Source organism: Anastrepha obliqua, chromosome 3 (assembly GCF_027943255.1).
Source record: "Anastrepha obliqua isolate idAnaObli1 chromosome 3, idAnaObli1_1.0, whole genome shotgun sequence".
Taxonomy (NCBI): Eukaryota; Metazoa; Arthropoda; class Insecta; order Diptera; family Tephritidae; genus Anastrepha; species Anastrepha obliqua.
Window position 1 is genome coordinate 143,230,846 of NC_072894.1, and position 105,828 is coordinate 143,336,673.

Below are 105,828 nucleotides of genomic sequence, written 5' to 3' on the forward strand. Positions count from 1 at the left end.
TCATAAGAAATTTCTGGCAAGCAAACATTTAAATGGATAATAGAGTTTTATCATTTGAAGGTGCTGTTCAATCGTGTAACTTGCCATGATGATTTGGCATAAAAAACTGAATAATAAACAAAAGATTTGACAGATGTCACCAAAACAAAATGGCTGCCACAGGGCGCCAAAATCGACCCGCGCCAATTGAAAAACCCTTTATTAGTGCTTTCCATTATTCGTAAAATTATCCGGATGCTAGTTAGTTCTACAGGTTTATGCAACAGGTTATGGGCCACTTCAAGACCTAGAAACATTTAAAATTACTAACGAGCAAATTTTATTGTACAGAATGGCGAAATCTAAATATTCAATAGCAAAATAAATAGCGACAAATATTTTAACTGGCACTACAAAATGCAAATGCTGCTGATCGAAAAGGCGTATGGAAAGCGTTATCTCAGGAGGTGCCAAGTCCAGTAGCATCACAGTGGACAGAAGCGGATCAAAGGGCTCACTCTACAATTGCGCTTAATGTAGAAGACAGTCAAGTACAACATATAAGGAACTGCGAAACAGTGAAGGCAGCGTGGAGTGAGTTAAAAGAATTTCACGAAAAAGACACACCAGGAAATCGAGTAAGCATTTTAAGAATGATTGTGAGGCAGAAGCTTGAAGAAGAAGGGAACGTCAAAGAGATAAATGAGTTATTTGAAAAATTATTGGCCCTAAGTGGCGAAATAAAGGCGGAACTTTTCATAAGTACTACATTATTGGGCTCGTTACCGGAAAGTTACGATACTCTCACAACCGCGCTTAAAGCTCGTAACGAAGAATTGACATCGGGTTTGATAAGCTCAAAGGTAATTTCTGAGTATAAACGCCGAATAGAAAGAGACAGAAATAGTAATTAAGTCGGAAATTGCTTTAAAAACAGTGAGCGACAAAGAACGAGTGTTTTTTTTTTTTGTTAAGAAGATGGACATTTTAAAAGCACATGTAACAAGTATAAAAAATATGGTTAGCAAAGAAGGGGAAAGAAGGGGAAGGGCAAATTTGGCTGAAAGTGTCAATACCGAGTAATATTAACTCACCACATCAACTGAAAGCGGGTGGATAGTGGATTCAGGAGCGACTTGCCATATTGTAGGAAATAAAGAACATTTTATAAATTTTAATCCAAACCCCCATGAAATTGTTTTTGTTGCAAGCGGTCAACGAGTACTACACACAGGCAAAGGAACGGTAGCTATCAATTTTATAAATAAATTCGGGAACAAAGGTTTAGTCAATATTACGGATGTATTGTATGTTCCTGTAATAAATGGTAACCTAATTTCTGTAAAACAACTCACAGCAAAAGGGTACACGTAACCTTTTCAAGCAAAGGTTGTGAAATAATTAAAGAGAGAAATCATGTTGCTGTTGCTTATATCGATGGAAACCTCTACAAATTGCGAACATTTAAGGGGTAACACCACTCTACACGCGTAAAATAAACACGATTTTTAAAGAATTTTTTTGTATAGAAAGAAAGGGAAAACAGTCACTCTGATTTGGGAAGTTATTACTTATATACTAAACTACAAAACTACAAAGTTTGATCGAAAAATTTTACAAAATGGCGGTATTGGAGACATTTTTGTAATGTGGTTTCTCTTGAAGGAGCTCCGCGGCACGCAGCACAGAGGGTGCAAATTTTAATCTGGAACAAATAAACATTTTTTTTCTTAATCTAGATAAAAATAGCTAGAGAAACACGTAGGGGATTTAAAAAATATTTATTTTTGTTGAATTAGCAAGCATTTGAAGAAAAAAACTCTATTTTGGACTAAAAAAACGGCACTTAAATAGTTATAACAATCGTTTAAATTAATCTATCGAAAATCCCTTACGCTCTTCTCTTAAGAAGGTTATTATACAGGCGTAATGAAAAACCTTATTAAAAATATTTAAAATTGTTTGAGTTATGCTGCGTGCCAATTTCAGAAAACGTGTTTTGAGAAAAACGCGTTTAAAGTTTGGAAATTTGGAGAAATCGTTAGGTAGCAATCACTAACGCTTGGTTAAAAGCTTAAAATATTTATGAAATAAACTTCGGTAACGTATAAAACTTTTTGTTCTGTATTTTAAAAGGTTCAAAGAATTTTTTAAGCTTATAAAAAAAAATCAATTTTTTGAAATTTCTACAGTGGTGTTACCCCTTAACAAGATTTACAGTACTGAGAACCGTGATTTAGCTTATAGTCAAGGGTGCGTTCACGAATGGCACAAAAGGCTCAGTCATAGAGATATTAAGGTAGTCAGAACTTTATCAACTGAAAACCTTGAAGAAAGTGTAAAATTTCAGAAATGCAGCAGCGGTCGAAAAAATATCTTAAATTATGAGGTATGCTTAGAAGGCAAAATCAGAAGAATGAAATTTCCTCAAAAATAGTCTACAAATACAAAAGAAGCACTTGATTTAGTACATTCAGACGTTTGTGGTCCTATGCAAACTACCACACCGTCAGACAAAACATATGTACTCACATTTATCTATGACTTATCAAAATATACCACCCTTTACCTTATTAAAGAAACATCAGAAACATTCGAAAAATTTAAAGAATTCATAGAAATATGCAAAACGTTGTTCATCAAGAAACCGAAAATGATTCGGACTGATAGAGGTAGCGAGTATATGAGTAGAACATTTCTGAAATATTTAGAAACTCATGGCAAATAGTAACAACGTACTGCTCCGTACAGTCCGCAACAAAACGGGGTTACAGAACGTAAAAATCGTACTCTAATAGAAATGGCTCGCTGAATGATCATAGAGGCCAAAGTCGAAAATAGGTTTTAGGGCGAAGCTGTAATGATGGTAAATTGTATCCAAAATCGTCTTCCTGCTATAGGCATACAAAAGACACCATTTGAAAGTTGATTCGGTACAAGACCAAATATAGAGGACATACGCCGCACATACAGGTATTTGAAAGATCTACGGGGTCAAAAGTCCATTTAACAAAACAATAAATACATTTACAAAAATGGCTTCCTGAGGTACCTGACCCTTCCGAGAACAAAAGCCAGCCCCTCCCGCGCACCCTACAAGCATTTGACATACGATAACGGCAGTCGGAATTCGATCGTATCACCTCGTGTACGTTATCTGTTCTCGGCACTCTTGCAAAACCCAAACTTTAAAAGTGAAATTTTATGTTTTTGTGTTCAACAGCGGAGTAAAGAGTTATGGATTCTGAAGCATCAGGTTAGTAATGAATGAAATCAATTAGAATCTTTATAATTTTCAAGTATTAAAGTTAACTTTTCAACCCTATAAGTACACACCTTCTCAAACTATTTTTTTTTTCTTTAAATAATATTTGTTAGTCAATAAGTAATACTATCGAGATAGATCCGGTTAAGATTCGATTGTAATTGTTTAGTATGTACCTTGTTTCGACAATTCATCAAAGAATTTGATCCGGATAAGTCCGGATAAACGGTATTTTAGTACTTTGAATGTTGTTGGTAAAATTTTATGAAAAAGGTATTTTCCATTACAAGGGATTAAGCGAAATATTTATTTGTGTTAGGTTCAATGGGAACATCGCGAATGAGGATTGTGACTAGAAAGTACTTGTTTGACCTCATGAACAATGAAAATTTACCCAACATAGAGGCAAGGCTAAATTTCTTGAAAGATCAGTTTATGTCTATTAAAGGATTCTCTGACAAACAAATTGAGACGTTGAAAAGCAATTTTGCACATTTCAAATCAGAATTTAAAAATCGATGGACTAAAGCTCATTATAAAGAAGCGGTATTCGTAAAAAGTAATGAATCTTCGCTGAACGGAACCTTCGCCATTCCCGTTGTTGCTGACAGTCCTTCAAATCGAACAGGACGACCGAGTAAATCTTTTGGAGATCTGAGCGAAAGAAGTAAAAGAAGAAAAACTGAGGAAATGCGCTCTAATTTTGATCAAAACCTTATCGTGCATGCTGCGCAAGTAGAATTAAGAAAGTCAGGAAAACGAGATGCTTCGAATGTGCTAAAAGAAATCATTACTTCGCCAACTCGCGAAACCAAATATAAAAAGGCCTATTATCGAACAAAGTCATCAAAAGATAAAATTTGCCCCTTATCTGTCCAGGAAGCAATGCAAATGTTCATCGATGCAGATCTAACACGAGACCAATACGAGACAATAAGAAGAACAAATAAGAAATTCTTTCCTTGTTATAGTCTTTTACAAAAAGAAAAAAAGAAGTGTTATCCGCCACCAGAATCTTGCACTGTAAATAGTACGGGTGCGGAAGCCGAATTGCAACCTTTGGTCGACCTTACCGTTAGACGATTATCGGACTACCTGGAAGAGGTACTAACAACATTGAAGGTCCAAGAATGTGAGACCCTTAAATTAATTTGTAAATGGGGTTGCGACGGGTCCCAACAGACCCAGTTCAAACAAAAGATTGAAAATGATACGGATTCAGATACGAACATTTTTCAAAGCTACTTTGTTCCTGTAAAATTAGTATGCGGCCAAAACATGGAAAAGACTATATGGGAAAATCCAAATTCTCCTCGATTTTGTCGGAAACACGAATTTATAATGACAATGGTTGACGGAAAGGTTTGTAATGCTGCCACAGGAACCACATCAACCAGTCGTTGCTACATTTGCGGCACAACCTCAAAGGATTTCAACAATTTGGATAAAACAATAGATGTTAATTTCGAGGCTATTCAATTCGGCCTTTCGGTATTACATGCCAGGATAAGAATATTTGAGAGCATTCTCCCTTTGGCTTATAAGTTGCCAGTAAAAAATATAGAGCAAGAAAAAGAGAAACTGAAAAAAGCCTCGAGAAAGAGAGAAAACAAGAGATCCAGGACAGGTTTCGCCAAGAAACGGGATTGTTAATAGATATGCCAAAGGCGAATTTCGGTAATACCAATGACGGTAACACAAGCCGAAGATTTTTCGACAATCCTCAATTAGCATCCGATATAACAGGCATCAGCTACGAATTAATACAATATATAGACTGAAAGTTATTCTAGAAACAATTTCTAGTGGTCATAAAATTAATCCTGAAAAATATGATATATATGCAACAGAAACTGCTCGATTATATGTGGATCTTTATCCGTGGCATCCCATGACACACACAATGCACAAAATACTTATTCATGGAGCTGTTATAATAAAAAGTACTTTGTTACCAATTGGCCAGCTCTCTGAAGAGGCTGCAGAAGCCCGAAATAAGCATTTCCGCTCTTACCGGCTAGATTTTGCCCGAAAATTTACTAGAGAAAATTGCAACAGGGATATTTTTAACCGCCTCCTTTTAAGCTCGGACCCCTTAATGAGCTCTAGGAGGCAAATAAAAAGAAGAAAGTCCCAATCATTTCTGCCAGAAATATTGGAAATGCTCATGCCTGCCGATCCAAACCTAGAATTTTCTTCACGTTGCGATGAAGAAAATCTAGATAATACCATTTGATTGGATGCTTTTTTTAATTGTTTATATTTTTTTATGTTTGATCTTGTAAATCTTTCTTCATTCTCATATTATATTTCATTCAATAAATGTTTTAAGTTCATTATTTTAGTTGGTTTTATTCAGAAACATCCATTAGCACACGTTAAACCCAAAAAATACTTTTGGCCCCTTAGATTGTTCAAATACCCCTATGTGCGCCGGTTCGGGTTAAAATGCTATGTTTTCGTACCAAGTGAGAAGAGACAAAAACTTGTTTCAAAAGGCATCGAATCTATTTTAGTTGGCTATGACTACACATCCAAAGCATTCTGATGGTATGTTCCAAAAACTGGTAAGATTATTATCAGTCGTGATGTGAAGTTCTTACACACGGATAGCGAATTAAAAATAAACCAGATTCAGGAGGAGAATATAGTCATACTACAAAATAGCAGAATGATCAGAATGGCACGAATGAAAAAGCCCATGAAGAAATTACCAACGATATAGACACACTACAAAAGGAAGAAGAACCGCAAAGTGATTCGGATTCAAGTAGCGATACAGAACTTCGTCGGTCAGCAAGGACAAATAAGGGCAGAAGTGCTACGAGGTGGGCTAATGAAATGGTAATTTATAAAGAAGCGGATTTACTGAGTAATTTAGAAGCAAAAAGTTTAAAGGAAGTTTTGGCAAGCAAGCATAAAGGAGAATGGTTAGCAGTCATGCAAGAGGAAATGCAATCACTTCGAAATAATAGAACATGGGAGCTGTGTGAGTTACCACTCAACAGAAAAGCCATTGGTTGAAAATGGGTTTTTAAAACCAAAACCAATTGTCAAGGTTCAATTACTAGCTACAGGGCTCGTTTAGTCGCAAAAGGTTTTTCGCAAAAATTTGGAACAGATTACGATCCCATATTTGCACCTGTAGCGAAACAATCACCTTTTCGAATTTTACTTACTATTGCAGCGAAAGAAAACCTTATAGTGCAGCATTTAGACGCAAAAACAGCATTCTTAAACGGGGAACTTAAAGAGACAATATATATGAAGCAACCTCCAGGATTCAGAGTAGAAGAGGATGAGTATTTACGGACTTAAGCAATCAACCTGAGTTTGGAGCCAAGCGGTACATAAAGTTTTATTAGATGCTGATTATATTCAAAGCAAAAATGACGCATGTTTTTACAAATACGCAGCTAAAGGTGAGTTTTGCTATGTACTTATTTGTGTTGATGACTTGATCGTAGCAAGCAGATCAGCGGACTTAATCAGAATGTGTGAAAATGCTTTGAAAGCAAAATAGGAAATTCGGAATCTTGGAGATATACAAAATTACCTCGGACTGACAATCACAAAAACAAATGGATTTTATACACTCAACCAAAAGTCATATATTGAAAAGATATCTCGCGAATACCCATGACTGCGTCTTACGGTAAAGGTGGTCGCAGTGCGTAATGGCCTTCTAATACGGTAAAGGTGAAAAATCAGATCCGCTAATTAATAACGGAAAGTATAGATAACTGATTGGTAGTTTCCTGTACGTTAGTGTAAATACTCGAACCGACATTTAGGCGAGTATATCTATTTTGGCCAGAAGGTATCTAGTCCAAATCAAGAGGACTGGAATGAGCTCAAGCGTATACTTAAGTACTTGCACGGCACCGCAAACTTATCCTTAGCTCTTGGAAGAAGCGACGCCGAATACAACCTCATCGGATATTCTCACCCTAACTGGGCAGAAAATCACGTTGATATAAAATCAAACAGCGGATATGTTTTTATGTATATGGGTGGTGATCTTTTAACTAAGCCATTGACAGCAGTGCGCATTAAATAACTAAGGGAAAAATGTGGCCTAATATCATTTGAAAGAGGAGGAGTGTTGGAGTTATCTATGCATTCAAATCTTTAACCATAATAGTTCATACGTGGCAACTCTCCTGTGAACTTATATTATCGTTAATTAAAGTTACTTTCGATACATTTTTGTATTCACTGTCTTTTTATCTGTCAGCATATAAACGTCTTTCCTTTAAGACACGGTATATACATCTAGCTGTAATTTATCACAATCAATTGAAGTTATAAAATGCATTTCTAATCGACGACTCGGGCATCGGATGTGCAGGCCCGAACCCCACACCCCCCTATGACCGAAACTGACACCCAGGGTTCCGGAGAAAGCGCACTACTAGTGGTGAAACATGGCACATTGGCTATGCCAATGGAGAGCCGAGTGAGTGTAGACATGCACCGTCATCGAAACGATCCGAAACAACTGAACAAGATCTGGAGGATGTGGAGATGGCGGGCAATATCTCAGTAGACTCAGATGGATCAAACCTGGTGCGAATCAGGTAAATACCGGTAAAAAGACTGAAGTTAATGGTGATTCGAACGCAGGTGTTGGTCTATCCGCAAGGCTGATCAATCGAAGAAAACAGAAGGCGAAGAAAGCTGAAGCATTAGCTAAGGTAAGTATTCAAGCTCCGTCAACTTCGACACGTGTAATGGAAACGGGAAAGCGTGGCAGAACAGCGGATTCCTCTGTCACGTTGCACTTTTCGGAAATGAAACGGGGTCTGTGCCAACGATCGGGAAGAGGAGAAAGGCAAAGAAGAGGGAAGTCGAGAGACGGAATTCAAAAATGTCTGCATCTTCGACCCAATCCAAGGCAGACAAACGTTTGCCTGACAAGGCGAAGGCTAAGGGACCTCAAATGTCGAATCACACTCTTTCGCCAACGTCTAGTGAATCATTCCCGAGAATGGCAGCAAAAGCAATGACGGTGGAGATACATACTGACAAACAAAACAGTCTACTGTCCAAAGGGCAACAAGACTATCTTGACAGCTATCTTTGGAAAACTATCGGTGAGACGAAAGACGCGCCGTCTTTCAAGGGGAAAAGCGTGGTGGACGACACCGTAAAGGTGCACTGTTCCAATGCTTTTTCCCGAGAATGGCTGGAAAAAGAGATAGCAAAAATTCCAGCCTGCGAAACCAGCAAGTTCATTCTTGTTGAGAGTACCAAAGAAGGCTGGTACGAGCGAGTGTCTGGATTCCAGGTCCTTCCTGTAGTTCAGTAGAACTCCTCACCCGCATCCGTGTTCACAAACAAAGATCTTGACACGACTCTCTGGAGAGTATACTCGTGTATCAGGCAGATCTTGGGTCGCTCAAGGTGCTGAAGTCGAAGTACGGGTGCCGTCCTCACCTAAATCTGTGGCGAATCCATTTCCGTGTGCAGGATAAGGTGGAGAGCAAAGCGCTAAATATACTCAGTCTCATGACTAAAGTAGTATTTACACAGATAAATCTGCAGCATAGCCAAGCGTCTACGGCTCTCCTGTGCCGTAGGTATGCAATATTGTAAACAAACCCACACATAATACTAATACAAGAATCTGGGTGCTATGTCGTGGGGACAAATACTTCATTGTGAAGGGAATGTGAGACCGCGAGCATGTATTATAATGCACACGATGTTAAAAGAGCTATGCTCCGGAGATATCGTTGTTGCAAAAATAAAGTACTTGAAAAGTGGGAACAGTGACGAAGCTATCATAGTTTCGGCCTAGCTTCCCTACGACTCTTTACAGCCACCTCCTTCGAGGGACCTAAGAGAAGTGGTCAAGTACGCAGAATCCAATAATCTGGGACTAATAGTGGGCTGTGATGCAAATTCACATAACATTGTATGGAGAAGCAGCAAATGCAACCCCAGAGGTCTCAAATTACTGGATTTTATCCTGTAATCCGATTTGGTCTTTCAAAACACTGATAACAAACCAACTTTTGTGACCAGAAGGAGACAAGGTGTGATTGATTTAACACTTACTAATAGGTCAGTTGGAAATCAAATCAACCGATGGCGAGTTTTGCAAGAGGACTCTCTCTCCGATCATCGTTTTATCGAATTCCGACTGGGAATTGATACAATATCAATACCTTCCGGTAGGAATCCTCGAAATGTGGACTGTGACAGGTATGGTGAGCTTGTGACAGAGCGATTACCAAACCTGAAAAAACTCAAATCAGTAGAAATGATTGAAGATGCTACTAAGAAATTAGAAGGTAATTTAATCAATTGCTTTGAGGAACTGTGCCCACTCAGGCAAAGTTGACAGGGGAAAGCGGTTCCTTGGTAGAACCCTGAACTGTCGAAGCTTCGTGTACGGTCCAGAAAACTTCTTGATAAGGCTTTAAAGACCCAAACAGAAGAGGACTGGGCTAATCATCGAATTACACAGAGAGAATATAAGAAAAAAGTACGGAAAGCCAAGCTTGAAACCTATAGAAATTTCTGCAGTAACGTCGAAGATATGGGGGAAACAGCGAGACTTTGTAAGGTCCTTCATCTAGACCGCTCATTAAGGCTGGACTCCATTCGAAAACCTGATGGTTCATACACCATTTCCAAATCGGAAACGTTTAATGCTCTACTCGAAACCCATTTTCCGGGTAGTCGAACTCTCTCTGAAGCTGAGAGTGGCATGAACAATAACGGTAGCAACGGTGGAACCTCTAGGTACAGCTGGTATATTGGTAGTCGGATAGTGACAAAAGAATCATTAAGGTTTTCCTTATCTTCCTTTGAGAACTTTAAGACACCTGGACCTGACGGAATATATCCAGCAATGCTTACATAAGGAGGAGACAGGCTGATTGAAGCCCTGAAAAGGATCTTCACAGCCTGTCTTGCATTTGGTTATATACCATCCCAATGGCGCGTAAGAGTAGTATTGATTCCGAAACCAGGAAATGATGACTATTCCCTAGCAAAAAGTTTTAGACCAACCAGTTTGACATCGTTCGTGTTGAAAAGTCTAGAACGAGTGGTGGAGAAACATATTTGAGTGGAGATATTGCCGAGAAGTCCACTTAGTAGAAATCAACACGCTTACCAGAGTGGAGAATCATGTGAATCAGCCTTACACGATCTTGTTAGTAGGATTGAAGCCGGGCTGGAAGCTGACGAATACACAATGGGCGTGTTCGTGTACATTGAGGGGGCTTTTGATAATGCCACTTTCGGCTCAATATGTTCTTCTGCCGAACAACACGGAGTTAATCAAATCATTGTAAAATGGATATAGGTATTCCATGATCTCTGGGAGGCTGTTAACCGCTGGTGAAAGCAGTGACGAACTAATCACAGTCAGGGTCAAGCAAGGGTGTCCTCAAGGGGGTATTCTTTCTCCACTGCTGTGGTGCTTCGTCGTAGACTCTCTACTAGCGGAGATGCAGGAACTCGGTTTTCATGTGCAAGCATAAGCGGACGATGTCTGTGCGCTAACATCGCATAAGTCCCTAAGGAGGCTTTGCACGAAAGTGCAGAGGATTCTTGACAAAATCGATGAGTGGTGCATGAGACAAGGTCTTTCCGTTAACCCGAACAAAACAACCATAGCCTTGTTTACGAGAAAACGGAAATTGGGTGGACTCAGTCTTCCAACACTGAAAGGTGTGACACTTGGTCTTTCCGATGAAGTTAAATATGTACGAGTAATCTTGAATAAGAAGCTGACTTGGGAGACACACGTTTCATTGAAGGTGAATCGCGCATTGAGGATTTTTCAGCAATGCCGTAGAGCCTTTGGTAAATCCTGGGGTCTGAAACCTGCTGTGGTCCTATGGATATATATAGCACTGATCAGACCAATCACCACTTACGCTTCTGTGGTCTGTTGGCGACGGAGCATGGTTAAGTCCACAATCCGGGAACTATACAGGCTACAAAGATGTGTATGTTTATGCATCACGGGTGCCATGAGTACAACCTCTGGTGATGCCCTAAATGCTATGCTTGATTTGCTCCCCCTGAATCTGAAGATACAACAGGAACAAAAGCGATATGTAGACTCCATAAATATGGTTTCTGGCACGAAGACGGAACTTCGGGACACAGAGAAATCTTTAAGTTGCTATCTGAGCAGTATCCACTGTTTTTGGCACCTAAAGACGACCTGATACCCACAATTTCATTTGGAAGGAAATTTGATGTCAGACTTCCATTGCGTGAGCAATGGAGCAATCCAGAATGCATGCAGGGAGGTTTGACGGATATTTTCTTTACCGATGGGTCTAAGAATGAAATAGGGTCTGGAGTCGGATGGTACTTAAACGATAGTAATAAGTATCACTATGATATGGGGGAAATGGCAACTGTTTTCCAAACGGAAGTTTTTGCCATCCTGAAAGTAGCCGAATGGATAATCGAGAGGAGATGGAGCGGGAAACAGATTGGAGTTTTCAGTGACAGTCAGGCTGCACTGAAGGCCTTGGAGAACGCGAAGCATACCTCAAAGATTGTTCAAGAATGTAAGAAGAAGCTTAATTCTGTCGCAAGACAAAACAGGTTTGTACTTATTTGGGTTCCAGGACACTCCGGTGTTCAAGGAAATGAAATTGCCGATGAATTGGCCAACCGTGGATCAGCGGTTCCACCACAGGGGCCAGAGCCAATAATCGGAATCAGTTCCGCAGGAATCATGAATTGGATCAGCGATTATGTACACAATCTACAGAAAAAGCGTTGGTCCGGTCTAGAACGCTGCAGAACTGCAGAGTGTTTTGTGACAAGTCCGAACAGAACACTGTCAAACTTTCTATTAAAACTTAGAAGGAAAGACGTTCGGTTGATGGTCGGTATCATTACAGGACACAACCCATGTGGTCAGCATATGACCACCATTGGAATCATTGAGGACCCAATGTGCCTGTCATGCTGGGAGGAGGCGGATAGCACTGAGCACCTTCTCTATGAGTGTTCTGCCTTTGCTAGAGCACGGCTACGAGTTTTGGGTTCCGATGCCATGCGAATGAGTAATATTCATTCTCTAAAACTGGAGGATATTTACATATTTGCCAAAGAATCTGGAAAATTCTCACAGGACTATTATCTCTATCTCTGTGTCTATTAGTTCCTATCCTCTGATACTTTTCTCCTTCCCTCTTTGACTATCTACCCACTTTCCAGAGCTTTAAATGCAACGGGCTTTTTAGCCTGAGTGAGCCACCAAATCTCCTGGTGCTTCTTGGCTCGACCTTTTCAAATTTTAAGTTCAAATTTCAACACCTACCCGACACAACAACAAGACGACTTACAAGAATTGAAACAAATGATGAAACAACTAGTTGCTCAAATGACCAACATGATGAATACTTGTAACAAAACTTGATAAGCAATTAATTAATAATCGCTATCTGGAATGCTAATGGACTATACCGCCACTTATTAGAATTGAAAATACATTTAACCGACAATGCAACTGATATAATGCTTATTTCCCAAACCCATGCCACCGAGAAGACCAATATAAACATTCCAAACTTCGATATTTATTATACAAATCACATTGACAACAAATCTCATGGAGGCGCGGCTATCATTATAAAAAGAGCAATAAAATGCGTAGAAATGGATAGCTATAAAGCAGAACACATACAGGCGACTACAGTCTGCATCAACACTTTGACTGGCCCAATAAATATATCAGCTGTTTATTGCCCACCCAAGTATAATAATACAAAACACCAATACCTCGATTATCTTCAATCAATTGGAAACCGATACCTAGCAATGGGAGACTACAATGCTAAGCACGTAACATGGGATCTAGAATAACAACCACTAAAGGATGACACCTATATGAGGCCATTAAGGCAAAGAGTAACACAGGAGAACCGACGTATTGGGCAACTGAGAAAAAACGTCCTGACTTAACCGACTTCTGTGTTATGAAAAACCTGACTCCTGAAAACATTACAATAAAATCATGCCAATAAAATCACCAATAATAATAACGCTCCAGGATAGACCTGTTGGAAAAATCATCTCCTCACTATGTAATGATGAGGCGAACTGAAATATATTTCGTGATGTCATAAAAGAAATCATGGAAGCTAGAGTCTCTTTGAAATCCTCCACCGAACTGGACTATGTAGTTGTATACTTAAACGATAACATAATAAAAGCAGTTGCACAATCGACACCAAAATTAGACACTTTAACAACAAAGAAAATCCCTGCTTTTATTTTAGACAAAATCAAACAAAAACGCAAACTTAGAAAAGACTGGCAACGCTCCAAACACTCAGCCGATAAAATTAAACTAAACAAATTATCAAATGAACTCAAAAAAATTCTCCAAGAACATAATGACAATTAACTGAAGAAGTACCTTAGCAGACTCGAAACAACTACAGCTATCAACTATTCCTTATGGAAAGCAACTAAAAAACTCACTAAAACAACCATACACAAGCCTCCAATAAAAACACATTCCAACACATGAGCAAGAACAAGAAAAAAAGGCTGAAACATTAGCTGACCACTTTAAACCCATATTTATTGTACAAATAGCATGGATAGTAAAAACATTGAGCTTCCAAACACAATTGAAAATGCAGATCACGCAAAAGAAGAAGTAAAATATTATAACATATTATTGTATATAAAGAAACTTAAAGACAAAAAGACACCGGGATATGACCAAGTAAACGGAAAAATACTAAAGGAGCTACCCGATACTATAATAAACTACATACGAGACCTCTTCAACGGAATAATTAGGCTACCATACTTTCCAAAAGCATGGAAAGTTGCATAAGTTATAGCGATCCCCAAGCCAAACGAGAACGCCACTGTTGCTAACTCGTACAGACTAATTAGCTTGCTGCCCATCCTCGCCAAATTGCTTGAAAAAATACTGCTTGACAGAATTGATGCGATTCTAAAACAAAAAGACGCTATCCCCTCAGACCAGTTCGGTTTCCGAAAACAACCTTCCACTGTGCAACAGATTCACAGAGTAGTAAACAAAATTACAGACGACTTCGATGAGAAGAAATATTGCATTGCCGGATATTTGGACATCACGAAAGCATTTCACACAGTATGGCACAAAAGACTTCTATATGAGCTAAAAAACATTTTACAACTTAACATGTTTAATATCCTTAAAAGCTACATTACTGATAGACACTTCTTCATAAAATACGACGATGAGTGCTCTGAAATCTTGACGGTTACAGCTGGAGTACCGCAAGGAAGCGTACTGGACCCCATACTATACTTAGTATGTACAGCAGATATACCAACGCCAACTACTCGAGGATCAATGATAGCTACATTTGCAGACGACACAGTTTTAATGTCAGTTGACAACAATGAAGAAGCAGCAACAAAAACACTGCAAGATATGCTATCAGCTACAGCACAAGGGTTCGAAAAATGGGGCATTGAGGACAATAAAGACAAAACACAACATGTTAATACGCGAAGAGAAAATCTGCAAGACATCCAATCCAAATTAACGGAGAAGACATAAAAATACACTCAAGAGCAAAATATTTAGATCTCACGATTAACTCAAAACTCACATGGAAATAACACATAATGAACTAGAGAAACGAGATGAAAAACAAATCCCGACAACTCTACTGGCTACTAGGAAAACAATCAACCCTAAGCTTATTTAACAAACAAATGATATACAATGATACGCATGGATCTACGGTCTAGAAATTTGGGAGACTGACAGTAAATCAAACCTACAAATTACACAGAGAAGTCAATCTAAGATGCTAAGAACCATCACAAACGCAAATTGGTACATAAGAAATGACGATATTCACCGCGACCTTGGCATAGACACCGTCACTGAAACAGTAAAAAGAAGCAGCAGTAAGCATATCTTGCGACTATTAGATCACAAAAACTAAGAAAAGAGACTGATACCGAAAATGGAGCTTCAACCAAGAAGACTAAGCGCAAAACACCCACAGATCTTGCTCGCACTGTAAATATAAATAAAATTGTAGAAAACTAAACCACCAAAGACAATAATGTTCTCTTCCAAAGGGAAGGGACATTTTAATTCCAAACCCTAACACCAATTCTTCTTCTTCTTAATTGGCGCGATAACCGTTTACGCGATTTTTGCCGAGTTTAACAAAGCGCGCCAGTCGTTTTTGTCTCGTGTTAACCGGCGCCAGTTGGAGACACAAAGTGAAGCCAAGTCCTTCTCCACTGGATATTTTCAACGCAGAGAAGGCCTTCCTCTGTTACCACCAGCTGGTACCGCATCAAATACTTTCAGAGCCTGGGCATTTGTATCCATTCAAACGATATGACCCAGACAACGTAGCCGCTGGATCTTTATTCGCTGCGCTATGTCTATGTCGTAAAGCTCCAATTACTTCTTGTTAATATTAACAGTTTGTAGTTTATAATGAAAAAAATATGAAAATTAATTCGATTTTATTATAATACTTACTCAAATCTTTAAAATTTGAATGTTTACGATTTTCAACGAATAATAATAAGGCAAAGCGTCAAAATGGAAACGGTGTTGCCGATATAATAATTTGCACCAAAAAATTTAATTCTATTATACTACAATTTAAAAGTGTTTTTATAAAACATTTACGTATACTTGTAAATAATATGTTTATGTAAGATAGTTTGTAATAACACTTTATATATGTATCTTTAAATTTGTAGTAACATGAGCCAAAAGCCCTAGTAACCAGCGCTTATCTTAAGTGGATTAATTATTTATAATTAGTTGTCATGTAAATAATAATAATAATAAAACGGAGCCGATTTGTCAAGAGGAAGCGACAAAGCTGCTTACTTACCTAACCTTCTGTAATTGAATCATGCATCACAAAGACGCAGTGAAGTTAGCTGCTATAACAACAGAGTTCGCCAAAAGATACAAGCTGTGAGATCTAGAAATTTCGATAGCTATTAAGCACATGTAGTGATTCAGTCTTAAGGTGAACGTGTACGAGTATATGTAAAATAAAGTGTCAGAAATAAAGTAAAGCAAGTATTTGACAATCTAGTAATCGAACTCAGAGGGGTTATTATAAGAGATTCATTTGAAGTTTATCGTAAGAAAATTCGTAACAATATATTCATTTGCAGGCATCTGGCAATAGAGTACTGTTGTTAATTCCAATAAATTGTTATTTCCATTTAAAATTGGAAAGTGTTGACATTGATAAATGCCTTTGCATTTAATTTTTATTGAAATATTTCGAATACAAATATAAAAACACGCAATTTAAGTTTTGAAAAAAAATATATATATTATAATGTGCTAAACCATAGTGAAGTTGCCGAAGGTATTATTTCTAGAAAATTCGGAGTTATAAGGTTTGTTCCTGAACCACCCTTAATAATACGTTCACATATAAATAGATGATCTACTTTTTCGTGCTTAACTCCCAATCCGTAATTAAAAAGCGAGATTTCTCATATAAAATTTCTCTCCAAAAATCTGAGATTAAAAAATAATCCTAGATAAGAATCATACTTTTTGTCATACAACCCCTGTGTTATCGATAATTATTGTTACGAATGTGAGGAGAAACATCAAAATAAAAACTAAATGAAATGGACGCCGGCAAAGAAAACAGGTCTGTAAACAAAATTCTTATAAAATGTTTGTTAATTATTATTAATTATGGATTCATTTTGTTATGGTATAGAAAAAAGCCCTAGCATTGGTATAGAGAGGCGGTCGAGTTTCTTTTGGAGTTGTGGGAGGAGAAGCTGCCGCAACTACGAGGCTGCAAAATAAATACGAATGTATATGAAGGTTCAAATACATAATTATCAAATAAATATAGGTAGCTTTGTTCAATAGCAATTGTTATGATGTAATTCTAAAAATAGTGTTCTTGTTTTACAGAGATGTGTAGGAAGTTGTTGGGCCTTCAGGCGGTACCCCATCTGCGTGGGAGTACTACGATAAAGTGCACCATATCCTTGGGAGATACAAATATTTCTACCTAGAAGCAATTATAGAAGAAACTGTAGGTTATTGCGTGAAGCTTTATAGTCGTATGCCTATATTAATTGTTTTTTAATTATTATTTAATAAAGTCAACGGTCTCGTTCCAATTGAGACAGAGGAAGAATGCTCTACAGCAGCACTTCTCGAATGCAAGCACCTTTGGCTGAATTTTCATTGGAATTGCCTTCAAACCCCCCGAAAAAACGGAGAAAGGATAATGAAAATCTCCAGTATGCAGTTTTGGATGAATTTCGGGCGGTTAACCAAACGATTGCCCGAGAAATTCAAGAACTGAAGGAAGAAGCCCGGCAAAATGAGAAGGAACGGAATGCTATTCTCGAAAAAATTTTAGAGGCCTTTAAGCAAAATTTATATATACCACACCAAAAAAGAAACAAACTTAAGATTTTAAAAGAAAAATTTAAAAAAAAAATGTGATAAATGAATGATTTTTATTTTATGTTTACAGAATACGAATTTTAAGTTTACAGAGAAATTGTTAGAACTTTAAGTAGGTTTAATTAATTTAATAAAAATAAATGTATTTAAAAAGAAAAATGTGAAATAAATAACCTTTAAAAGGAAGATAAAAACGAAGCGATTGATTCTGTAACGTATTCTGCGCTGAATTTGTGGTATTGGTGACGTTAAGTTGCGAATTCGAAATTTGTTTGACTTTGGATCCATTTGTTGTTAATGCTATCATTACGTTCATTTACAAAATTGTGCAAAACACAACAATATTTAATTATTGATGTTGCATTTTTTGTGTCGTTATCAATGCCTTTACCAATTCTTCTAAACATTGCTTTCAAGTGACCGAAAGCATTATTATTATTAGAAGGCCATTACGCACTGCGACCAGAGTTGATCTATTGTGCAAGACCTATTTTGTAACCCTAGAGTTTAAGGCTTTTTATAAATTTTAGCACTATTGTGGGTGTGTTGTTCCAAAGATTACATGGAGATACTACGATACCACCAAGGTGGTGAAGTCTTTGTCTGCCCAGCGCAGGACATTCACAAAGCACATGTTCTGAGCTTTCTATATCCATTTCGCAAAAGCGGCAGACATTGGTCTCTGATAGACCAATGTTATTTAAATGATACCTCAGGCTGCAGTGACCTGTGAGGTATCCTGTTAGAAGACGCAGATCTACTCTGTTTAGTGAGAGTAGCTTGTCTGATATTCCTTTGTTGGGACTAAGAAATTGTCTGGCTTGACGCTGACCGGCACAATTTAGCCAGTGTGCAGCAAATTTCCTTTCTTCCCATTTCCTGAGGAATTCATTAATGTGGCTTTTCGTGAGTCCACAGAAAGGCTCAGGACTAGTAAGTTGCATATTTGCTCCTTGTTTTGCGAGGTCATCAGCCATTTCATTCCCCTCATGCCCTTCATGTCCCGGAATCCAGACTAGATTTACTGTGTTGAGGTTTCCTAACATGTTGAGAAGGTATTCTCTACTAGCCGAAAGCATTCTCTACTACTCTTCTAGACTTAGAAAGTTAGTAATTAAAAATCTTTCGCTGAGTCTCCTAGCACAACTACTGGAACATTTGTATTACGTATTCTCGCTGAGGAGAGTGCTTTGAAGAATTTGCTTTTATGTGTCCATAAACGCTTTAGCCTGTTCTTGTTATTACACAATATAATATCGAATTTCGCATGCGTATTGCTGCCTTATTTTTTTGTAACCTGAGTAAACGTCGCATACGGATTTCCTCCAACTGTTTATTATTAGCAGCCAATTGCACAATTAAATTAGCTATTCCTTCTCCTTATATTTTCTTCATATCGTTAATAATAATTAAAGAAACCAAAAACATCGAAATATTCCACCAAAATAATTTCTATGAAGAAAACCCTTTCACAACAGTGTTAACAGCGGATTGTCAATTTTGCAGGTAATCTGCCATATCTGAACGGGTAGATTAATTTGGTGGGCTGAGCTTTCCATTGCTATCACGATATATTTGCTTATAATGTCTAAGTGCGTGGACTGAATTTAAAAATTATAACACGCAAATGTAGTCACTATATCAGCCTTTTGATTTATAGTACTTTTAATACATTACAATTAATAATTAATAGTAATATTTAACGTTTAAAATGCTTACTTTTTTCATAAGCTTGAAAAAATGCCCTATTACAGACGCTTATTTCGCTTAAATATAAACACAGAAAAGTAACAATATTCACTTATAAACATTCTTTATTAAATGAAGATTCGATTTAAAGCTATTTTTACTAAATAATACTCCAAATTCTATTATTACAAATGTTCTCCTAAACGTTTGTCATACCGTACAGAATAGATGTGAGGAGCGAACTGTCAAACGAACAATGAGAGAGAAGAACAAAGCGAAATAAGAAAAATCCAGTCAAACAAAAGGAAACATTTCTTTTATTATTATTCTTATTATTTATATAGGGGCTTTTTTGTTTTCAAATATATACACATGTTACAAGAACAAATATTTTTATAAATACTGAAAGTTTGGAATAAAAATCGTGCGAATAAAAATCGGGCGGTGCCACGCCCCCTCCGCCATCTATTCAAATATATCTCTATATATTTTTTTACACTTCACTAAACATACTTGTATTCGAATTATTTTCATTAAAATTAAATGCAAATGCATTTGTCCATATAATCACTTTCCAATTTTAATCGCGAATAAGAAGATTCAAATGACAACAGTATGGTGTTGCCGGATGCCTGCAACTGAAAACAAAAATATGAACTCAAACGAAGTATTTCAGTTTAATGTTAATGATGGGGATGGGGGTTATTATTCCTCATTACCACACACACGCATATGTCGTTTTAATCAATGGTTTTAACACGCAAAACGAGTTTTTTAATAACGACAACTAAAACCACCTCATTTATTAAACAGACATGATAATCGAGTTTTTGTGGAGAATATCTGATTATAAAAAGCATGAGGACCCGTTTGTAAAATTGATCGAAGCAATACAATATACTTATAAACTGTAATTTTTGGTTTTTAATTACTTTATTATATTTTGCGATATTGAATATCATTGTTTGTAAGCTTCGATGAGTTAAATACGTTCATAACATAATCCAGACAATCGCACTGTTTTTATTTTAAATTTTCTCCTACGACGCTTGCTTTGTATGTTTATATATTCAAAAATGTTTCTCAATTTTAAATTACAGCAAAGAATACTGCAGATTTACAATCAACCCTCCACTGAGCATCTCTGCATACGAACTTCGTTTTTATTTCAGGTGTATGGCAACACCAACTTTTCGCTAAATTAAGCAACTTTAACATTAAATTATTTAAAAATTATATGTTTCCGATGAGTGAAATTTTCAGTTTTAAGATGGTGATACACCCCTCAAGCAACCCCCCACCACTCCGCTTTAAAGGTTTTTTTCAAAGCAGATTACATTTTATTTTTAATTTTAATTTATTTTAATTTTATTTTTGCCCACTTACCTACGTAAAAAGTTCAAACTGAACTGAAATGTATATGCTCATGATGGAAAGAATAATGAGATGGCGCCTATTGTGGTCCCGTTACTTTGCGCTCAGCGAATTTGACAACTAGTTACGTGATTTTAGCTCCAGTATGGCCAGATTACCATTTTCGTAACTTGATTTAGCATTTTTTTTTTTTGTTATATAGTCTCGGAGTTTTAGTTCTTTGTTCATGACATTTTTCTAGCTGTTCTAATTAAAATGTCATGTTTATAATTTTGTAAAATATGCATTTTTTAATAATTATTTAAATAATTCACTCAGTTTTATTTAGCTTTACTGTTTTTTAACATCTGGTGGCATTGCCCGCGATTGCAGGTGTTGTTGGGGTTCTTCTGCTTTCGGCAGTTAAATCTCTCTCTCGCTACTGCAGTGTTGCCTAGCTTTGGATATAAAAACGCACTAAAATGCCCATTCAAAGAAAATAACCCAACAAATTTTTATTGAATCACTTAAAGAACTTTGTATGCGTGACAAATTGTCTTTAAAATGTGTGTTTTTTTAAATAAATGTGTTATGCTTATACTTTAATTTATGAGGTTTTTTTGTTAAGCGAGACTCTTTTGTTAAGGGAACGACTTTTTTGCTATATTTGAAGTTATGTAACTAGATAAGGTACTCTTTTTGTAAAAATGTCAGTATGGTTTCTTTGGTATTTTCTTGTTTATTTTTACAATGAATATAACTCTTAATGCCCTATGTCTCACTAAGCATTGATGACCGGAAGAAACGGTTTTAGTTCGCATTCAATAAATTCAAAGGCTTTTTAAAATGTGTAAAAAGGTTTTCAATCTTAAGAAGAGTTGAGAGAGGGGCATTTAATATTTTTGCATAACCTTAAATGGAGCCAAAAATTAAATTTGCACTTTCAAATTATCAAATTTTATAAGAGTAAAAAAATTTTCATTAGCACTAAAATCTTCTCAGAGTGACCTTTTTTAACCTTTTTTTGTTTATTAATATAGTTTGTTTTTTAACTTAAAGTTTCGGTAGCTTTAAATTAAAAAAAAGAAACAAACACGAAACTTAAAAATTTTTGCATTTTGGGTATAAAAAAGCACTAAATTTATTGCGAAGAGCAAATGGTTGGCAATACTTCTCAACTCAGCAAACGTGACGTCACGTACGCTCTGATGGGCGCAATCTTCTTTCTATCATTCTTGGTATAAGCTCATTAGAGCACAACAATTAATGTTAATCGGTTATCGATTACAAGCTGATACATTTGCCCTTAACTAATAGAATTTGAGTAATTTAATAATATCATAAAGACAGCAAATTAGTTTCGTATTTAACAAGTATTCGTTATGGAGAATGAATTTGATTTTAGTGGATGTGGTCCACTAAGTGCAGTGGTGCAAAGAGATTCCTTGAGTAGTACTGGCTCTTCGGTATCTGCTAGTAGCACATCCAATTCTACAAAGACGGCACTGAACGATTGCTCTGTAGCATGGATAAGTTACCTCAACTCGCTAAATAACTTGTGTTGTGCTGGAAGTAAATTGAGTAGTACACTGACGGTAAGGTAGTCCTAATTGTAATTTTGGCAAAACTTTCCATTACTACCACGATATATTTGAATAGAGGGGGAGGGGGTGTGGCACCGCCCGCTACGTCCATTAGAAAGAGCAAGGTCACACCATTATAACTGTGAAGCTAAATACACACCAGGCAACCGTTGCAGCAACACGGCCATGTTGAAGCAACCGTTGTCTCGTGTGTAGATGTGTTGCCAAATGATTTTCGTGTTGCTGCAACCGTTGCCTGAAATATTAAATAAATTTGATTTTTGGGATAGGTTGCTGCAACCGTTGCTTCGTGTGTATCATTGTTTACTGCTTTTACTCGTTGAGTTCGTTGAACACAATCGAAGAAGGTTCGTGCGGAGTAAAATAAAGTGAAAAAGGAAAAAATGGCAATTGAAAATAATGAAAATTATGTTAATTTTATTAACGAATATAAAAATTTGAGAGAGCTGTGGGATATAAGTAGTGAAAAATATAATAAAGGGTGTTTTTTTAGAGGTTAGCTTTTCAAGATGAAATAAAACGTATATAATTTAATGTTATGGCCAAGAATTTAGCTTTATTATAAATATAAGGGTTTGCCATTATGTTTTAAAAATGATTTCGGGCAAGTGGCCGCCGCGGCTGGCTCGAATAAATTCAAGCCGAGAGGCCCAATTTTCGACCACTTTTTGCAGCAATTGGGGCCGTATGTCAGCAATAACGCGCCGAATATTCTCTTCCAAGACGTCAATCGTCTCGGGCTTATCTGCGTAGACAAGCGACTTCACATAGCCCCACAAGAAATAGTCCAGCGGTGTTATATCGCACGATCTTGGAGGCCACGCCACAGGTCCACGGCGTGAGATAATGCGCTCACCAAAAGTTTCCTTCAATAAATCGATTGTTGCGTTGGCTGTATGGCATGTAGCGCCGTCTTGTTGGAACCAAAGGTCGTCCACATCAACATCGTCCAATTCAGGCACGAAAAAGTCATTAATCATGGTTCTATAGCGCTCTCCATTGACTGTAACATTATGGCCGGCTTCATTTTTAAAGAAATATGGACCAATGATTCCCTCTGCCCATAGAGCACACCAAACAGTGACTTTTTGAGGATGTAACGGCGTCTTAGCAATGGCTTGTGGATTATGTTCACTCCAAATGCGACAATTTTGCTTATTGACATACCAATTCAACCAAAAGTGAGCTTCATCGCTGAACAAAATTTTCTTCGATGCGTCGCGCGAACCGAACCATTATTTTCGTAATAAATTTGCACGATTTGCAAACGTTGTTCAGGTGTAAGTCTATTCATTATGAAATGGCAAACCAAACTGAGCATAAATCAAGTGACAGCTGTCAAAAAGACCAAAAAAGACGAAAAAAGTAGTGCCAACTTGAAAACCTAACCTCTAAAAAAAACACCCTTTATTAATATAATATTCTCTTCTTTTGTTGCATCTCTTCTTCCTCATTTTCGTACAAAAGTTCGTCAATCATAATAAGAGAAGTAATTTTACGCATTTCGTCGATCATTTAAAAAATTTAATTTTACGTATCTTCCGCTTGTACCTTTCCTGCACCACAGTTATACACAATACTGAGATTGAAGCAACGGTCGCAACGTATTTCTTAAACAAAGGCAACACGTTGCTGCAACACGTTGCTGCAACACGTTGCTGCAACACGTTGCTGCAACACGTTGCTTCAACGGTTGCCCCGTGAAATCTAGCTTGAAAGTCCCAACTTCCTAGGGTCCCTATAGAACCGCCAGGAGAAGTTTAAAAATTAGGTTTTTTCGGCCGCATTTGCAGTTTGTACTGAAATACAGTTAAAGAGAAGTGTATACAGCAGTCGTCAACCCAGCAAGCATTTAACTTACAGTTGGTGAGATAAATAAGTATACAGGAGCCTGATTTATGGAATTATTTGACGCTAACGCTTTCCTTAATATGTAATCAAAAAATTTTACACATGGTAATTGAGTACTGGGATAAGCTTTCATATGCGCCTTAATTTAGCTGTAAATTTTAGGTACCGTTGTCCACGCTTTGCTTTGCCTTTGATGGCAGCGAAATTTATGTCACAAAAGTTAGTATACAGCAAACGATTGTTCAGTTAGCATAACATTTATTTTTACGCATTGATTAAAAAAGTTAAAACTATATATTAACAGGAAATAATCAAAGTGAGTATAAAAATTTAGAGAAGTACGTTTTGTATTAATTTTTGCGACATTTTTAGTAATGGGACCAAAAGGAAAAGAGCTTTCTGATGATTTAAAAAAACTGATTATAAAATATCACAAGGAACATAAATCATTGCGAGAAATCGACCGTTTGATAGATAGGAGTTTTGCTACAGTTCAAAAGATTGTGAATAAATATAAAAGTGCGGGAAACACCACTAATAAAGAGCGTTGTGGGCGTCCGCCGCTCTTAAGCCCCAGAGAAAGCAAAATCAGGACAAACCACAAAATAAGTGCCCCCAAATTGAAATCTCACGTTGAAAATGAGACTGGAAAACAATTTAGCACCCAAACTATTCGCCGGGTTTTGCATAGTGCTGGTTATCATGGGCGCAGTGTTAGGAAAAAGTCCTTCGTGAGTAGGTCAATCGGAGTAAACGGATTTCATTCGCAAAAGATCATGAAAAATATGACCAAACGTTTTGGAAATAAGTCATATTTTCTGATGAGTGTAAGTTCAGTATCTGTGGATCTGATGGCCGCGAAAAAGTTTGGAGAAAAGTTAACGCGGAATTGGATCCAAACAATATGACCGGCACTGTGAAGCATGGGGGGGCTCTGTGATTGTTTGGGGATGTATGGCTGCGAACGCGGTTGGAAACTTGGTCTTTATCGAAAATGTGGACCGATATGGTTACTTAAATATTTTGAAAAATATTTTAAAAGAAAGCGCTATGAAATTGGGCCTTGGAGCAACGTTTATCTTCTAGCAGGATAATCACCCCAAACACATCCAACATTGTACGAGAGTGGCTGTTATACAATGTGCGAAAACAGCTGAAAACACCGCCACAGTCCCCGGATACCAACCCAATGAACATTTATAGGAACATTTAAAGCGACAAATACGTAAACACGACAGTTGGTTTCCACGACAGTCGGTTCTACGTTACCGAAACGACCCGGATTTATATCCGGCCAAGGACTGTCACTCCAGCAGCATTCACCGTATGTAAGTATGGGGAATGTTTATGCTGCTACAACAACAACAACAACATAAACAGCCGATTAGAAATAAGGAAGAACTGAAAAACGTCCTTCAAGGGGAATGGAATAAAGTACCACCAGCTGTAACTGAAAACTTGGTGAAATCAATGCCATCACGACTTAAAGCGATTATAAAGTCTAATGGTTATCCTACCAAATACTAGGATTTGATTTTAATTATGTTTTTGATTTCACAAATTAATAATATGATGAACTGTATACTTACTTTTGAGACCTGAATTTTTATAAAGATTAATATAAAAAGATATAATTTTGTTCCTTTTTAAAATTTTGTCATTATTTGGATTAAGTATGATTTTTGTATTTCATTCATGTAAATAAAACACAATTTTGTTACAACTTAGGTTGTTTGAAGGAATCGATTGGAGGAAAATTGAAAACGTATCCGGTGTATACTTACTTCTGGTCATTTCCATTGTGACGAGTGTGACCGTGTTACTGACATTTTTCGTTATAATTTTAGAATTTTAAAATGTTACTTAAATTAAAAGACACTAATCTCAGCCATGTGAATATTAAAGTTGTTTGATACCAAGTACATACTGAAAATGCATCATTTCCGACCATAGCTGCCATTTGAAGACTGTGACGGGTGTGACCTTACATATTTAAGCTTTCAACAAAACTTTACTTTCATTGAAGTTTTTGTAAAATTTCCCAAAGAATGCGTATAGAAATGTTGGAGGAGCACATTGTTTGAAGTCTTTCTGGTTGTATGTCATACTTACTTTTCTAAAAAAATCATATTTTTCTTTAAAAAAAAAAAAGCTTAAAATAGGGACGGGTGTGACCTAGTATGAAAATTCAAAAATTTTGCTGAACTAAAACTTTTTATTGAATCCAATTATGAATAAAAACACATAAAATAACATTTCATTTTTTTATTCGCTATCATTGACATCACAATACTCTAGACCTGTATTTTTCAAGGAAATTTGTTTAAATTCAGATAAATATGAATAGGAAGCATATACAGAGATCGCATCTGCTCTTTTAAAGGCATGCATTTTTTGAAGGTTCTTTACCATTTTAACGCTTTCCCATCTTTCTTTTAAGAAAGAACTATTCTGATCGATGTCGTCTTTTGATGCGTAAAAAACATTGATCTTATTCAATTTGTGTTTTCCAACAACAGTCCAGCGGTGTTTTCATAATACATTCTCTAGCTTTAATGGCTGTCCATAATGCTCTTTTTACTGTTGCCCACATACCACCTACTGCGCCTTTACTATGGCCTGTAGCGAAAAAATTCCATGTCACTTCTAACCCAAAATCCTTAGGAGCATGACATATGTTGAAAATGTTGTACCTATTTTTAAATTGAAATGCACAACCATCTGAAAAAATGTGTACAACTTTCAAATCAACCTTTTCCTTAAGGTCACTTGTAATCATTTTTAAGAATGCCCAAACACTGTGTTTGTTATGAGTTAAATCATCACTGATAATAGCGTAGGATTGTGTGAAATACCGTCTTGATATCTAACTCAGGTGCATGCTGTAAAAACAGTCAATTGTGGATGCTTCCAATGTGCACTTTGTATTTCGTCTTGGAAAAATATTGAAAAGTTTTCAGCGAAATCTACTTGCAGAACCACTTCGTTTTGGTTGGGTATCGCTTTCCTGTCTTGGAAACATTGCGCTTGCATATTGTTGACTTACCAATGTGTTTTAAATTGATCTAGATTTCATTGAAAAAGCTTCAAGAATTCTCCTACAGCTGCTTCCTTAGCAATTATATGGAAACGCCCTTCTTGACTTGTCCAATACTTCCACGACACTATCATATTTTCATTGTAGTTTAATGGTACCAGATCATATAGGTATATTATCACAATAGAGGCATTCGTTTCTCATACATACAAAACTTTTGAAGGACTCTCCGGTATAGTGAAAAAAGTTGTATGAGGAACATCTGTCATAAACTTAATGTTTTCATGATAGATGCAAAGGCACATATTGAGGGGAGTTTCCGCCACTAGGCACACATTTAGCGGCCGATAATTATAAAATTGAGATTTACCAATTTTAATTGTTGGATTTTCTTCCTTAAATAAACTATAGCACTCGCCCACAGTCATGTTGAGGTATCGTTTTTGAACTGAGGGCATTATAGATTTGCAGTTCATATTTTTCTTTATTTTTTAAGTTTTTTCCTTTGTTCTCGCTTTCTGGTTTTCGAATCAATTAAAAAAACAAGCACTTCGCGTTTATGTGACGGGTGTGACCAAGTATTTTATATTACTGAATTGCCAAAACGCGAATAAAAAATTAGTAAAATGTCACCAAACTATTTACTACGCATACTTTGTTATCATTGCAAAGTATCAAGTGATTATAATGTACAGTACCAATTTAATTGAACTTTTTCAATTTTTAGTGGGACGGGTGTGACCGAAAATTTTAAAGTTTTAAAAAATCGATAAAAATTTTATTTTACAATGTAGGGGAGGGGGCCCAGTTGTGACGCAGGCCCAGTTGTGACGCAGCTAAATATTTTTGACATGCGGTATGAAAATGACAGTTTGAGCCCTGCCAATCATGTTCGTTTGACGTTCAGCAGTTTTTGTGCAGACACCAACGTTAGTAGTCGCATTGTGTATACACGCACCAAACATCGTGTTGAAAATCGTGCGAAAAAGTTATTTTGATTTTTTTCAAAGTACCAAAATTTTGTGAAATTAACAGTGAAAAGGCGAGTGTAATGCATCAAAATATTGTATTTGCCGTATATTTTGTGATTCTATATGGATTTATGTGATTATGTGGTGTCTATAAAAAACTTGCTTGTCATACACAAAATAGCATCGTGACCCGGTTGTGACTCAGCGGGTGGCCCAGTTATGACGCACCTTTTTTTTGCACTACGATCATATCATCATTTGCTTAAAGCTGTTGCCGCTGAAATTGACCGCTGCCAACTCGATCAATTGCAACGTATGCAAGCGTTCAGTTCATTTGAAGTGCGCCAACATGCAGGCAAGTTATTTCACTTGCAAACACTGCGAAAGTGACGTGGACGACGACTAGGAATATTTAGATGACGATGATGAATAAAAATCGTTGTCATTTATGGCCATTGAAGGACATTTTCTTTTGTATTTTTCATTATTTTTGCCATTGAAAGCCTTCAAAATAAATAAATCATTAAATCACAACAATTGGTGTGACATTCCTTTCATATTTTCTCATTTCCAGTAAATTTCTTGAGGTGCGTCACAACTGGGCCACTTTTTTTTGTCCTAAAAAAAGTTATCCTGAAAAAATTTGTTCCAAAATTTTTTGAGTAACTCAAATAAACATACTTTCTTTGGAGAAAAGTTGCGTTTGGTTAATAGTTAAATGTTAAACTTCTTCATTTTTCAATTTGCGGAACTGAGGAAAAAATTTTAATTTTTTTCAAAACCCGCGTCACAACTGGGCCCCCTCCCCTACCATGTCGAAACTTTGAAAGAATGGACGCAATAGCATATTATATTCAAATATAACGGGGTTTTGTCAATAGTCATAAAGGAAGAACAAGAAAATGTAAAATAAAGACACATCGTAAAAAGAATGTAAACTCACTTTTCAGTATAGGCGAAGTTCACAGTGTTGCCAAACTTATTAAACTTAAGGCAAAAATATAATTTTTGATTTTCCCATATATATTATTCTCTGGTAGACATTATTTGACTGAATTTAACTAAAAACAACTAAATTGATTCTTTTCTGCATAGGCCCGTTTTAGGTGGAATTTACCAAATGTGAATGTAAGTTTGTTTGTTACGCTTTCACGCCAAAACTACTTAACCGATTATTATGAAACGTTGTACACATGTTTTTGGAGGTCTTAGAAGTAACATAGGATACTTCTTATTAAATTTTTTTTTTTGAATGATAAAAAAATTGTTTGTCAAAAAATCTCAAAATTTCTATATTTATTGTTTTTTTATTAAACAATTTTACGAGTATTTAGCTTGCCCTTATTTATTTGTTTGTTTGGGTCAAATTTATTAATTGGAATTTTACCCTTTTCTTGATGACAGATTGATCTGATATTTGGTTTTCTTCTCTCATTTTTATATTTTTATATAAAATATATAAAGTTTTGATTTTTGAGGTTTGGTGTCATTTTTGTGGTTAGATGTCACTTGATTATTTTAAATCTTACCACTGATTTTAATTCTTACTCTGTTCTTCTTTAAAAATGCCTCGGAAACGGAAATCTGATATATTCAAAAATTCGTCGCGGCTCCGTACGGCAAAAGTTGCACGAAATCAAGAGTCTTCGATTCACGCAGAGCTGAGAAAACAACAACATCACAGCGACAAAGGATTTTGAGAGCAACTGAAACGCCTTTTCAAGCACAAGTTCGCTCAGAAAGACAAGCTGAGCTGCAGGCAGCTAAAAGAGCAATAGAAACCCCCGAGCAATCGCAGGTCAGAAGAATTCATAATACAGAAATGCAGAGCATGCGCCGTAGAAATTTTATAAGTAAGGAGTGGTCTATATTTAATGGTACTGGATCTCAATATGATCCTTCAATTGAATATCATAATCATCCCTTAATTGTTATTGGCACAATGGATAAAAAATGTCAGTATTGCGATGCTTTCAAGTGGAAAGATGAAACTGCTGGAATGTGTTGTTCCAGTGGTAAAGATTCACTTCCAGTACTTGGTGAACCAGAAGAGCCTTTAAAAACTTTATTGTTAAATGTTACAATGAGTCAAAACAATTCTTAAGCAAAATAAGAAAGTATAACTCTTGCTTTCAAATGACATCCTTTGGAGTTGATAAAGTGATAAGAATGCTCGGATTTTCACCAACTTTTACTGTACAAGGGCAGATATATCATCAAATTGGATCACTATTTCCGAAAGAAAATTCTTAGCATACATTTTTGCAAATTTATTTTATGGGTGATGAACAGGAAGATCCACACATCTGTAATTTCAGTAAAAATAGTTCGCGAGGTAGGATGCTGCGAGAATGTAAGCTTTTAGTGTGGGATGAAAGTACAATGTCTCACAAGAAGGCTATAGAAGCTTTAAACCGGACTCTCCAGGACTTGCGAGATAGTTCAGATATAATGGGAGGAATGATAGTTTTATTGGCTGGTGATTTCCGACAAACCCTCCCAGTCATTCAGAGAGGGACACCAGCAGATGAAATTCAAGCATGTATTAAATCATTATGCTTATGGTCGAAAGTTGAAAAACTCAGCCTGAAAACGAATATGAGAGTTCATCTTCATAATGACGTGGTCTCGGGACTTTATGCAGAAATGTTATTGAAAATTGGTGATGGTTGTTTAGACGTTGACAAAGAAGGTTATATATCACTATCAAGAGAATTTTGCAATTTAGTAGAAAATGATGTGGATCTCATCGCTCATGTTTTTCCGGAATTGCAACAAAATTTGAGTTGTGATCAGTGGTTGTGCGCAAGAGCAATATTAACGCCAAAAAATGAAGTAGTTTCTACGATCAACACTGACATTTTAAAAGAGGGGCAAGGAGAAATGAAGGAATATTTATCAATGGATACAATTATGGATATGGAACTTAGTACTTCATATCCTATGGAATTTTTAAACTCTCTTGAACTGTCGGGTATACCGTCACATAAAATTCAATTAAAATTGAATGTACCAGTGATGCTTATGCGAAATCTAAATGCTCCTCTGCTATGTAATGGAACAAGGCTTCGGATAACAAAATTGGGGCAAAATATACTTGGTGCTACTATTTTAACAGGTATGGGTAAGGGAAAAAGTGTTATCATGCCTCGCATTCCAATTATTCCCACTGACCTCCATTCCAATTCAAAAGGGTTCAGTTTCCCGTCAAGCTTAGCTTTGCTGTTACCATAAACAAAGCACAAGGGCAGACATTGCAGGTAGCGGGAGTGCATTTAGAAAAGCCATGCTTCTCTCACGGTCAACTATATGTAGCATGTTCGCCAGTGTCTAATGCCCGGAACTTACACATATTTGCAAAAGACGGAAAAACTTATAATATAGTCTACAAAAATATCCTAGATTAATACTCTCCATTATATCTTTTTGAATTATAAGAATTTAAAATTATTTATTTTTGTTAAGGTGAAATATTATATTGTATATTTAAACATTTGTTGTTGTAATTAAACTTAAAATAGTTTTTGAAACTCATTGTATATAGTAATTTTTAAATACTAAATCACATTGATTCAGTCGTATTGAAATGTAATGATCTTTGATATTTATTTAAGGGCTTCAACGCGAGCGAAGCCGCGGGTAACAGCTAGTACATATATAATTTAAAATTTACACAATTTGTTTCTTCAAAAAGAGTGGACAAATAATAGTGCAAATGACATACAAAACACTCAAGGTCGAACTCACAGTGAATGTGATTTAAATTTACTTGAAAGTAAATTATAGAACCTGCTGGGAAATAAAAAATAAAATTATAGAACCTGGAGGGAAATAAATGAAGGTGGTCGGAAATGTCTAGTCGACATTACTGCCTTGTGTAAATGTTAAAACGGAGGGACCTATAGTTTTAAGCCGACTCCGAACGGCAAATGGTTTTTATGAGGAGATTTTTCATGGCAGAAGTACGCTCGGAAGATTGCCTGCCGGGGGGCGACCGCTATTAGAAAAAACGGTTTCTATTATTTGATGTTCATGCATGAAGATTTGAACCTACGCAATCTCGAATGGAGTGCGCACCAATCGATTCGGCTACGGCTAAATGTGATATACACATGGTAGAAAAAGTCTGCGTTCACCCACTGTTATAAAGTATTAAAATAATTTAACGTGTTTATCTTAAAACTCTCAGTTATTTCTTTTCACTTATTTCAAAGAAAATTATTCGTAGAGGGTATGCACAAAATTTTTTGGAGTTTGAGCTGCGTTACGGATTTCACGGCAGAGTGGCCCGAAAAAAACCCTTCGTATCGCGAGTAAATCGACTTAAGCGGATGGCTTTCGCCAAGGAATACGTAAACAAGCCACCTGAGTTTTGGAATAGTGTGATTTTTTCAGATGAGAGCAAGTTTTGCATTTTCGGGTTAAAAGGTCGTAAAATTATTTGGAGGAAAAACGGAACGGCACTTGGAAAGCAAAATCTGGTACCTACGGTAAAGCATGGGGGAGGAGGTGCCATGATATGGAGGTGTATGACTAGTTCGGGTGTTGGAAATATACAGTTTATTGAGTCGATAATGAACAGACATGATTATCTCGATATTTTAAAAACGAATTTGAGAGAAAGTGCAATCAAACTGGGACTCGGTGAAAGATTTGTTTTCCAACAGGACAACGACCCGAAACACACAGCAGAGGTTGTTAGGTTGTGGTTGTTGTATAATGTTCCAAAACAACTTCGCACACCCCCACAATCACCTGACCTTAACCCCATTGAGCACTTATGGGACGTTCTAGAAAAAAAAATACGAGAGCGTGCAATAACTAGCAAGGAAATGCTTAAGAACGCGCTTAAAGAGGAATGGGAAGCCATAAGTCCAGAAATAACAGCCAAACTAGTTGGATAAATGCAAAGACGCCTTCTAGAAGTCATAAAAAGGCGTGGATATCCAACTAGCTATAAATTTTAAAACATTTCTATGATCTTAAGCCTTTTATTTTATTATTATTGAAGTGAACGCAAACTTTTTCCGTTTAGTTTGAATGGCCTTTTTAATTTTATGTGATCTCATTTTAAATTTGATTTTGTTATTGGTAGTGAAATATGTGTGATAGTTACGTTTAAGTTAACTAAATAAAACTCGTTAAAAAAAATTTCTGAAATATTTATTGTTTTGAACTTTTTCTAATGCAAAGAATATTTGCATAGGTGAACGCAGACTTTTTCTATTGTACTATGTGTATAAGTAATACTGCGCATTTAGTGCTTTGGTTTTTCATTTTTCGATTAGTGTTCTAGGTCGCACATATTATAATAAATGTAGATTTGCACATAATTAGTATTCTATTTGGAATTTTAACGTTGTTGTCTGAAATTTGGAACAAACGTCGTAAAAGTATTTTGGAAATGTTGCTGTTTCGCGACAAAACATACTGACGATAAAATCATTCAAACAGATTTTTTTGTGGCTTTATTTTTGGTTGTATGGATGTCAAAGTGTTCTGATTTGTTTATATTCTGATTGAAATTAATGAAGTTCGCGCATAGTAATCAGTTAATTTGGCATTCGAACCACCAAATTGCAAAATCAAAATACATACACAGTTTCATCTGAGCAACTACTGCGTATGTATCATTGTCTCCCGCCGCGACTTACGATTAGTGTATTAGTTTTCCTGTTTTTGCGTAACACTCTCCAACAAATCTTGAAACAACAAACAAACAAACCAAGTGGATAAGCCAGCAGATAATTTTAGTCCGTCTAAATAAGAACGGGGTCGATCGATCAGGTTGAAGGATTTGAATCCTGGCCAATATCTCGACACGCCAAATTTCAGAAACTCTCTCTTCTTTCCATAAAACCAAACTGATGACTATACGTTTTCTAACCATCATCGCTGTCATCAACTCAACAGAGCAAGCGAAATCGTATTAACGTATTCCAAATTGAAAAAAGAGTCAAAGCCATATCACGCGATTATACAGGTGTCACCTCGCGGAAATCCGACGAACTCCTGCTCAAAACAAACAACTTGAAAGATGTGCAGATCTTCCTCAAAGCTATGCAGCCGCACGATTTTTGAAAATTCCCGTCACAGTCCATACCGGCCTAAGTTTTTCGTTCATTTTTTTATTTATTATCAGTACAATTAAACTTATGAATTAAATGCGGCCAGCAAAGCTATAGTGGTTGTTTGTAGGTGAATACGGCCATTCTGTATATAAACTTTTAAGTAAATGCAATGCGTGCATATATGTAGCAGTCTAATATCGGAAATAACAAAATTTATAATATAATAGTACTTTTAAAATAGACTAACGGAAATTACAAAGTTATATTTTATTTTTTCAATATCGTAATATATTTAGGACTAATCATGAACGCAGCATAACATCACTCCCTACTCGAGAATAGTTAGAGAATTTTAGTAACCATCTATTGCGACAAACAAAATATCTTTAACGTTCTATGTAATTGAAATGATTCCATTCTTCAAATAAGTACTTAATCACGTTTCCAACTTTGTGACTCCCCATATTAATTCTCCTGAAAACATGGTGGGAAAATTGTTTAATGATTGAGAATTAGAATTTTGATTTTTTAAATATTCAGTAATCAATTGTGTTTGAATTTAATAAATCGAGTCAGGCTGTATAATTGTTTTTTTCTTGTGAGAAGATTTTACTAATTGTATATCAAGGTTTATTGTAATTAATCTTCCGTTTTGCGATTCATTTAAATAAAATAAACTGATGACAACGGATGTCAATATAGTATATTATATTCAGCTTAAACCTAGAAATTAATTTTTGATCGTGTAACATTGTTATGCTGAAAACAGTGACCGACGCACGCAGTCCCTTACCACAAAACTGACCAAAACTCATCCCGTGGGGAACAACTGCGTTCTTTTAGTTACATATTTACACAATACATCGGTTTTTTGTGTGTTTTGGAGTTTGGTTGTATATACACAATGTTGCCATTGATATTTTTGCTTACACTTTCACACATCCGCGTTATTAGTTACAATCTTTCATTGTTTAATAAACCAAAGCCAAAAACCAACAAATTCAAATAGTTCATATATCTATAATTAACATTATTCAACAGAGTTTTTAAATTACTTTAATAAAAATTATAATTTTTCTAAGTTTATTTTGTAAATGATTTCGTTTGGCAACACTGTGTGGTGAGAGAGCAATCAGATGACAGGGTTCTACGAGATTTTTCAAAAATCGTGAAATAAAATCTACGATACGGAAGTAAGGAGTTTCTTATTTACATGGGGTTCTCATTAGTTTGATCGTAACAGCTGACAGGGGACTCCGTTTACGTCGGTCACTGTTTTCAGCATTACTTCGCTTACGCTACAATGCGCAAAGAATTAATAGTGGGGTTTGATAACAAATTAGCCTTGGTCTGCCATCAATCCAAATACACAGCGTAAGCGAAAATTGTATTCCAATTCTCGACTGCTTTCTTGTAAAAACAAGGAACAACTATTTCGGCGGCTGTCGTAGTGGATCAGAATCGGATGGACTACAAAATGTCAGAAACAATTAAAAAAGAAAACCAATTTTAACGCTGAAAAGCATCCGGCCTTATCGGGAGTTTTAGGTGAGCATTTCCGTAAAATGTTGCACTGGAAACATTGTTATATGTATATCTTGTTACATTACAAATACAAAATATAGTTTTGAAATGCTAATACAAAAAAAAATTAAAAAAAAGAATGTGTTTTATATTAAAAAGAAGCTCTGGTAATAATTACCATTTGTCTAAACCCGTTTTTTCATTGAGTTCCGAACTATTTTTCTATTTATAGGTACTGGAGCAATGTGGACTTTTTGGAGACAAGACTACTAAGTCATATACTGAAAAAAGTTTTTTTCACAATCACCCATCTTCTTATTTAACACACTACTGGAATGATTTAGCCAGGTAAGCTAAATAAATACAATATAATTTATACAGGGTTTGTATTAACCTCTTCGTAGCAGCAATATTACCGAAATCATTGCTCTGCTCTCGTTACTAATCCGAACTTGAATAGATGAGTAGTGAAGCCGCTAGCGTAAAGCTACGGGCACACTCTCATGCATTTGCTGTCCAGAAGCTTATATGTGTGCGTGTCGGGTGACACACGTACTTGTTTCGTGTCACACATACTTGTTGTCGGCTTTTGCATGATGAAAATAAAAAAAGTGTCATGCATATAAACTGCTGGACAGCAAATGCACGAGCGTGTCGCCGTAGCTTAAAACGCGCGATCAATTGTTTTACTCCGCCCCAAGTTACGTTTCGTTACTGCTAGTAGCTCAGTGTAAAAAAAAATGTTCAGTACTCTCTGTAGTTCAAGTAGTAGCAGAAAACTTATCCTGAAAACAGTGACCGACGTAAACGTAGTCCCCCGTCAGCTGTTACGATCAAACTAATGAGAACCCCATGTAAATAAGAAACTCCTTACTTCCGTATCGTAGATTTTATTTCACGATTTTTGAAAAATTCCGTAGAACCCTGTCATCTGATTGCTCTCTCACCACACGGTGTTGCCAAACGAAATCATTTACAAAATAAACTTAGAAAAATTATAATTTTTATTAAAATAATTTAAAAACACTATTGAATAATGTTAATTATAGATAAATTAACTATTTGAATTTGTTGGTTTTTGGCTTTGGTTTATTAAACAATGAAAGATTGTAACTAACAACGCTGATGTGTGAAAAAGTGTGTAAGGAAAAATATCAATGGCAACATTGATAGACAGATAGTAGACAGAACCAAACACATACATACACAAACCGATGTATTGTGTAAATATGTAACTAAAAGAACGCAATTGCTCTCTACGGAATAAGTTTTTGTGCTCGTTAGGGGCTGCGGTAAGGGATTGCGTACGTCGGTCACTGTTTTCAGCATTAGAATCGGCCGTAGCGCTTCTTGCGAAATTATTTATGTGTACTCCAGCTAGCGCTACTACTCTCACTTCTGATGCGCTACTACTACTCCCATAGCTGCTACTTGAGCAGTGTTCGTTTTTGTTTTGTTAAATACATTTTAGCTGCGTTTTTGCGGAGGCAAATTATATTTTATTATGTATGTATGTCTATAATGTGCCATATAGTGTTAATTCACGTTCTATGTCAAATCACATGTAGATATATGTACATATGTATGTATACACGCAAACTAACAAAAAAATGTTTCTACTTCGGAATTTTATTTGAATATTGCTTTATTTAAATATTGAGAAAACAGCAACAGTGTGTAGATGCAACCATGCTCGATATTTTCAGGAATACACCATGTGATTAATATTTATTTACTTCAAACAAAGGGTCCTCCTTTAAAGCACGTCTGTCGATAAAAGATTTTTGTATTGGTATGGTTTCCCTTGCCGATGATTGAATGGTTCTGAACTTTTTTGTATTTTCACGAATTTTAGCAGGTAGGCAAGTGCTAATGCGACAAAAACAAAGGATTGAAATTTGTAAAAATTCAGGCTATCTATGGAAATGCTTGGTTTTTACAAATAATGAGGTAATTAGTGCGGCTGTTACCTGCACCAAATATATAAAAATACTTTTGGTTTTCTGTAGATTGGTGCCTATAACATCAAAACAAATCAAATAAACATATTTTCGTATTTTATTAAAGCATATTTTTTTATATATATAATGATAATTTTATGTATCTTTTTTTGTTCAAAAAATAAAAAAAACTAAGGCGCAGAAATTATAATGAAATGCAATACTGTACATAATATAAATAAAGCCTCTAATCATTTTTGAAGTAAAAACTTCTTTAGAATCGTTGGGAGTGATTTGAGAAAAAGTGAAACGAAAAAGCGACACCAAAAAGAAGAAGAAAAAAGATATACGTATATATATGTATGTATAGAAAATGCTTCATTACCAGGCACACAGAAGGATGGCATAAGCAAATTTAAATTTGTGAATTTATATATGTATGTATATATGCGGATATATGTATATATGTTGTGTGTATGTACATATGTGCCTCGCCACAGCAAAACATACGGTAAAATTTCTCAAGAAATCCAGCGCGCATTCATAGGCACAGCATTGCATGTACAGTAGGGCGGGTCGATTTAAAAATCGCTCATTGCTCTATGAAAATCGTATTCTAGGGATCAAAATTAGAAACTTTGCCGAAGGAACCATACCTCTAAAACGAATTCTGATGTCCCCCAATTTCAAAATATCACCATTTTTGGCCTTTACATGAAAAAATCAGCTAAATGGCTATGTTTTTTCTTTATTTTTATTTATTTATATTATAATATTATCTATTTTTTCTCTTAAGAAATTTATTTAGTCAGAGCATATGTAAATGAATGAATGTGAGTTATAGAAAAGAAACTAAAAAGTTCGACCCATTTTGGGGGGCATCAGAAATCGTTTTAGAGGTATGGTTCCTTCGGCAAAATTTCTTATTCTGATCCCTAGAATATGATTTTCACAGAGCAATGGGCGATTTTTTTGCCTTCCCACAAATCGACCCGGCCTAATGTACAGTAACCTTGAACAGGCAGCTGCGGTTGTCGAGCATTTAGAAACATATATTTACATACATATATGGGTGCAAACATATTTACGGAGCCGCGGGCACTCGACTTGACAAAAATTGAATATTGGCAAATAATTCTACGCGAAATATTCCAATATTGACTATTTTCGAATTGTCGAGAAAATTAGCATATGGGCGGCTCGTTTTATGAATGAAAGTACTTGCTCTTAGAACTATGAGCTCGAATTTATAAATCAATTTTTTGATGATGAGTTTTTGTTGCACAGTACAATAGTTGAAACTGTTCGGCGCCGCCGCGACTGTTCAGCGCTATGGCAACTAGGATGATGGCCGCTACGCCTGCGCCTATTAATGCATTTTGTTCTTGTAGTCGCTAGGCATAGAATTTTAGCTTTGGACGACATACGCATTTACAGGAATAAAGTGAGTGGCCTGTGTGTGCGGTTGTATGTAGATGCATATGTGTATATTAATAAGCATTGTTTTGCTGGAAGTTCAGAACACAAATATGTATGTACGTACATAGGCTAGGCCATAGTATAGCATACATACCTTACATTTTACACAGAACAGTTGTTTTAGCATACCTACGAGAATTCATGTTTAATTTAATAGGTCAATTGGTCGGTTTCTCTTCAGACGTCGTAAAGTTCTTTTTTCAAGTTTTGACTTCTTTGTTTTTGTGCTGGTTTATTTCGTTAAAATATCTAGTTGATATCGTTTTTATTTCTTCGTCGATTGATGATATATTGAACGTTGTATGTATGACATTATTTTTTTGTGTACCTGTCAGACATTGCTATTATACGTAAGATTTTTAATTGTTGTCGTTGTAATTTGTTTATGTGAGTTCTTTTTGCAGTTCCCCACACTTTAAGTCCGTACGTCCAGATTGGTTTCATGTCCGCGTTGTATACCAAAAGTTTGTTGGACATACTGAGCTTAAAATTTTTACCTACTAGCCAATGCAATTGTCGAAATTTTTCCTTTATTTGTTTTATTTTATTTTTGATGTGACCTTTCCAAGTTCATTATCCAGATAGATTCCAAGATATTTTGCACATGCTTCAATTAGTATATTTTTATTGTTGAGCTTAATCGGCATGGCAGCAACCTCTGTTCTTGTCATAAATATTACTTGTACAGATTTGTTCTCATTTACTTTTAAACTCCATTTGTCAAACCACTTCTTTACATTGTTGGTGTGCATCTATAACTTTGTTGTTGCGGTTGAGAGGTTTTTGTCAGATGACAATAAAATTGTGTCGTCTGCAAATGTTGCTATAGTTGAATTAGTTTCGTCTGGGAGTGGTATGTCAGAGGTAAATAAGAGGTCCTAGCGCGCCAGGTCCTAGAACGCTGCCTTGAGGGGCTTCTGCTGTTATTGGATGTATATCTGAGTGTTGGTCATTGTATTTAATGTAAAGGGTGGTTAAGTTTCAAGGGCCGGTGCTGGTTTTGAATAAAATACAATTTTTTTTAGGAAATTATTATCATTTCTCTTTATTATGATAATATTGGTATGACTCAATTACGTATGAAACAAAATATCGGCGGCACCCCTGCATTCGATGGTCCAAATTTTCGATGACGCTGAGGCATAATTGAGGTTCTATGCCGTTAATGTGCCGAATTATCGCATCCTTTAGCGCTTGAATTGTTGCTGGCTTATCGACGTACACTTTTTCTTTCAAATAACCCCAAAGAAAGAAGTCCAACGGTGTAGTTGACGTTTAGGTGTGGTTCACATTCAACATCGGCCCTTAAAATTTAACCACCCTTTAGAAGAATCGATCAGTAAGGTAGCTCTTGATAATGGAATAATAGTCCAGTGGTAATATTGTCCTAATTTTATGCAAGAGGCCTTTGTGACAAACTTTGTCAAAAGCTTTTGCGATGTCCAAAAATACAGCAATGCAGTATCGTTTATTTTTCATGTCTGAAATTACTTTTGCGTAACTCGATGTATTTGTTGGATAGTTGAATGTTTTTTTCGAAAACCGAATTGATGATCTGGAATGATATTTTTCGTGTCAAGTATTGGGGTAATTCTGTCATGTAAAAATTTTTCTGCAATTTTTAATGATGAATTTTCAATTGGACTTTCCAAATGGGGCAAATTAGTGTTACGGGTAAAATATTTTCCAAAGTTTCATAGTCTGTTCCAGCTATAACTAATTTTAATGAACATTAAATAATATACTACATTCTGTCATACGACCAACATATGATCTAGGCAATTATTTTTTATTAATCTTAACTTTAATAGTTTGATGCCTAACAGTTCTAGCACCTACACTACCAGTTGAGTAATTTTCTTCATTCTCTATACTTAGTTTATGTATTTGTATTAAATGTTATTTTAAATTGAATAGTAGGCCAGTTTTCATTGTCTTGAGACACGTTTTACACTTTACATTTTCATCATCAAGGGAATCGAAATACTTAACACGCTGAGTGCCATGTGAGTCCAGGTTGGTCTCACAGTGCGAAGGGACTTTCAGGCCTCGTGGTGACACTTGGTCTCACGGTATAATGTGTGAGATTTCGGTTTGTGCTGATGCAGATGCTTCATAGAGGCTATTAGTAGTAGTGTATTCACGCCATACTAGAGCCATTGCATTGTTTATGCTGCTTGGCCTATGGGTATGAGACCAATGTGGCATCATATGGCCTATTCAAAAATTCAAATATTCTATTGTATTATGTAAAAAAAAATCGTGGCCGGACGAACCCCATTTTTTTTATTGTACGGTGGCACTCAACGTGTTAAAATCATTAAACGAGTTTTTCCGCGATGTCATTTTCAGACTGCAGCTCATTAATTACTGTTGCTAAAACATGAAACCATAAACCATAACTTGACATAGAACGTGAATTAGCACCATATTGACCTGGTGTCCTACCTAATTTGTAAGTTATGTTTTCAGTGTACCTTCGCAAAAACGCATACAAAATGTATCTAACAAAACAAAACCGAACACTGCTCAAGCTATGGAAGTAGTGAGAGTAGTAGCGTAAGCTGGAGTACACATGAATAATCTCGCAAATAGCACTACGGCCGATTCTATGTTTTCTGCCACTACTCCAACTACAGTGAATACTGAAAAAAATTTTGAAGTACTCTGAGCTCCTAGCAGTAACGAAACGTAGCTTGGAGCGGAGTAAAACAATTGATCGCGCGTTTTGCACTAGCTGCTCCACTACTCATCTGTTCAAGTTGCGAGTAGTAGCGAGAGTAAAAGTGAAAACAAGGAAGCAGCGGAGCAATTTCAATCCCTGAATTTATATATATGTAGTTTTAAATGTATTATATATAATTTAAGTACAAGCTTAAGTTTTTAGTACGACAGCTTTTTAAGAAAAACTATTGGGTTGGCAACTAAGTAATTGCGGATTTCACTCATAGACGACTTCAGCTGAATTTTTAGGTTTGCAGACGTAGTACAAATGTAAAACACATTTTATTATTTGATAGTTGGCAATTCAGCTGTCAATCAGTAAAAAAAGTTTTTTGATCGGTAGCATAGTTTGGCGTTCGTTGAAAACTTGAAAATCAAAAGGAACATTTTCGTCATATTTTGCTTTTTTATTTGCGCAAAGGGAAAACCGCATCGTAGGCTGGTACAAAGTTGTGTGCTGTTTAAAGCCCTAAAGGAACGGCAGTGTCAAAATTGGCTTGCCAACTTTCGTTCTGGTGATTTTTCATTCAAAGATGAAAAACGCTCTGGTCGTCCAGTTGAAGTTGATGAAGCCCTAATCAAAGCAATAATCGAATGGGATCGTCACAGTATAACACGTGAGATTGCAGAGAAGCTTCATGAATCACATACATACATGCATCGAAAATCACTTAAAACAACTTGGCTATGTTCAAAAACTCAATACAACCTTTCCTCACTATTTGAAAGAAACGCATTAACAGCTGCCATTTGCTAAAGAAACCTAATGAAAAAAATCCATTTTTAAAACGATTGATAGCTGACGATGAAAAATGAGTTGTTTACAAGAATATTAAGTGGAAAAGTGAAGCAGGCCAGGTGAACCAACTCAAGCAACATCAAAAGCTGACATTCATAAAAAAAAGGTTTTGTTATCAGTTTGGTGGGATTACAAAGGAATTGGCTACTTTAAACTGTTACCACCCAACCGAACGACCAATTCTGATGTCTACATTGAACAACTAACGAAATTAAACAATGCAGTTGGAGAGAAGCGGCCCGAATTGACAAATCGAAAAGGTATTGATTCCATCATGACAATGCAAGGCCACACACATCTTTGGCCATTCGGAAAAAATTATTGGAGCTTGGTTGGGATGTTTTGCCACATCCACCATATAGTCCTGGCCTTACACCATCTGATTACTTTTTGCTTGATACAACAAATTTTAAACCATTTCGTTTCCATAATTACACTGTTATAGTCACAAAGAAACACTTGTCCGGAAAAGACGGTTTCTCCCGATTTCGAGTATGAGGAATTTAACTGCATCACTAGTTTTTCAAGTTTTCTGCTCGCCTTCACAATATTTTTTTTTTTTTTTTTTAATTTTACATTAAGTATTTATTCCCAGACATCTGGTATTTCAGATATGTGGTTTGGCGTTATTATTTTATTTATTTATTTACAAACGTGGTATAATAATATAATTATTTTAACACGAGAATAGGAGCACTGGCTGCCAGGACCTTCGGCTCTCTGATTTGTTATAAAATTAATTATGAATTAATTACAGGCAAACTAGGTAAAGTTATAGTAAATTAGTTAAATAAGTTTCTTTAAATCGGTCTGTGCTAAGTAATCTGATAATTTTATAATATTTTCGTAGCATATATTTTTTAATAGTGATGATGGGATTTGGGCCCAAAAATAATGCTCCTTACTGTGGAAAATTGTGTGCAGTTGTCGAGAAGATGAATTGATGTTAGTGGTGATGTTGGGCAGTGCTGGTAGTTTGGCCGGTTAGTTCTGTTGAATATATAGGAGTGGCTTGCAATCGTGTGCCCAAGCCGTAGCCGAACAAACATTTTGACATCATTGCATCGGCAGTAAGATGGATAGTAGGGTTTTAGCCTGTTTGGATTAAATATAGGGTATTGGTGCTGTGTAGATCCCCATGTAACCAATTGTTTTTGATACAGGTAATTGAGTACATACATATTTATTGAAGTCTTTTTTCGAAAACTTGTTAAATGTTTTAAGCGGTTCTATGGCGGCCAATTTAGCTCGTTCGTCCGCTATTTCGTTCCCTTTAATGCCTGCGTGGCCTGGTACCCACATTAATTTTATGTTGTTGTTATTGCCGATCAGTTTGTTGCGAATTTGGGAAATAACATAAGTTTTATTTCTTATATTCAGTATTGACGCTATTGTTGATCTGCTGTCCGTGCATATAATTGTTTTAAGGTTTGAGTTTTCAACAGAAATGAGCCCGTTCAGGATTGCTGTGGCTTCAGCTGTGTAAACAGAGGCAAAATGGGGAAGGGTGCCTGCTGAGACAGTGTTTCCCGAAGAATCCACGACTGCGAAGGATTTACTTGTCTCAGTTTTTGATCCATCAAAAAATATCATGTTCCATTCGCCAAGTAGAGGGTTAGTGAGCTCTGAAAATAAGCGTTGATAGGTTATTGGGCTAGTGCCACTTTTATTGAATTTTTCTAATTCCAAGATGAAAAAAGATTTGTTTATGTGCTAGGGCGGGAAGTCTTCTTTTTCTGAGATTACTGGTGAGTATATGCCAAGTTCTTTAGCCAAGTCGATGATAAGTCCAATTGTTGATTTCCGTTTTGACGTTTTTTTCCGCTGAAGTTCGGTTAATACTGTTTCATATAAAGTGTTCTTGTTGCACAGAAACAACTTTGGAATGAGTTTCATGAGACATGCATCAATAACTAATCAACTAATAAGAATTTTATCGGAGATTTTGGAAACGCGCGTATGCTCCTGCTAACGGCTGTATGATATGGGGAATACAGAAGCTTAATGTTGCTTCTCGCACAATTTCCATATATCGGGAGACCAAAATCAATCAATTGGACAGTAAAAGAGCTTTGGTTACATTTATAAGAGTAGATTGGTTAATTAAATAATGTTTTGATGATAAATATTTAATTATACTTAGTCTGACAGCCGGTTGCTTTCGTAAGTCTAAACAATGTTCTTTAAATGCTAGCTTTTTGTCAAAAATTATACCCAAAAACTTAAGACTAGTTGTATTGACAATTGGTATATCGTTATGAACTAAATTAAAATAATTACATTTATGTTTGCGACAAATATGGAAGTTTTTACATTTCTTAATGGAGATTTTAGCACCTGAGACTTCGCCCCAACGAGCTATGTCTGAGAGTATATCTAAGAAGTCGTTCTTTACAGCATTTAAGTCATTAACTTTGGAAAACAATAATAAATCACCTGCGTAGCAAATGTGAGAAACATTTGTGTACTTGTTAATTACAATACTGACTTCATTGAAGTCTGCTATGAGCCAGATAACAGACAGTGGAGACCCTTGAGCTATACCATTATACAAAGGATGGTAATTAGAGTAGGCGTTGTTGACGTTTGCAACAAGTTTGCGGTTGGTGAGAAAATCTTTAATCAAGTTAAGTAACTTAACGCCTAGATTCCAATTTTGAAACTGACGAAGCACAACGTGAACTCCAACGCGGTCGAAGGCTCTTTCGAAGTCGATACTCAGGGCTGACAGGTGAGTTCTGTTGGAAAGAGTAGTAGATGCGTTGTTTTCAAAAAAGAGAAGAGCATCGCTTGTGCCCTGCCCTGCATTAAAGCCTACTTGTCGTGGACTTATTAAGTTAAATTTTGTGGCATGAGGAGATACGCATTGATATAATCTTTTCAAAGAATTTTCCCAGACAGCTAAGTAGCGATACCGGTCTGAACCCACTGACCTCTGTTGGAGTAGCATTAGGTTTAGGGATGGGCATAATTACTGCATTTTTCTACGCCTGGGGTAAATTCCCTGGTTTAAGATATTATTATAGAGTCTTAAAAGTCTGATCTTCAGACAGAGAGGAAGATGATGTAACATGGGATATGATATACGATCGGCTCCAGGGGTCTTGCCCGACAGAGTAGAGAGGGTGGATTCTAATTCTATATGTTCTATCTTGGAGTCTAGGTATTGGGAAAAGGTGCAACCGGTGTTATCGTTGCTGCTTAAGTATTGGTTTTTGGTAGTTACAAATGTTTCGTGAAAATTAGAGTCATGAGAACTATCGGACCAAAATGAAGCAAAGCGGTTGGCTATTTCTTTTGGGTCAGTTATGGGACCATTTGAGTTGCTTAGAGAGATTGCCGGAGTTTGGGTATAAGAGCCAGATAGTCCTTTAATATCGAGCCAAGCTTTCTTCAGATTAGTTTTATGATTAATGGACTCCGAGAATTTTTTCAGACAGTCTCTTTTAACTCGTTTGCACTTTTTGCGAAAAATTGCATTTGCTTTCTTATAGCGAATCAAATTGGTGTATGTTCTAGAACGTTTATATTCAGACCAGTAAAGTTGTTTCTCTTTTCTCAGCTGAGATAGTTCGGCTGACCAGTAGGGTACCGATTTTGAAATGATTTTGTTCGTAGATTGTGGTATGGGAAAATGTGCAGAAGTCCGAATTATTTTAGTTATCACCGCAGCTTCTTTATTTATGTTGTCAGAATATGGGTAGTAAGAGCAAAGATTAGATGTCACTTGCTGAAACATTTCCCAGTCAGCTTTGTTTGTTATAAACTTAGGTTTGGGAGGTACTTTGTATGCCGATTGAGTGCGGAGCTCAGTGACGATGGGATAGTGATCGCTGCCATGCAGATCAGATAGGGTGATGGTTGTAAGTTTTGGTGCAATGTTGGATGAACAGATTGTTAAGTGAACGGTTGTGAAAGTTTTATGTGTAGAAAAGTGTGTTGGGCTATTGTCGTTTAGTATGGTAATATTCTCTGAGAGAATTAGGTCCTCTATAATAACGTTTCTGGTGTTTGTGTTTTCGGATCCCCAAAGAGGGCTCCAAGCATTAAAATCTCCAGCGATTATAACCGGGGTTGAGACTGAGCTTATGAATTGCCTGAATTCGTTGCATGATATATTTTGTAGTGGTGGTATGTATATAGAGACAATAGTGAATTTGAAACTTAGTGTAATTTCTATTGCAATTGTTACGATGTTGGACTGAATGTGCAGTTCTCTGTGGGGAATGGACTTCTTTACTAAAACCGCGATGCCTTGTTTGTTCGAATTGGTTTGTGGTAGGTTAAAGAAAAAACCTTTGTATTGAGTAGGTACCGCAGCTGACTTTCCAGCAGCTAGATGGGTTTCTTGAATAGATATAACGTCAGGCGATTGTTCTTTTATCAAAGTCTCCAGCTCAGTGAAGTTATTGTAAAAATCGTGCATGTTCCATTGTATTATCTTAAACATTTTATTTGTATAGAGTTATCGCAAAACGTAATGAGGGGGGATATGTTACATGCATGTCTATTGACAATCGTCAACTGCCATGTACTGATCTTCAGTATTGTACTGTGTTAAAATATGCGTTAGACCGTCATTGATAGCATGAGAGTCAGTTGAAGTTGTTGTGAGTAATTGAGTAATTGGTTGATTTTGGTCTATATTCGTTTGTCCTATGATACTTGCGAGAGTAGATTCAAGGTTGAAAAAGGATTATAAAAAAGAGTGAAGAGTTGGTGATATAGTGAGTTCATTAGCTAATATTATATATTTGTGGATTGTGATTCGTGTGTATTGATAATTTGTGGGGTGTTGTTGTTATTTGAGATGTTGGTTTGAGGTATATTTTGTTGGTCAATGTTGGAAGAATTATTGAATGGAATGTTGGATGGAGAGTCATTTTTTGATTTATTTTGTAGAATAGAGAGAGGTGAAATAATAGTGCTTGATGTTGGTTTTTCTTCATTATTATTTTTTTGTATTTGAGTTTCTCTTACTCTCGTGGCGAAAGATGTATCGAGTGTTGGTATTATTTGTGCTTGGTAAAGTTTAATTGCTTCACGCATTGCGCATTTGTTTTTGCATTTTATTTTAAGTAATTCTTTCGATTGCAAATATTTGGGACATGTGTTGGCTGATGAGGCGTGGTTGCCTGAGCAATTCGTGCAAAACGTGCGTGTGCAGGAGGAAGTGTGCAGGAGGAAGTGTGCAGGAGGAAGTGTGAGGAGGAAGACTACAAGTAACACATGCCGGAGTACCATTGCATCGCTTAGTGGTGTGACTTAACTTTTGACACGTCTTACACCTCATGGGGTTAGGATAGTAAGGTTTGACTTTACCACTTCTCCACGATACTTCTACTTTTTCAGGTAATTCATAAACGTTAAAAGTGAGCAAAATAACACCAGTATGGTGCGAAACACTGTCAACCGTTCTACTAAACTTGTATACAGCTACAACACCTTGTTTACTCATATTCTCTATGATTTCTTTTTCGTCAACATCAATAAGCAGGGGGCATAAATTGTACCTTTAACACTGTTTAAGTTGTCGTTGAATTTGGCTTCAATTTCACATACACCGTTTAGTTGCTCAGCGGATATAAATTATTGCGCGATTTGCGGATTCTTCACTAATAGCAAGAGGTTACCTGTACGAAGTTCTGTAATCGAAATTATTTCTTTACTAATAGACTCTAATGCTTCATGCACCGCAAAACATGAGTACTTTGATAGAGGTTTGTTGGTATTGATTGAACCGGCAAAGCTGGAAAATTCAATGGTGAATAAGAAGGTTTTTTTCCGTTTCGTTTGTGGGGCAGGAGCAAACAATGCAAATCTGTTGTCCCCGAGATTTGGTGGCCCGGGGCCATCGTTGGTAAATTTTCCAAAAGCACACTTGTTTTTAAGCACTTATAAAGAAAAAGGTAATTGATAAAATAGTAAATTAAAGCTTTGAAAGCAAGTACTCGAACGTTAAGCAAATAAACTGAGAAATAGTCAACACAGAGAAACTTAGAATGGGCGAAACACGTCTACTCTGAGTAAACACCTGTCGAGAACTGGCGTTATTATTATTAATCATTATTTAATATAGGTCAACCAGTTCTACATAACGAAATAAGCTAAAAAACAATTGTTTCAATAAATATATGAAATAATTATTTAAAATTAATTTTGTTTTACTGATCGTCAAGTACAAAAGTTTTGAACCATTTCGTTTCCATAATTACACTGTTATAGTCACAAAGAAACACTTGTCCGGAAAAGACGGTTTCGTCCGATTTCGAGTATGTGAAATTTAACTGCATCACTAGTTTTTCACGTTTTCTGCTCGCCTTCACATTTTTTTTTTTTTTTTGTTTTTTGAAAATTTTGCTTCCAAGGGAAATCAGGTGGTTGGTTTTATCGTTAGTTTTGCTTTAGCAAAGTTTTGTTCCAATAAATCTTAGAAGGGTTGATTTTTTTTATTAAGGTTATTGCTCATCATTATTTTCGACAATTCCAACATAGAGGATTTTTCTCGGAATACTAATGCTTTAAAAACGTGGCAATCTGGTGAAATCTCTCCCCATGTTCTTCTGACTCTGAGGGAATTTAAAGCCAAGATGATCCTAACGGTGACGCAAGAAAATATATTTCTAATGGCATGTTGACTTTTCCAATGCTGGGAAAATACTATCACATTAATTCGTTCTTCCAAACGATACATACTCAAACAATTCTCTATACCGACCTTGACGGATTTCTAGTATAAGTTCGTTATCGGTTAGTAGTGTGTCAAACTCTTTGCTTTTAATTAATTTCTTAACGTCAGGACCCCTAGGGCTTAAATTAAATCCACATAATTATAAAAAACATTGAAAAACTATATATTATTTGACCTGATAGCAAACTTTTGTAAATTGTGCTGGTTGTCGTCAATTTGGCAAGTTGTTTGCACATGCGTAGCAGTTGTTAAAACTATAGATTTGTGGATTCAATGCCTTTTTCAAAAACAGTTCTAAATGGCCATAAGTTGTGTGCCAATAATACAATCAAGGACCTGCTTAAACCGGGTAAACAACCCGATCTACCTCTGTCATACAGACCCCTATGTCTGCTGGACAGAGTAGGAAAGGTACTGGAACCCATTAACTGCGAACGACTTCAGGAGCATCTGGAAGGCTCGACAGGTCTCTCAGAACAACCAATTCGGCTTCCGGAAAACTAGATCTACGGTGGATGCAATAAGAACGGTGGAGAAAATAGCTTACAGGGCTATAAGTGCGGGAACATCGGCAAGAAAGTTCTGCGCTGTGATCACCCTAGATGTTAGAAATGCTTTTAACTCGGCAAACTGGCTTAGCATCATCCGGGCCCTTAAAGGTTTCAATGTACCAGCCTACCTTGTCCGCATTATCAGCAGTTATCTAAGTGATCGCATTCTGCGATATGAAATTGAAAATGGACAAAAAACGTTCAAGGTCTCCGGTGGTGTGCTATAAGGATCAGTGCTGGGACCAACTTTGTGGAACATCATGTACGATGCAGTCGTGAAGGTGAAGCTCCCGTCAAACGCCGAAATGTGGGATACACCGATGATATTGCCCTGGTGGTAGTTGATAGGAAACTTGACCAAGAAAAGAAAAAGTGCAACGATGCTGCAGCGAGAGTGCAACGATGGCTTAACGAGGCTAAGTTAGATTTAGCCGGTCACAAAACCGAGGCAGTTCTAATAAGTGCTGGAGGGCGAAAGTCCTTTGAGCTGAACATAGGTACACACCGTATAGTCTCGAAAAAGGCGATCAAATAGCTTGGGGTCTGGATCGACACAAGACTTTGTTTAAGGTAGCATTTAATAAATGTAGGTATATTCCAAGGCGGCTTCTGTCAACGGTGCCCTAACGCGACTTCTCCCTAATATAGGAGGGCCCCAGGGAAATCGCAGACGACTACTATTATTGGTTGCTGACTCTATAATTCTGTATGCAGCATCTATCTGGGCGGGGACCAAAAAGTCTTATCTACGGAAAGTCACCCAGATATACAGGCAAGGCACGCTGCGTATAGCTTGCGCGTATAGAACGGTGTCTGATGTTACAATCTGCGTAATAGCTAGAAAGATACCCCTAAACATCTTGGCAGATGAAATTCTTCAACTCAAAAGCGACCCATTGTACAAACAATTGTTTTAAATATTTGTTAATTAGCAGAGAAGCGAACTTTGTTTTGATAATCAACAAACCAAATTTTCGTTGATGATTTTTGTTGATGATTAACAAAAGGAGATTTGTTGTTCGTTTTTTTCTTTTTTTTTTTTGATAATTGTGCTAAGCCCAAACGTTCATATTATTGATATAAAAAACTAAAAACGTAACTTTGTTCTGTTTAATGATACATATAAGTACAATTAAAGTTAATGTTAAGCCCTGGTTCAAAGACATTATTCTCTTATTTTGAATCTAGAGCAACCGCAGTTGCCACAAGCACTGTAAAAGCGCATATTGTGGCAATTTTGCAAGACTTCGTTGCAATACCATCAGCATGTGAGCCGTCGATATGTGAAATGGAACAGAAACGTATAAGAGATCATAATGAACTTATAATTATGGAGAATGCCCAAGCAATGATTAATATTCAGCATCAATTTTGTGCCGCTAGTTATGACGCCTTTTCATCTTTAACATGTTGCTTTGTTTGCAAATCACCTGTTGGCTTTCCACATGAAGCTGAATGCATAATGATAAAACAAAGGTAAGTATGTTTAATAAATTTGGCCTTATCGTAACTCACGATATATGTCATCAATGAAGTAGTTTTTCATTATGTACAAGAGACATTTCTTTCTCAATGGCACGTTAGACCTCACCTTGTTACAGATGTATCACCTCGCCCATCATCCATTTCTTTCATTTCATTTCTTCTTCTAGAAGTTCTTAAATTTTTCATTGAGGCTCTTTTGTTTCTGTATTTTGTGCAGTTTGGTGGCAATTGTTCAAATCGCTTTATTTAAGTAACTGACTTCAGATTTTGAAAATAGAAAAATGACTGTCAAAGTTAAGACAATATGAATTGTATACTCTCTTTACTACGTCGCATTGGAATCGGATTTATTTTCAGCACCCTAATTTTAATAATTTTACAAAGTTAGAGTGCTTTGTTTTCGACAAATTTTTAGTTAGTAACTGATGTACTGATGTTCTCAGTTGAAATGTATTTAATTACATATCCCCATTCTGAACAATCTCTCGGACGAAGTGTTTTCTGATGTCGATGTGCTTTGATCTAGCATGGTATACTGGATTTTTAGCTAAGCTTTGGGCACTGAGATTGTCACCATATAGAACAATTGGTGTATTAGCTTTACCACAGCCAATCTCAATCATTAAGCGTCTCAAATACAACACTTTCTTCGCAGCTGACGACAATGCCATGTACTCAAGGCCACGGATCCCTGTTTCTCGGACTTCCACGAAAATGGTCCACAGGCCAGAAAAAACACACATCCGGTGTATGATCTGCGATTGCTTATATCACCGCCTCAGTCCGCATCTACGAATCCTTCAAGAGCCTGCGCATATGCGCGATAATTCAGCTTCAGATCTATTGAAGGCATTACAAGCTTCACACCTGCGACATGTTCCCTATGTGGGTTCTTGTTCCTCTGTGCCAACTTTACAACTGAATGATAAATATCTGGTCTGGAAGTCAAAGCTAGCCATTAAGCACGTTAAGGCGTATAAAAGACAGCAAAGCACGAGGCCTAGACGGCGTACCTAAAATCGCCTTTAAGGCAGCAGTGCAGGCGACGCCAGAAATCTTCGCGACTATGTATGACGGTGACACATATAGCACGCGACGCCATTAGCGGAGGACACACACGGATGTGTGCAATTACACGAAGTTCTGGGCAATTAATTATCACGCTAGACGTCAAAAATGGATATCTAATACGCATACTACGAAGCTACTTTAGGGATAGATGACGGTCTAAAAACATATAAAGTCACTGGTGGCGTCCCTCAGGGATCAATCCTTGGACCCTCACTGTGGAATGGAGTACTTAGGTTAAAATTGCCGAATAAAGCAACACTTTTAGGCTATGCCGGTGACATCGCTCTCGTGGTCACGGACAGAAGCTAGACCACCTGCAGGAGAAATGTAATGGTGCAGCAGCTAGGGTCCAACTATGGCTTTCTGTAGCGGGGCTGAAGTTGGCCGCACAAAAAACAGAAGCGGTCCTCGTAACTGCGCGAAAAAAAGAGTGCATGAAATTGCGAATAAATGACCATGAAATACTGTCGCAAGAGGCAATAAAGTATTTAGGCGTAATGATCGATGCACGGTTCTGCTTTAAGCAACATTTAGCAACTGTGGGTTCCAAAGCAGCGGCAGTCAATGGTGCTCTTACAAGAATTCTTCCAAACATAGGCGGACCGCAAGGCGCCAGAAGGCACCTCCGGGCAGGTGTGGTGGATTCAGTCATCTTATATGCTGCTCCTATATGGGCACGAGCTAAGCCATCGAATGTTAGACCAGTAACTCAAGTGCACCGGCGAAATGCACTAAGAGTCGCGTGCGCATACAGGACCGTATCAGACAATGTGGTTTGTGCCATCGCTGGAAAGCTCCCAATAGATATACTTATACCCGAAATGGGACAACTTTATGACAGACAAGGAATAAAGCCGACAACTGAAGCGAAAGCTGCAGAACGTCTGCATTCATTAGAAAAATGGCAAAGCAGATGGGTCTCGTCTGTTAACGGACGTTGGACCTATAGACTTATCACCAAAATTAGCCAATGGATGACCAGAAGGCACGGTGACGTAGACTACTATTTAACCCAAATATTGAGCGGTCACCGATGTTTCTTGGAGTACCTCCATTGAGGACACTTCGTTCTGTCCAAGCTGCAACAATGCAATAGAAAGCGCGAAGCATGTGTTCTTCTACTGCAATCGTTCCAACGAAGAACGCCGAACACTTGAGTTAGTCTTGGGCGAACAGCTGAGCCCAGACAGCTTAATCAATAGCATGTGTGCATCACATGACTGTTGGAACGCAGTTAAAAGACGAATGATTATCCATGCTTGCAGACCCATCAAACACTACGCGAAGCCCTGTTGTTGTACTATCGGCTTTGATCACAGGGTGATGTGGCAAGTAGCAACATTTGGTCGATGGCTTTTTGATTTCGGCTTCCGGCACTCGCTCCATATGTTGCAATGCAAGATATTCTGCCATGAAGTTTGTATATTGTTCTTTCAATTTGGAATTACCTGCAAATCTTCCCTCTGTTGCATTTAGTCGCTTTAGTGCGAGTTCGGCGGACATGCCAAAGTGGTTCAATTTTGATTTGAATGGTAGCTCAACAATGAATTTACCATCATCAGCCCTCGTATGTGTATTTAAAAATGACTTATCTGCTTTGTCCTCTTCTTCCGTGTACGGTAGTGTACATTGAATTTCCTCTGTTTGCCAAAACTGTGACAGTGTCTTATCGATATCGAAAGTTTTGAGGAACACGCCTACGCTTCTTTTATTTACGCGGCAAGTAAGGTATCCGCCCACAATCCACCAAAGCGTTGTCGAAAATGCTTTCAAATTTGGGCTTTTGTTGTTGATCTTCTCAGCCTTCAAAATTTTAAAGAATTTTTCGCTCCCTAAAAGAATGTCAATGGGCGAAGGAATATAAAATGTCGGATCAGCCAGATCAAGTGATAGAAATGATGAGTATTGTGCTTTATCAAGACGTTGCACCGGGACGGATGAAGAAATTGTTGGCATAACCAGAGCTTCGACATTGAATGATTCACCATCCACCATGGAGTTTATATGAAGGGAGACCCAGCCATGGGAAACACCTGTAGCTATGTTGTTTAACCCATGTATTGCCTCAGTGGTGTTTTGATGAAGGAAACTATGATGCGGCAAGAAAATTTAGAGCGACAATTGGCGGATATGTGTACCACTCTCAAGCAGTTGAAGCAAATGCGTTTACTGGCTACAAAGTCCCGTCGTTCCTTAACATCCAATCTAGAAAATACGCTGCACTGAGGTAACTCGTGAGTATCATTGCACTTCACACAAAGCATTGACTTGGTTACTGTTGTTTGATGAGCCTTCACTGAGACTATGCGTTGGTGATGTTGTTGTCAGTACAGCAGACTCCAAGGCGAGACATGTGGTATCTAGAAAACTAAGGAACTCATTAATGCTAGGAAAATCAATATTAGACTTATGTAATTTAGTCCACTCTCTAGTGGTAGCTGAATCAAGCTTGGATAATAAAAGATATATAAGCCAGATATGGCGTTTCTCTGCCTCTTCTCCTAAGGCGCGTAATCCACGCAAAACCTCTTCTGCGCCATGGTATATCTTGCGCAAAGTAATCGACGATTGACTAGTAGTTGTTGCCAAATTTATAAATTTAGTAATATGCGTGTTAGCAATAACACCTAATTTGTTGTATCGAGAACATAGCTTACTCCAAGCCTCTGAGCAATTTTCGTTTGTTTCAGGAATAGGCACAACTAGTTCATATGCTGCTTCAGCCAAATAACTCTTTAACAGCTGGAACTTCTGGCAAGCAGTGTACACTGTGTTATTGTGAACTGCGCTGACAAAAGAGTCATGGAATGCTTTCCATTCCGTAAGTTCAACACCAAATGCTTTTCTTTTTAGCTTTGGCAAAAAACTTATGTTAGGACTAGACACTTGTCTTGCCAAATTTTGTAGGATGTCAGTTTGTGATGATAAAATACTCGTAACTGCAGCATCTTGACGAGTTGATTCAAATGTAGCTGCCGTCACTCGAGAGTTTTCAGCTATGTGTAACCGTAGTTTGCTTTTTATGCAGAGCATTCGCTCTTCAAATTCTTTCCAGTCTGCGCCGATCTCAACATGCATCCCTTCCTCACCGTCGCTCTTCTCGAACATTACCCGAACAATGTCCTTGTATTCAACCCAAGTCTCCTCCAGACGTTCCAAGCGACACTCCCAATCTTCAATGGGTTGATCGACGCCATTGCTATTCAGAAACGTGCAAATGCGTGTAACAGGTCCCTTCAGCAATGGACGTTTGGACCTCAGTTTTTGCATGTTGATTTACTGCAGTTTAACCCGAACAGCGTGCGTTTTGCAGAACATATACTACGTAAACCCGTAAAAAATCTTAAATTTATTATATCGCGTCTGATCCGGCTCGAAGGACCAAAAATATGTTGCGGAAATTGCAGCTTTTGATAATAAAGTAAACTGCATAAAAAAACAACCGGTTAGAATCTCTGCAAGACAATTTATTGAATATGCATATGTTCTGCGCACTTATGCTGTACAATTCCGACTGACTCCCGCTATCCTCAAAGCATACATACTACTGTGGGCAAAAAGTAAGGTGAATTTGGTTGTAAAATGAAAAATCTTTATTTATTCTTGTAAATCAATTTCATCCCCCTCAAAATAATCCCCTCTCGATGAAATACACTTATGCCAACGATTTTTCCAATCCCCGAAACATGCCAAATAGTCCATTTCCGGTATAGCCATCAGCACCTTCTTCGATTCAGCTTTTATCTCCTCAATCGACTCGAAACGCGTTCCCCGGAGTGGTCTCTTGAGTTTTGGGAGTAGCCAGAAGTCACACGGAGCCAAATCAGGCGAATACGGTTGTTGCGGAACGATATGCGTGGAATTTTTGGCGAAATGGTCACGAAGAACGAGTGCAGTGTGAGACGGTGCATTATCGTGATGCAAAAACAAAGAGTTGTTGGCCCATAATTCTGGTCGTTTTAGACGAATTGCTTCACGTAAACGACGCATAACGCTCAAATAATATTCCTTATTAACAGTTTGGCCAGGTGTGGTGCACCACACCACGAAAATCGAAAAAAACTGTCATCATGACCTTTATTTTTGAACGACTTTGACGTGCTCTTTTCGGTCTGGCCTCGCCTTTAGCACGATATTCGCTTGATGGGTCGGTTGTTTCAGGGTCGTAAGCATAAATCCAAGTCTCATCTTCCGTAATGATGCATTTGAGCTTGTCCTGATAGTCTGAAAGCATTGTTTCACATACATCAACGCGACGACTTTCTTCCAAGAAATTGAGAGTTTTCGGTACCAAATGAGATTTGACTTTTCGTAGGCCCAAATGGTCTTTCAAAATTGTTTTCACAGATCCTTCTGATATTCCGATCATATCAGTAAGGTCTTTAACAGTCAACCGACGATTTTTGAGCACTAACTCCTTCACTTTATTGACGTGTTGGTCATCTGTTGACGTCGATGGTTGTCCGGAGCGCTCCAAGTCATCAACACGTTCTCGACCCTCTTTGAAGTCTTTGTATCACTTATAAACATTTTGCGACATGATCGAATCACCAAATGTCTTCTGCAACATGCTAAACGTTTCCGCAGCCGAAATTTCATTCCGCAAACAAAATTTGATGGCACTTCTCTGCTCAAACAAATCAGACATTGTAAAAATCGAAAAATGCACGCTTGGTCGTTTGGTAAACAGAAGCGTAAATATATTACTGATAATGATATTCACATGAAAGTTGGCCCAGGTATTATTAACAGTGCTGCCAACTCATGAAAAAAATAACTAGAGCGAAATTTTAATCCCGCGAAGTTTGACAAATAAATTTCCCTTACTTTTTGCCCACAGTAGTACATATAACTTTCTATTCGAATATAAGGTGGCGTGATGTTTGCAATGCACATAAGTACATAGGTACACACAAATATAATATATCAAGAGAAGAACCGTAAGCCTAAGTAGCTAGTGTGCTCTATTAGTTAGTGTTATATATCATATTGCTCGAATACATAATAATAATAATAATAATAATATCAAGAGAGAACTAAAGGGTGTGTCGCGCGGTTACTGTTCACTATGTTTTTGGTGAGCTTCATGAGGCTGCCATAATAAAAATGGTCATTTCGAAAATGCCACATTGCTGCACTGCACTGTACCGCGCTGGTTTTCATCGGAGGACGACGCAGATAATAGGTTTAAAAAATGTGGGACCTCCACGGTCGCTCCGATGATATATTTTGGAGAAATAGAAAAGAAGAAACGCGTGTCAGTTTCCGGTTATTATCAGTTTTTTTATTATTTTTGGTATGTATTGTATGTCGATATAAATGCAAATCGTACAATATAAAATAACTCGGTGTTATTTATTAATTATTAGTATAAAATATATATATTATATGTAATTTTATTTACCTTTGGCTGACACGTCCTGATCCTTGCTTTGTAAAAATCGCAGTGAAAGTTAAATTGAAAATTGAGGCGAAAGTAGCCTCGCCGAACAGCGTTTAACACGGTAAACGTTTTAACTGTTCGGCGGGGAAATGTCAAGGTTAACGACCTTCACGTTGCAGCGACTGGAAACGGTGGTTTGCAAAAGTCGGAACGGTAGGCGCAGTCACCATTAGGGTGGCTAAACATTTACGAAACTTTAGGGTGTGGCCTAAACAGCGCTAAATCATACATAACCGTTACTTTCAATTACAAAAAGTTTGTTTTTCTTCACAGCCCTCAAAATTGGCTGACCTTGCTGACTTACAACCACGCACTTGTTTGTGAAGTTAACTGTAAATTCATGGTCGACGGCTCGACTAACCGACACGAAATTCTCCTTAATTTGCGGTACATGCAAAACGGTCTCTAACTTGAGTTCACAGAATTAATTTGAAGAATAACGTCGCCTCTGCCTACTAGGCACGCAACTCATGTGCGCTATCGCCCCGCTGTCTAGGCAAAAACTCGAACCTTCTAATTTACTTACATCTGCCGGTGCTAAAACTGTAAATAATCGATGTTTCTGTTGATCCTACTTTGATTTTATTTTTGCACTGATTTCTATAATAACCGCGCTGCCCGCACCTGTACCATTCGATATCTTTCTTTTAACCGCTCCTATTTCCGTAACGCCTTTGTAATTGCATGGAATGCCTGTTGCTCGCTCCAATTTACCGCCTTAGATTCAGTGCCCCTGCGCTCACCTTCTTCCAATAATTTTATTTTTAACACTTCTAGGGAAGACAAACTGTCGCATGTTTCCATGGCTATTACAAAATTCTCATACTGCTTAAGTGAGCTTGAGAGCAACATTATGACTGCTAGCTCCTCGCTGAGTTTAATGTCTAGCTCCGAGAGCTTATCCACCGCTGAGCAAAACCTATTGATGTAGCTGCACATAGCGTCATCATCCATCATCAGCAAACCAAGCAACTGCTTTTAAAGGCACACCTTCCTTACTGGCCCACTGGGTTAATGCACATCCTTAAGCTGTTTCCATGCGCTCACCGCTGTCGTACAGTTCTTCAAGTAGCATAACTGCGATGGCTTCACGCTCAATGTGATCATTGCCAATGCTTTTTCATCGAGTGCATTCCAGCTCGCCGCTTCTGCTCTACTGGTCGGTCTACGTCCATCACCCTCCATATCTCTGCATGCACCAACACGGTGCGCATTTGAATGCTCCAGGAGTCAAAGTTACCTTCCTTCAATTTTTCAATCTGGTACATAGAACCCATGGTGACCACACACAATCCACTCAAAATGCAAATTCACCAACTTTCTTTGCCTGGTGAACCTCATTAAAATGACTGTAAGCTCGTTCCAAAGAGAATCCACAAACAGTGCATTGTTCTGTGGACCCTTTATGTATGTATTACTAATGTCTGTACATATTATTTTAAAGGGTGAGGCTTTTGGACTGGTTTCTTTCTAAAAATGCTACAGAAAACTCAGTTTAATATTTTCCATAATTTTTGCTTCGTTAGAAAAAGATAATTTTTCGATTAATGTGTGTACAATATAATCCGATGAATCTGATTAAAATATATCCACTTAGCCTATAAGAATCTATTATATTCATTGACTTAATAAATAAAATATCCGTGAAACGCCCAAATGAAGAGACATTTTTTTCTAGTAGCGGTCGTCCCTCGGCAGGCAATGGCAAACTTCCGAGTGTATTTCTGCTCTTCATACAAAAAAAAAAGGGTTTAACCAGAACATTTTAAAAATATTTTTTTACATTATTTAATGAACTTTAATATTTTTTAAGACAATAGTTTAATTTACCGTACTTTTGAAAATAATTAAAAAAAGTGGTTAGCCCAAACAAGTTATTATCATATAATAAACATTAATCACATTTTCCAATTAAAGGGTCCTTAATGGTCTAGAGCTCAAAAATTTAGGGAATTTTCAGGAATTTTTTCTTACAGTAAAAAAAATGAAAAACGATATTTAAATTTTTTAGGCTTTTTATTTAACTTCTTTTACATCCAAAAATGATGGGCTGTAAAAGCTATAATATTTTCCGCATGAAAATCGCACAGCATATTCTTAAGATACTATACTCTCGAAATATCGAAAAAACAAAAAATCGATTTTTTGAAATTTCTGAACTACCGGGGGGTCCTCTTAAACTTGAGTATTAATCGCTTCGTATCTTTATTATCTTGATGAAATGCTATGTTTTTTGCAAAAATTGCCCTCTGTTTAGTGACAAGAGGAACTGCGGCAGTCGGTCGAACATGACAGGTAACATCATTTTGTCCATTTTGCCTCTCTCAGCTTGCCAAGGTCCCTTGTGGGTTAGAGTAACCCTTTTGCTAACCGTGGCTCTGATGGCTGCAGAAGGGAGGGACAGAACGGGCTATGGGCCAAAAAAGTTGGCCTCAGAGCCCATTCTGGCTAAAGAGTCAGAGATCTCGTTACCCGCGATACCCATGTGTCCCGGGACCCATGTTAGCATCAGGCTATTATGTCCACCGACATATTTAGTACCGCCTGGATTTACAGGACTCGATTACCCTTGAAGTGGTTCGGGGCTGTCTAAGGCCATGAGCGCAGCTTGGCTATCGCTGCAGACACATATATGTAGATCGGCCTCTCCATCTGTTTTCCACAGCGAAGTTCATCGCCATTTTAACAGCATACACCTCCGCTTGAAACACAGATGCATGCTTTCCTAGAGGGGCCGGCACATTATCGTCGACATATTTTGAACTGGTCTGGTATATTTGATCGAATTTCAACCATTGTAAAGGGTGATCAGATTGGAAGTACTTTTTCGAATATTTTTTTTTTTACAGATCACGAGTGACTACTGTCAAACTAGATAAATAATTTTTTCAGTATTCATTGACGAAGTGTCAATCATGGAAAGACATACGCCTCAACAACGCTTACAAATTAAAACTGCGAAAATTGATAATGCGCCATGATAAACGACTTTTTGCCCGAAATTGAAGCCCGTGACCTCCACAACATTTAGTTCCAACATGACGCCGCTACTTGCCATACATCCCGTGCAACAATGGATTTACTGCGTCGTCGTTTCGATGAGCAATTTAGCTCTCGTCTCAGACTAGTGGATTGACTACCAAGATCGTGTAATATCATACCTTTGGACTTTTATTTGTGGGGGTATGTAAATTCTAAATGCTTCGTGGATAAACTAGCTTTGTTCGAGACATTGTAAGCCAACATCACTAGAGTTATTCACGAAATGCCGACCGAAGTCCTCCAGCGAGTCATTCAAAATTGTTGTTTACGGATGGCCGAATAAAATCTGGATGTGCACATTTTATTTGATGTATTTGAGACATGGTACAATTAAATTACCTACATAACTGAATGAATGAATATTAAAATTTTTTACATGGTTTCAGAACCATAGTAACCTATTTCACCTGGCATTATGTTAACAAATATACTTGATCAAAAAGATCTTCGAACAACTGCTGCATGAACCAAGACCAAAAAACCGCGTCGGTTTCAGTCAATAAAGAAAGCGGTGCTCATGGTTTTTATGGATAACAGTAGTACTGTTCAACACACATTTTTGCCGCAAGATCAGACAGTTAATACGGACTATTATTTGGGCGTTAAGAGACGTTTACATGAATCAATTCATCAAAAAAGAAAGGATTTATGGGAAAACAACTCGTGATTTTTACACCATTATAACGAACCGTCGCACAATGCCATCAATATACGTGAATTTTTTTAACAAGACTGAAACGTACACCATCCAACAGCCATCGAATTCACCTTATTTGGCTCTCTGCGATCTTTTTAGTCATGGAAAAATCACGACGGGGATCGGGTTTATCAGCCAAAAGTGTATGTATATATATATAATTGGCGCATACACCCTCTCTGGGTGTTTGGCCGAGCTCCTCCTCCTATTTGTGGTGTGCATCTTGATTGGCACACACAAATGGAGTGACCTACAGTTTCCAGCTGACTCCGAACGGCCGATATTTTTCATGAGAAGCTTTTTAATGGCAGAAATACACTCGCAGGTTTGCCATTGCCTGCCGAGGGGCGACCGTTATTAGAAAAAACTTTTTCTTCATTTTGGTCTTTCACCAAGATTAAAACTTACGTTCCTCTCTGAATTCCGTACGTAGTGGAAAATTCGAAGACGGCTATACCGAAAATAGAGTTCCAGAAATGTTGCGAGAGCTAGATCAAACGACGTCATAAGTGCGTTACAGTTGTGTTCTTTGAAGTGAAGTACTTTTAAGACGATAATATCACTTTTGAGGACTAAATTTGGAAATTTTCTGAACATATTCCGAAAACTATTTGCTCAATGTTATATTTCCATTACAGCAATGTGTTGCCACCTGTTACATCATGAGACAACAAAGTAGAACATCCTTCAAGCTTTACGTTTTAGGCAATTACTGTTGTTTTTTTAAATGACTCAAGGTCTCCGTTATTAAAACTGTCACAATATGAAATGTATGTCAAATAAATAAATTTGATACAACCAAGTTTGTATTTACGGATCCGAAAGAAATAATCGTTTCTGCTGTAACATCATTGATATTTATATTCATAAACAGCGTAGGAGCAGCGCTACAGGACAGTATTCAATCGGGAAGTAGAGTCCCCCTAGCCACCTTAGATATAAGGAACGCTTTCAACGGCTTATGATGGGCGGACATATTAGCCGTCGTAGAGGTAAGGTAAAAAATTCCGGCATACCTGTAGCGCATGAGGAGATTTTAGTTGCACGACCATAAGCTCGTCTATCAAACGTCACACCCGGAGCGGCACAAAGATAATTCTTGGTCCCGACTTATGGAACATCCACAAACGTGGCTAGATTCACGTGACCTCAAATTAGCGAGAAAGCGGAGCTAATATTTCTAACCCGTTAGATGTAAGTATGCAAACTTGCTCAAAAACGGTAGCCACAAAAAAGGTTATAAAGTACCCAGGCATAAGGCTGGACCCAAGACTAATTTCCTGGGCTCAAATAAAATATGCAGCAGAGAAAGCCGCCAAGATGGCATCCCCACGCAATAGACGGACGGCAAACATATGGGGATCAACCCAAAGGAAACGGGGAAATAGTGATGGCTACCACGATAGCACCATAAAAGTTTTGGGCATTAAAGAACGAGAGGATGAAAAAAGGAGTAAGCAAATCTGCAGCGCGCGAAATAAAAATCGAAACTATAAGGCTATGGCAAGATCGTTAGACAAACGAAACACGCGGCAGATGGACGGCTAGTCTAATAAAAGACGTCGCTAAATGGTACAGCAGGAACTTCGGTGAAGTTAATTTTTATACAACCCAATTGCTTTCGGGACCCGGGTATATATAGCTGTTCAAAATAGGGTTGAAAATAGGGAAATGCGAACACCTGACATGCGAAGTGCTTGATTGTGAATGAACGAGAATAATACCAGAGTAATTGAGATTCAAGCAACAACTGTTGTTTTTTGTTACAAATTGAGTTAATTGTTCAGCTCTTGGTACTGGGTGTTTGTATGATTTCCGGATTGTCAGGATAATATTTTTTGCGATAGCGCAAAAAAAGGTTAATCGAAGCTCCGAAAGACTAACCAAGATCAACGGCTGATCACATGATTTTCAAACTTTTATGTATAAAGTTTCTATTGAAGGGCAACCTGCACTTAGCACAGTCTTTCTGAAATCAAAACTCGCCAACATCCAATTATTCCAATGGTTAACTTGCTTTTGTAGCGCTCTGCATTGACTGTAACTGTGACGCTGCTTCAAAACCTACAGCAAGCAGTCTCAAGATCTACTTCCTTCTATACAACGTGGGGTTTCCGAGTATCAAATACGGTAAAAGTGCATCTAACCCACATAACCAACCTCTTCTTTTTGTTATAATTTTCAATGAACATCAGAAGTTATGTGTTAACAAAGTATTAGGTGGCGCGGATAATCAATAGGAAAAATAAGAAAATTATACCGCTGACCTTATTGGCGATCTCATTTTTTGATGTCTGGCTCTTACATTACTTACGCTTTGGTTTATTTTCATTATTTATATTAAATTATATTTGAAAATTTGTGAAAGTCAGTAATTCTTAACCATAATTTTTTTTTTTTCAATACTCATAAGTATGTATTACCGTACTTCACACTTTATAAGTATTTGTATTGTAGATCAAACACTGATCCGCGTTCTCAAACCCCTTCACCGAATATGGGTGGAGCTTACAAAGCGGAAACTTCTAGAGGTAACTCCATAACGGATCAGCGTCCACATTCACATGGTTCTTTAACTAGTCAGCAATTAGATCAACCAGCACGTGAGTGAAATATTTTCTAATACTGAATATAAAATACTCTTGATTGTTTGCACATTCTTACATGAAATACAGATATTTTTGTAGGGGTTGAGTGAGTATCCCCGCTACACTTTCTTATTTTAAATGCTCAACTATAAGTCACAGGTTGTACATATATAACAATTATAAACCACCTTCAAATGTAACATAAACTCCACTTTCTATCACTCATACAACCTTCCGTCAGAATTTCAAGCTATTTATAAAGTCTTATTTAAATAAGTCCTAGGTACACTTCGAATAGTATGTTCGACAATATCAGCTGCTGTTATGAATGATCGCATTAAATTCACGTTATTCAATCCAGGCATACTAGTAATCTTTATATGTAGAAACTTTATGCTACGAAAAAAGATATTTACATCCCGTCGAAGTCTCTTAAATTGAGTACATTCGATTAAATATTTCAACTTCCTGGCACCATCTTTTGGGTGACGTTGATGGCGACAAGAACCTTTACAAAGAGATGCAAGCAAAATAATAAGATGCGCAGGATGGCCTTTGAGAGACCGACGATGCTCGAACAGGAATGTAATTCATTTCCAAGCAACCCGAATCCATTCAAGGTGATAGTAATAGTACAAAAACAATGTATTGTGTTTTTGCTTCTTAAGCTCAAATGGCAAAACGATTATTTCTGTATTGGCTGTAAGGTGACCAAGTGTGATGTTGTTCTCCGATGAGTTCTCCAGGAGTTTTCTGGAGAAATGCGTTGCAGCAATGCCTCGGAGGGGCTCTCGCTTAAGCTCATCCCTGCTGCGGAGACTTCCCTCGAAGACCCAGAGCCGGCATTTGGCTACCGAAGGTGAGGGTTCGAAGATTCCCCACGCCCTCAAGCTTCAAAACCCTGAGGTTCATTTGGACAACTGGTCTATGAACAAGTAGGAGGAACCTCAGAAAAACAGCTCCACTGCACTGCTGCTTATTTCTGTAGAATCTCTGAAGGTATTCGAGGAAAAGAAGCACAAACTCCGTTTTGGACTCAGGACGGCTAAACTTAAGATATTCCTCCTGGACCTGGACGGAATAAGAGAAATAGCTAATCAGCTCGACGAACTACGGGCGCCTGCGACGGAGGCGGTACCCGAAGCCAAGAGCTCTATGAAATCCTCGGAGCTTGAGAAGGCCATAAAACAGGATTAGGTGAGCATCCTTTAACAAAGTAATGTTAAGGGTAGGTCAGATTAGCCACCGATAACCTCTGTGTCATCCTCAGGGAGGAAGACATAAATATCTGCCTGATCCAAGAACCCAGGGCTCGGCAGTCTAAGATCGTACGCCTCCAGAGTAGAGACTATGATATTTTTTATGTCCAGTCGGAAGATAAGCCTAGGACTTGTATCCTCGTTAGGAATACTATTAATGCCTTTCTGACTTCTTATTTCAGCTCGCCAGACCTGACATTGGTGCGTGTAGAAGCATCTACTGGCCGCTGCTACTATTTGGTTTCTGCACACATGTCTCACGAAAATGCAGCACCTCTTGAGAAGGTGGGGTGTTTGGTGGACTCACCTTCATTTAATAAAGAGGCCATCCTCATCGCCTGCGACGCCAATGCGAGACATACCGAGATAAATGATCGAGTTGAGTCTCTTTTTGATTTCAATATTAGCCGTAATCTCTTTATTTATGGTAGAATAAGGGCCACACTCCCACGTTTATATTTCCAGCATCGGAAACATCAAACGGTTGGGAGGAGGTTCTTGATATCACTCTCTCGATTAATTCGCCTGCCATTAGAGTTAATATTTGGAAGGTTTCTCAGAGAAATCATAGGTAGATCCTTTTCGAAATCAATTTCGCACGGGAAACCATATCTCCTCACAGGAACCTTAAAAGAACCGACTGGTCTCTGTTCAATAGGGTTTTCAATAAAAAATCAACATTTAGGGCTACTCGATGTTTCCCTGGAATCTATCCTGTCAGTTGATGGAATCACGTGGGCAACAAATAGTTTTCCCATTTAAAATCTTCTGGTTCTGACGATATCTTGCCTGTGATGCTTCAGAAAACAAGTACCTCTGTGGTTCCTACCAGGTCATCGGTATCCCCCTGATTGTTGTTAAAGGTTAACTGCACAAATTATTTCTCAGGAAAGCGCAGAAAAGATGGAGCTTCATTCCTCCATATGCCCTTTGGCCCCAGTACAATATACGGAGGACTCAGAAAGTCCTTTGGACTCCTTGCCATTCAATTTCCAAACTCGTTGCTGTGTTTACCGGTCACTGAACGATCGGCACACACGCGGAAAAACTAGGGTTACCATTTAACCCCCATTGCAGAAGCAGTGGTGTGGGGACCTTTCAGAGAAGGAGACTGTTCTCTGTAAATGTCCGGGTTTGGCAGCTAGACGATTAAGATCTCTGACTGGCTGTAGATATCTGCCTATTGGAGGTCTCATAATGGTATCAAAGCGGCGCTTTAGTGCTACTTGAGGAGTGCCAGACCGGCTAAAATCATGAGTAAGGTCCAAAGAACAGCTTTTTTATGCATCTCTGGCACTTTAAGGACTACCCCAAACAAAGCGCTGGAAGTGCTAATCAATTTATTTGCCCTAAATCTGGTAGAAAAACACCTGGTCGCCACCTCGGCGCTCAGACTCAAAAGTATGACACTATGGAAAGACCGGTGGTTTGGCCACGCATCTATTTTGCACTCTCTGAAGAGTCACAAACAAGAAATAGACTACTCTATCCCTAGACTCACCTTTGAAAGGCTATTCAAGACGAGTATACCGTCAAGAAGGGAGTGGCAGACACCAAGGCCATGGAGAAGGGGGAATTAAACTTTTATACAGATGGTTCCAAGCTAGACGATAAGGTTCGCTATGGGGTTTTCTCGGAGGAATTAGGACTGGAACTATCCGTTCGACTACCAGACTACTGCAGCGTCTATCAGGCAGAGGTACTAGCTATAACAGAAGTGGCTACATATCTAAATACGCACGCCGTAACAAAAACGACTATAAATACATTCTCGGATAGCCAAGCGGCCATTAAATCAATGAATGCGGCTTTACTAAGATCGAAGGTTGCACAGAAATGCCGGGCAGCTCTAAATGATATTAGTGACTTATTCAAGGTCAGCCTTATTTGGGTTCCGGAGCATAAAGATATTGAGAGAAACTGTAAAACTGATGAGCTAGCCAGAAAAGGTACTGCTCTCCAACTGCTCAGTGATAAAAGTACCATTGGTATACCGATGGCTACGAGAAAACTAATAATAAAAAACCACATTATCCAAGAGGCCAATAGGTCATGGAGAATTGAAGATACGTGTCTAACAGCTAGGCTACTATGGCCGCAAATAAACAAGAAAATAACAAAGGAATTGCTTAGTCTCTCAAGAGACAATATCTCGAACGTCGTGGCTTGTTTAACCGGTCACTGGCTATTTGGTAGGCATTCCTCGAGATTAGGAGTTTTCTCCCATGCATCTTGCAGAAGTTGCAGAGATAAGAAAGAGGAAGAAACAGGCGAGCACTTCCTTTGCAATTGTCCAGCCCTAGCTAAAATCAGAGCAGGTTGTCTAGGTAAATACTATTTTAATTCTCTTACAGAACTGTCTGGCGTGGGGTTGGCATCAATACTATGTTTGATAAGAGCCTCAAAATTGTTCCACGAAGGAAGATAATTGAGTTTCCCGTATAGCACAGTGGTATCACAACGGACCTGTAAGGTCTAAGTGAGTTGGTCGTGCAGACCGACCACCACCATAACCTAACCTAACCTACCTGCATTTTGTGTTTTAGTCATAGTCCGGGAGCCAGGGGTCGATTTTGGACTGCGTTTTTATATCGTAAAGTCTTGACTATACTTGTGATATAGCTTTCATGAATAACGAAAGTGAACGTCAGCTGGCGCACCCGCGGTGGGTGTGATTGCGGGAGGGTACGAAACGTGTCGAAAAAAAATTTCTACCAACTCATTTTATACCGGCTGAAATTTTTTTCATGTATTGTTGACATTTAGTAGAATAAAAAAAAAAATACCAGTCTAACGGTTAGACGCGATAGAAGTGAAATCTTCCGTAAAACAAACTGAGAGAGAATGAGACGAAAGCAGCATTAGGAGCGGGATAATTATAGGTTCATTATAATATTGCTATAAAGTTCATATTTTATTTTCTTCATTTTATTATTATTCATCCTCAATGTTTTCAATTTCAACAAATGATACGAGTGGCTTATGATAGCTAAAATATGATACAAATGCTTTGGTTTCGATGTTGTCAACATATCTTTGAAATACCGCGTCAATTGTTGTTTTTGATCGTGTTGTCGATTCAGTGCGATTGTTACACTTTTTTAAATTGAATATTGTATTGAGAAAGTCAATTAAAGGAACCGCTGTGTCCAATGCAAAATTTACGTTAAAATCGCCACTTAAAATCATTGGAACTTTATCGTAATCTTTTCTAAGTATCCGCGATACTTCTGGTGTATACTTTATTAAATTTTCGTGAATGAATTCCGTGATGCTATATATTGATTGATTCGGTGAAATATAAATTGCCACAATTAAAACTGTTTTTCCATTGCTCAATCTGGTTTCGCATGCACATATTTCTCCCACTTTAAAGAGCTGAACAGACAGTGATTCTAGCATACATACAAACATACATATGTACGTATGACGCTTGAACTAAACACCAAAGCAAGTAATAGGCAGTGTAGTATACATACTACAATACTCACTATACTAGCGTGGCTCACCAGTACGCAGCCACACACATATACGTATATCAACATATCGCACCCTAAATACAAAAGGGTCACAACTCAAAATGTCCCTTCTGCTCAAATATGAACGAGACGTTATCAATAAAACGGTCCGCGGATGACATATGGCAAAAATAAATTTTTTGTTTTTTGGTAGGACTGTTATAAGCTTTCATGGCAAATTTCAGCGTGATATGTCACATAGTTTGTTTTCTGTGCTACTGTAAACAAGTCAAGCTCGAGTGTGGAAAATTTTGAGTTGTGACCCTTTTGTATTTAGGGTGCGATATAATATAACGCTTCGTAGCCAAGAGTGGGGAGGCTACGAAGCACCGCACAGAGAGAAGACGGAGAATAGGAAACGCTGTATCTCATTCTCTCGCAGGCTATATACTATAAGATCTATATGTATGTCTCTTTTTAGTGTCGCTTTTTCGTTTCATCGAGTCTCAAGTCACTCCCAACGATTTTAAAGAAGTTTTCACTTCAAAAAATAGTCAGCTGCGCGGTAGAGGGGGGAAACACGTCAGCTGAACAGGTAAACTTGTAAAAACAAATTGAAAAGTAAAACTACTTTATGCCGATTGAAATTTTTGACATAATTTTTAATGCGGGAGCCAGGGGTCATTTTGACCTCATTATTTCATACCGACTGATTTTAATACTGAAGGCAGCGCTATCCAATTGATGACGAAACCAACCGTCAGCTGGTCCAGTAGCGGTGGGTACGTGCGTGGGATGCTGCGAAACGTGTCGAAAAAAAATTTTAACAACTCATTTAATACCGGCTAAAATTTGTTTTGTGTATTGTTGATATTTAATAGAACAAAAAAAAAATAGTCAGCTGCGTCGTAGAGGGGGGAAAATATGTCAGCAGAACAGGCGAACTTGTAAAATAAATTAAAAAGTAAAACTACTTTATGCCGATTGAATTTTTTTACATAATTTTGCACTCATAGGAAAATATAAAAATGATGGTCAGCTGCATTTATAGTGTATGAATTTAAATGAATATTTATGTATGAACGCAATGATACATTTTTGCTTCGGCTGAAGGTCTTCCCACCGCTATATAGTATTAAAATCAGTCGGCATGAAATGATGAGGTCAAAATGACCCCTGGCTTCCGGACTATCATACCTTGTAGTGCAAATTATTTATGCCAACCATCATCAGCAGCAATTTACAAGAAGCATAGCGTGGTTTAGTCTGACTTTCAACCAATCAAATTGCTTTAGGGCTACTTTGCATCGTAGGCTAAACAAGGGAATACTCACCTCTACTTTCATTCAAATAATATTTCCTCTTACGTACAGCGCCGGCTATGTGGATGTCGTACAAGTACATAAACAAAAAGATTTTTACTTATAACATATGAAGGAAATGACATGAAGTGTAAAGCGCAATTCATATTTACTTTTATTTTACTTGCTGTTGTCCTTGTGAAATTTGTAAGGTATATCCTGATATAATGTTAGCAGCATTGTTGATACGGGGCGTGATCGTGTAAGTGAATACATAGTTGATATGGTAACACAAGTAAAGGCTTGTTCAAATTTAAATTTTAATAGACTAAGTTTACAAAATACGATTTAGATGTTTAAACAAAATGTAATTTCTATAAAACAAAAAATAAAAACTAAATAGATTTTTTAATCTGCCATATACAGTTTTGCTGTTTTATTTATGTATATGCAATTGATTATTTAGTTACAAGTGATAGCTCAGGATTCGCGGGAGTAATTAATTTAGGATAACAGAAAAAAAGCTTCGCAATTTATAACAAATTTACAAGTCAAGTAACTGCACTGACCGCGTTGTTTTATACAACGAAAAAACAAACAGTGTGAAGCTATTGTAAAAGTAAAAAGCTTGGCGAAGTTCGCTTTATAGTCAAAAGAACAACATACTATGGAAAACCATGGGGAAAAAACTCAGAAGATGTGGCCTATATTAGGTCATTAACCAGCTTTCAGCGAATTTGAAAGAATCAGCTGATTGGCTGACGTAACTGGGTCATGACAGCAGTTTGTTTACGAATAGACTGAGATTGTATAGGTGATATATGAAAACAATAAACACAGTCTCTCCTCGTTGTCGCCTCACCATAGATAATAAGAAGCGAAATTCTCTCACTTTATGTGAGCGCACCCAGGAACTTGTTTGTGTACTTGACAAAAGTGCCAACCCCTGGCCTGATGAACATCTGAAAGACGAAATGGCGGTCTGTCAGAAATAAGGCACTAAAAATAACTAACGAAAACAGTTCGTCTTTACGTTAATGGAAGAATGTCGTCATTAAAATATTTATCAATTTTTGTTTTTAACTAGATTTAATCGGAGCGTAATAATTCAAATTAAAGATTGTTTTTACAATTTCCTTTTCGGCTTGTACTCTTAATTCGTCTTGTGAGAGCTCTGACAAATCCAATCACACTTTGCTGAATACATTTTACAAATATGTGATTCTCTAGAAAACTGGGTGTTTGTTGTATAAATATTTTATACTTTGCTCTAAAAGCGTAGATAATTGAAATGAACTTGAGTCGTGGTCTCTTTAGTTTGCGATATTTTACAAGCATAAATACTATAATGCGGCGGCCACCGTAGCCGAACAGCCACTATAATGGTGAGACGCCCTTTGGCCTCCCCTGAAAAAAAAAATCAAACGTCAAAGACTCTGTACGTTGAGTGTTTCCCCCCAGTTGCTGAAAAATCGATGGTATTTCTGAGTCGTTGGCATTTGGGTGCTGGCCGTAAAACTTGTAAAGAGTGGTTTAGGTTTGTCTTGACAAGAGCAATTAGATGATTCTGTTTTACGGTAAAAATAAGTTTGCCACAAACTTTTACAGCTACGACCCTGTCTGCGTTAGTGAGTTTTCGATCTACATTACTCAGTAACAGCTATCTACGTTTTTACTATATACATTTACCCTTGCAATTGAGTCTGATCTACACATAATGGAAGTTTTGTGTAAGAACAACATATGCTACACATTGTAGTTCTCTTGAATATAATCGCAAGACAATTTATATCGTAAACTTAAAATTGTATTATATTATTTCTTTTATAGACTCCATGGACCAAATTCGGGGAACGTCGCCGCTGCAGGCTATTTTTGAAAATACAAAAGGGCCGTTACCAAATCCAGGGCACTTACTTGCTATGAAGAGTCCTTTTTGCAGAGGTGTGAGATCTCCATTGAATATTCCCTTATTTCCTTTAAACGGTCAGCGTAGATGGTCTGAAGCCGCCGCAGGAGAGGTAATAGATGATAATACAACAGATGTCGAAAATCAAATGAGACGATGGTCTATGCCATGGGAGGCAGTCAAATTTGATAAAAACACAGTTACTTGGTATCAAACCCGAATAATGCCAATAAATAACATCAATTTACTAAGCCACAAAAAGACATGCGCTGACAGAAGCATATCCAACACACCTGGTAGGTCTATAAATAGTTCAAGCCTTTTTTGTTTCAACCACGACATAATAATTTAAGCTCAGTTAGTCTAGACTTAACTTAATTCATAGGATTAAATGATAGATAGATAATTAAATTATCTCGCATGTTTTTAAGTTTACTATGAATTTTAAAAGTATGCAAAAACTATATGCATTTATTTTCAAGAATTATAAAATCAAAGATATGGCCAAGTGGTTGTATGATATCTTAGAAAATACATTGGGCATTCTCCAAAGTTTTCGCTTCACTACCTAAACATGTAACAGCTCGTCGTCTATGTTGTGTGTTCCGAGTCGATCAGATTTTTAAAAGTCAGTGAAAATTAAGCTCAAAGATTCCGTTACATACATACATACATACATACATACATACATACAACCCGACCTAATAAAAGTGTGTTAAAAAAAGTTCAAGTACGCCATGAGAAATTCAAAATCTTCGTATTTCGAGCTATCATTATTTGGTACATGTAATTTTAAATGTTTTAGTGCCAAGGTGCACGGAATTCGCGACTCGATTTTCATACTTATGTTTTTTTTTTATTTGTGGAAATGCATCTTTCGAATATACAATACATTTTTTATTTTAAATAGTTATTAGAAATAATGGCTTGCCTACGGTTTTTGGTCAATCAGGTCTGAACAATAAATTATCAATTATATGTATTGTATATCCACAAAATCATTCGTTTTGATGATGTGCTTACCGACGCGGTCATAAAAATGGTGACAAATTTGCAGCAACTAGAAACCTTTGGGAAAAATCCTAATGACTATATTTCTGTACTGAGATTCCTGGTCCCATCGAAACCGGAGAAATATGGTTTACAATTTTCACTACTTGTTGATTCATATATCTGTTATGAATGGAAAATACTGCTATATTTGGGAAAAGTCGTGACAGGACCTCCTGAGAGGAATGAAGGAGAACGGGTTAGGTGTTGGATGCAGGTGTTGGATGGAAATAGCATAATATTACCATTCACAATGTTTCGTATATAAGTTACAAATAACAAATTTTACCAATGGCTCGAAAGTTTCGCGAAATGTTCGCTTTTATAACTCAACGATGGACGGCGTGGTTCAGAAATTGCTGAAGTTGCAAATGTAAAAATGATCGTTCTACCATGGCGGTATTTTTTACCTTAATAGATATTTCCTCGTCAAATATACATATGTATATTCATATACAGCAGTGGGGTTCTCAAGTTAGTTGTAGCCAGAAGATTTAAGGTGTGGCTCACTCGAAAATGCCTCGGCAGTAGGGGTCGAAATTTAAGAGCTAATCCCACCATTTAATTATCTTAATCGGAACCAGAGTCAGACTCTTCATGTACACTTGTAAGTCTTAAAACAATGAAAATCAACAATAGTTGATATTCAATATATTGCGAATAAATATTGTAGGTTAATGATATCAGATACATTAACTCAATTTAACTCCAAATTCTTCAAACAATTTAATGAAGTTTGACTAATTATCAGTGATCATGTAAAGAATTTTTTCAACTGGTAATTTATTTGCTTGCTTATGTCGCATATCATCCTAGTCACGCGATCAACAAAAAAATGAACCGTCGACAAGTTAGTGTGAGAGATTTCCTTGCGAAATTGTCAGCATATAACCAATGGCTAGCGTAACCAACCATTTCATTCAGTATTCAATATTCATTAATGATGCATGATGTAATTATAAAAGGTTGTGTAAAGTTTGGCTACTCATTTCGGCATAAGTTTATCCCCTTTTTGAAGGGTAGTCAAAATTGAAAAAAGGTCGTTGGAAGCCATAGGATAATTGTATGTCGTTTTATGAATTGTACTTAAATATTTATATTATATTTATAACTTAACCATTCCTTTAGCTTTGTCGAATATATTTTGACAATGCATGTGATTGGCATTTATATGTGCCTAGTTACCGAGTCCTTTATATACTATATTTCACGGTATTACTGATTTTTTCAGGTTTTAAAAAATTGAATATCCTAAATCCATAAGCTCGTAGTTTGACAAACTATTGTGATAACCAAAGCCATACAGAAATAAAATAACCTTAACTTAGTATTTTGATTTTGCACTGGCTCGTGTGCCACTCCGCACACTAACACACTTTTAAAACAGCTTTTACACGCAGAGCGATGTTGACTGCACCGCTGTTGCCAGGAACTGGGACCGGTTTCTAGTGGAAGGGGAAGGTCCAACGACCATTTTCCCCCACCAGCCGATTCGGTTGATCGCTTGGGAGACGCTCCGCGCGGGAAGGCTTATTACTTTTCAATCAAACACTGTACCTATTTCGCGCGTTCTATAAAAATGAAAAGATTATTGGATAAGTTTTAAATTAGCACAAATTCAAAGCAAAAACAAATTTTATATTTATAGATGCATGTAATCAAATAATCCTAGCTGAATTAATGCAATGAAGTTGAGTAAAATCATTAATTGTACTGTTATAATTGCGAAGTTTCGCGAACCGACCGGCAACAATTGCAAACGAGATGCCAAAACAAAAACATTAATTAGCCTTGATGGCGACAGCAGATAGTGAGACAGTGCACGCTTTCTGGGTCTACCGCTGTATGTGTTAGACGGAGACTACAGGTGACTAGTAAGCAGTTGCTACAACAGAACTCGGCAGAATATACGAGCTGTCGGATCTAGAAATTATATATATATCGTGTATATATATATTTGGCGGGTACTCCCATTTTGGGTGTTTAGCGGAGCTTCTCCTATTTGTGGCGTGCGTCTTGATGTTGTTCCACAAATGGAGGGACCTCCAGTTTTAAGCCGATATTTGCATTGTGCATTCTTTACTCAATATCAAATATACATATCTACCAACTTCACCAACAGGTATTCAAAATTTCGGAATTCGTTACAAATAAAGATACGTTCTGTCGTCATTTAAAGGCGTTTCTTTCTCATACTAGTCGGTGCCAGTTGATCTTTCCTACGCAGAGGAGGGCTTTCTCTGCCATCGAGTCGGAGCGTTTGTATCCATTCGGACAACATGGTTCAGCCGCTGAGGACGCTGCGCTATGTCTATGCTGCCGTAAAGCACGTACAACTCATTGTTCCATCGCCTCATTGGTCACCTCCCGACAGCGAAAACAAACAATATTTGTTGGCTTCGTAGTGGTCGACTTCTCACTGATAGCTGATTGCTGCATTCTGCTGGGCATTTGCTCTAAAGGCTTGTGGTCAAATTTTTTACAGTGTGAGCATGTAATTGAATCAGGAAAGGAGCCTGTGTTTCAGGAAAGCTAAACCTCGAGATGAATAACTCACCGAAATCGTTCCATGACATTTTCGGAAACGCAATTTGAGATAACCGGTGGCCATTTCTACTTTTCAGAGTCACTTTCACAATAATTATTTAGTAAGACTTTGAAGACATGCTCCACTTCTCATGCCGAGCCTTCCATCCTCAATATGTAACGATTCTACGGTGGCTACACTATTATACACTTCGTTACTGAAACACATTCTTCTTTCAATCATCAAAACTTCAATGTTGCCAAATGTAGGTACTGTGAAAATAATAAATTATCAGACGCCTTTTACTTTTCAAAGTCTACTTCTTATATTTCGCTTTTCATAGCTTCTATGTTTTTATTTTTCTTCTTTATAATTTGCGCTATAACCGCTTACGCGATTTTGGCCGGGTTTAACAAAGCGCGCCAGTCGTTCCTTTCTCGTGCTAACCGGCGCCAGTTGGACACACCAAGTGAAGCCAAGCCCTTCTCCATCTGGTAGACTTTCCAGGTCTATAGCCACACTGATAAGGTCCAATCAGTTGGTTGACGGTGGGCTTCAGCCTTTCAAACAATACGCTGGCTAGAACCTTATAGGCGATATTTAGAAGAATAATCCCGCGGTAATTGGCACAGATTGTAGGATCGCCCTTCTTATGGATTGGGCAGAGCACACTTAAATTCCAATCGGAAGGCATACTTTCATCCGACCATATTTTGCATAAAAGCTAATGCATGCACCTTACCAGCTCCTCGCCGCCATGTTTAAATAGCTCAGCCGGCAGCCCGTCGGCGCCCGCGACTTTGTTGTTCTTTAGACGCGTTATGGCTATTCTCCACTCGTCATGGTCGAGTAGCGGAACGACAATTCCGTCGTCAACGATTGGGGTATCGGGATCTTCACATTTTCTGAGACATGCGCAGCTGTCACTATTTAATAGGTTCGAGAAGTGTTCCCTCCATAATTTAAGAATGCTCTGGATGTCAGTCATCAGATCGCTGTCTTTGTTCTTACAGGAAAACGCCCCGATCTGTAAGCCGACGAACTTTTCTGGTAGAATTATCGGGCGTTGTTCCTGTTGGCCAGCACCTCAAGCTCCTCGCACTCACGTATTTCGGCCTCTCGATTCTTCTTTCGGATAATACGTCTCTCTTCCTTTCTTACCTCTCGGTAGCGATCCCACATGGCTCGCGTTGCGCCCGATCGCAGCGTGGCTCTATAGACGGCATCCTTTCTTTCTGCGGCAGCATTACATTTCTCGTCGTACCAATTGTTCTTTCGTGCTCGCCGGAATCCATTTTTTTTCGGCGGCGGTACGTATAGAACGAGAAATGTTGCTCCATTGCTCGCGCATGCCGGTTTGTTGGGCAGTGCTCTCTGAGAGCAGGAGTGAGAGTCGAGTGGCAAATCTTCTGGCTGTCTGTTGTGATGGCAACTTTTCGATGTTGAACATTCTTTGCATAGTTAGATGTACGTTTTTTGCTGCATAGAGGCATGTGCGCAGTTTGGCTGCAACAAGGTAATGATCCGAGTCGATGTTGGGTCCTCGGATCGTACATCTAATACCCCAGAAGCGAGCCTTCCATCTATCACAACATGATCGATCTGGTTTCGTGTTTTTTGAACAGCCAGGTTGCTTGGTGAATCTTCTTATGCTGGAATCTGGTGCTGCAGACTACCATGATTCGGGCCCCGGCGAAGTCGATCAAGCTCTGTCCGTTACCGGATGTTTCGTTGTGCAGGCTGAATTTTCCGACTGTGGGACCAAAAATTCCCTCCTTGCCCACCCTGGCATTGAAGTCGCCAAGTACGATTTTTATGTCGTGGCGGGGGCAGCGCTCATAGGAACATTCCAAGCGCTCATAGAAGGAATTTTTGGTCTCATCGTCCTTCTATTCCACGCAAATTAGCGATATGTTATAAAAACGGGCTTTGATGCGGATTGTTGCGAGACGCTCGTCCACCGGAGTGAACGACAGTACTTGGCGACGAAGTCTCTCTCCCACAACAAATCCGACACCGAATTTGCGCTCCTTTACATGGCAACTGTAGTAGACGTCACAAGGTTCTACTCTTTTCTTGCCTTGTCTCGTCCATCGCATCTCTTGAATGGCAGTGATGTCGGCTTTACTCTCAAGAGGGCATCAACCAGCCGGGCACAGGCACCTTCCCCATTAAGGGACCGGACATTCCAGGTGCATGCCCTCAAATCGTAATCCTCATTTCGTTTGCAGTGGTCGTCATTAGTATAGGGAGGTCTCATTCGAGGCTTTTTTAATCTTTTCATTGGGGGGGATTTTTAAGTGGCGGGTCCCAAACCCAGCGCATAACCAGCTGTCCTCGAATGCTGCGCCTTCTCACGTTAGCTCACTCCCGAACGGGTGTTCGAAAGCTACCCAGAGGATACGCGGGCTAATCCCGGACGTTGTAAGCTGCTTGAACTGTATGCAGGAGAATCGTCCTGGCCACTCCCAAGTGAATGACGATCAGTAACTTTACCTACTTGCGTGGACTTCTACATATGGAACCATCTTCCTATGTTTTTACTTTCCATCATTTCATAAGTGTTTTTCTAGTAAGCAGTTTTCCTACTACAAAGGGGTAGCCAAACAATACATTATTACTTGACATATCTATAAGGGTTTCGACGTATACTTATATATGATATACGAGGTGTGTTATAAAGCTAAGGTGAATTTTCATTTTCTTCAAAAAATATCTATTTATTCATCAATTTCTATTTTATCTCCTTCAAAGTAATGCCCCTCAGATATAATACACGTGTGCCAGCGATTTTTCCAATACTTCAAGCAGTTCTGTTATGTATTATACTTTTTGGTATGACATTGAGCTCTCAGCGATTCGGGTTTTATCTCCTCAATCGTCGCAAAACTCCAAATCGTCCTTTCATGGGACTCTTCAATCTTGGGAACAAGAAAAATTCACAGGGGGCCAAGTCTAGTGGGCATGATAACGGTGTGGTTTTTGGCCAAATAATCTCTCACAAGCAAAGATGAGTGAGCAGGTGCATTTTTCGTATTGCTTCACGCAAACGGCCCATAACGTAATCATCAAGGTAATACTCCTTATTTACCGTACGACTTTGTGGAAAGAACTCCTGATGTACTCCGCCATGGTAATCGAAGAAAACAGTGAGCAAAACATTGGCATTTGATCAAACTTGGCCGGCTTTTTCTGGCCTTGGCTTTCCTGAACACTTTCATTGGGACGATTGGGCTTTGGTTTCGATGTCATAACCATATACCCATGATTCGTCACCAGCAACCCATGATTCGGCGTAAGCAAATCTGAATCATCGTTGACGTCATTCAACAATTCCTAAGCGATGCTCATGCGACGTTATTTTTGGTCAAAATTCAGCAATTTTGGAACGAACTTCATTGCCACACGCTTCATGCCCAAAATTTCCGAAAAGATTACATGGCATGAGCCAACCGATATGCCGACATCCTCAGCAACTTCTCTAATTGTGACATTTTCATCGTTTGTTGATGTGTTGGAACGTCAAAAGTGAGCGTCGTCATTCACATTTTCTCGACCTTCTGTGAAAAGCCTGTACCACCTTTAAAGATTTTTTTCACTCAGAGTACTCTCACCGTGTTTTTGAGCACTTAATTCCAATTTTTACATAAAACTTGATGCAACTTCTTTGTTCCATTTTTTTCTATAGCAGAAAATCGCCACACGCAAAACACTTGTCTTATTTATGCCTCTGACAAACAACCTAAACATGCTATATTGCTAAAACCATGAACATATCTTCGAGACGAGATAAAAAAATAATAATCGAAAGTCAAATGTACGTAGCACGCGAAATTTGAAAATTCACCTTATATATAATAAATATGTCTACTTAAGACTTTATTTCGAATTAAATAAATAAATTTACTTTTGTTTGGTTTTTCGATCACAAATTTGTGAATTAATTAAATGCTACATACATATAACATACGTGTTCTGTTTTGAAATACTTTTTTTGTAAAAGTATAATATTTTGAATTTCAGATACTTTTTGTAAAATATAAAAAAATACTTTTTATAAAATGTAAAAATTAAACCATATTGTGGCCAAAAAATGGTCGCTCTTTTGGCAAATCATTTCAATTCGCTTACGTGACACAACCGTGTATAGCATTTAAATTCATTTATATCCTAAATCCTGAATCCTAAAATCATGAAAGTCATAGAATTTCATTTCAACTAACTATTCCGTATCTAAATATTATATATTATTGGTGCGCAACTAAGTTCCCGCTGTTTGTCAATAGATGCCGCCAGCAGTGTGTGCTAGTCGATTCTAACTAAAGTAAACGTCATAAACCAAGCTTAGGCATATGGTAAACAAACTGCTTCGACACATTAGTGATTTTGTTTTGGTATCATATACTTTTGATTTTGTGAAAATGTCTGATTTTGTGCCGAATAATCGTAATTTGCAGAAAGTGGTGATTTTCCTCTTCCATTCGAAAAAAGAGGTTGTCTGTAAAGTCGGTGTACTGACGATAGTTTAACGTGACAACGACATAAGAAAATACTGATGGAATAGTTGCATTTTTCAAAAAAAAATTTTAATTTTATTTGCTTGATAGATATTTTGTATGGATATAGAGAAGGAGGTAAATGGAATCGTAATTGAATTGATCAAGTTACATTTACACAAACGTGAAAAATTACGAAACATTTATCAAATTCATGAAAGATATGTTCAATTTCGATTGTGCATCAAACGTTAATAAGTCAAAAACACTAAGAGGCACCATCATTGATTTGATTTTTTCAAGACACATTACACTCGAAACACTCCCTTTCATTTCCTATTTTTCCTATCAGCGTCCTTTTCTCAACATATGAAGGTATGTATATTAGACCATGAAAATACCAAGTATATTATATGTATGAATAAAAAAATAAAATAAATAATTGGCGCGTACACTTCTGTTAGGTGTTTGGCCGAGCTCCTCTTCCTATTTGTGGTGTGCGTCTTGATGTTGTTCCACAAATGGAGCTTTTTCATGGCAGAAATACACTCGGAGGTTTGCCATTGCCTGCCGAGGGGCGACCGCTATTAGAAAAATGTTTTTATTAATAGTATATGTATGAATGCATATATTATAATATATATATAGTATACAACATATCTTATAAGGTATGTGGTAAATATTACCATACATTTTTTCCTTTATATAAAGGGTTTTTCAATAAGGGCGGGTAGATGTTGAAATGGAATAAAATGGCGTTTGCTGTGTGGCACGTAGCGCCGTCCTGCTGGAACCACATTTCGTCTAGGTCCATATGGTTCAATATGGGCCATAAGAAATTGGAAGGGCCACCACGTCTACCGAAAAATGGGCGCAATGCGCGCAACGTTTGCGTTAATGAACACTCATTTTGATAATAGAGTTTTATCATTTGAAGGTGCTGTTCAATCGTGTAACTTGCCATGATGATTTGGCATAAACAAATGAATAATAAACAAAAGATTTGACAGATGTCACGAAAACAAAATGGCTGCCACAGGGCGCCAAAATCCACCCGCGCCAATTGAAAACCCCCTTATAATAATAAATTAATAGTAAAACCATTAAAACAATAGATATTATTAACAACTAGTCGTCACTAATTATTAATTCGGTATATATACATATCGATGGTTTTCGAGAAAAGTGACATAATTCAAAATATTGAGTTGGGTCAGTTTTCTAGATAAGTGACGCGCCAATTCGATCACCTGACAAAACGACACTAACGCCATCTCTCAGAATTGCTTCAAGATTCGCTTATGACGCTTTTCCAGATAAAAATATATAAACTCTGTAGTTGATTTTTGCTTTTAACGGCAAAACTCCGAATTTTGAGTTGTGTCGCTTTTCTGGAAAACCATCGATATATATCATTATTTATATTTTTATATTTATATATACAAATAACCCATTATATAAATATTATTCTTATATTTATTTGTACATAAACATAATAATAACATATATAAACATAACAACCATAATATATATATATATATTATATATAAACACATCAATGTTATGTATATAAACATACAACGCACACACGCACACAAACCAAAATATAACAAAACACAACAAAACACAACACAACATAACATAACATAACATAACATAACATGCAGTTAAAGCAAGGTAACGACGCACGAGCAAGATAAGGACGCATTTTTTTGGGTAGACGGCTACATCGAATTATAAGACGTTATCACGTCATAAACGTTGGCTGAAGACAGCTACAAAAAGTTTATGGAGATACGGATTTAAGTGAAACAACGTGCCAAGAATGGTTCCGTCGCTTCAAAGACGGTGATTTTAATGTTGACGACCATCCGCGTGAAGGAAGGCCAAGAACCTTCGAAGACGCTGAACTGGAGGCATTGCTCAATGAGGATCCGTGTCAAACGCAAGAAGAGCTTACTTTAGTATTAGGAGTTACCCGCGAATCCATTTCCAAGCGATTGCATGCATTGGGAATGATTCAGAAACAGGGGACTTGGGTTTATGAGTTAAAGCCAAGGGATGTTGAACGTCGTTTTTGCGCGTGTGGGCAACTGCTCCAGCGGCAAAAAAGGAAGGGTTTTCTTCATCGCATCGTGACGGGTGATAAAAAATGGATTCATTAAAGCAATCCAAAGAAAAGAAAGTCATGGGGACGCCCGGTCATGCTTCTACGTCGTCGCCTCGGCCGAATATTCACGCTGCAAAGGTTATGCTATGTATTTGGTGGGACCAAATTGGTGTTATTTGTTATGAACTGTTAAAACCAAGCGAAACCATCACAGGGAATCGGTATCGACTTCAATCCATGCGATTGAGCCGAGCACTCCGCGAGAAGCAGCCGCAATACGCGGAGAGGCATGAAAAAGTGATTCTACAGCATGACAACGCTCGGCCTCACATTGCCAAATCCGTTAAAACCTACCTGGAAACACTAAAATGACCGTCCGATTATCACCTGTTCCGGTCGATGGCACATGGTCTAGCTGACCAGCAGTTCCATTCATATGAATACATCAAAAAATGGCTGGATCCGTGGATAGTCTCAAAAGATGAACAGTTTTACCGCGACGGTATATGAGGTCTACCAGAAAGATGGAGAAAAGTATTAGCCAGCGATGGGCAATACTTTCAATGATTCACTTGTAACCACTTTTCCAGAAGTTCAGAAGTACAACTTTATTTCATAAAAAAAACAGCCAGAACTTAGTTGCGCACCTATAATAGAATAAATTAAAATTTATAATATGGTTTTGTTGTTAGGTGTTCTATATGAATAAATTAATTTATTTCAGAAAGCTACTTCTGAAAAAATCAAGTCGCTCCTAGTGTTTATTTGCTGTTAGTGTTTAATAGAGATTTCCTAGACATAATAATTTTCATAAAGTTCGGCAAAACACCAACCCAGAAGTAGAAGATGGAAGTTTTCTAACACTTCAATACAAAACTCAACTTATTTGGTTTAAAAGACATAGTTTTATAGTTATTTTTCGGTTATCGCTATGTACTCTAATGATATTGTAATAAAATACAATTGGACAGGAGTTGAGCTAATGCATTAAAAATTTACTACAAGTAAAGTTTTGAAAAACATGAATTGGTTTTAATTATCACCGCGACGAAAGTAGTGCGAATCAAGTCTAATATATAATATTAATATTAATTATTAACTTTTAATTTCAGAATTAACTTGGCAATCGTGTGCAGCCAGTCATGATGGATTAACGGAAGCAATTCAATTACTGTCCTGTCGACCCTCAAAAGTCCAAGCTCCACTTTCACAAGGATATACAAAGCAACATGGTGATACACCAAATACTGATTAAAAAAATTTTGTAAAAAAAAATTGTATAACTCTATTAATAACTTCATAACTTATTGTCGAACGTAAAGCATTCTACGTCCATAGAAATTACTTATACTATAGGAGGTATGCATAACCGAGTGCGTTTGTATCAGATATCTGCAAAGAGCTACTTGAATTCCGAGTTACTTTACAGGATACACTCCGCGAAATTCAATTAAAGACACCTGGATTTTCCCTAAAAACTTTTGCATAAAAACTCTAAAACGCATAATTTTTCATCCTGTAGCAAATTTATACAACCTTCTGAATTTATACGCCCGGATATATTGAACATAGGAGTCTTGATGAGGTAACTAAAACCAACACAAACTATAAAATAATCACCTCCAGAGTTTCGTTTGGGTTTCGTGTTCCTTCAAATCGTACCAGTAGTAATAAAAGCGATCAGGATCATTGAGATTGAATATCTTTCGCCCGAAAACTAGACATTTCTCTACTCAACAGCCCACGGAATGTACTGTTTTGTTAATTCCAGTCTGGCACTTTTGTGTGGCTCCATGGTATTGACTTAATTTTTTTTTCGAAACTAATCAATAACTACCAGGCAAAATTTGTTGCACGTTTGCTTACTGGTAGGTTTAAATTACTTACAATTTTCGACGCCGTTATATTTTTTTACAACAGCCCGAATAATAGCGGATATTTGTCGCGGAGATAACTTTTGTGCTTCTTGTTTAACTGGTTCAGGTGACGTTTTTCCTTAAGTCTTACCAAAATATCAATTCCTGACGTCGTTCAATTTGTCATGGGCCATGCCAGTAACCTTGTTGGTATGAACCTGAGTGGTTTGCTTAAATTTTAGTGTTTTACCTCCTTTACGGGGGCCGCCGTAGCTGAATGCGTTGGTGCGTGAGTACCACCAAAATGAAGAAAACGTTTTTTCTAATAGCAGTCGCCCCTCGGCAGGAAATTGCAAACCTTCTAGTGTATTTCTGCCATGAAAAAAGCTCCTCATAAAAAATTTCTGCTGCTCGGAGTCGGCATAACACTGTAAATCCCTCCAGTTGTGGAACGACATCAAGGCGCACGTCACAATTAGGAGCAGGAGCTTGGCGAAACACCCAAAAAAGGGTGTAAGTATATATATGGCTATATAAAGGGTGGTTAAATTTCAAGGGTCGATGTTGAATGTGAACCACACCTAAACGTCAAGTTTTTTTCTGCATTTCATTTGACATTTTTCAATTTTAGACTAACTCAATTTGAACCATGGAAAGATACTCAATCGAGCAACGCGTCAAAGTTATTCAGGCTTATTATGAAATGGTGGCAGGAAATGGCAACAATGAATGACCAATTTTCTAAGAAAATCATCTTCAGTGATGAGGCACATTTTCACCTCAGTGGATTCGTCAATAAGCAGAATTGCCGCATTTGGGCGAATGATAATCCAAGAGTGATTGCCGAAAAACCAATGCACCCACAAAGAGTGACTGTTTGGTGCGGTTTATGGGCCAGGGGCATCATTGGGCCGTATTTTTCCAAAATAAGGCTGATCAGGCAGTTACTGTGAATAGTGTTCGCTATCGTGAGATGATAACGAACTTTTTATGGCCCGAATTGGAAGACATGGATATGGATGATATGTGGTTTGCATGCTTTCTAATTGCTAATATCAGGTCAGTCCATAAGTTCGACCGGATTTTACCCATAATTTCACTTTTGTACAATTTTTGCATACAAAAAATTATTCGCGGAATATAACGGAACTATTTAAATTTTCTTTGATATATGTATTGTGCATTCAACAAGTGATTTTAATCGCGGATAGAAGCACGTGTTGTTAAAAAATAATGGAATAAATGGAATCTTCGAACGCGTATAAGAGGCATATTTTGTATTTTTTTCATAAAAGTGGTAAAAATGCAACAACTGTTGCTGCAGAAATAAACACTGTTTACGGAGAGGATACCGTCAGTGTAAGGGCTACGCAAAAGTGGTTTTCAAAATTCCGAAGTGGTAACTGCGACGTGGAGGATGACCCGCGCGCTGGTCGTCCTGAAGTCTTTAACTCCGACGCCTTGCTCGAACTCGTGGAAGCTGAGCCAAATTTGACAGTCGATATGATAGCTCAGAGGGTAAATTCATCGCATGGAACAGTTTACAGGCACCTGGTTCAGTTGGGAAAGGATTCAAAGCTGGGAAAATGGGTTCCGCGTATACTTTCGGTCGCCAACCTTCAGCAGAGAGTGAATGTTTGTTCTCAGCTGCTGCAACGGCTTGAAAATGAAAGTTTTTTGAACCGTATCGTTACTGGTGATGAAAAATGGGACCTTTACAATAAACCTGCTTGCCAACGCCAATGGTTAGATAGAGATGAAACACCAGAACCGACCCCTAGAGATGGCCTTCACCCCAAGAAGACTCTCCTGTCTGTTTGGTGGGATATGGCCGGTATTGTTTATTATGAACTTTTGGAACCAAACCAGACGATAACTGCCGATTATTATTCCCATCAGCTATCAAACCTGAATGAGGCACTTAAAAAAAATCGACCGTCTTTAGTGAATAGACGCAAAATTTTGTTTCACCACGACAACGCAAGACCTCATGCCACAAGGCAAACATTAGGCAAGCTGAACGAGCTCGAATGGGAGCTAATGCCGTATCCACCATACTCTCCGGATATTGCACCTTGTGATTATCACCTTTTCCGTGGACTTCAATGCCATATGAGTAACAAGAACTACTCCTCACAAGAAGCTATAAAAAGGGATATCGAAGCGCATTTTGGCTCCAAGGACAAAACAATTTTTGAGCAGGGAATTAAAAATTTGATTAATAAATACTTTAAACATCTTTTTTATTTATCTTAAAACCACCTTAAAAAAACGCACAAACTTATGGACTGACCTGATAGTTCTGCCTGGAACACGCTGGTATAGACAGGAAGTCGAATTGATTTGGATAATTTGAAGGGCTCCGAGTAGAGGCCAGCTCCCACACCACAGTTCATATTAGAACCGTCGGTGTAGATTTCATTGACGAATCTACCAATCACCTTCCCTTTCCTCCATTCAGCTCTCTGTGGAAAACGTATCGTAAAATCTTTGTTGAAGTTAAGATCGGGAAGTGAAGTTAAATTTGTTTTTGAACAAAGTTTTTTGAAGGTGCCTATAGGAGAGTCTTGCTGTGACCATACGATCTTGTACGATTGTTTTTATGTGTAAGTCCAAGTAGATGTCTTAAGTCGCTAAGCGCTTCAGTAGGACTGGTGGTAAGCCATCCTGTGGTTAGGATACACGCTGATCCTTGTAACTTGTTCAGCTTGGTTTGGTTGTACTTCTTTTTTATTGCGAGCCACCACACTAGTGTCGCATGTGTTAGTATCGGTCTTACAATATCTATGTAGGACCAATTAGATGGCTTTGGTTAAATGCTCTAGTTTTTTTTTATTTATTTATATAAATAGTACATAGTAAGACTAAGGTCTTTTAATAGTACTTCAACAAAATTATATACAACTGGAATATATTTGACATGAAAGTTTCTTAATCTAAATTTTTACACCAGATCATTAACAAACCAATCCAATATATTTCACTTAACTATAATAATAAGAAAAAAAGAATTAGTAGGAAAAGAGAAGAAGGACAAGAGAAGAAAAAAAACAAAAGTAGTAACTAGAGAATATACAGAGAAATGTAATGCCCTAATTTAATGCAATTAAACCCTTTAAAAGTATGTATGTATAGACTTTTGGATACGCACCTCAGAAGCTCTTTGGAGAGCTCGGGTATATCAACTGCACAACACGCATACCTTAAAGGCAAATCTACGGAGACAGCGCTTCACGAGGTAATCGGAACAATAGAGGGCTCTCTAGAGAGCAAACATTATACCATGGCGGCATTCTTGGATATCGAAGGCGCCTTTAACAATGTTAGCACAGATGCCATCCAACGGGCGTTGATAGACCTGGAGGTGGACAGTTGCATCAGTAACTGGATCATCTCCATGCTAGAAACCAGGATCATCAAAGCTAATATGGGTAATATCAACATAACCAAGAAGGGCCACGGGGGCACTCCACAAGGGGGAGTATTATCTCCACTTCTTTGGCTATGTGTGATTAGCAAAATCTTAATAAAACTTGACGGAGGTGGGGTAAAAGTGGTGGCGTACGCTGATGATGTGGTGTTAATGGTGTCAGGACTGTGTCCAAATACGATCAGTGGGATCATCCAAAGGGCGTTAGGCGAGCTTAACTCTTGGGCCACAGGATGTGGGCTAAGTTTAAACCCGCGTAAAACAGAACTTATGCTTTTTACCACCAGATATAAGGTACCAACTTTTACCCTACCAAATATCAACGGACAAACTCTGTCTTTATCAACAAGCGCAAAGTACTTAGGGGTAATTTTGGACTCCAAACTTAGCTGGAAGTTAAACGTCGAAGAACGGGTAAGGAAAGCAGAAATTGCTTTATATGCCTGCAAGCGTATGCTTGGAAGAAGATGGGGTCTTCAACCTAAGCATACATTATGGCTGTATAAGGCGGTTATACGACCCATTTTATCGTATGGTTCGGTAGTTTGGTGGAAAGCTCTAGGGAGAGAGTACAATTCCAAATTACTCGGCAGATCATGTCCTAGAGAGGCTCTCAATGCACTGACACACGTTATTCCAATAGACCTATAATAAAGAAGACGGCAACCATGAGTGCATTTAGGTTAAATGAAGCGGGTCGCTGGAAAGGAAAAACTTATGGTCACGCTAGCCTATTATCGCGACAAACTCAGTTAACCTCGGTGAGGACTGACTACATCGTCCCGATGGTAACGTTCAATAGGAATTTTGCCACACTCTTTCCATCTAAAAAAGAATGGAATAAGGGATTCTCTCTAAACAACTTCGATACCACAGTCTATACAGATGGTAGTAAAATGGATTGTGTTGTTGGAGCTGGTATATATTCTCATAGACTTGGAATTGAAAAATCTGTGCGTCTCCCTAATACCAGCAGCGTCTTCCAAGCGGAAGTACTAGCAATTGGGGAAGCCTATAGGTTACTAATCGCAGATTTCTCTTTTAAGGGCAATATCGCTATTCTTTCGGATAGCCAAGCCGCAATCCAGGCGCTGGACGCGACTATAACAACCTCTAAAGTGGTGGAGCAAAGTAGGAATAGCCTCACCAACTTGAGTGAAAACCATAGAGTAACCTTAATTTGGGTCCCTTGACACCGGAACATAGAAGGTAACGAAAAAGCTGATGAACTGGCAAGAGGGGGATCTGCCATGAATAGCGCTCTTGCAGTACCAGTATTCACTCCACTAGGTGCGGTCAAGAACGCAATTTCCCTAAAATACCTTCGAATTGCAGATTGTAGATGGAGAGACCAGACGAAATGCAAAATCAGCAGAACGTTATGGCCCTCCTACAACCTCAAGCAATCGTCAACATTAATAAACATGAAACGACAGGACACCTGTAGACTTACGACAGTCATAACTGGCTTCTGGTCTATCGGAGAACAAGCCGCCAAAATGGGCATCCCTCACAACACATACTGTCACAGTTGTAAACAACCGGAGAAAAAAGAAACAATCTTCCATTTCCTCTGTGAATGCCCTGCCCTATGGAGGGACAGAATGTTAACCCTGGGCAAACCGCTGTTCGAGAGTCTCGAGCAACTGTCTGGCTTAGACGTCAACAACCTAATAAGGTTCCTAAACCGCACAGACTGGATATAGTCCTGCTGCAAATAACTGTTAAACAATTTGGTAACGAGGATGTGGCAACAAAATGGTGCGGAAGGGCTAGTTGGATTCTGGCTGAATCACCACTCTAACCAACCAACCAACCATGTATATACTTGAGCCCTGAAGTTAAATCTGTTAAGTCCAGCCTTCACAGTGTCGGGTAATGAGCTCCACACTTTAACAGCGTTAATGAAAAATAATCTAGATGATGCTAGGTAATTAAATGGTGGAACGATGAATTTGTTGTGTCTGCGAGACTGACCTCTGTCAGGTAGAGAGGTGACTTGAATAATGTAAGTTTGCACATAAATATGCAATTTCTAGCAGACAAATCACTGTTAGTGCCACAGCCCAGTAACCTAGATCGCCAGGCAGAGATATGATCATATCTACCAATCCCATATACATATCGCGTGGCGTTATTAAATACCACATTAAGTTTATGGCAAGATGTGGAGTCAGTTTGCTGTATACCACCTCAGAGTAGGTAATGAGAGGCCTAATTAGCTGGAGCACTAATTTGCGCCTCGCTTTCTCTGAATGTAGCATAAATATCCCCCACAACCCTATTTATATGGTCAGCACAGGTAAGTTTTGTGTTAAGAATAAATCCCAAATTTTTTACCTTATCCATAAAGGTAAGGAAACTAGTACCTATCTACAATTTAGGGATATTGTCAACGTGCACCACATTATTACATACAAGTGAGATATATGACTTTGACGCGTTCAAACATAAAGAGTTTTCATTAGCCCATACAGAAATAGCAGACAAATCACTGTTTATTTCGAAACATAAATCTTCAACGAGACCAATACGACTGGATAAGTACAATTGTATTGTATATCATCAGCATACGCATGGACATTCACATACTGACAAACGGTAAAAACATCATTGACAAAAAGACTAAATAGAAGTGGACCAAGGATAGACCCTTGCGGTACACCAGTGTGTACATATCTAGGCTCAGATTTTAATTTTCTAGTCTTAACCTTCTGCGTTCTGCTTCACTGTAAAGCACTGTAAAGCAAGTAAACAAAGTAGAGTCAAGTCACCGTTGTTAAAACTAATTCTAATATTGTCTAGTATTTTAACCATTGCTGTCGAGCAACTGTGACTTTGTTTGAAGCCAGATTGTAGTGGAGAGAGTAGACGATTGTCCTGTACAAATGATGAAATTTGCGTGGCCATCAAGTTTTCGCAAACTTTGGAAATTGTGGGCAGTATGCTGATAGTCAGGCAATGGTTTATTCAATTGGTAAGGAGTCCTATTATATATTGGATGACTATACGGACGAATTTTAGCGAGATGCCATCATCGCCTACAGCATTAGACTTTATATGGGATAGAGCCTTTCAGGACATCGACCTCACTAACTGTCATAAATTGGAACTCTTCTTTTAGAGTAGTACAAGATGAGTAATCTTTTAAAATAGGAGTACAATTTTTTTTCTTACCAACACTATTAAAGTAATCATTAAGTTCATCAAGATCCATAATTCAATGATAAAAGGTTTGCTCAGTAAGCAGCTTTCTCCTTCTCTCTTGACAAATCGGCTCCCTTAGCAAGACAATGGGTTGCTAGCTGTAGAAATTTCGAGTAAAAGTAAAGTGTAAAATTTGCAGAAAAAACATTTCATTTTCAAAATGGGCTCGTAAGGAGACAACAACCCGCTAATAAGTTTTCATCGGAATGTTCATGACTATGGTAGTATGACATGAAATACATGCCGATTAAGTCAGAACATAATAGAGTAATTGACGCAATCCGAGATCGATGAGTGGAGAATTTACAAAGCTTTATTTCTTATGATGGGATGATTTAGATGGAATTCATGTTTAGCAAAGAGCTAGCATTTCCCAAAGAGTTACAACAGGGAGAATAATTGGGTAGTCCCGTCGCGATCGATAACATTTCAGTCCTCATTATAAAAAAGTTGGGATTGACGGAACTTGTTTCCAATGAGCCCACCTTCCCGTGGATGGATGAAGTGTCCAGAGGAGGCTTAGCAAAGCACAGCAACAGCATGAAAAAGCTTCTCATAAAAAACCATCTGCCGGAATTGGCTTGAAACTGTAGGTTCTACCATTTCCACGCGCTACAAATAGAAGAAGGATCTCGGTCAAACACCTAACATAATTGTACGTGCCAATTATTTATTTATTTTTAACAAAATAGTTTCATATTAGCGAAACTTCGCAACTTCGCGGTCAGTTTTAAATTTAAAAATTGATTCACAAAATGAAATCGTGGTTTAAGTTAAATAATTTCTTGTTTTAATATTAGAGTTTTGAGTAACTGTACCGACGTTTTGCTTGTCATACTAAATAAGTGGTTTCATTTCGGATTTCCTTGTTCGTCAAGTTTTTTCTCCACTTGGCATAAAATTTGTTGCGTTTTCTAATGGCAGCTCGAACTTTCGAGTTGCACCAAGAACGTAGACTATTTAAAACATTTACAGAACGGAGTGGAACATGCATGTTCAATAACGAGTATAGGTTACGGTTGAGGAAGTCAAGTTTATTATCAACAGTACTAGGAAACCACCGTAGCCGAATGGGTTGGTGCGTGATTACCATTCGGAATTCACAGACAGAAAGTTGGTTCGAATCTCGGTGAAACACCAAAATTAGGAAAGGCATTTTTCTAATAGCGGTCGCCCCTCGACAGGCAATGGTAAACCTCCGAGTGTATTTCTGCCATGAAAAAGCTCCTCATAAAAAATATCTGCCGATCGGAGTCGGCTTAAAACTGAGAGGAGGAGCTCGGTCAAACACCCAAAAAGGGTGTACGCGCCAATTATATATATATATATATATACTAAGAAACCAACATTCATTCTAATTTAAAGAACCCATGACCCATGTCTGAATAAAGAGAATTAACATTCAACGATTTAAAATCACGATACTCGTAGGTGGCACCTAAATCTGGACGTTTCATCACAACATTTAAAGTACAAAATATTAAGTCATGATCAGAGATAAAATCAGCTGTGTGACAAGTAACAGGTTATAAAATAATCAAGAAGCCTGGGTTGGGAGTTATTTGCATATCTCGTTGATATAATTCCGTTAACGACACAAAGTCTGCTGTTGCCAACTGGTCGAATAGTAAATACATGCAATTAAAATTTTATTCAAGCCATCAGATACTTCAGTAAATAAGTACATATTCATTTTCGCAGTTATTTGACTTTGCTACCAGTTTAAATTTCAAACTTTTTTTACAGTACACTGCAACTCCCCCCTTTTTTATTAAGATAACGATCGTTCCTCTATAAATTGTACCCATTTAAAGAGAGGTTGAAATCAGGGAGGTCACTATGAAACCAGGTCTCAGAAACACAAATTACATCGACTGCAGAATCTTCGAAAGTGCACCTAGTAACATCAAGTTTTTCTAGACTTAGGCTACGTGCATTAAAATACACTATATTAAATCCATCATTTTGTTTAGAGATAATATCTATGAGAATTTTTTTATTTTCATTAACACTGGAACCCAGTTTACCGAACAGACCTAGAAATTTCAGTAATATTGAACAAAAACAGAAACAACAAAGCATACGCACGCAAGAGTACATGTATGTTTGCAAAAATGATTGGCATAAACCAGGATAGAAGAGCAATAAACAGAAAAAATGCAATAGTTAAAAGAACAGAGAAAATTAAGAAGTAACACAAGATGTGAGAAGGTAAGAGAAAAGCAATAAAATAAAGGAAGAGAATAAAATAACAGAGAGTATGTAGAGCATAAATATATTATACATAAAATTTACATAATTTACATAACATTAAATATACATATATACATATTAGACATTCTGAGCAGCTATAAAAGAGCATTAGGAGGCTCCAGCAACTGCATTTTCAATGCATTCAATATAAGACACCCTAATAGCTCTTGATGACGCTCAAACATGCATGTCCTGCAGCTTATATGTGTGAGTATCGGGTGCATGACGCTAATATCTAAAATTTTTGATTTTCATCATGCAAAAGCCGACAACAAGTATGTGTGACACGAAGCAAGTTCGTGTGCCACCCGACACGCACACATATAGCTGCAGGACATGCATACTTGAGCGTCGCCAGGAGCTATATCTGCTTTGCATTTAGGGCGAACGCGTACATACATATAACAAAGGCAGCTGTAATTTTTTGTTCTCACCTGAACTGCATTGCAACACGCATTAGTTCGCGATTACTTTTTGTGAGACATTCGTGTATGTGTAATTTGCCTTCTGATTTGAATCCAGTATCGCAGAGTAATAGTGGCCGCTTTATGGCTTTGCAATAATTAGCCACTGATTTGAATAATCTTGAGCGATCAGCAGAAGATGATAATTTAATTATAACAGCAGACGCAGTAAAGTTGCTCTGCTTATACTAAGTTTCCACCGCAGCCGGAGTTTGGGTTCTCTGCCGCTATCGTGTTCTTAGCGCAAACACGAAACAAAACACCTGTCAAATCCCATACAAAATTAAAACACAACTCCATACCTAAACCCACTTTTCAAAGCGTGTTTTGTTGGGTTTGCGTCTAATATAATTATTAAGTGGTGGCAATGTTGCTCATTTTCCTCATTTATTATTGCATTCTTATCGAAACATGGCAACAATGATTGCAATTTGTCAATATGACATTTGATTGACGCACCGGCTATCCATTTGGTGAATCTTGCTCAAACGACTGTTATATATATCAAACAACAGGTAAAAAACCATGATTCAATTATACAAGGTTAAGTAAAGTTTGACAACTGATTTCGGATGCTACTTAATCCATTGACGCAATTTGGAAGCAAGGGAAAAAAGGGCATAAGTTTATCCCCTTTCTGAAAATGTAGTAAAAAATTGAAAAAGGTCGTTGTAAGCCATAGAATAATTTTATGTTATTTTATAAGTGGTACTTAATTATTTATATTTTTAACTTAACTATTCCCATGGATTTGTGTCATATATATTTGTATTTTGACCATGCATCGGACTGGAATATATAGGTGCCATTTGTAAACCTACACTGAAGTAATAAATATAATAAAACAACTTGAGAATAGTGGAAACTCTTAACGAGGAAAAACCACTTTTATTTCGTCACGTCCGCTAATCATACATTTGATTTTTTAACGAGAAGTTACAAGTATAAAATCTGTGTTAAAAAAAGATAAATTCATATATACGCAGAAACACAAGTAGACGCCCAAAGCATTGCATACTTTACTTACAATTATCTTATCGAATGCTCATTGTTCTCTTCTTTTGTTTATTGCACCGGTTAAGATGCTTTATTCGAAAGTGCATCCGGCATTTAAAAAAAAATCGTTTAACGTCATCGCTTAATCTGAACAATTTTTGTAAAAATGATATCCCACCGTAAAGCTCCCTGCCGTTTAACTGGTTAAACGCTGATTCCAACATTTTAATTGTGTCCAAGAACTCGGTGCTTGGTTTAACTAATCCGCCCTTAGATAAAGTGTCAACCCAAGTAAATGTAGGCTCATTGCATGAACAATTGGTCAACTTTAATTTGCGTATTATGTAACCGGCAATATATTCAAGGGCATCTTCGTGTAAGCTATCAAAGTCAGCGTCCTCATTTAATGTACGTTTCATAACTGTTTTTACAAACTTTTATTCCTGAAATAAATGCTGACTTTTAGCATCCTTCATATGCATTAAGAGAGTAACTTGTTAAACCATTGAATTTGATATAGATTTGGCTGCCATGATATTTTAACGACAGGAATGAGATAAAACAGAAAATTTAATTTCGTATTTCGAGCATAACAATATATGACAATATATGTATGTCCATTTGTTACCGTAAAGACATTGCAAAAGCAGAAGTTCAGTCGATCATTCCTCCACGTAAGAAAAACATTTGAGTTAGAAGAGTTAAAATTGAAAAAATTACAAATTTATTAGTTTATTGTTTATTTATCTTGCAAACGCTCGCTTATCAACTCTGAATTGCTGGTCAACGTTACAAAGGCGCTCCTCTTATCCTCTATCAACTATGGCGTAGAAATATATGGCCAACATGCTAAAAATAACATCAAGCTCCTAGCGTCTCCTTACCATATTGCTGTCCGACGATCTTTACGTGCATTTCCTACTTCGCCAATAAAAAACATCTTGGCAGAATCAGGTCTACCATCACTAATCGACAATATGGAGGACAATATAAGGAAACTTTATCCTAAGCTTGCTCTCACTTCTAATGCTTTGCTACAAAAATGCTTTCACTCGGCAGCCGTGCGTGCACGGGCTCCTAAGATAGCTTCATCAATTTCCAAATGCGCCTCTTTTGCAAAAGACAATGGACTGCCCTTAAGACTATTATCGACGAGACATGGCCATTACCCGCCATGGGTGCTAAAAAAATCATCTTTTATAAACGACTTAAGTTACATGCAAAAATCTACTACGACATCGGCAGAGTATTGCGCACATTTTTTAGAAATTTCATCTCGCTTTAAAAGCACCAGTTGGCAGCTAATATTCACCGATGGTTCCAAAGCGAATTACACTTCCTTTGCTGTCGTGAAAGAGAATGGAGAGCCTATATCGTATTGACTACTACTTCCGTTTTGTTCAATTTTCACCGCAGAAGTAACAGCAGTTCTCTACGCCATGCAGTATTCGTCAAAATCGAAGGGGAAATACATTATATGCACAGACAGTCTGTCCTGTTTTCAGGCCATAAAGAACTATAATAATTCCAACCACATTATTGGAACCATAAGAAATATCCTGATTTCTCACCCTCATAATATCAAAATCATGTGGGTACCAGGGCATTCATGCATCAACGGCAATACAATCGCTGATAATACTGCCAAGGATATGAGCATTACTCCTACAATCACATCAAACCTTTTATGTAAAAATTATGTTTATCGACTTATAAAGCAGCATAGGCAAACCAAACTAGTAGCTGACTGGTTTCACTATAGCCACCATTACTCCAGGATTAATCCTAATCGTACTAAACCAACTTATCTATCATCCCTCCCATTTAACTATACTACGCCATATACTCGCCTACGCATTGGTCACAGTGTAATCACCAATGCATATCTACTGCAAGGGAGGCAACCAAGCCTGTGTCCATTTTGTAATACTGCAGTCAGTATCCTGCACTTTTTAGCCTTTTGCCCTGGACTAGATAGACAAAGACAGCAGAATTTTGACGGTCATGATGCACTATCGCTATTAATTAACCCTTCCGATTCCAACATTTCGAAAATCTATAAATTTCTGAAGGACTCTGATCTTCTACGACGTATGTATATAAACCAGGAATTCTTCACCAGCCAGCTGAAAGCCTCCGTTGCTAGCGCTGCGTTATCTTTTTGTTTATTTAGCAATTGTATTGTTATTTAAGCTTTTAAAAAATAAATAAAATAAATAATTTTCACAGAACTTTCAATAGAATTGAAAGATGCGAAAGTCTAAGCAAAATGGAATAGGCAAAACAGTATTGCTTGCTAACTTTTTCAGCAAAAATTTTAATTTCTACGCTTTTGAGTACTTTTTCTTTAGAATTTGCTCTGAAATAAAAAGTAGCTTTTCCAAGAGGACAACACGGATTTATTAAGTAGCTTCAAGATGGCTAACACAGGGTGAAAATTAGGCTACTTACATCACCTTTAATTATTGCTTCATGTAAAAAACCGAGTGTTAAGCGAATAGAGGCTACTGGTGATGCGCCAATTCCGCAATATGGGCCGGGAATAGTTTTACACGAACATTATTTATATACGGTTGGGGGAACAACTGGCTATGATTACTCTTGTGATGTGCATCGCTTAAATTTGCGCACACGAGTGTGGGAATGCGTATATATCTGTCGTCCAGATATACGCGAAGATCCAGAGGGTCGTTATCGTCACGAAGTTGTCTACGATGGGCAATACATATATGTGCTGGGTGGTGGTACGTCGAATTTAGTGTATGATTTACAACGCATCCCTGCATTTAATTTAATTACAAACCGATGGGAATATTTCGTCACATTACCCGATCGAACATCACAAACAAATCTAACAATCGAGCGACAAAATTCCGGATATCCAAACCCACGAAAGTGCTTTTCCTGCGTACAGCACACGAAATCGAATGGTGAGGTCGAAGCATTCATTACGGGAGGCTTGCAGGTGCGTAATAATTAAATTTAGTATTATTAAATTGTATTTGAAGTTGGATATCCCTTTTCCATTTGCAGGCCGATCAAGTATATTTTTCAGATATATGGAGATTAAATTTTACTACTAAGCAATGGACACTTATAAAAACAGCCTCTCTACCAAAAGCTTTGTACTTCCATGCCGCAGCGCACAGTCAAAATGGTTGTATGTACATATTCGGTGGTATTGAATATGATGAAAAACGTATACGACGGTGCAATGACCTTTATAAAATGTGGATGACCATACCATTATTAAGTGAAATTTGGTGGGAGGCAGTGTTACATTACAGACCAAATCTCAAATTGAATGGCCACTCACAGCTGCTTAAAATGGGCATACCATTGCGCTTTGCACAGAGATTGTGTAACGAGCAATAAGAAGCGACAATTTTTATGTTTCATTCTAGACATAAAAGCATAATTATTGTTTGCTAACCATTTAGGAATGACATAGTTTCATATGGAAGAAATGGAACCAAAAGAATAAACATAATAAAATAAGACATTAATAATGAGTAAAAATAAAAAAAGCTAATTAATATGAAAATAAGAGTAATTATTTTTATACGCTACATATGTGTACGAGCAGTTGTGGCGATTTTTTTTACAATATGGTTCATACACTGTCAATGGATGCTCAGATCACGAATTCTAGAAAATTGTATCATAAGAGTGGAAGCAGGATCAAGTGGCCAATCGGGCAACCAGAATAACACCAAATTTAAAAGGATAATAGTCTGCCGTCTGATTTAAAGTTCGTATCCATGAGTCTATGCATAATTAAATTCGCTTTTTCCAGATTAACGATATAAACAAATTATTTTCAATAAAGAAAAGATACCAAGTTTTTAAATCAAGGCGGCAGTAATGTGCTAAATAGAGATTGACCTCGAATGCCTGCAGTTTTTTTCTGCTTAAAAATTAATATGTGAAATGATATTTAAGTTTTAATGAATTGTGCCTTTTAAAGTTGCACTAAGTGACTACTACTATCTTTTTTCAAAAATGAATAAAATGTTATTTTATAAAACTATGTATTATAAATTTTATTGTTAAAAATTAATATGTGAAATGATATTTAAGTTTTAATGAATTGTGCCTTTTAAAGTTGCACTAAGTGCCTACTACTATCTTTTTTCAAAAATGAATAAAATGTTATTTTATAAAATTATGTATTACAAATTTTATTGTTCTGGTGAAAAGTTGTTTTTCAGATTTAAACCAATTGGACTCTTTGTAGGATATGGCTTCATTAAATGCTGAGAGAGACGAAAAGCAGAGTCCCCTATAATATGGACTGGTATTTTTGTGGATCCATACAGCAAGCTCAATTCATCAAGAAGTGCACAACTTTGCAACTCGCGCTTTAGCGATGATTTTTCAAAAATTCCGGAGTCGTTGCATCTTCCAGGACTGCCGCAATGTATATAAGCAAATCTATATTTTGCGTCTACCAAAGCCAATAGTACTACGGAATACCACCCTTTGTAGTTGTAGTAATCAATGGCTTCTTCCTTTCTTGGATGAATTTCAATATGACATCCATCTGTATAATAAAGATGCGTTTGATTAAACGTTATTTTTATCGCATTACTTATAAACCTACCTATTGCTCCAATACATTGTGGATAGCCCATTGCATTAAAATCTGCGACTCCATTCTCAATTTGCGCCCTTGTCAGTGGAAAATTTTTCAAATATATTGGAGCCAAAGATGTCCCAACTTCATTGCAAAACTCGATGAGTATTTTGCAAACAGTTGCTTCGCCTACTCCAAACAAATGTCCAATTGATCTGTATTCACTAGAAGATCCTAGTGCATACAGAGCAATTGCCACGCGCTTTTTTAGTGAAATCGGGTTTCGATAGTTCGTTTTTCTTTTGGCTATTTTTTCAAGTTTGCTCCACAATTTTTCAAAGCAGGATCTTTCCATTCGGAAATTATCTTTGAAAAACTTGTCCCCATTACTCTGGCAGTCTACTTCCCAAAAGGTACTGGAATGTTCCTAAAATATACATGTACATTATACATAAATAATGTATCATAAATCTGTTTACCATACCAAAGACCATACACTTTGCGAACGCATTAAATTGGCAGCAACGCTTAAAATTATTTTATTTTCCCTTAACCTTTTTTTAAATAATATGTGACCAACTCACTATCAATTATTTTAAAATAAAATGATAAAATCAACATAACAAATTGAATTTTATGCACCATTTTATAATTTTATCAATTTTTATAATTCTTATTTCACAATGTCAACAAAAGACAGTTCAAACACAGTTTCTCCCAAACTTTCGGTGGAAACAGTTGACAGTTCTCCCAAACACAACTCCTGCAAACACGGTGTTTGCTTTTGGTGGAAACGTAATATTAGCTTTCTTTGTTATTTGGTTTTCTTCATGAATAGCACCAGTTCAGTTTCACCCGGGCTTACACTTAAACTACTTGCTAGTCATTGAGACCTATATCCGAGTCTCATCATCTGGTTCTTACGTTTGCTCTGCCTACGATTATATATATATAAATATATAATTGGCGCGTACACCCTTTCGATTACAAATGGAAAAAATGGCCACAGTTACTCTCCGTTAGCGATGCACATGTTATATTATAATTCCCTACTCCATCCGCAATTCCAAGCACACCTTGGCTTGAGAGTTGATTAGTGCGGTACTCTCTGTGTAGATGATTGAATGATCCCCACATGCGCTGTTCCGCGGATGGTGGCCAACCAATCTCCATACGGAGCTTCCCTCTTAATTCGTAGTAGGTTAGATTCCCGAAGAGGACTTAACCACCACTTAAGCCTCAGTTCCGCGGCAATGAAATAAACATGATGAAGCCATCAACTTACTCATTTGAAGACACAGAAATAACTACCTTTAATTGAATTTCGCAACAACACAAACTCGACACTTTGATTTATATTATTTTCGTTGTAATACAAATTATCTTTTTATAAAAAATTAAAACTTTGCAATATGTCGCGCTGTTATTATTTTGACCGACACGCTATGTTTGTGAACGTATAATTTAAACAAAAATAAATTAACACAAAATACTCATAGGCATAAGAAAATTCTGCAGAAGGCATTGACCGCAGGGACAGCATCTTAGAATGTCAAGGTATAGCTGTCCGGTCAGGCCATGCCGAGCTCGAAATATATAATATTTACATACGATATTGGTGTACTCATCAGGGGTGAAAACCGATTGGTAGTAGGTGACTTTAATGCGCATCACGATCTTTGGCATTCAAACCTGCCAAATGATCGTAGGGGATAGCAATTGGCAGAGCAGATAGACGACTCGACATTCAGCACTGTAAAGGACGACGCCCCCACCAGGGTAGTGGGCAATTGCAGCATCTCGCCCGACATCACAATTGCTAGCGCAAGTCTGATAAATAGCACAACCTGGCGACCTATGCTATTGCTTGCATCAGCCCACTTGCCCATTATCATCTCGATCGAGAAACCTGCCGACTTTGTTTCAGCGGATCACCGGTCATACATCAACTTCAACAAAGCTGATTGGACCCTATTTGCGGAATTTACTGAAGACATCTTCGCCGCTCTCCCACCATTCCCACCGATGTGCGCGCAAGCGAACGCGCATTCCGCAAGGTAATCACAGCTGCCGCTATTCGCTTCATATCCGCTGGAAGGAGCGTGATCGCCTACGCCAGGCCGATCCCGAGGATCCTCGGATAAAGATTTCAATTCCGAGATACGGCAACTGGTAACCCTACACAATCGGAACAAATGGGAAGAGCATTTGAAGTCCTGCAACTTCACCTCTGGTGTCGAACCCGACGAAGCACAATGAAAAAGTGGATATCACCTTCAACGGTCGTGCTGCGTCGGATCCGAAGAGATGCGCGAGCTATTTTAGCCGGCAATTTATTCTGCATCCTCTGGCCGACAGATCCAAACGTAGTGCCAACAGACGGCTGCACAAACTGACGTACAACAGTGCGCCACTTGCTTTCTCCAGCGACGAGGTTCAGAGGGCCATAAAACTCATGAAACCATCCAAAGCCATTGGCCCTGTCGGACTAAACAGGCTGATGTTGAACAAGCTGGGTTCATTGGGAGTAGAATATCTCACGAAGTTCTTCAACCTGTCTATGGTCACTCTCATCATTCCTGATAAGTGAAGATTAGGGAGAGTGGTCCCACTACTGAAGCCTAGGGATCCCGTTAACCAAGGGGAGTCTTATCGCTCGTTAACTCTTCTTTGCCCAGTAGTGAAAACTCTTGAGAACACCCAGGCCTCAACCAAAACCGCCCCTGCGAGAGGACTGTCCTAGTAGCGTTGGATCTAAAAAAGGCTTTCGACACAGCCACGCTACGCTACTAGATGACATTTTACAGTCGACACTCCTGCCAGGGCTGAAGAGGTGGACCGCGAACTACCTGAGTGGTGGTCATTCGTCGGTGCTATATCCCGAGACCAAATATCAAAACAGAAGAAAATGAAGCAAGGAGTTTCGCAGGGTGGTGTCTTCTACGCCGACGACTGCACGATAATGGCGTTGGGCAATGACATTGATGACCTGTGCTCTAAGGTGACGACTACCTCGCCAGCCTTTCTTACTTCTTCACTGCGAGGAATTTACAACTATCCCCCACTAAATCCACGGCGACCCTTTTCACCACCTGGTCAAAGGAGGTCAAGCTACAACTCAAGGTGAAAGTCGATGATACACAAATTCCGACGGTTAACCACCCCAAAATATTGGGAGCTACCTTTGACAGCTTGCTCTCTTTCTCAGCGCATAAAACCGCTATTGGAACTAAAGTACAGAATCGCAACAAGGTTCTCAAGTCGCTCGCCGGCAGCACTTGGAATAAAGACAAGGAAATGTTGTTGTCAACTTTTAAAGCAATAGGCTGACCAGTTCTAAACTATGCTGCGCCTGTCTGGTCGCTGGGAACCAGTGATTCGAACTGGACAAAGCTTCAGACCTGCCAAAACACTGCATTAAGGACCATGACAGGATGTCTTCTGATGTCACCTATACAACATTTACATAATGAGGCCCTTATGCTGCCTGTTAAGGAGCATAACAAACCGCTCAGTAAGCAGTTTCTGCAAGGGAGTTACCGCAGGCCTCACCCTGCAGACACCTGCTCGAACCTGAGCCACCTCCCAGGCACATCAGGAGGCATTTCCTCAACTACGCGGACGAGATCCTAGACAAAACAAACAGACAGTTACTGCGTCGGACAGTGTACAGACAGGCCATAAACGACATTCATCGGGAGACTCTCACCACCTTCTTAAGCTCCCGACCCCGAATGCCGTTATCGGAATCCAACCACCCCCAATCGCAGACGAAGAGCTCCAACTTCCCCGAGAGTCCCGCGTAACCTTGGCCCAATTACGTTCTGGATATTGTAGCAGGTTAAACTCCTATTTATCCAGAATCGACCCCGACACTAACCACCTTTTTACATGCCCCATTAAACCCACTCATCTAACACCCTCACCCTCTGGACCCAACCCATCGAAACAGCTAGTTTCCTGGGCCTACTCTTAGATGAGCTACACAAAGACGACCGGCGATCACGCTACACTGACAGGGCAAAGGTACTGCTACAAGAACAATAACAACAACTAATATGCGGCTCGAAGAACCAATAACGTTGCGTTGAGAATCATGTATGCGTCTACAAATCTGTTGCGGGAAAGGTCCTGTATCCTTAATGTTCCGGGAAGAGTCCTGTATCCAATCCAATAATGAAGTCTGCTGCTTCAGTTTCGAAATTACAATTTTTCTCTCATTTTATTTTCCAAAACATTCCCGTTATATACACACTAGCTGACCCGACAGACTTCGTACTGCCTCAATCGATAAATAAAAGACCTAAAATTTTGTATAAAATAATTTTAAAACAAACAAAACGAATCCGTATTTAATAAATAAAGCACATTTTGAATTAAGCATGAAGTTTTATTATTATTTTCGACACATCATGTTGCTTAATGATAAAAAAGATTTTTCCGGAGATACTGGCTATTTATAAGGTTTAAATTTGATACTGAGAGATACACACTGCTATGATACAGCTTTTAATCAATTTAAAGCTTTCTCGCAAGCTATCTTTTTTGTTTTGTTTTGTGGTGCGTAAATAAACAAAGACGGTTTTCTGACACGCGACGTATAATTGTCCATGCGCGAAAGAGGGAAACTCCAAGTTCATTCCGCAAACTTCTAACGAATGTCTTTACGATTAATTTATGGTCGTCGCAAAAGGCAGATGTATTGGAAATTGTAAGCGTTTAAAATCGAATGGTAAGTCCGTTAGAATCATCGGTATCCGCGGGATCAATTGCAATGAATTTAAAAGTTCCGTGGGACAGTTGACTACGTCATCCTGGTTCACAACGGTGTCGACTGATTTGAAGGAAACCAACTGTCCTGGAAGAAGTCACACGACAGCGAGTCATCCTATCTGAAACCTCGCTTGGTATCAAACGGCTCGCAGAGGTCCTTCATAATTCTGACGGCGCTGCTGGCGTTGAGCAACGTCATCTTGCATAGCCGTATTAGTTTTGCGGGGATACCAAATTCAGACATCGCGGCATACACGAAACTCCTTTTCGTACTGTCGAATGCAGCTTTGAAGTCGACGAAAAGATGGTGTATGTCGATTCTCCTTTCATGTGTATTTTCCAAGATTTGGCGTATTGTGAATATTTGGTCGATGGTAGACTTTCTAGGTCTGAAGCCACACTGATAAGGTCCAATCAGTTGGTTGACGGTGGGCTTCAGCCTTTCGCACAATACGCTCGCTAGAACCTTATAGGCGATATTTAGAAGAATAATCCCGCGGTAATTGGCACAGATTGGGCAGAGCACACTTAAATTCCAATCGGCAGGCATACTTTCATCCGACCATATTTTGCATAAAAGCTGATGCATGCACCTTACCAGCTCCTCACCGCCATGTTTGAATAGTCCAGCCGGCAGTCCGTCGGCGCCCGTGGCTTTGTTGTTCTATAGACGAGTTATTGCTATTCTCACCTCGTCATGATCGGGTAGCGAACCGACAATTCCGTCGTCAACGATTGGGGTATCGGGATCTTCACATTTTCTGAGACATGCGCAGCTGTCACTGTTTAATAGGTTCGAGAAGTGTTCCCTCCATAATTTAAGAATGCTCTGGATGTCAGTGACTAGATCGCTGTATTTGTTCTCACAGGAAAACGCCTCGATCTTGAAACCCACTGTAAGCCGCCGAACTTTTCTGGTAGAATTTTCGGGCGTTGTTCCTGTTGGCCAGCATCTCAAGCTCCTCGCACTCACGTATTTCGGTCTCTCGTTTCTTCCGTCGGATAATACGTCTCTCTTTCTTTCTTAGCTCTCTGTAACGATCCCAGATGGCTCGCGTTGCGCCCGATCGCAATGTGGGTCTATAGGCAGCGTCTTTTCTTTCGTTAGCAGCATTACATTCCTCGTCGTACCAATTGTTTTTTCGGGCTCGCCGGAATCCGATTTCTTCTTCGGCGGCGGTACGTATAGAACGAGAAATGTTGCTCCATTGCTCGTGCATGCCGGTTTCTTGGGCAGTACTCTCTGAGAGCAGGAGTGAGAGTCGAGTGGCGAGTCTTCTGGCTATTTGTTGTGATTGCAGCTTTTCGATGTCTAACATTCTTTGTGTAGTTAGATGTACGCTTTTCGCTGCACAGAGGTATGTGCGCAGTTTGGCTGCAACAAGGTAATGATCCGAATCGATGTTGGGTCCTCAGATCGTACGTACATCTAATACCCCAGAAGCCAGCCTTCCATCTATCACAACATGATCGATCTGGTTTCGTGGTTTTCGAACAGCCAGGTTGCTTGGTGAATCTTCTTATGATGGAATCTGGTGCTGAAGACTACCATGATTCGGGCCCCGGCGAAGTCGATCAGCCTCAGTCCGTTACCGGATGTTTCGTTGTGCAGGCTGAATTTTCCGACTGTGGGACCAAAAATTCCCTCCTTGCCCACCCTGGCGTTGAAGTCGCCAAGTACGGTTTTTATGCTGTGGCGGGGGCAGCGCTCATAGGAACGTTCCAAGCGCTAAGTGAGACCGAATTGAAAATAAGTGAGACCGACGCGCTTTCCATCTAAAACTGCACTGCTTTATTTTATCCTTTTATTTCTACACAGAGTTGCATAATTTGCCAGTGTTACCTAAGTAATAAGGTGTAAGCAGTGTTGCATAA

General features: G+C 38.0%; 3 protein-coding genes and 1 long non-coding RNA gene across 5 annotated transcripts; 3 read left to right on the forward strand and 1 right to left on the reverse strand.

Moving 5' to 3' along the window:
• The first annotated feature begins 17,027 nt into the window (after positions 1 to 17,027).
• Positions 17,028 to 17,406, forward strand: LOC129240794 (uncharacterized). Its single transcript, XR_008582103.1, has 3 exons — positions 17,028 to 17,112; positions 17,175 to 17,298; positions 17,369 to 17,406. It is a non-coding gene; the product is annotated as an uncharacterized LOC129240794 (long non-coding RNA).
• Positions 17,407 to 21,988: 4,582 nt separating this feature from the next.
• Positions 21,989 to 83,905, forward strand: LOC129241075 (uncharacterized). Of its 2 annotated transcripts, XM_054877227.1 has the most exons (6): positions 21,989 to 22,315; positions 36,011 to 36,126; positions 51,151 to 51,438; positions 64,158 to 64,303; positions 72,137 to 72,511; positions 83,511 to 83,905. In XM_054877227.1, the coding sequence occupies exons 1-6, from the start codon at positions 22,103 to 22,105 to the stop codon at positions 83,651 to 83,653; spliced, it is 1,281 nt and encodes a 426-aa protein (XP_054733202.1). In that variant the 5' UTR covers positions 21,989 to 22,102; the 3' UTR covers positions 83,654 to 83,905. The 2 variants fall into 2 exon arrangements, with proteins under 2 accessions (XP_054733202.1, XP_054733203.1); XM_054877228.1 differs by lacking the exon at positions 51,151 to 51,438.
• Positions 83,906 to 85,263: 1,358 nt separating this feature from the next.
• Positions 85,264 to 98,303, forward strand: LOC129242270 (kelch domain-containing protein 10 homolog). Its single transcript, XM_054878830.1, has 3 exons — positions 85,264 to 85,313; positions 97,053 to 97,569; positions 97,638 to 98,303. Exons 1-3 carry the CDS (start codon positions 85,264 to 85,266, stop codon positions 97,977 to 97,979), a joined length of 909 nt encoding a protein of 302 aa, XP_054734805.1. The 3' UTR covers positions 97,980 to 98,303.
• A 328-nt stretch (positions 98,304 to 98,631) lies between these two features.
• On the reverse strand, positions 98,632 to 99,467 carry LOC129242334 (putative nuclease HARBI1). The gene is made up of 2 exons (XM_054878916.1): positions 99,208 to 99,467; positions 98,632 to 99,147 (listed from the first exon to the last, which is right to left on the reverse strand). The coding sequence occupies exons 1-2, from the start codon at positions 99,236 to 99,238 to the stop codon at positions 98,786 to 98,788; spliced, it is 393 nt and encodes a 130-aa protein (XP_054734891.1). The 5' UTR covers positions 99,239 to 99,467; the 3' UTR covers positions 98,632 to 98,785.
• Between the last annotated feature and the right edge of the window lie 6,361 nt (positions 99,468 to 105,828).

What these genes read in the sequence shown, in the direction of transcription:
- LOC129242270 (XM_054878830.1), top strand. Translation starts at nt 85,264, where the DNA reads ATGGATATGGATGATATGTGGTTTGCATGCTTTCTAATTGCTAATATC. An exon ending in TTTCTAATTGCTAATATCAG is followed by an intron (nt 85,314 to 97,052) that starts GTCAGTCCATAA and finishes AATTAGGCTACT; the next exon opens with TACATCACCTTTAATTATTG. An exon ending in TCATTACGGGAGGCTTGCAG is followed by an intron (nt 97,570 to 97,637) that starts GTGCGTAATAAT and finishes TTCCATTTGCAG; the next exon opens with GCCGATCAAGTATATTTTTC.
- LOC129241075 (XM_054877227.1), top strand. Translation starts at nt 22,103, where the DNA reads ATGGAGAATGAATTTGATTTTAGTGGATGTGGTCCACTAAGTGCAGTG. An exon ending in TACTGGAATGATTTAGCCAG is followed by an intron (nt 36,127 to 51,150) that starts GTAAGCTAAATA and finishes TTTTGAATCTAG; the next exon opens with AGCAACCGCAGTTGCCACAA. An exon ending in TGCATAATGATAAAACAAAG is followed by an intron (nt 51,439 to 64,157) that starts GTAAGTATGTTT and finishes TTTGTATTGTAG; the next exon opens with ATCAAACACTGATCCGCGTT.
- LOC129242334 (XM_054878916.1), bottom strand. Translation starts at nt 99,238, where the DNA reads ATGGGCTATCCACAATGTATTGGAGCAATAG. An exon ending in ACAATGTATTGGAGCAATAG is followed by an intron (nt 99,148 to 99,207) that starts GTAGGTTTATAA and finishes TTTATTATACAG; the next exon opens with ATGGATGTCATATTGAAATT.